Raw genomic sequence first — 117859 nt, forward strand, 5'->3', positions numbered from 1 at the left:
ATTCAAAATATAATTAAGTTTTTGAAAGTATTTGAATCATTAAAACTGTTTTGCTTAAGTTTTTGGAAAAATTATTGCTAAGGACCCAAAAAAATAATATTTATTATAAAGAACCATAAAAATTAAAATTAGGTTGAAGGACCAAGATAAATGTAATTGACTATTATAACCTTAACATAAAAACCTGTTAATAGTACTTTAAAATTAATGATACTGCATAAGTTACAAAAAAACAATTTCTTCTAAACATAACGTTGTGCAGATTTCAATTCCACACAAATAAAAAAAATATAGTACTAAATTTCATTAAATCAATATATTTTAAAAAATAATTACATTCAATACTTTTCCTTTATTTATTTATTATGGTTTGGCACAGGTTAATGGAATCCTTCATTGGAAAAGAAAACAAATTTATCGCTATCAAAAAGAAAAGAAAAAAAAAAGAAAATATACAGTAGTATTTTATTTTTGTGAATGAAGAAGTAAGTTAAAAAGATATATATATATATATATATATATGTAACAATTAGGACCCTAATCCCTACAGTTCTATAATAGGAATCATGAAGGATTATATTAACTTGTGCCAAACCATAATAAATAAAAGAGAAAATTATTGCTAAGGATGATTTTAAAATTATATTCAATTAATTATTAATTAATAATTTTTAAAAAATATATTTATTTAATTAAATTTAATACTATATTTTTGTTTTATTTGTATGGAATTGAAATCCGCACAACTTTATTTTAAAAAAAATGTTTTTTTAAACTTATGCAATATTGTTAATCTTAAGGGTTTTTTTTTAGTAGAATTTTTGAAGGTATTATTAACAGGTTTTATATTAAGATTATGATATTCAATTAAATTTATTTTGATCTTTCGTTCTAATTTTAATTTTATGATTATTTTAAATAAATATTATTTTCTCCATGTCCTTAGCAATAATTTTCCGTAAGTTTTTCTCGTCAAATTATTCCAAAAAAAGAGAAGCAATTACTATGAAGGGAGGTAAATCATTTAATTATGAAGAAATTTTTTTAAAAAATTTTGCTCAAATTATTGTTTTAAATTATCCTCAACTAATTTTCCTAATATTCATGAAGTAATATTTGTAAAAACTTAAAACTGTTTTCAAAAACGAGAAAAGAAAAAAGAAAAAAACCTGTTTGAGTCCTTTCTTATACGGTGATCTTCAAATTTCTTTTATTTTGTTAATTTTAAAAATAAAAACTAGAAACATCTTATAATTATTTTATTTTTCTGTGACATTTTTGCCAACTAAAGCATTTTATATTTAGTCATTGTAAGTTAACGTCATCGACTCTCAATGCCACTGCCCCACTGTTGGCCACCTTGATCGGCAACCACCGTCAAAAATGGTTGACCACTGTTACTAGCCAATTTTTATTTAAATTTTAAAATTAATATAATATAAAAATTTATTTTGAAATATAATTTTTGAAAAATGGTTTCTAAAATAGTTTTTAAAAATAAAAAAATAAAGCAAAATCTAACAAACCCTTATAGTACTTCTCCTTTATCAAATGGACTCTAAGCAATATACGTTGAGCTACGCACGCATATTTAAAAACAGTTTAGATTCTAAAAATATCTAAATATGGTTACTTATGAAGGGCATTTTAATAAAGATACATTAAACATTAGGAAAATAACAATAAAATTCTACTAAATGAAGGGCATTTTAATAAAGAGACATTAAACATTGGAAAAATGACAATAAAATTTCACTAAATGAAGGGCATTTTAATAAAGAGACATTAAACATTGGAAAAATGACAATGAAATTCCACTAAAATATATAAATGACAATTAAATCCCTTAAAATGTTATAATTCCTATAAAATCTTTGGGTACCTTTCTAATATTAATGATTTTAGGTTGAATGACTAAATTTTTTCTTGTTTAAAATAAAAATAATGTGTCTAGCTCTATTTTTCAATCACATCTTTTATTTAAGTAATCATAATTTTTATTTTGTAAATCACAAAAATTAAAGAGTTGAGGTAAAAATTTACCCTTGAAGTTTCCAGGCAGGTGCATTTGGTATTTTCAAGTTTTTTTTTTGGCATAATATCGCCCCCAGTTTTTTTTTAATTTGGTGCAATCTCATCCTATTGCTAGGATGAGACCCCATTGATCGTTAAGTTAAAAATTTTGACTGTTAATAGCCTTGTTGGCTTGCCACATCAACCTCCACGTGTAATTCTCTTTCCTCCTCTCCTCTACCCCTTCATTTCTCTCCTCCAAACCCATATTTAGGTCACGATCCAAATTCCAAACCTAGATCCCCTCATGAACCCTCCCCTTCTTCTTCCTCCTCCTCATCCTTATCATCATCATATCACTATCAATATGAGCTAGCACAGCATTTGTGAAGATGGAGGGGAAGGAATTGATCAGATCCATTTGTTCACATTTGTTCATATGTCTTGTTTGTCTCGTCATTAGATCTATTTGTGAATTTTAGACTCTAAGGCTATGATTCGCATCGAATTTTAGACTCAAACTTTGTTAATAGATCATATAAGAGCATCAAGGCTCAAATTTGAGACACAACTAGCTTGTTTCCACTAATGTCGAGGAAGTTATTTGCATCATCATCACCCATTCATCTTCTTCATTCATTTTTCTTCCCCTGTTCTTCAGTGGTTTTTTTTTTTTTGCAAAACCCAAAAAAGGGTTTAACCAAAACCCAAATCTCACCCCCCCTAAGTTCATCAACATCCTCAAATGCTAGAAGAGCCCGAGCACGACCTTAAGTTTAGAAGGGGAATGGAATTCGATGCCTTGATTTTTGCTTGTAGAGCAGCATGGGCATGGAAGGAAAGGAAGAGCTTAAGCAAGACATGGGTTCATCAAATTCAAAGCCTTGATTTTTCATTTTGAGACCTATAGTTTGTATTGTATTGTAGATATGAGATCATGGTTTTTTTATTTGTCTTTGGGTTTTTTATTTTAGATTAATCTTGTAATGATTTTCTATGTTTATGGGTTCAATCTTTCTAGATCAACCCAATGCTCATTAAAGCTAGAGTCAGGAATAAGGGCCAGGCCTGGAGGGCCAAGCTTAGAGGCCTTGTTTAAATAAGGGTTCAGGTTTTAAAAATAATTTTTTTAAAGTAATCAAGCTTAAGGGCTTGGCCCTGATAAACCTTGTAAAAAAGGGCTCGAGCTCGAATAGCCCTTCAAGCCATGTTATATTATTATTATTATTATTATTATTATTATTATTATTATTATTATTATTTTCTTTGGTGGAACATGTGATTAAAGCCAATGACCTGCTCACCTGATCCTACATGCATTACATTATTATTAATTTTAATTTATTCTAAAATTAATGTAATATAATTTAATAAATATCAATGTATAGTATAAAATTCTTGATATTTTTTATTTTTCTATAATTATTATGTTTGTGTATTTATAAAAAATGAATTTTTTTAACCAAGATTTAAATTTTATCACTAGACTTCTAAATGTGTGTTGTTTAATTTTTAAAAAATTATGAGGATTTTATTTTTTTAATTTCAGAATATTTTAATTAATTTATAATGTTTAATTTTTTTTATTTTTTGAAAAAGGGCTTGCAGGCCCAGCCCTGAGCCCTTCACATAAGGGCTGGGCTTAAGGAATGGGGTGTAAAATGGAGAACCAGGCTTTAGGGCTTAGGCCCTTAAGGGCTTGGCCTGACTCTATTCCCAACTCTAATTAAAACTTCATTTCCTTGGCTTCATTATTAGGGATTTAGCATGGTTAGACATGTGCCAATGGTCTTTTTGGGACAAATTTTGCTGAATCTTTGCCAAGGAGTATGCATTTTCCTTTTTTTATTTCAATTTTTAGTTTTAAAAATATGCCACTTCAACATTCCACATAAGCATAATAAGTCAACTAATAGTCGAATATTTGGATCTGTTAGCTCGGGACGACATTGTACCGTTTTGAAAAAAATTAGGAAAAAATTGCACCTAGAAAAATTTGAGGATATCACATGCGCCTAAATGGAAACTTTGAAAGTAGAGTTATACCTTAACCCAAAATTTAACAAGAAATCACAACTTTTCATATGAAATTTTCTTTTATGATTGATAAATAAGTTCTAAAAAATAATCAATCATAATCAAAACTTTTATTTAAGCAATTACAACTTTGATTTTATGAATTGTAAAAATTGAAAAAGAAATTATAACTTACCACATGAAATTTCTTTTATTATTGAAATCTAAGTTTTGAAAATAACCAAATATAATTTTTGTTTAAGTAATTATAACTTTTAATATGTGAATCATGAGAATTGAATAAGAAATTATAATTTTTTACGTGAAATTTCTTTTATTATTGAAGTTCAAGTTCTGAAAATAATCAATTACAACTTTTGTTTAAACAATCATAACTTTTATTCTGTAAATTGTAAGAATTAAACAAAAAATCTTAACTTTTCATATAAAATTTTTTTTATTATTGAAGTCTAAGTTTAAAAAAATAACTAGTTATAATTTTTGTTTGAGCAATCACAATTTTTATTTTTTAAATCGTAAGAATTGAATAAAAAATTACAAATTTTTATGTGAATCTGTTATTTTTTTATTTTAAATAAGAGATAATTTAATCATTTAATTCAAAATCATTGATCTCAAAAAGATATATAAAAACTTTAGAAGAATTATAATATTTTGAAAGACTTAATTGTCATTTTTATATTGTCATTTTTCCTTAAACATCGAAGAAAGGTTTGCAATATTGCTTATATTTTTTTTATAATAGGGGAATTATTTAACACTGGAAGACGTATTAGTAGAAGCTGTAAGCACAATTAGGAAGCTTATTAAGTTGTTATTATGTTGTAATCTTTTATGGTTGTGTATAGTTAGAAGTAGATTACTATATATGTTTCGGTGTGTAATTCACGTCACAACAAAATTCAAATTCACATACGTAAATGGGAGAAGGAAGTTGTTTCTTACCACCTAGTGGAAAGACTGCAATAATTATGAGCAATTAGATTAAATTTAATTATTTAAATTGATGTTTTCTTATAACATAAGGGGTAGACTTTGTCAACAGTAAATATTACTTTTCTTGAAATATACTCCCTCTATTAAAAAATGTAAGGCATTTTAACTGAATTTCACCTCTAATAAAGTAGTTATCTACTTTTAAACTAACCTTATCTTTTCATATTTACCTCTATTAAATACCCTATAATAAATATAAAGTCATTCATCAATATGGGCACTTTAAAAAAAAAGGCAATAATTACATTTTAAAATACTAAAAATACCTTACATTTTTTAATATTCAACTCCTCAAAAAATATCTTATATTTTTAAATAGAGAGAGTATAAAGCACATAGTAAGCATTTTTTAATTAAATTATTACATATACAAAGACTGAAATTCAAACTACTAAATATTTGTTAAAATGACAAAAGCCCTTAATACCAACTATAGTTGGTAGTAAATTATTTCCGCTTGAAATGGAGTACATTAACGATAACAAAGTCACAAGCAATCGAAAAAAGAAAAAAACAATAAAAAATAGGACCAATCTTGCTTGAGTCGCGTTCGTACCTTTTGAATTTACGTGTTCATGAACTGGGTGACACTTGGAAATAATGCATTGATATTATATTTCTTTTAGACAGATCACTTTAAAGTCCCATTCAAAATAATTAGGAAGCCACATTCAGCTTCTTCTTAAAAAAATTTATTATAAATAAGAATTGATAATAAATTTTATTAAAAAAATTATATTTTTATTTTAATAATAATTTATTTTATATTAATTCTTATTTATAATTAATTTTTTTAAAAAAAGACTGACTGTGATTTTGTCAAATAATTAATTACTCGTATGTTCATTGACAATTAAGTTTAGGAGACAGCAATTCTTGAACTCAATTGCCAATGAATATGGAAGTAATTAATTATTTTGAGAAAGATTTATATGTAATTTTCTTTTAATCTTAATAATATATAACAACTTTTCTTGTCATATTATTTTCACCTTGATAGTCGTCCCCACCTAGCACGGCTTAATACTAAATTATCCTCTATCGATTCGCGAAAGCATTACCTCCAGTCAAATCTAGATAAGTGTATTTTAATAAATTAATAATATTAATAATAAGAGATTGTTAAAGAATAAATGATTCATAAAAAATTAATATATCTTAATTTAATTAAAAACAATCAATATATAATTAAGTATATAATTTTCTTCTAATATTTTTTTAGTTATATTTATAAGTTATGTGATTAATTTTTTATTACAATTTTTTCTTTTACTCTCCATTAAATTTTGGAGGAAAACATAATTTTAAATCCTTATATTTTGCTCGCGTTTTACTATTAGTCTCTATATTTTTTTTTATTTTTGATCTCTATACTTTTATATTTTATTATTTTAGATTTCTCTATGAATAAAGTATAGGGATCTTGGAGGGATATGAAATAATAAAAATAAAGGTACAGGGACCAAAAACATAAAAAAAAAGGTACAAGGACTACTAACGAAACATGAATAAAGTATAAGGACTTAAAATTATATTTTTTTTAAATTTTATTAATTGAAAGTATGTTATTAAAGCATGTATATTTAATAAAAATAAAGTTAAAAACTTATTAAATTTTTAAATAGAATTAATTCATTTAATTTTTTTCTCAGTTCTATAAAACATGTTAGAAATTACTTGTAATAAGACCAAAGAGTATTTTTTTTAAATAAGTTTTCCAACATTTTGTATTAATATTGATTTCAAAATTGATTGTCTTATATATTTAAATCAAGTTTGGGATTAATTACTTTGATGATTCATAAAAATTATTGGGTTAAAATGTATTTTTACTCATGAACTTTTTTTTTAAGAACACTCAGTACTCTATATTGATAAGTGTGATATTTTTTTCTTGAGCTATTTTTTTTTGAAGAGCAAAAAACCTCTTCTATAAGTCAATTATTAACTTTGTCGTTTTTCACTAACACATCATGCGCCTAGGGCTCATGCATAGTGATAAATAAGAATCTAATTATGTCTTTAGTGTTAAGTTATCTTTGAACTCTTTTTTCGATAACATTGGGCACCTTAAAGTCCTTTTTTAAAATATTGTTGAAATAACATTTATGAATATTGCTAAAATATTAACTATTTTCATATTTAATAATTTAAATATTATTATTTATAAATATTCATCTAAAATTTATAAATTATTTTTTAAATATTAACATATCCAACTAATTTTTTTCATAAATTTATAGATAAATTATTTTTTCTTATTAATATGATAATTTCTCCACATATTTTTTTTAAATTATTAAAAGCTTCAATTATTTTTTAAATATTTATTAAATTTTTATCTAGACATATTTTCTTAATATGATAATTTCTCTGCATAGTATTTTCTTAACATATCATCATTAGTAACTTTTTCTTCATATAATTTCAGTTGAAAATTAATTCTCAAAATTATAGAGTTATATTCACTTACCAATTTAAAATCTTGTAAGTGTAAATGCGTTTAATCATAATGAGTTTGGAAAAATTATAATTTTTTGATAGTCATACCTTTTAAACTGTTTTAAGAAACAAGAGAGTCTTTTATATTCAGATACTTAGTTTTTAACCCTTCCTATAAATGATGACAAAGAAAAATCATAGCTACAGCCTTATTTTGATTGGATGCTTGATTGTCATCCTTGATTGTGTCTACAAGATCATTGGTATCTAGATTAATTTTCACAAGTAGCACCTAAAATAGATAATTTTTCTTAGTAATATCAAGAGCCATAAACTCAAGTTTTGAAAAATTTAACACATAGATACTATAATAAAAATATGATAAGAGTTACTTTCTCCGTTAAAAAATATAAGGCCTTTTTTGAGGAGTTAAATGTTAAAAAATATAAGATATTTTTTAATCTTTTGAGGTATAATCATTGTCTTTATTTCAAAAATGCTCCTATTGATAATAACTTTATATTTACTGCAGGGTGTTTAATAGAGGTAAATATGAAAAGATAGGGCTAGTTGAAAAATAGGTAACTACTTTATTGTGAGATGAGATTCGATTAAATATATCTTATATTTTTGAACGGAGAGAGTAGATGATATTCAAAATTGAAAGGATCAAATGGTTAGAAGATAAATTAAATTACACATGAACATAAAAATTACCTTGTAATGAAAAACCTTACTATAAAACCTTTAGATTACCAAAACTCTTGTATTGATAATGTGTTATGAAAGTCAACAATTAAAGAATAAAGATATTGGAAAAAGAAGTAGATACAAGAGAATGGAAGAATTTTTATAGATTATTGTACTTTTTAATATAAATAACATGCCCTATTTATAGCCTGGTTTTACACATCAAATATTGCACAAATAATAAAAGATAAATAAAGGGTAATTAACAATCATTATGGTGAGAATTTTATGAAAGAAGATGAAAATGAGAAGGTGAGGAAGATGGTATATTCATAACAATATTTATATTCTTATAATTATTTAAAAATATGTAACTTTTTAATTTTACTTATTTTATAATTAACAATCATATTCAACTGTTGTTTGAGAATTCAAACCATAATAAATAAGGAATGAGTAAAATTAGAAATAATAATTAATTATTCTAACTTTGACTTAAAAATAGTTGATTAAAATCTTGATTTTCTAACAATGTTCACATCTTTTAAATTGTAAATTTTTTTTAGTTCCTAAACCAGCATAGTAAAAAATCTAGAGGTACTACTACTCTAGTTCTTTAAGCTCAAGAATACTTTTAGGTTGCGTTTGAATAAGTAGATTAAAATTGAGAATTTGGATTTAAAATCTCATGTTTGAAATCTCACATTTAAAATTCATATATTCTAAATTATTTGTTTGAATGACATAAAAAATTTTAAATTATAATATTAAAATTCTTTGTTTAGATCTAAAGTAAAATTTTATATTTTATATTTTATATTTGAATTTAAAAGAAACTTAGATGACTGGTCAAAATTGATAGTCTGAATGGCCAACTTTCACTAGAATCAAACAGCCAAAGCCAACTGGGACTGTAGCACTGGTGATGAGAAACAGCCAACTTTTGTCAAGATCTGAGTTATAGGATGATAGGGACAGATGATTGACTTCCATCAAGACTAGACCAACAACGACCGGACTGCTGACTTCTACCAGGATTAGACTGATGATGATGATAGGACTGGACGACCAACTTGCACCAAGGCTTGATCAACAGTGATGATGGGGACCAGACCAAACTGATGGCGACTATTGAGACCAAACGAGTGACTTCCACTGAGACTTAATTGACTTCAATGATCTGGATAGGACAACTGACTTTTACTAGGACCAAATTGACGATGATAGTGATGAAGGGGATCGAACGGTCAACTTTTATCGGGGCCGAACTAACGGCAATAACTAGGACGAGATGGTTGACTTTGACCAAGACTAGACCGATTTAATGGTCAACTTCTTCCTGGACCAACGGCATTGGTGGGGACCGGACAGTCGACTTCTATCAGGACGTGACCAACTGCGACGATGGGGATAGGACGGTCGACTTCCACTTGGATTGGACCAACTGTGACGATTAGGACGGGACAACCAGCTTTCACCTAGACTTGACCAACTGCGACCATTGGGACGGGACAACTAACTTCCACTAGGACCAAATTGACGACGACGATGAGGATGGGACAACCGACTTCTATCGAGACCAGACTGACGGCAACCATTGAGATAAGATGGATGATTTTCACTAGAACCAGACCGATGGTGATGGGGACCAAATGGATGACTTCTACCAGGATCAGACGGCTAACTTCAATTGAGACTGGACCCGGTGGAAGTTAGTCGTCCGATCCTTATAGTAGCTATCATTTCAATTTTGATAGAAGTTAGCTGTTCGGTCCTAGTCGGTCGTTCTGTCCCTACCATTATCGTGGCTGTCGATCTAGTCCAGGTGGAAGTTAGCCATCCCGTCCTAATCTTCGCTGTCATTATCAGTCCGATCCTAGTTGAAGTCAACTGTCTGATCCCCGTCGTTATCGTCAATCTGGTCTTAGTAGAAGTCAACCATCCAATCTAGGTCATTATCGTCGGTCCAATCCCTGTTGTCACCATTGTAGTTGATAATCGCCATTGCCGTCAGTCCTATCCCAGCGAAAGTTGGCCATCCATTATTGTCTCCATATTCATCAGTATGATCCTAGTGGAAGTTGGCTGTCCCGTCCAAGTAGTCGCCATTGGTCCAATCACAGTGGAAGTCGACCTTCCGGTCTCAATCAACGGTGGCAGCTTGTTTGTGTTAATTTTAACTATTCGATCCAATTATCATTGGCAAACTGATAAGGCCTTCATGGTATTGGTTCAAATTATAGAAGAGATTTAGTTAGATTTGAAATAATAAGAGTTTAGAAAGAATTTCAAATTATAAAAAGATGAAGGTGAAACTTAGATTTAACATTTTTAATTACCTAAATAATGGATTTGGCTCAAATTTAAATCCATATATATATATATCCATATATATTTATTTAATGCGACTTCATATCTCAAGGCTTAAACTTGAGATTTTAGGACAAGTTAATTCAACTCTTTCAACTAATTGAACCAAGCACCCCACAATTCAAATTGTATCCTTGAATGAAATAATTATAATATTTGACGTAGTTAAACTAATGTTTATTTTCACTAGATAAATTTATTTCATTAATTATAGAGATAATTTAGTTTAAATTTTTTAAGAGAAAATAACAATAAAATCTTCCTAATTATATAAATGACAACTTGGTCTATTGAAATGTCATAATTTCATCAAAATCCTTAGAGACTTTTATGTAAATAAATTTTAAATTGAAACAACCGTTTTACCCTTATTAACATGTTGTCCATTTCTTGTTTAATTCTTTTATTAATAAAATTGTTATTCTTTAAACAAAGTTGTGATTATGGGTTATTATTTTTTTGAATACAAGGAAACGGATAAAGCCGTGAGAGGATTATAAAAGTTAGGTCAAATCAGAGTCCAGAATGGACCTGTAAGCTATAGGTGATTTATTATAAATAATGAGATCATAACTTCCATGAGAGCTTTCACGTGTGAGTAGATTAGCACATTTGTTTATTTCTTTAAAGTTATGATCAAGAGTGACTGACCAGTCTTTCATAACAAGTTTCCTAATTTTCTTGATGTTTGACGTTAAAGGATGACTATCAGAGAAGTTTTGTTGGATAAGAGAAGGGGCTTCTATAAAATCAATGTGTAAGTTGATCTTAGTAAGTTTAGCATTCTAACAAAGCTAGAGACCTTTTAAAATACCTAACAATTCAATCACAGTACTAGGTTGGTAGTCAAAATATTTAGAGAATCCCATAATTCAATTTCCTTTGTCATCGCGAAAGGGTAAAATAATTTTTTATTTCAAAATTTATTGACACAAAATTCTTAAGGACTTTAATAAAATTAGGACATTTTAAGAGACTAGATTATTGTTTATATAATTTGAGGATTTTATTATCATTTTCCTATTTTTTTCAATTTCAAACATAATTATTTATGTAATTAATTTTTGGGAGAATGACAAATAAGTCCCAAAGGGATCAATTATCAAAAGTGTCAAATTCTAGTAATTTACATGTTTACCTTTCAAATTTACAACTTTATTATTATGAATTTACAATTTGTATTTCAAATTTTAACATAAAAATTAATTAATTTTTTAACTATTTTAAAATGTAAAAAATAAGTTATAAATTTATTATGATTAAATTATAAAATTAAGAGTTAAATTTATAAATTTATAGAGTTTAATATTTGAGATTTTATTAAATTAATTAATCAATTTATATATCATTCTCTCTTAATTTATATATCATTCCCTCTTAATTTTTGTTTGATTTGCCAGCGTGACTATCGACTCCACCAATCTGTGCCACTTGTTGTTAAGTTTTTGTCGAACCCCAACAAACAGCTGCGAATCATCCAAAATTCTTAAAGTTCTGTCGTACGTCTTCGCCCTTCTCTCCACCACGTGGCGGTGAGTTACTGGAAACGTCCTCCCACGATATTTAAAACACTGCAATATTTTATTCAATTTATATTTAAAATCTTACCGAATCCTTTAAATCAATATATCATTAATTCATTATGAAAGGTATATAAAATATAAGCACATCAACTGCGCGATGGTTGGGTTCGATATTTCCATAGGGTTAGGTTGCGTGCTCGGACGGACTTTAGAGTCAAACATATGGTTGATGACTTGTAAGCATATACTTCAAAAACATGTGTGATTTATTATGACAATTACAAAGTGTTACATACTTTCATTATCCATAAGATATAATAGGATTTATTTTAAATTTTCTAACTCACATATATTCTATTTTATTTAGTTCTATTTATCAGAAAGAGAAAATTTTCTTTTCTTTTTATTATTTTTGCCAACAAAAAGAGAAATTTTTTTAATCTTATTTATAAAACATATCATTAACTTTTTATTATAAGTTTTTTCTCATGAGAAAAATTATATACTTTTTTTCTAACAAAAGAAATTATATATCATTGATATATATATATATATATATATAAAATAGAACTAAAGTTTGAAAACTTATAAATTTTTGAAAGAATAATATGTTAAAAATGTGATTGAAAAAAGTATATGAAAAAGGAAAACTAATTTAACTTCAATAAATTATTCAAAATACAAAAAATAAATATATAAAAAAGCGTATGCCAAACATATTATATTCACTTAATTCAATGTCTTTAATTAGCTTTTATCGTATTTTTTTTATATAAAAATATGACAAGTTAATGATAAATAAATTTTTGTATGTTAAAAATATAACAACTATTAAAATAAAAAATTTTAAATTTTATTAACTTTATATTAAAGTTTAATAATTTTTCACTCTTATCTCCTAATAAGAATAAAAAAATTATTTTTAATATTTTTTTTAACATTTAATAAAGTAAAAAGATAAAAAATATAAAAAATAATAAAATATAATTAAAATTAATCTTTTCTCTCTCATGAATAGAACCAGAGATATATTTTATTAACACAGTTTTTAATTGAAGTTTTATTTTTTTTGCCTCAAATTATTCAAGTGCCAATCCCTAAAACAATATATTTACGCATCTATGAATTTTTTAAAAAAACAATTTGAGTTTACATTTCGTGATCACTGATTATCCACTTGAGCTTCTTAAAATTTTTAAACATATCTTGTTTTTATTAAATTTCTTAAACTAAATGATACATGTCAACATAACAAGATTAACGTTCTCAAATACTAATATTTTTTAGATGTTAGATGTTATAGTTTAAATTAAAATTATATCCCAAATATTTGAGCAGCCTGGCCTAAACCTATAATTTATTTATTAAATTTAAATTTAAATTTTGTAACCCTCATTTGTCTTTATAAATAACGAGACCCTAAAATCTCACCCGCTCCTCAAATACCCCCAATTAAGTATCAGTCGTTAGATAACATGTTCTTGTCTTCAACATCACCTTCCCATCTCACTCAACGCTGATTTTTTATTTTTCCCAAATGTATCTTCTTAATCTCTCCGCTAATCCATCACTAATAACTCCCAATTGATTCATTCTGTTTCTTCTAGAAATTACCATTTGTTATCGTTCGCATTCATCGTTCTTACGGTTCAGGAATTTTGGGATGATGAAGAACGGGTCGTCTCTCACGGAGAAACCATGGTTCTTGGTTTTGGCTCTGATCGGCTTAATCGGCGGCGCCTTTTACATATCCTCCGTCGCCCGGAACTCTAACAGCTTATTGTGTTCCATCTCGGCGGTTAAAGGCGGTGCGGCGGAGGATTTTCAGGCCACGTCGACCCAGCTCAAGGCGATACTCCACTACGCCACCACTCATGTCGTCCCCCAGCAGTCACTATCGGAGATCCGAGTCACCTTCGATGTGCTCAGATCCTTAGGCCGGCCGAGCAACTTCCTCGTCTTCGGCCTCGGTCACGACTCGCTCATGTGGGAAGCGATCAATCCCGGCGGTACCACTCTGTTCCTCGAGGAAGACCCTAAATGGGTCCAAACAGTCCTCAAGGATGCTCCTCATCTTCAGGCTCACACGGTACATTACCGGACACATCTGAAAGAAGCGGACCGGCTTCTCTCTTGGTACCGGACGGAGCCAACGTGTTCGCCGGAGAGGGCTTACCTGCGTGACAACGACAAGTGCAAACTGGCTCTCCACAATCTGCCAGAGAATGTGTATGATAGGGAGTGGGATCTGATCATGATCGACGCTCCGAGGGGATATTTCGCGGAGGCGCCGGGGCGGATGGCGGCAATCTTCTCAGCGGCGGTAATGGCGAGGAACAGGAAGGGATCCGGTGTGACGCACGTCTTCTTGCACGATGTTGATCGGAAGGTCGAGAAGGTGTACGCGGAAGAGTTCCTGTGCAGGAAGTACAGGGTTGATGCCGTCGGGAGGTTGTGGCACTTTAAGATTCCGTCGGCGACGAACGAGACCCACCACAGTTCTCGGTTCTGCTAGATTGCGCCGACCATGACCACGAGATTTTTCAGAAAAGCGGTGTTGCTAATGCTCCCCATCCACAGCTTCGGGGTTCGATTATTATTATATTATTATTATTTTTTTAAATATTCAGTAATTTTGAATTATCGCACTATTATTATTATTATTATTATAATATTTTCCTTTCATAGGATCTAAAGTCTAAATCGAAGGGCTGTGGGGTAGGGATGAGGACGAATAGCCAAAATTACAGGGTTACGTGTCGCTGTCTCGTTTTTTTACCATTTTTTGTTTTTTAATTGAGATATATGTTTTTACCCACTAGAGGAGATTTAATATTATCATTTGGATGATGTAAATATTTAAAAAAAAGGATAAACGCAATTATAGTAATTTGTGGAGATCGTGACAAATGGAACTTAGTTCTCAAAATAATTCAAGTTAGGGTAAGTGGTATGAACTCTCATCCTTCAGCCTGAATATTTTATTCTCATTTATTGTGTGTGGAACAAATTTAAATATGTCTGCATCTTGCGCTCCCTCTTCCAAGAGAAACTAGTTTCAGCTGTTAGGGCTGATAAATGATAATGGATTGACAGGAATAAAATGGATGGAAATATTAACTGCCAACCTATTTAGTATGTGATTGATCAAAGGGAAGAAATAGTAGAAAAAGTGGGTGACATTGAGAGAGAGGGCTTGAAGGAGGGAGTGAGTTAATGAAAGTAGAGATGAAGATTAATATAGTCTAGACAAGGATTCTTTGGTACAGTATGATTCGAGATATATTATATTTTTTCCCATTTTTATTTATTATATGATACTTTTCACCTATTTTGAGAAAAATTAATTTTTCTTAATTTTATAAAAATAAGATTTATTTTTATTTTTATCCTTAACTTTAAACAATAATATAATTATATTAAATATTTTTATGCTAATCAAGAGTTAAAATTTAAAAAAATAATTTAATTATTATAAAAGTGTATCATATTTTAAACTAGAAATTATTTTTAGAATATGTCTTGATCAAAAAGAGCAGGTGTTATGGTTCTAACAAACTTGGTAATGAGGTTTTTTTATTTTTTTTTTAATGGGAAAGTTGACGCTAAAGCCATTGTGCAACCAAATGCCACAGTGCAACATTTTGTGGGCCATCGTAAAATGAAGAGCTCAGAAAGATGCCACAGCGCAACATTTTGTCCTTAACTTATTTACATTTGTTTTAGCATATAAGGTCCATAATCTCTACTTAAATAGACATTTGATCTCTCAAGGTGGACAGGCAAAATTGCACAATAATGTAGTTTATAATGCTTGTGATTTTCTGAAGCATACTTTGTGATTATTTTTTCTCTTTTCCGGCAAGTTCTATGAACAATGCCAAATGTAATGAATTATATAAGATAAAATTTACATATGTGGATTGCATAATTTTTTTTTTGGGCAATAACAGTTACTTTTCGTGACATGAAACAAAATTATATTAAAAATAATAGTAGTAATTAAAAAAAAAAAAAGAAGGGAATTGTACGGATAAAGGTAACACTCGAATTGGGTGAATGAAGCAAGGAATTTGGTGGAATGGGAATTGGGCGGCAGCAGAAAAAAGAACAGACGCTATATTTCAGGACGTACGTCTGGTCACTTTCCTCTCTTTGTTTCACATTCTGCCTTGTTTCCTGTTATTTAAATGCCACCTGTTACTTCTTTCATCCGGTGGTGGGGTTCCCTTCAACCGGATTTTGATTCTCACTGGACTTTCTTTCAATACATTTTTTCATATTCAATTTTAATTATTCATTCAATTGTTGTTTTGTTTTAATAGTGTGAGATTGTTAATTATATCATTAAAATAAATAACTTATTTATTATTATCACTTAAATGCTTTTGAAAACAAGACTATAATGTTTATCAATGACAATCATTAAATGAATATTATATTTATTTTTATATTATAATTAGCAATTTCACATCACTAAACCAAAACAATAATTAAATAAATAGTTGAGATTGAGTATGAAGAGATGTATTGAGAGAAAATATGAAGAGGATTTAAATACTAAAAGGTTTATTAATTTGATCAATCTTTGTTTCCATGGACAATTTTCTCCTTCAGCTTTTTGTTTTTTGTGTGTATGTTTTTTTAAGGGAGAATGTCATTGAGGTGTTCCAGAAGAAACATAATGGTTGTGTGGTCCTATATGAAAATATATTTTGAAATGAAAAAGTTTAAAATACCCCTAATCCAATTACAATATATTGTTTTGATATTTATAACTAGATGCTCAAATTTTGATAACAAGCTCATCATTTTACTCAAAATTTATATGTTGATTTGTAAAAATTCGCATAATTTGTTAATTGCCCTAATTGGTTTTTTTAGGGTAACTTGAAATTTCATTTTAAAAATGTGATCTATAACAACTAGAGATTAACTTTTTAAAATCAACTTGTATGGTTGTGAATTGAAGACTTTCACTTATTAATTTTTTAAGATAACTTGAAATTTTATTTTTAAAATATAATATGATCTAACCAAACATTGACTTGTTAAATTAGAATATGTCAATGTCAATTGCATAGCTTTTACTCCTTTCATGTAAAAATATAAAGTATTTTTAATCAAATTTTATCTCTTTAATAAAGTGATTACCTATTTTCAAACTAGCTCTATCTTTTCATATTTACTCCTATTAAATACCCTGTAATAAATATAAAGTCATTATTAATAGGAACACTTTTGAAAAAAAAGACAATGATTATACTCAAAAGACTAAAAATACCTTACATTTTTAAACATTTAATTTCTTAAAAAATGCCTTACATTTTTTAATAGAAAAAGTACTTGTTAATTTTTAAGTTAATATAGAATTTTTAGTTAATGATAATTTAGAAGAAAATTACTCGTTAAAATTCAAACACGTTATCAATATCTGAACACCTTGTTGTAAGACAAAACAAAATCCTACATTTGCATCAAGAATATTTAAGACATTTTACGTTGAAACACATTGTCACATAACTGAAGAAAAATTTTAGAATTATATGGGCACAAAATGCCATTATCTTTATTTTGAGGGCTTTCAATGACATTCTCTCTCTCTCTTATTTCTTTTCTGTACTAAATAGATAAAATAGATATTAATTCATATCAAGAACATTAGTTATATTAGATTTTTTTTTGGCCAGCGGCTATATTAGTTACTAGTAAAAAAATATTTTGTTTTCTTAAAATATTCCTTCTTTCAATCATTTACATTGAAAACTTCTTTTTAGGAATATTCTCTTGGCTCTAAATACAAGAAATAATGATTCAATGTCTGAAATATTTATTGAATTATTTCATTTATACCCTACTTTATGAAATATAATTAGGTTAGTGTCATTAGACACTAAGCCACCTCCAATATGTGTATTTTTTTAATGAAAATTAAATATGTAATATATCTATGAACCTCAATTAATTTCAATTATATTTCTTGGTCTTAATGAATAAATTATTTGTATCTTATATATATATATATATATATATATAAAGACCAGTGGAAGTATCGAATTGCTTATAATATGGGATTCTAATTAAAGGGGAAAAAATAGGATCTAAATAATTTTTTAAAATTATAAGAATATAATATTCATTAAATTATTAAGGCTATTTTAAGAAAAAAATTAATTCATAAACTATTTAAATTGCTAATTTCTGAAAAGTAATTATTTAGTACTTATATTCAAAATAGGAGGATGGAATATTTTATAATGTCGTATGTGACATTTTTCAAATGTTGCCAAAACTCTTGCCGAAATAATGGTTTTATTCAAACATTGCTAAAACTCTTAATTAAAGGAACGACGAACAATGGACATTATTTTGTTTCATTGTATTTTCTTTCAAAACGTTTAATCATGCGATAGTGTAGTGGTTGATCAATTTCATAACCTAGTTAATTATTTCAGTTCTTTCTCTGGTGTGTGTGTGTGTGTAAAGTTCTTTCAAGTTTTAATGACTTAACCTAATCTAAGTTTTTTTGGTAAAAAAAAAAACCTAATCTAAATTCAAAATCAGTAGAAGAAATTGACCATAATGATAAGTTAATTAATTTAATTGACAATTAAATTAATTAATTTGTCAAAAAATTGATTAATTATAGTCAAACTTAGTTGATTAATAGTAATACTAAACTAACTAAACATCAATCACAGTGATAATTAATTTTTATAAAATAACATCATTTTTCTCATGTTTATATGATGAATTGATTTAGGGGTCCTAAAAGATAATTAAGCAAGAGTTGGCCCTAAAAATAAAAAGATTGACCTTTTAGGGTTGAAAATTTCATTTAAAAAAAATAAAAATTTAAAATATAAAATAAACTAAAATTATCTTTTTTATTCATTGGTTGAATATATATGGATTAAGGAACTACTTTTAGAATTAAATTCTAATGTTAAGCTCATTACTAAAAAAACAGCACTTGTGGATCACATGAAAATTTATCCAAGTCAAAAGAAAAATTTGAAACAAAAGCTGAAGAGAAGTATTAGTATATCTTTCACATCTAATTGTTAGATTGTTGTAATTTCTTAAAGTTATTTATACTTAACAACTTAAAAGGGCTTAAAAAATCCCAGCTCTAAAGTATTTATATTATTATATGCTTGGGTGATGCTTATAGTGTTACCAATTTGTTATGGTTATGGATTGATTTTGTTTTAACTTGTTTATTTTTATAAACTTTATTTTGTGTGGAATATATTTTTTTAAAGTATAAATATGTATATTAAGCGTTTAAATTTTAAAAAAAAAACATATTAGCTCTGCCTTAGGGCCGAGTCTTAGCCATAATATCTTTAGGCTGACTCTAATTCTCCTCTCTGTACTTACTTGGCCATCTCTTTTTCTGTTACATCTATCTACAACTGAATAATAATATTAGAACATTATAAAAGAACAATAAAAGCAGAAGACACGGTTCAGAATTAAAAACATAAAAAAAAAGTATCCAAATTCCAAATCATTTCTTTTTTTGTTTTCCTTTGACAAATAAACATGAGAAGAAAATGACAGATTTATTCAGATGGTGACACTTAACTAAGCAAGGAAAGTTTAACAAAAATTAATAATGATGTCACTGTTCTCCGAAGAAATAAACAAAGAAAGAAACCACGTTTCTTTCACATTGCCGTCACGCTTTTCACCTCAAGCACGATACTCAAAATAAGCAATCAATTTCCATTGGGCATATTGGTTTGAACTCTGAAGGCTTCACAAGGAATGTCCCTTTCAAAAGCTCTGATTTTCAACCTCGTAGGAGGGTGTAGGAGCATTAAACACAACGCGGCATCCCTGAAACTTGAAAGTTCAAGGGCTTGTTTGGGACAGTTTTTTATTTTCTAAAAAAAAAAATTATTTAATAACATATTTTTAAAAATAAAAAAATAAATATTATTTTAGAGAGTAAATAAATGAAAGCATCTTTTAAGTATTTTGTAATTATTGTTTTAGAAAATAAGGAAGAATGTAAAAAAACACTTATTTTTATTATTTTTTATTTTTAAAACATGTTTTGTAAAAAATCAGTTTTTAAAATAATAAAACAAAAACATTTTAAGCCACCAACATTCTTTTCATAATGTTGGGCTCAGCCCTGTTCCAACAAAGTTCATTTATTCCGTTCAAACGAGTGTTGGAAAATTCAAAACCTAACTAATCTGTAGTTAAGGACAAATCGGCACAGACGCAAGTGGAGCTCAATCGGCACCCCCTCCATTCCTTTTTACGCTCAGTTCATTTAAAAATATTTTATCGAATCTCTTTTTTAATAAAATAATTAATCATCTCTAAAATAACACAATTTTTTATATTAAATTTTATTTAATAAAATATTTTATTTTAAAATAAATATAAGATAATTTACTTATTATAAACACTTTTAAAAAAAATTATAAAAATATTAAAAACACTTCACATTTTTGAATGGAGGAAGTCACTTTTAATTAACTCATTAAAATTATCATGAGTTATTTAGAAAAATAAAACCATCTTGAAAACAAATCACTTTCTAATTTTGTTCCAAAATATAATGACATTATGACAGAAATATTTATTAATAATATTTTTTAATATTACCCTCCTTATTATATACTCTTTTTAATATGCTTTTATAAATGAATTATTAAATAAAAAGCATTTTTGATAGTTTATGTTTTTATTTTAAATAAATAAAATTGTAAAGTGTTTTTAATGAACTTCATTAGTATAAATTTGGGACAGAAGGAATAATAAGAGAAACACATAATACACGATGAGCCATAAATTAAATCTACAACAAAAATAATATCGAAACCTGATAATAAATAACTCTCCACATATCTTATATTAAAGATTAAAGAATCCTTTTAAAATGCACCTTATAATACGAATAAGAGAGAGCACATGCAGCAGAAAAATAATTCAAATAGCAAGGGATTTCGAAGTAGAATTTAACAGAGAAGATAATCATGCTTGTTACTAGATAAATATAAACAACAAAATTGTCTTGTATATTTTCTTAGTCACGAATGGTAACAGGTTACATATTCAGCAAATACAAGTGATCTCATATCCACCGTGGTTGCTAGGACAACAGAGAAATATGGATTAGACAGATAAAATCAAGCTAACTATTGGAAAGCAGGCAAATCACGAATTGTGATTTTCTGTTGTGCTGATGGATGACGACACAGCAGATCTAGCCATTCATTCACATACAACTCAGCCGTTTATCCTTTTAATTTTGATTCTGATTTTTTTGTTTATAAAGATCAGCTCCCAACTTCTAGATAAACATCTTCTAAACAAAAGAAATAAACGACTCAGTCCGTTAATATATGAGAAATAAATAAATAAATAAATGGCTAAATCTGTCATGCTGCCCGCACACAGTGAACGATCCTAGTCCCAGTACGCATCATACATATATCGCCGGGGAGCATTCTATACAAAGAAACCTGACGGATTATAAAAAATATTTCATCCGTTCATCTCTCCTCATGGCATTATAGACCGCTTGCACCTGAAAAGTGAAGTAACATTCTATATTCAGGCAGCCTCCTTCGCATAAGACTCAATCCACGAGTCCACAACACAAGATCTAATCAAATATTGATATATATCTATATCTATATATATATAATGCTCAGTGACTGTAGATAAAAATATCTACGCGTTACTTCCTTTTACAGGTGAGTAACAAATGTTTTTTTCCTTCACTAAGAATCGCATGCAGCAAATTTAAATTATAAAGATTTAAGACATAAAGACCTGTTCGCTGGAAACAACTTGGATTGGCCCAATATTTACAGATACATATTTGCCCCTTGATGATACCTTCTGCTTCACACGTTCCTGAAACAAACGTTATATTTCAAGGAGATCAGACACCATTTGGCATGGGGAAATGAAACGCATCTACTGTATAAGTGTATGCGTATGAATTAGCATGGCGAACAAAATCATATTCAAGATAGGTAATCCAAGTTGGTAATCGACGCATGCTGTGGTGTCCATGATAGATAAAATTTACTTAAATTTTGCAAGATACTTCATATGATCAACACTATATCGGTAAGAAACTAGCAATTAGTTCTTTTTTGCAATTTCTCAATGCTCGTTCTCAGTTCTCACATTGCTCTTGTAAGTAGCAAATAAATTCATCAGAAGCCTTCTTCTCCGACCTAGTAGAAAATAATCACTACCTGGCTTTTATCCCATGTATTATTATCCACCTAGATGTGAATGCTTTGCCAAAGCAGGTAAAAGACATCATTACCTCAGCTAAACCTGTCCTAACTGTCCCGGGCGAAATGAAATTAATGGCTCACTTCCCACCTGAATATCTGATTACTGATGGAGACCAAGGTAGCAGGGGATGTCTTGGTGCATCCCGCATCGAATGGAATGAGATGCTCTATGAGATTACTTAAGTGTGTAGGTTCTTCCACGTGGAAGGCTAGAAGCTCTTATGGGAGGTTTTTCCATCTTACAAGAGCAACCATCAATTTACATCAAGGTTGGTAAGTGATCAGCAATTTTTGGAAAGGGCAATCTGATGAGAGTTCTGAGAAGTGTAGAGTTCAAACCAGTGAGGAAGCCAAGCGAAGTGTCATTAAGTGTAGCCATCGGAACACTTCAAGGGGGTCGAATTGAAGAAGAGTAAGAAAGGTACTATGGAATGCTCTATAGGATACTTAAATGAATTGGTACTCCTATCTTTTTAGGGAGGTTTCTCATTCAACGTGGACACCCATCCATTACCCATTACCTATGAAACCAGGTTACCTTCCAAAGCTCAATAAACTTAAAAAAAAAAAAAACTTTCAATTCATGACCAAGACATAAGCAATGCATTCCAACCTTTTGCTGACTTTTAGGTAGTTAATAAAGCTGATAAGGAGTCTCTGTGCGTGAATTTTTTGCATGAGGTGGGAGGTTAACAATGTCTTGGACTATTAATGTCGATGATATTCAATTTTAGCCCCACAAGGATACATCAGAAAACTCTCAAACAAAGCTCACAAATTTCATTCCCTCGCATCCATCAGAAAAAAGGTTTTAAGGATCTTATTAGCAGCTCGAGTATATGCTCAAGGTTCTTTTTGCAGCATGAAGTCTTGAAACCCTATAGTCAGAGTCTAATACAAGTTCATGATTAATCACTCTTCCTTGTCAATGCAGGTTAAACGCATGATATCTATTTACAATCAAATCTCAAGCTCTTGCCTCCCTTTAAGGCATATAAACTCAAATTACCATGAATTTGTTGTTTAACAACTTGATAAATTTCATAGTTTAATAAGTTTTAACAGTAAACTTCATCTATGATTTATAGCCAGTCTTGAGCCTTGGATAAAAGAAGAGAGTTGTGCTTGGCCATTGACAGTTTACATAAAACTTTGTCGAATTTTACATGGACAATAGATGTTTTTATGCCAATACAAGGATGTTGCTCTTAAGCATCGTGCTGTATGGCTCAATTATAGTGTCAAATGAACAAGAGCCATTGCATCAGCACCTAGATGTAATATTCAATGAGCAAGGGTTCCAACATGATTTTGGATGGGATGTGGGTAATGAAGTTAGTCTGTATTAACAAGGTCAGATTTGACACTTGGAACATCGAGACCTTATCTTGTAAATCTTTGAAGGTGGTGAAAGTTATCAGACGGAGGAATATTAACATCATGTGCCTTTAGGAAGCTAAATGGGTTGGAGAAAAAGCAATGGAACTTGCAGATTTGAAACTTTGGTACACAGGAAAAGTGAATACCAGGAATGAGGTTGGTATCATTGTTGATGAAGAGTGAAGAAGAATGGGGTGGAAGTTAAAAGGATTAGGGACAGAATCTTATCTCAATAATGATAGTTGGAAGTGATACTATTAACATTATTAGTGCCTATGCACCTCAAGTAGGGGCAAGCACATCTTGAGAAGTTTTTGAAAAATTTGGAGGGGTTGATTCAAGGCATTCCATAAGATGAAAAGATTTTCATTAGTAGGGATCTTAATTACCATGTCAATAAAAGGGCAGGACAATGTGTGGCCCCTTATGGTGGTATTGATTTTTGGGAGCTTAATGATAAAGGACAACCTATTCTTTATTTCTCCTTGGCATATAATCTCAAGATTGTCAACACATTTAAAAGTGGAGCCTCAAGGTCGCAAATTGACTTCCTTTTAGTACTGAATCCTAATAGAAGAAGAATTGCAAATAGATTCCTGAGGAAGACATGACAACAAATCGTAAGCTCCTAGTCCTTGATACGTGTATTAAGAGTGAAAAAACAAAAGCGCTGACAAGTTTTAAGCCCCATCGTTAAGTGGTGGCTGTTGATGGGTAAGATGCGAGTGATTTGGAGAAAAGGTGATTGGGAGTCACAAGGAAATGCTAACACCATGTGGAAAAAAATGGCTAAGTAAGGAAGGTCGTTAAAACAATTTTGGGAGATTCAAAAGATTTAGACTGAGGAATAAGGAGCCTAGATGGTGGAATGAAAATATAGGAAAAATTCAAATATAAAATAGAATATTTTAAAATTTGGAAAGGTATTGTTTGGTTAAAAAGGAGACTAAGAAAGTGAGTGAAGTTCATTCTAAAGCCAAGCATTTGAGGAATTTTAAAAGGAGTTAGGGAAAAAGGAACAAAAGATTTATAATATTGCAAAGAATAGGAAAAGAAAATCAGGAGTTTTGGACGAATAAGATACATAAAGGATGACGAAGAAAAAGTTTTGACTACAGATGGAGAAATTAAAAACAAATGAGAAGCCTACTTTTACAAGCTCTTCAATGATGGAGGGGGATTACCTAGTGACTTGGAGGACTTGATAACATGAGAAGATGATCAAAGTTTGGTGGTTTATCACAAGATCTGCATTGGTGAGCTCTTAAGGGAATGGAAAATGGTAAAGCCGCTGGACTCAATGATATCTTTATTGAAGTGTGGAAGTGTTTAGGTGAAGAGGGGGTGATATGACTAACTATGTTATTTAATGAAATTTTACAATCAAAGAAAATGCCTGACGAATGGAAGAGATGCATGTTAGTTCTTATTTACAAGAATAAAAAGGATATTCAGAATTGTGCAAGTTACAAAGGGATATTATTTGAGTCATACGAAGAAATTATGGGAAAGAGTGATCGAACATACAATGATATTGGAGGCTTCTATTTCTGAGCCAATTCAGATTTATGCTAGGAAGGGCTACAACAGAAGTGTTCTATCAACTAAGGGGATGATTAATGGGAAAGTACAAGAGAAAAGGAAGAGACTTACATATAGTTTTCATTGAATTGTAAAAAACTTATGATTGTGTATCAAGAGAAGTGCTCTAGAAAGCTTTGGAAAAAAAATGTCTAAGTGTTGCATACATCAAACCTAATAAGATAAAGCTCATTGTTATTATTGTTGTTGTAACAAGTTTTAACATCAATCACATGCAATCATCTAGGCTAGAACTTATGACTAGCACAACAGCCAAACTATCAAAAGTTGCACCTGACTAGAGAAAATTGACATGGGAAATAGGGTAAGGTGAGCTGAGCCAACCCAACCCAATAATTAATTAGGTATTAATTTATTTCATTTGACAACCTAACAATCGACACCACTATTTCACCTTGGAATGTTATTACCAAGCTTAGCAAACAATACTATGTTATCCAAAAATGAACATGACATAGAGTTCAAGAGCAAGCCAAGTCATTCAAAAGTCAGATTGAAGCAAAAAAGAAAGAGGCAGTCTTGTAACTCAAACACCGTGATCTCAAAAATTTCAAAACAAGTTAGTAAATGGTCCTTAAAACAAATGTATGAATAACCAAAGCCACTGACACTTTCCAAATTTTTTAAAGTTGAACACCACAAATTCCAACAACTTTTGTGTCAATAAATCTAAAAAGGAAAGATTGTTAAGCCCCCAATCCATATGGTTTAGCAGAGAAGGCTCCAGCAAGGTAGTCAAAGATGAAAGACACCTCAAGGAGCTATATTTGCACAACACCTTAGGCAAGAGGTGCTAGAAAGGCACTCGCCTAAGTGAATCAAGGTGCTAGCAGCAATAATAAAATATAACATAGACCAAAAAAAAAAAGAAAAGAAAAGATTTGATGGCATCAAATAACAACTTAAAAACCTATCATAGTAGTTATCTGAATCAAAAGTGAAAACATAAGAAAGCCGGTCATAGTATTTTGTCCCCAAAAAAAAAAAAAACTTGAATAGTATTTTAAATTTATAACCTGAAATAGCATGCACTACTCAAGCCCCTCTTTGCTTTTTCAGCTTTGTTTGCAAAACCCTAAAAAAGTAATAACTCAAAAAACATTTTAAAAGTATAATGTCTATTTTCTAATGTTATCTTAAATCTAAAAAGGTTGTGTGGACTTTCCAAGTCGTATGATGTAGTTTTTAGAGGCTTGAGTTTTCAGTTAAACTCCTTCATATAACTAAGGCACCTAATGCACTCATGAGAGGTGCTAGAGCTGTTTGGTGAACAAAGGTGCTCACCACAACATTAGGCTTCAGTCTAGAGATGCTTTACCTGAAGCTTATCTAGTAGAAGGTCCAGATGCGTTGAATCCAGACATTGTCCAGAATGGATAGGAGGCAAGTAATAGTTTGCCTATGTAGGGAAACAGAAAGAGGAGAGAGGGAGGGAGAACAAGAGCTACCTGATGGGTGGGTTGGAGGCTGGCACAGAAACGTGTAGAGATTTAGGAGGTTTAAGCACCCTAAAATTATCAACACCACTTCTATTCTATCTTCTATTGATTTCTTAAAGTGCTGATATTGCTCTATTTTTTCACTACTTCAGGCGTAAATCCTGTGTGCGTATTGCTAGTGTTACCATATTAGTATCCTAACAAAAAGCTTGAAAGCAGATAATATAAATGTCCATCGCTAACATGTAGCTTTGTTACCTCAACGAAAAAGGAAAAGAAATATCTATGCTTTAGCCTTTGGATGAAAAATTTGTGCACTACATGATTACATATAATGACATAGGTGAAAACTCACGCTGGATTTTATTTAAGATATAGGTGAAAAATCCTTATTTGATCCCTTTAGTCATTAGATTTATAGTTCGCATCCAGTCTAATCAATTCTTTTCCAGATTCCAAAAAGAATAATAATAATGATAAAATGACTACTAATAATTATAGTATTGTATATGCATTACGAGACAGGTTCAATTACCATAACAATTAGAATTAATGTACATGCATAATATATGAAAGCAAAGCTTGTAAAGAAAGCACACAGAAAATAAATATATACACTTAGATGTGTGCGTAAGCATGTGTGCATGTGTGTCAAGAGCGTCATCTAGAATATAAATTTAGAATATTTGTAAATTAATGCATCGATTTTTTCTCATAGATAAGTCCAAATAGCAAATCTTTCTTCATAAATACCTCAGGAATTGGCTGTTGGATTACAGACTCCACAGCAACAACCATGGCTTGCACAAAGTCCTCGCCTCCAGTTCCTATAGCAGTAAACCCTCGAACAGTTGGGTATGAGTTCACCTAGTGCGCAAAAACAAATATTGTAACTCTGTCTTTCTTGCAACAGAGAACTTTACCAATTACAATATCAATAAGATACTAAATGGACAGAAGATGCATGTAAGTGTATCCTTACACGAATGCTAGATAAAGGAAGCAGAGATATCTGGTCAATCCCATGAAAGGGAGTCAGAAATGTATGAAGCAATAAATTCATACCTTCTGGTCCAAAGCCAGCCATTCATTGGTAGAATCATCTGCCACAGTGCCTCCAATAACCATGTTTGTAGTTTGGCCAACCCTTCCTTCTGTCTTGGACACCTCTGTAACAAATCAAAAGTTGTTTACACTTCAGAAAATAAAAAGCATAGAAATTTTATGTACTACACACACCGCAAGAAAAAGGGAAACTTAACGCACTTCAACAACTTGCAATTAACAAAACGTAATCTAATATCCATAGGAGGCGCAGCAACCATCTATAGGCGAATGGATTGAATTCTAAATACCAGAGCCTAGCATATTAAGAGAACGTTCTGGTAATAATAACATTACCAAAAAGAGAGCGAGAAAATGCCTATCCATCTAGTCCTTTTCTCATATAATTTATGCATACCACACAATTTCTACAAATTTAACTGGAATTGGCTTTCGCAGCCCGAATTAAATAGTTATGAAAGAAACGGTGGGAAAAAAAAACCTGAAATGGCCTTGAGAACGGCTTCTTGAGGAGGACCTTGATCGTCATGAGAGGACGAAGACGAAGGCGTTTCGTTGTAAGAGCAGCGAAGAGTTCGCTTTGCAGAATGAAATCGGCAAGGCTTAATGGTTCGGAAATTATAGCCTGAGGCTGTATTGAAGCACGATGGTCGGAACGGTTCCACCAGAACGGCGGAACAACGAAGCATGCTCCTGCACGCCATCCTTGTTGATGTGGTTATTGCTTGCTCCGTTGCTCCTTCTGATTAGATATATTATTCAGATAAATGTGCTTCTCCTTCTTTCTTGGGCCTGAACTTCTCTCCATGGCCTGAAAATCTGCCCGTGTTTTATGAATGAATTATTTTTAAAAATTTATTTATATTTATTTTTATAATATAGAATATATAATATATAATATTTACTTTAACAATTAATTTTATGATTTTAATAAAAATAAAATATTTATATATTTATTTTTATAACATGTTTGTTTTCCATTAAAACATGTGATTTTTTATAAATTATTCATTCAATTATTAAATAATAAATTCTTATTATTGAATAAAAATATATTAAATATATAAAATTAAATATATAAATCTTGTCTTTTAATAAAAATAAGAATTTGAAAAAGAAACTAAAAATTTAATTGAAAGTTATAAGTTTTACGCATTTATTAGTTGGATGAATTGTCTATAATATTTTTAAGGTGAACATTTGATATAACAAAAAATAAAAGAATAATTATAAATAGAATTATGTTTAATTTTAAATATATCACTGTTTCAAGTAAATTTTTTAAATATTTCATCATATTACGAAACTCCAAGACAGTCTTTTTTGACCTTGAAACCAATAAAGCGTCCTTACTTCTTAAAAATGAGACATGCAGATTTTATTATCATGTTGCAAGAAGCTATTTGCATTTAACTGATATATATATATATATATATATATATATTATATCCATATCCATATCCATATTGATTGATTGATTTTTTTGGCTGGAATATATATTTTATCTGATTAAAAAATGTATTATATAATATTTAAATATTGTTGGAAAAAATATTAAAATATTTAATATTTAATATTTAATATTTAATATGTTGTTGTAAATTGCAATGTTGTCGTTGTTAATTATTAGTTTTTTAAATGGGTCAACAATGCCTTCTTGAATCCATTCAAAAACCTAATTCCGATTAACCGTTGGATTGATTGCAAGATTGCAACCCCCGTCAGTTCCTTTCCTATCACCGGCGCGACTTGGTCTGATGTACGGTTCGGAGAAACTTACGGACGACTCGGAGCGAACAGCTTTTAGAAGAGCAGAGAAGAAATACAAGCTCTATTACGATAATGCTTCCAAAAAGTACTGTTCCTCTATCATTCTTGTTTGCATGCTTATTCTACCCGATGTCTAATTCTGGTTTCATGTGTAATTCACAACAGGAAGAAGCAACCGAAACCAGTGGACCTATCGGAGGTCCTCGATTTCAGGACTATTCTTGAATGCCACAAACTAGATGGGGAACTTCCTTCAGGTGTTATCCTTCTTGAGGAAAATTTCATGTGTCCCGTGTTTTCTTTGGAAAATCGCCCTGGTATGCTTATCATTTTGGTCGTATGATCATTCACTGTCTTTTTCTTTTGCCACATGATAATCATTCACATTGGATTTATACCCTGTCTCTGTGTAGCTTATGGTTATTATAACGCCAGGCAAATAGTTGCTTTATATTGTTATATATAATTGTGTGAGCTGATTTTGAATTTAGCTTTTAAAGTTAGAGTGTAGATTGAGCTCTTTTCATTTTTGGGACTGACGTTGCAGGATTTTATTTTCTTCCTGGACCATTGACTGTGGAGGAACAATGCACATTGATAAAGGAAAGCTTAATTGATTTCCCACAGCCCCCTAACAGAACAAACCACAATGCTATATATGGGCCTATACATGACTTATTCCTTGCAGCAAAAGAAGGGAAAGTTCTGGTTGAAGACAATTCTCCGATAAGCTCATCTAAAGCTAAGCCTCATAATATCAATGGAGTTGGTAAAGAGTGGAAGTTTTATTCAGAAAATGCGGAGTCCTTAAGAAGCTGTAAATCAGTTTCTGCTTCCGCTTTATTGAGGAAGTTGCGGTGGAGCACCCTTGGCCTACAATTTGATTGGTCCAAGGTAAAGCTTTAATTGACTGAATTTTATTTGTTAGCTGTTTACTCTCTGCCTGAAACCTGCATAACCTAGTTATACAAATTGATGTGTGAGCTCATTCTTCATTAGGATTTTCATATGAGAACTCTTGGTGACTTTTAGGTTAGGCTCAGAGATAAGCTGCTGCGACTTGTGGAGAGAGGAGCCTTATTTTAGTGTTAATTGGGATGTACAACAATTAGTAGTAATATCCAACTCGAGCTGATTCTTTGTGATAAAGCCCTTAGCATTGCATCCTAAACATGTGTCATGAGTCCTTAGTAGAAGTGATGTGTTCAATTTCTGAGATAAACACCATACGTGTTAGCAATATATCTGAATAATTTTGTGCATGTGCAGCGAAACTATGATGTGTCTCTCCCTCATAACAAGATCCCCGATGCACTCTCTGAGTTAGCCAAGCAATTGGCAAAACCTGCATTGCCTGTTGGTGTTGAATTCCAGCCGGAAGCTGCAATAGTGAACTACTTTGCATTAGGTATGCTAACAAGTTAAAACGGATATTTATCATATTAAATACATGCATCTAAATTTGTGTACCTTTTATTTTTATTCTCTTTGTTCACTTTGCCGATCCCACCTAGTGGGATACGGCTGCTTGTAATTGTTGTTGTCATTGTTGGTAGCTAACCACAGCCTTGCCTTTGATATTTGAGGTGACACGCTGGGTGGCCATCTTGATGACATGGAAGCAGATTGGAGTAAGCCAATTGTCAGTTTAAGGTATTATGCCAATTTCTTGTTTCTTTTTGTATTTTTTACTCTAAATTTATACATGTGAAAAGGAAAAACTGAAATTCATTCTTGATTTTATTCCCCCCCCCCTCTTTTGCTTAGTTTGGGCTGCAAAGCTATATTTCTTCTGGGAGGAAAATCTAGGGATGATCCTCCCCTGTCAATGTTCCTTCGAAGTGGTGATGTTGTACTCATGGTTGGAGAAGCTAGAGAATGCTTTCATGGTAGGTTTTACGATTAACTTAAGAGATAACTACATGATTTCATATTGTTTCCCTTGCTAATAAAATTTGAACATGAATAATTAAGGCTATCTATAGTTCAAACAGATATGCTGATGATGGTTTAAACCAAGAGTTAACTGTTCTTACATAGGAAAGGGCTGTTACTGGGTAGTATACTAGTGTTTTCCATTAAGAAATTTATGTTCTTTATCCACTTCCTATTATAAAACGCTTTCAATTACTTCATCAGAACCAATGAATGACAGTTAACTTATTAAATATGTCTTAAAATAAAAAAATTCCAACTTTACCCTATTAAAAATAAGAAGGGAAGGATATATAGTATAAGATGAGTTAAAAAATTAAATTTACAATGGGGGTAAAATCAGAAAATGGTTATAAATGGTCTTCCATGTACCTTATAGTAAGGATAAAAAAAATCCTTCTAAAAGGTGTTCTGTAATGAGGACCGAGGGAGTTACAGCATGAGACCACAGGAACTCATGTTGCATTAGTGAATGTCTTGTGCTGAGAATTGCTCTTTCAGTATTACGTACTGGAAATTTATATTATGTGTTGCAGGTGTTCCTCGGATCTTCACAGACAAAGAAAATGCTGAAATTGACCATCTTGAGGCTCAACTATTGCAAGAAGATGATGTTTGTTTCTTGAAATATATTCAAACTTCAAGAGTCAACGTCAATATCAGACAAGTTTTTTGAAATGTAGTTTATTTTGTCATGAGTTCATAATACAGAAGGAAAAAAGAATATTATCATTTTCTATAGAAGATTATGATTCAGATATATGATGCTTAAATTATTACCTATTGCTGATTGATTTTTGTCTTGGCATATAGCTGAACGCGCATGTGACCGGTGAATTGACCTTGCAGAAGCAAATGTTTAGTGCTTGCTGCTATTTGCAGTTTTGCACTTTCAATATTCTGTGTATGACTTGATGTGTTGCAGGCTTACTTCGGATCTTCACGGACAGAAAATGCAGAAATTGATCATCTTGAGGCTCAACTATTGCACGAAGATGATGCTTGTTTGTTTTCCCCGCGCACGTGTCTTCCTGACAAAAGCAATCTTGTTTAAATCATGGCTAGTTTAAACGTGGATATGTCTTCTAGTGAGAACTCAAACTTTTGCTAGCCTAGTTGTGACGGACTATTCTTGTCCACGAAATTCAACTCCTGTTAGTAAAATGATGTTTGTTTCTTGAAATATATTCTAACTTCAATCAACATCAATATCAGACAAGTTTTTTGAGATGTAGCTTCTTTTGGTTCCAAATTGAAATTATGTTTCTTGAGTTTATAATGCAGGAAGAAAAGATATTGTCATTTACAAATTTTACATTTTCTATGAGACAGATGACACCAGCGTACATATACATGTTTATAAAAATTATTTATAACCATTGTCATTTTTTTATAGCGAAATTGTGATGACATGTGATTTGAACTGGATGTTTATGAGTTTATCTGATAAGCTATTGGCAAGGTGCTAAATTACTTCTCCACGCAATTCATCGATAAGATATTTCTCCTTCACATATGCCCATTATTATGTCTTTCTTGTTGGATTGATAAGGGCCTAACAAAAACCAATAACATGTTAAAAATTTAGAAAATGAGAGTCTGTTTGCTTCTTTTCTTATTTTTTAAAATTATTTTGCAATACAGTTTTTAAAATTATTTTTCAAATAAAACAAAATAAAAATTATTTGGTTGTATTAATTTAAAAGCATTTTTGAAATTAAAAAATGAGTCAATAATGATGGTCACCAGCAGTTAATGGTGATTATTTATGATAATTCATGGTTAAGGTAATTGTAATTTTCAATAACAAAATGTAATGTATTTTAAAAATTGAAAAATAAATTAAAAAAACTTCAAGATGGTTATATTTTTTATTTTTTAAAAACAAAAAATTATAACAGTTAAAAACAAACTTCAAAATATTTATCTAAACAAATTTTTAATTTTTTGGTTTTTAAAAAATAAAAAACTATTTTTTTAAAAAGAAACCAAACAGCCCTTAATCTTTCAATTCTTACACCTGATTTTTAATCAAGTTCTTGTAATTTTTTTTTTATTGAGTTCTTGTAGTTTCCTCAATTATAGGTATTGGTCTCTATGCTTATAATCCGTTAATTTGTAAGCCGAACATTTTAGTTGCTGATGGTTGATAATGTGGCTGGTTCTGACTTACCATAGATATAGATTAATTTTGCATTTTGAATTTCACTTTCGGAAACTTGATTCCATTTTCTTTTTCAGTTGATAAAGCCACAGTTAAAATCATGATTATAAAAAAAAAAAAAAGAGACACTTGAGTGTAAAAAATTCTTACACCCTAGCAGTGGATCATTAAAAATTATAATATTAAAACTATCCCTATCAACTTGATGAGATAGCTAATTAACACAACGATTTACTTATATGAAAATAAGGTCAATGGAGACCTGTCAATCATGCATAAGAAGGTTCTTGATGTTTCTAAGATTGATATGAGGATGATTAAATGCATATTAATTTTGTATAAGATGAATAGCTTTCAAAGAATTACAGTGAATGTTGATATGAGAGTAATCTTCTTCCAAATAGAGTTTGAGTCTTTCAAGGATTGTCAAAAGCTCCATAGCAGTAGTGTGATGATACCTTAAGAAATTTTGTGAATCCGTTTTTCCAAGATCCTTGTGAGTCTCAAATGACTCCACCACCAATAGCAAACTCATAAGAATCAACAGAGCCATCCACATCTAACTTGAAGCAACATGGATTATGAGGTATCTATTTTGAGAATAAATCCTTGTACCTAACAGATAAGGAACTCGTACAAATTTCCAAGCTTAGGTCATTTATTGTAGATTGGGTGCACTTAAAAGCAATGTTATGAATCAATATATCTTCTTCAGAGTGTAATTGGATATCCCAACAAATTCGAGCAAACAATCTTTGCTGGGTTATTCTTTTAGATGTTGAGCTTCCAACTTTATGCTTAGTGTTTCATAAGATCCAATCTTGCAAAGGAAGTGTGAGGAAGGTATTAATTTTTGAACATTTACCAAGTTCATGCCATGCCTGTTTTGTTTTAGTGTAGTCCTTAAGAATGTTGATTGAATTATCTAGGATTGCTACCAAAAGGACAAGATCTGGCAAATGCCAACATTATTAATTCTAGTGAACTTAGTCTGGAGACGATCCCAAGCAGCTTTTAAGAGAAGAAAAAATAATTTTATCAAAAGTAGGCCATCTCTAAATATTAGATCAAAGACCATAATTCACATCATCAATATAAGAATTAATGGCATTGTAAGCAAATTTCTCTACTACAGATTTATTAATATATGACAAGGCTTATTAGACGGTTATATAATAAACTGTCTAATAAGCTTATGCAGGAATCAATATTGAACGGTTCTGTGGTCAACCTCCAATATTTACAAATATATTGGACAGTTATCTTTAGAATCATCTAATATAAAATTCAAATTTTGAATTTTTGACATTTTTTTATTCTGACACAGATATTGGCCAATTATTATGTATAACTGTCCAATATGCGACACATTTATTGGACGGTTAAGTGGATAACCGTCCAATATATGTTTAACTTATTCATTTCCCCTCTCATTTTAGATCAGATTTCAGTTTTGCAACATTGAGTCTCTCTTTCTCCGCACCTTGTCTCATCTGTTTTCTATTTTCTTTTCTCTCGATCGAGCAACATCTTCTCTGCTAGAGCTTGTGTTCTTCAATATTCCTCAAGCTTGTGTGGGTCTGCTCTTCTCCTTCATTGACTTTGTTTTTTGCATTCCGTAAGTGCTTGCCTCTTCTCTCCTTATTTCTTCACATTTCTTCTTAATCTCTTGAGTGCTATCTGAAACCATTTAAGTGGATTTTTGTGGTTGATTGTTGTTTGAAATTGATTAGGCATGGTTGATTTTTGATTTGGTTTGGGTTTATCAGATTGCATTATGTTGATTTGGTGTGTTATTATGTTGCCCACAAGGTATTTTATGAAATGTCTCGTAGAAAAAAAATTATCTTTAGCCAAAACCCATATGAAATTTAAGTTATGGATAAGTTTAAGACATATGTTAGACTAATAATATTTGATTAGATGTGAGTTATATAAATTTTTTATTTTTATTCGAATTTATGACTCATTTTTTGTGTATTTTCTGTTTGAACAATATTTAAGTGATTTGATTGAAAATTTTTTATCGTTTGATTCTTTAATTAATAGTTGAGTAGTATATGAAGTTTTATATTAATTGAAATTGTGTATGAGTACTTTAAACTTACTCAAAATTGTTATTCACGTGTGTCTTTTAGCTTAAAATACTATATGTTGTTATTGTTGTTGTTGTTGTTGATGATGATGATGCTGTTGTGATTAAAATGACAAAAAATGCCTTGGAAAATTCCATTTTTATATCGTTATGTTGTCCAATTTTTATTTAAAATTTCATTTAATTTTTTTTTCTTTTAAGTAAAAAGCATAAAACAATTAGGATGTATGTTAATATTAATATTCAAATATATATTTTTCTTATAATTGTAAGTAACATTTTGTGTGTGATTGTAACCAAACATAAAACAATTATATTCCTTTTTTTTAAATATATACAAAATAAATCCTTTTTTAAAAATCTGTAAAGTATTTAAAAATTACTTATTTTTTTATTTTAAATACAGGGGGCCTTAATGTTGTTTGGATTATATATGTTTAAATACAATGCCTAAATAAATCATGAAAATAAATGTTATAAATTATTTAGAACTTATAAATTAAAAAATTCACTTATTGGCAAGTTTTTGTTTAAGATAAATTACTTACAATTAGTTTAATATAATTGTATGTATTATCTTAAACTTAATTAGCTTAGAGAGGAATGGTGTGTGTGTGTGTGTGTGTGTGTGTGTGTGTGTGTGTGTGTGTGTGTGTGTGTGTGTGTGTGTGTGTGTGTGTGTGTGTGTGTGTGTGTGTGTGAGAACATGTGGCTCATGATTGATTGAGTTAGTAGTTAATTTATTTGTTAAACCAACTCTTTCAATATGATTGAGTCACTAATATCATTTTCCTCAATTGGGAGAGATCATGGATAAGGAATGGATGTTTACAGATAGAGTCTCAAAGGAATATTTAAATGGGGTGAAGTAGTTCATTAGATTTGCATTAGAGCATGAGGCAGATTATAATAACGTTGTGTGCCCTTGTATCAAGTGTGGCCTCTTGAAACAAGTTAGTGCAAGTGAGTTGGAAGACCATTTAGTGTGCTATGGAATTGATCATATTTACACATATTGGCATAAGCATGGTAAGTCAAGGGATACAACTGATAGAAGTTGTGGGAATAGTGATTCAATATACGTGTCACATGATTTCAAAACAAATATAGACGAGGACGATCATGTTAAAGAGATGGCAAATGCTATTGAAGAGGAACTCCAAGATTGTCTTGAAATGCTTGAGGTTGAGAAATGATGTAGGAACACCTTTATACTAGTTGCTCTGGATTCTCAAAATTGATCTTTGTGTTGAGATTGTATAACTTGAAAGCGAGGGGGGTTTGACTGATACGATCTTCACTGAATTTCTTTCACTTATTCATGAAATGCTACTGAAGGGTAATGAGCTTCCAACCTAAACATATGGTGCCAAATAGGTGTTGCGATCTATTGGCATGAGCTATGGGAAAATACATGCTTGCCCTAATTATTATACTTTGTTCAAGAATGAATATGCATTATTAACCGAGTATCCTACATGTAATGCATCACATTATAAGGATAATGGAAACAGTTCGGAGAAGGTGGTATGGTACTTTCTCATAGTGCCTAGGTTTAAATGTTTATATAGCAGTATAGTAGATTTCAAAAATTTGACATGGCATGCAGACGAAAGGATTAGAGATGGTATGCTAAGGCATCCTGCTGACTCTGCTTAATGGAAAAAGGTTGATCGAGAGTATCCAGATTTTGCAAGAGATTCTAAGAACCTATGCCTTGCACTAGCTACTGACGGAATGAATCCACATGGCATGTAAAGCAGTACCCATAGTACATGGCCAGTGATGTTAATTATTTACAACCTACCTCCATGGTTATGCATGAAGCGCAAGTATTTGATAATGTCCATGTTAATTTTTGGGCCAAAACAACCTGAATATGACATAGACATATATTTGGCTCCTTTAATTGAAGATTTAAAGCTATTATAGAAGATAAGTGTTGAGGTGTATGATGGGTATAAGAAGGAAACATGTAATTTGAGAGCCATGCTATTTAGCACAATCAATGACTTTCCAGCTTATGGTAATTTGTTTGGGTATAGTATCAAAGAAAAACCTGGATGCCCTATTTGTAAAGATAGTACACATTTAATGAGATTAAAACATGATATGAAGGATGTCTACATGGGACATCACAGACAGTTGCCTTAACGATATTATTATCGGAGATTAAGAAAATCTTTTGATGATAATCTAGAAAAAGGTGGGCCTCCTCCATTTTTATTCGGTAATCAGCTATTTGAAAAGGTTAAGGATTTGGGTATTGAATTTGGAAAACCTTTTGCGAGGCATATTAGTACAAGTAGATGGAAGAAAAGATATATTTTCTTTAATTTGCCATATTGGAAGACCTTGGATGTGAGGCATTTTCCTGATATAATGCATATTAAAAAAAAAGTGTGTGAAAATATTGTTGGTACATTACTACATATTCAAGTGAAGAGTAAAGATGGCATAAAAGAGAGGCTAGACATGGTTTCTATGGGAATACGGGAAGATTTGGCACCGAAGGAGAATAGAAGCTGTACATTTCTTCGTCCAGCAACTCACACACTGTTTAAAAAAGAAAAAAGATCATTATGTAAGTTTCTTAGTGCAATTAAAGTTTCAGAGGGTTACTCGTCCAATATTAAAAATCTTGTGTCAATGAAAGACTTGAAGCTGAAAGGTTTAAAATCTCATGATTATTATGTGTTGATGGAAACTTTTCTTCCAGTGGTTATATGTTCTATTTTACTAAGTAAGGTGTGTAATGTGATAACTAAAATGTGTTTCTTCTTCAAGTCTATTTGTAGCAAAGTGATTGACCCTCGCAAATTGCCAAGGTTGTAAGGCTGATTATAAGGATATTATGTGAACTTGAAATGTATTTCTTGCGTCCATTTTTCGACATAATGATTCATCTTACTATTCACTTAGTTAAGGAAGTAGAAATTTATAGCCCAACTTATTTAAGATAGATGTACCCGATTGAACGTAACATGAAAGTATTAAAAAGATATGTGAAAAACTGAAGTCGACTTGAGGGTTGCATTATTGAGAGGTACATTAGTGAAGAGGCTATAGAATTCTGTCAAGAGAACTTGAGAGATGGAAAATATGTTGGAATCTCTATAGATAGGCATATGGGAAGAGAAGATGGTGAAGGAATGAAGGGGGTCAAATTAGTCATTATTTCAAAAATACATTGGGAGCAAGCATATCTTTATGTGTTGCACAACTCTAAAGAGGTTGATGAGTATGTAGATAAGCACAAGTCCAACATTAGGGAGGACAATCCTAGAAGAACAGAAATTTGATATGAGAAAGAACATAATAAGCATTTCACAGGTTGGCTAAAAAGCATGTTTTTGACAAGTATAATTTCGATCATAACTCTATTTTTAAAAGAGTAAAACGGTTGGCTCGAGGTCCAAACATACAAGTTGTTTCTTATACTAGCTATGTAATCAATGGATACACATTCTACACTAAAGAGCTAGATGATTGGAGCACAATACAAAATAGTAGTGTAACTCTTATAGCTGAAGTGATGCATATTTCTAGTGTTAAGGACAAAAATCCTATATATATCAATGTCATATTTTGGAGTGATTGAACACATTTGGGAGTTGGACTACGTCAAGTTTAAAGTTCCAATCTTTGGTTATAATTGGGTTGATTATAAAAGTGGCCTTCAAATTGATGCATCATCTGGGTTCATATAGGTGAATCTTATAAGGCATGAAAATAAAGATGAGCATTTTATTTTGGCATTGCAGGTTAAACAAGTGTTCTATGTTCTGGATCTTGCAAAACATGATTAGTCCATTATTTTATTATCAAATAAGGCAATAGGAGAGATGATTGATGTTGTTGAGGATGATCCATTTACAGGGACTGTGCTTGAAAGCAATTTCATTGAAGATGGTGCCAATTATATAAGACATGATCACAATGAAAGTATTTGAATTTCAAAGAGAGGCAAAAGAACTAAAGAGAAGATTAAGAAATTAAATTGGGCTATCAAGGTAGAAAAGTTCAAAAGAATTTAAGGAAAAGGAAAAGATTGACCTAATTTTGTGGTGACCAATTTTCTTGCAATTTCTATTTTATTTATGCCTTGTGTGTTTTAATTTTCTTAATTACTATTTGTGTCTTGTGTGTTTTAATTTTCTTAATTATTATTTGTGTTTTATCTTCTAACTATTTCTCACTTGTATAATAGATAAATGGCTCCTAAAATGCCACCCAAGAGACCTGATGATTTGACCAATAACATATTGGATAATCCTCCTAGTGCCACCAGTTCACCCCCTGACCAACTGACTGATCCACCAATTGACCCACTGATAGGTGATCATCCCTCTATATCTGCCAGTTAGCCTATGGCTATAAATGCTCAAGAAATAATGGCTACATCAATTAGAAAAGGCTTGGTATTGATGGGTGAGGTGAATAGAAGACGGTTGGCTGGACAGAAATATTTTCTTTAATGGAATTCAAAGGGTCAACCAATTAGGACCAACAAGCATAAATTCACTAGCTATATCAGAGCTGTGACCAGAGGGCATTTAGGCTTATCAATTAATAGTTGGCATGATGTAGATTCAGCCTCAATAGATTTCATATGGGAACAAGTTGAGGTAATTTATGTATTTATAATACTAATTAATTTATTATATTATTTTATCAATTTTCTAACTTATAACTTGAATGTGTTGATTGAGCAGTCGGCATTTGAAATTGACGCTAATCAGAGGCATTTTGTTATGGAGGTAGCATGTAAGGCACATCAAGCCTTCTGATATTTTGTAGGATCAAAATACATAACTCATACTAATATGCATATTAGTCCTGCAGTCCTTGAGTTGATAAGACCCATTGTCAAACAAGAGCACTGGGATGCTTTTGTTGCCAGGCGTCTTGACAAATCATTCTCAATAAGGATTATGCTATTTTATGTAAATTTTATATAAGTTGATAACTAGACTCATGATATTTTTTTTTGTAGGAATTGAGCTAAAAGAATAAAGAAATAAGGGCAAAAAATCTCTTTCCCTTTCTAAAAGGGCACTTAGGATATTTAGGGATTAAGCAATAAGTGGTATGTTTTGAATTTATTAATTGATATGTAATATGTTATATCACTAATGTGTTTTAATGCATAGATCGATAAAGAGGGCATACCAGAGAGCTCTATATCATAGGCTAGACTCTTTATGTTAGGTCAGACTAATAAAGATGGCAACTATATGGGTGAATATGTTTGAAAACTTGTTGAAAAAGTTGTAAGTACTATCATTCTCAAATTTAGATAGCATATTAATAGTTGCTATTATAATAACTTATGTTTTTCAAATTATGATGAATAGAGTGCCATCTCAGAAGAAGTTTCTAAAGACGAGATTCCTTAAGACGAAGATGTCTTAGAAAAGGTATTGAAAAATCGTGATCACCCCGGTTGTGTTAAGGGTGTTGGCATAAAGGTCTCCAAGAAATAAATATTGGGTGAAAAGAAGACTCCAAAAGGTATGCCTTCTTCAACTGAGAAAATAACAAGTAGAAGCGTAGTAAAAAATGATTGAGGCACTACTTAAGGCCAATAAGATTAGGAAGTCGCCTATGGAGCATATTAGCCCTAGCAAGATAGATAGGTGCATTGTGGCCTAACCATCTGGTCAAATTCTCGAGGTATATGTAATTCTTCACTCCTTAAATTTGGTTCACTATTATTTCATTAACTTATACTTATATTTATTTGGGGCAAGCATGATTGCATTTTTATGGCAAATAGCCCTGGTCGACACAAAGTGGCAAAATGTCGTGTATTTAATTACCCTGGAGAAAATACCATACACAATATGCCGATACTTATAGACTATTTATGAGGGTTGATTCTTAAACCTATTGATGCCAACTACCCACTGCCTATTCCCACCTTAGATGCATTCACTGTTGGAGAAGTAGGTGGAAACTTTGTTGCATGGCCCAGGGTTTGCTTTTATATAATAGACAAAGCACATAATCGAGCATAGGTATGCCAATTACCTATTTATGTATACATTACCTATATTGGTCTTTAACAATATAATTGGTGTGCAGTCCAAAGGGAAGTGCATCACCAGACAATTAGGCTAATTATCCAAGGTTAAGACAGCCGTGTTGGATCAATTGCTAAAAACCTACCAGATTATGCTTGAGGCATATGCAAAATTGTTTGTTGATTCTATGGTGATTATTGATTTTGACCAAAGCATGTATGATAGAGAACAACACGATATGATTAGGGTTGAAATGGTCAACGAAGTCCTTAAGCACGTTTCAATCAGCTAAAACGTAGTCCACTTTTATGTGAGGTACATATTATATGGATGACCTTTTACTATGTTTTAGTTTAAGATAATAATTTGTTTATTTTTTATTTAGGTTCCTATATGAAAATTTTATTGTCCCTGGTGATCTTGCATTTAAAATTTGTCTTTATCTGTCCTCTTGATGTCTCTACTCATCGCAACATCACTATTGAGGTGCGGCATGGCCAAGCTCAAGCATTAGCAAATTACTTCGAGGTAAAGAACCCTACTATAGGGACATTATTTTTGGTACCTTATGTGCAAGGGTGAGTTCAGAGATATCCTAATTAATTTAATTTGTTTTTTCATTTTAAATTTCATGACATATGCTTTCAAATTATTTTAGAAGCCATTGGATATTGATTGGCATTATGTCAGCTGGTGTTAAAACTGTAAAGTTTTACTATTTAGATTCTATTGTTGGGCAGCCAGATAATAAACCTGACATGATGGAATTATTTAATATGTAAGCCTATATTTTAATTAACTTTCAGATTTTTTTATCATTTTAAATTTCTAACTTCAACTTATTTTCTTTCTTTATCAAGGCTGTAGTATTTACCGTACCCAAAAGAACCTTTCTATACCATTAAGGTACAAGTTATATGATCTAACCTACTCTAATTGGAAGATAATAAAGGTGCTAGTTGCTACTAATTTTAACAATTAATACTAATTCTTTAATTAATTCAATAACATGTTTATTGGTTTTTCTATGTAGTGCTCGCAACAAATAGCATATAGCGAGGATTGTGGATATTGTCTGATGAGGTTTCTTAAAGATATCATCACTCATGGAACGATGCTAATTCCTGCTACGGTATGTATGTTATTCAAATTCAATTATATAAGGTTATGAATTTTAATTTCCTTAAGTAATTGATTAACATTGTTGTCATATTACATTATTGCAGTATTATCTAATTCATACTATGAAGAATTTGAGGACCGTCACATCAACGAAGTCATTAAGGAATGGTGTGTGAGTACATTTTTCAACTATGGGCTAAAAATAAGTAAGCTGGACCTTGTTTGTTTTAGTTTTTCTCATTTAGATTTTAATTAATAGTTTGTTTTTTTTAAATAAAATTATTAGTTTTTTATAATTTCTTGTAGTTTGGTATAAGTTTGGATTGGATTGGACTGGACTGGGCATTTTATTTGCATTGTACTGTTGCAGGAGGGTTGCAAGAAATGCAGCCTCCATATTATAAAAAAAATGAATATATTGGACAGTTATTGATAAGAACCGTCCAATATAAGCAATTTATTGGACGGTTATAGTCATAACCATCTACATAACGTCTAATATTCTTCAATACATTAGACAGTTATGACTACAACCATTCAATATTGTGCAGAATATTAAACAATTATAAAGTTAACCGTCCAATATATCCTTCCCAATTCTCATTTCTTTCAACAATATATTGGGCATTTCCTTAAATCATCCAATATATTAATATTGGACGGTTGTGGTAACCATCCAATATTTGTCTTACCAATATATGACGGTGTCACATTGAACGGTTTATAACCGTTCAGTATAGGCAAAAAGAATCATCCAATATTATCCTTTTTGTAGTAGTGTTTGGTTATAAAGTTGCCATCACTTGATGGCCTCCAATAGATCATATCTTCATTCCTATTAGGATTAGGAGGTTTGACGTGAGAAATATGATTGATAACATTGAGGGGTAAGTAGAGAGATAGTAGATTAAGATTCCAACCCCCTGCTATCATTATGAGATTAGAAACTCTTGAATCAATACATCAAATTCTTTGTGTAATGGGAATTCCCTCTATAATGACCTCCTTCATTAACCAACAACCAACCACATTAATTAATTAGATTAAGAAAATAAAGGATCATTCATGCCTATCTAGAGCCTAGAAATAAATTATATTTGTTTTCAAAAAATGGGATTCCAAAAAGTTGAAATCAAAGTATAAAAGATCTACAAAAACATGGAACAAGGCTAAGCATTTAAAACAAATTAAACATGAGCATGTTGAACCCTAGTTTTAATGATTATAAAGTAGACAAGTTGTTATTTATAGGTTTTTGTTATTGGTAAGTTTAAGGAAGTAAGGTCTATATGCTTAATTCTTTAATGGTAAAACATAACTTTAGATCCCTGTAATTTGCTCCCGTTTTGCTATTAGTCTTTGCACTTTTTTTTTTAGTGTTTTATGTTTTTACCCTTTTGTTTTTCATTATTTCAAGTCCCTTCAAAAAGTGTAAGAACCTTGGAGGGACTTAAAAAAATAAAAAAATAAAAGTATAGGGACTTAAAATACTGAAAATTAGTGGAGTAAGATATTATCAAAATCAATATATTAATATATAACACTTTCCAATTTCAAATATAAGTCATTAAAGAGTTTTATAATTTCAAAATAGGAGTTAATTTTTGGAAAATGACGATTAGGGATCCTCTAAGGCCATTAATAGCAATTAGGGACCCTAAATTATTGGAATCCCAAAATAGATCATGATCCTTATTTGAAATTTAAAAAATGTAAATAGTTTAAAATATATTTTTGAAGTGACTTTAATAAATTTTTAAGTGACTATTATATACTTAAAAGTTCCCTTGGAAAGTTTAAAAGTGAATTTTAGTTTCATGATGGGAAATAATCTATTCCCAACTATTATTCTTTAATTTTTCAATTGAGATTAATAATATTTCCATCCCATGATGGTAATTCAGAAGTGTCATTTTTTTATTTTCCAAATGGTCTATTTATAATATATAAACAAGGATAAAAATTTACAAGTGATTAGATTCATATTTAGAATGCCTTTAGTAAATTTTTAACTGACCATAGAAAGTTTCAAAAGTGAATTTTTGTTACATAATGGAAACAATCTATTCTCAACTATTGTTCATTGGTTTCTCAACTAAGATTAACAACATTCACATTTCATGTTAGTAATTTCAGTAATGTTATTTTTCTATTTTTCAAGTAGAAGGCAATTTTATAAACTCATGAATGTTTTTAATTTCGAGTAAAGACCATGGTTCATTATTGAGATTTCACTAATTTAGGTCACTAATTATGATTAATGGCCTTAAAGGATCCCTAATTGTCATTTTCCCTTAATTTTTTAAATTATTTGAATAATTATGGCTTTAAAAGACATTAAGAATATCACTGAGCAATGTTTTAATAATTGGATTAGACTAGATGGTTTGATAAGTTTAACTTTCACCAAATAAAAGGCATGATTTCATGTTTAGAATTGTTTTTCTTTTTAATTGAACCACTTTGAATCAACTATTGAGCTAGGAAATCATAGTTGAATTGGAATCTGGAGAGTTTCTCAAAAGTGGACTTCATTTTTCCTTTCAAAGATACCTCATTATATGAGTTTGGAGTTTATTTTCAATGCTATGGCATTTGTTATTACCATGTGAGTATGTTAATTCACTATGAAATTGAACTATTTATGATTACTTTTTATGTTATTTAATAATTTAATATAATATTTTTATATGTATATTGCACATAATATTATTTTTAAATTTAATTATTATATTATAGGTTCAATCGTTGATTGAATTTGAATTGGTTTAATCATCAAATTTTAATCCAATGACATTTTAATTTCAATATACAAAACATTGCTATGACAGCTATTCATGTAGCCTGGCCACTCAAAATGCCTAGTTTAGCCTAGTAAAATTTCACCCTGGCCCAACTCACAAGGATTTGGGCATGTTCGGGCTAGGCTAGTGTTCAACTAGGGTCAGGCATCAGACAAAGTATGCTGCCTTGTCTATTTGGCCATTCCTGAACAGTGTGTGTATTTCTAATATCTTTATTTTTCTTACATTAAAGGTTAACTATGTGCTTAGTTAGTGAGATGAAGGGGGATTTCTTAAAAAAAATTGAATAATCCTTCACTGCTCTCATTAAAATTATGGTTTTATTAAAAATTACACATATAAATCATCCTTGCTGAAGTTCATATTTATGTTCCTGTCACATGTTCAAATCTTCGTTATGTTTCATTCATTCATTTTATAAGTAGTGTTCTTCTTTCTTTCTCTTTTTCCTTTTGTGCCATATCAATTTATAATTGTTTTTTTATTTTTCTTTTCCATATGCTCCTCGTTTACGTACTTTGAGGAGATTAATCACGTGCCATTTGCACTTAGAGGCTTTAATTAATTACAATCTTTTTGTTGTCGTGTTGGACACTTGGACGTATAAGTCATGTTATGTTGTTTTTAATGGATTACGGATGTTATTTCGTGTTCAACTATTGATATTGTATTAAGAATTATGGTAGTATTATTCATCTTTAATTTCAAGCTAAAGACTTGTACTTTGGTGTTGTGGATTTAAAGAGTATGGATATTGTATTGTAGTAGTTATATTTCTGGTAAAATTGTTGAATATACTTGCTTCTTAAAGTGCCATTTATCATGTTCATTTGATTTAATGAAATTTTCTTCACATACAATGGGCAGGGCACCGCCACTTGGTCCAAAATGCTTAGACAAGAAGCACAATCACATATCGAGGAGGAGTTATTCATGTTCATTGCTAGCTAACAATTTCTAACTAAACAGGAGAGCCAATTCACTAGTCCTTAATTAGCAATATCATAAAAACAGAATGATGAAGATATGATTTAAGGAATCACGATTAGGAGTCAGGACAAAGCTCACAGACAAATTGTCATTTGAAAGATGATCATTGAGCACTTCTCTTGAAGTTGAAGCTCCATCGAGCAATCTCCAACAAAAAAATATATTTGAAAAGTTGTTTAATTCTTCATAGATTCACCCATAAATCATCCAGTAGGGTTCAAGTCCAAAAGATTTTGCAAGTGAATTATGAAACATTCACTACTACCAAAAAAAAAAAAAAACTTTTAAATGATATCTCTTATTGAATGATTATAAGCACAGCCATCTAATATGTGGAGGTGGAGGTAGATATTGGATAGTTAACACAGTAATCATCCGATATGACTAGCATATGTTGGACTATTGAAGTTTGTCTTTATCTGTATCCTCATGATGTGTTTGTTTATTTTATGATGTCTGTTTGTTCTCATGATTTAGCTAATCTTGTGTTGAAATTTGTCTTTGTCTCCTTACTCTGATGTCTTTGCCCATCGTGACATCAATCCCAAGGCGTAGCAAGAGCAAGCTTAGGAGGCATTAGCTTCGTACTTCAAGGAAAAGAACCCTATTGTGGGGACATTATTTTTATACTTGATATGCAAGAGTGAGTTTAATGGTATCTTAATGAATTTAATTTATCTTTTCTTTTTAAATTTCATGACAAATGCTTTTAAATTGTCTTAGGAACAACTGAATGTTGATTGCTATTTTGCCAATTGCTACTAAAATTACAAAGCTTTATTACTTGAATTCTGCTAGTAGGTAACCAAATAAAAAAAAAAGGAGATTTTGAAATTATTTAAAATATACGTTTATATTTTAATTAACTTTTATATATATATATATATATATATTTATCATTTTGAGTTTCTAACTTCAACTTATATAAAACGTAAGCAAGTAATAAATTCATAACAAAAATATATAATAAACATTAATATTTAATGGGAAAAATAATGTCCAATTATACAGAATATAAATAAACATTTTTTGAGTAGTGTCACACTGCCTTGAAACCAAATGGATATAGTTGATAAATAAATGACAATGTATCATATATGAATTTTACTAAAGATTTATACACACGCACACACTAATATGGCTTAGGCTTTAGATTTGGCCTTTGATCTCAAAAATTCTATATCCATATAAATAAAAGTATATTGTTTTAAAAAAGTAGAGTTATATTTGCTAGATATTTTATTATATTATAGTATATTTTGAAGGGATTTTATTCCCTTCGTTCCTGGCTTTCAACACCTTTTTTGTGGTCATTTAGAGCATATATGTGTCGTTGGGAACATTTGGGCATTTCTGCAAAATTTTTGGAATTTTAGGGCAGAATTGAATTTTTAGAAGTTTTGGGCTTAATTTGTAATTTCCAAAAATATTAAATCTAAAAAAAACGAAAAATTTAATAAGTTGTTAATTTCAGTTCCTCTTTAATCCTATTAGTATAATTTGAGTTCATTCAACTTAATTTATGATTAGTTCACCAAAACATCTCTTATTTAGTACCTTATAATTATACATCTAGCTACTTTGGAAGTGTACTATGTCTGGATTTCTTAATAAAAAATTTCAAGTAAGCTAATCAAAATTCCTCTAAACTAATCCTCTACCATAATTTCACTTCTGATCACATTTTCATTTTTTCACATTTTTACACTTAAGTTGAATTAATTTGAACTAACTCATGCAAAAATGTTGATGACTTGAACTAATAAGGTTATTTGATTATGTTGGAATGGAAGATCTTTGTTGACCAAGAGGGACGACAGTCTGAGCCATTGATCAAGATTGAAGTTCATTGGATGGTAAATTTGCATGTTGGAATTGAAGATGACAAGGGCACGGACTAAAGTATTTATAAATATTTTTCTATTTTAATTTAGTTTAGATTTATTATATTGCTATTTTATCTTTTAGGGTAGGTTTGTTAACCTAAATCTAATGGTCAACGGGATTTCTTACTCCCCAACCCAAAGATCTTCACCATAGGAGAAATTATAAATAGAAGGCAAAGGGGATCCTCTGGGAAGCCACCACACTCCATCTTCCATCCACACATTCGGTCACCATCTTCATTTTTCTAGATTTTATTTTCTTTCTTCATCTTCATCATCCCATTTCAGGTTCAGATTCATCCATCTACCATCCTTCATCCATTTCACACCATTCTTCCATCATTTTCACCTCCATTCAACCTACAATCAACAACACTGCTTCCATCCTCCATTAGAAAATCATCTAAGCTTTATCTTTCCCTCCATTTCTTTGAGTTCGGCCACACTTTTTCCAGATTTCCAGATCTGGAATTTCATTTTTCTTCATTTATTCTTCCATTCCAAATTTGATTCTACCTATATTTTCATCTTCATTCACCCCATTCCTTCACCCAACAACACACGGGTTGTTTGAAACTATTTTTATTTCATTATTTTGAAAATTGGTGTTTTGTAAACAATGTTCTAAGAACAAAAAAATAATGAAAATATGTATTTTTCTCATTCTCTCTTGTTCTCTAGAACAATAATCCCGAACATCTGAAAGTTATTTTTATTTTTCTATTTTTTTAAAAAATATTTTATTTTTTTGTTCTCTAAAACACTTTTTAAAAATATATTACCAAACATATTTTTTTATTCTTTTATTTTGGAGAATAAAAGACTTTCTCAAAACAAGTTGCTAAACAGGCCCACAATTTTCTTCCATTTTTCTTCCATGGCTGTGACTCTTGAGCTGGAATTTTGAGTAGTTTGGGTAAAATTCTTCATGGAGAACTAATCACCTAAGCCTACTTAGGATGTGAAGTGCTCTTGAGACCATGGATTACTTAGGGAGATTTTCTACTCTTTGCTTTATTTGATTCTATTTAAGTTGCAATTACACTTATTTAGTTCTTGTATTGTTAATTGGATTGGTGATATCTGATTTTTGTAACATACAATTAACATTGTTTAATCAATTTTCTTTAACTTGAAGTGTTTTCCACTTGTGTTCTCTTGCTGAAATTTTGATTCCCTTGAGCATTTATTTGCGTCTTCTTGATTTATGCATGTGGGTTATGATTATGCATTTTGTGTAATCAAGAGTGAAATTAATTCTCAATTGGGCAAGATCTTGTCATGGTTGAGCAAGGTTAGGTTAGACAAATTAGATGGAGCTTTATTACTCTTAACTTTTGCTAGGATTGCTAAAGGTCTTAGTAAGACTAGTTAAATTAAATGTGAGTTTAGAAACCCCTAAACCATTAGATATTAGTTGAAAAGTAGAAGATTGAACTTATTTTTGGTGTCAAGGATAGAGCATACATGCTTCCTAGGGGAGCTGTCATAATTAAATTTAATCACTCTATTTGCATTTCACTCTCTTGTATCATTTAACTTGTTTTAGAAAAAATTCAAAATTATATTTACATTGGAAGCATTTTCAGTTGTTTAGTTTCTTTGAAAATCAATTTCAACACCTATTTAATTTGTTGCTTTAATTTAAGGTTCATCTAACTAATTCTAAGACTTTAAGACCTCTTTAAGAGATTAACTCAGGTTGTCTACTATTCTACTGTAGTGATAATTTGGATTAAATTTGAGGCTGAGACAACTAGGTTCAGTTAAAGGAGCGCGTCATTGCCTTTTACTTATAAAAGCAAAGTGCTTCGTTAGAGTGCTCTCTCGCTCAACAACTTTTGCATGCATCTCGTTGATACTTTGATTAGTTCCATTCCTTCTGTTTTTTTTTTCTCCTTGAGATAATAATTTCAATTTCTGCCTTTATTAAAAGAGAAGTTAAATTGAATCTTTAATCCTTTAACTTTTAATAAGATTTTATTTTAATCTCTTAATTTTATAAAGTATCTTTTTAATTATTTAATTATAACATTGTTAATTTCATCAATAAGAAATTCCTACATTGAACTTTTAAATATTGATATATTAAGTTTAATTATTTTAAAATAACAATTTTGGGATGAAAAAAATCATTGGAAACTAATAATGTTATGATTAGAGGACTGAAAAATTACTTTATAAAATTAAAGGATCAAAAATACTTTTTAATCTAAAGGAAAAACAATTCTTGTTTTATTTTTTTTTGGGTCTGCAAACTTTAGATTTTAATTTTATGTTTTTATTACAGGAAAAGACACCTCTTTTTTTTCTTGTCTGTTTGAGATTATAATTTATGCATTTAGAAAAGGAAAAGCACCGTAATTGGCCGGTGCTTTCCTTCAGGCATGAAAAAGCATGGATTCTTGATCCGTTTCTTTAATTAATTCCCCAATTATCGATTATCTTAATTAATTAAACCATCAAGAAATAAGCCATATGGATATAACTAATAAATATATGACAATGTATCAGATATGAATTTTATTTAAAACATTTATATTTACATATATATATATATATATACTAATATGGCTTTAGCCTTAGACTAGGCCTTTAATCTCAAAAATTCAATATCCATATTTACAAAAGTGTATATTATTTCAAAAAGAGTAGAGTTATTTGCTTCCATATGAATGAATTTGCAAATTGCAATCAACTTATTATCATTATTTATTTTGAGGGTTTATTTATGTGTAGTTGGAGTAGAGTCGACCAAAAGGTCAACTTGGCTTGTCCCACATAAATAAATTTAGATACTTCATCTATTTAATTTTCTTTTCATCAAAACAAGTATATTTTGTTGTTTAAAATATAAAATTTACGGCCATTTGCTAGTTCCTATAACCAACTTGGAGAGTGATATAGTTAGATGAATGAGAGTGTTTCAATAGAGCTAAGAGAAAGTATTGATTCCAACGGGGTGATATTGTTAATTTCTTTAATATAGCATTTCCTCGCCTGTACAGTGCATGGGAATTAAGTATGGTCCAACTCCACCCTGCTTTTGTGTACCCAAACACATACTAAGCGCACATGGATTGAAGTATAAAATCACTAATACTTTTAAGTTCCGCTTGGTTTTTGGGAAGGAATGAAATGAAATGTATTAAAAAAAAATAAAAAGTATAAATAAAATCATGAAAAAGGATAGGTTAGCATATCTATAAGGGAGAGAGGTAATTTAATTTATGAGGTTGTGAATCATAATTCAAGAAATTTTTAGAAGGTGTGATGATTATTATATTTGTAGTATATATATTAATGAATTATATCATACTTATTATGGGAGAAAATTTTTAATTATTTTTTATTTTAATTTTTTAATCCATTTTATTTCATTTTATTTTAGTTATGAAACAAAATCTTAGATTGTTTGGTAGTCACTTGAAAAGATGAGAATGAAATTTTCATTTCAACATGATATGCTCATTGTACATTTATCTTGGTGTGTAATGTTTTTTGTGAGATAAACCCAAAAAATGTAGGAATCACACCACACCCTTTAGTCCACAAATCTCATGAATCTAACTCCTAATTGCTTATGAATTAAATTACCTTTCTCTTCTCATGAGAATATGATTGGCCTATTCCTTTACATTTTGATTTGTTTTTAATTTATTTGTTTAGTCCATTCCATTATCATCTTCTTTAACAAAAAAAACCGCAGATTTTAAATGCTACCCAACCAAGGATGTTCAGCAAAGGCAAGGTACTAAAAATTAAAATGTTACATGCATATTCAATATAATTAAGGAAAATATCCACTGAGAACCCCTAGAGGTAATTTATATTAAAGAAGGAAAGTAAGATTTTAAAATTGCATTTTACCTTCTTGGTATTCAAGTGAAATTAGATTTTTTAGGGAAAAAGATGACATTACCCTTAAAGTTTAAAATAATTTAAAAAAACCCACGTTCGAGAGATTAGCAACACTCTATCTAAAATTTGACCACACTTCATTTGTAATTAATAACAACATATTCATAATTTAATAAGATAGAAAAACTAATAACACAGGTTTAATGGAGCAAGTATTTACTTTACATAAACAATCCATTTGAGTTTTGACAACACTCCGTCATGATTGATAACACATTCTGTAACACCTTGAAATTTTTTTTCAAATAATTAGCTTAACCATGGTAGATAGAGGTCTACTATGGTCCACAAAAGTCAACTAATCCTTTTTTATTTAAGCAAAAAATAATTTCTTTAACTTGAAAATACTACCGTGATAGGAAAAAAAAATAAAACAAAGTTTTATAACACTAACTACTCTTTTAAAAAGGCTATCATAGTAGAAAATGTTTTACCATGATAGAAAGAAATAAAACTCCTTTCTTTTTTTTAAAACGACTATCATAATAGAAAAGACTCTACCTTGGTAGAAAAAAAATAAGCTTCATAAATAGAATTTACTATTGTAAATAGAATTAAACTTAATAAAGAGATACCTTCAAAATTTGGGATTCCAACCATTTATAAACAAAAATAAGTGTGAAAAGCCCATATGATCTCATACAAGTTTAAAAATGATAAACAAAGATAAAATAGGAATTTAAAAGTCATTGTGTATTACAAAAATTTCTATCCACTTCACAACCAATCAATTAATATGTAGCAATTTCTTCTACTACTCATGCACAAACAAAATCATAATTGAATTATAGCCACCTCACACAATTGATATAGAAGAAACTTAACACAATATCATCTAATATTTGGCTTTGGTTTATGAAACACAATATCTTATAAAATTATGCTCCCATATGCCACTTAGGCCAGAATATCATTTTCTCACCCTTATGCTCCCTACAAATTAAAATCCAAGCCAATAACTGCAAATAGACCATTTAGTCAAACTCAACAAGCAAGCCAAATCACATAACCCAAATCATCATGCCCTTTTCAAAACATTCAACATTGTCAAATATTATCTATGCCTCAATAAACAAAAAAACATTTATCAACAATGCATGGTTTTCAATCATCGCAAAACACACTATATGTAAAAACTATTTAAAGAGGCATGATCACAAGCATGGGTTTATATGCTCAATAAATAACAAAAACCCTAACATCAACAATAATGCATTATTGAAAACCACAAGTTTAAACCCAAAGAGAAGAAATGGTTTCACACCACTAAGCCTTAAGGCTTCTCTGTGTGCTACACACTTAGTTCTTTTCCTAAAAATATTAACTAGGGGGGGTGAAACTAAAAAGTCTTAGTAATCAATGCTAATTCTTGATAACACATGCTACCAATCATTTGTGAGTTTGTTAAGTCAGGAACAATAGAACATTTATAATTCAATTAAAAATATGTATTATATTGTATGACAACAATCACCCTTATCTCCCTCCATTTTCCTCAAGTCGTAGCCTTTACTTAGTGCTAGATCACCCGGCCAAAGGTAGACCAGGCCGAATGTAATGTCCACTTTGACATTATCAAAATTCACTACACAATCACAACCAATAATCATCATTAGGAATAAGGATTTCTCCTAAGCTCACATTATATATATAAGGGTTAAAACTAATAAACTTTTAAATTTTTTTTTGGAATATTTGGGATTCCATAACAACCCTTCAAATTAGTAGTTTGAGCTCAAACTTAATGATTTATAAAGGTATGGGAAGCATGGAAAAGTTTTGAGAAGCAAAACACTTGAAAACAGGGCCAAAAATGTCATTTTTGAGTATTTTAGCACATTTGATATGGCTCGTGATCCATATACCGTGGCATGTGGCACTGAAAGGCAAATTTGGCCGTTGTACTGTGCACCACGGTGCACATCCATGACAGCACAGCATTTTAGGATGAACTTTAAACGCATGCCATTTTTACATCCAATGTTCGATTGGAGTGATTCAAGCACCCACGTGAAGCTTATTCAATAAGCTAACTAATGGTACAAGTTTTATTTGATCTGACACCGTATGAGAATTTTAGACACTCATATGCAAAAGTCAATTTTTAAAATGATTTTCAAGCATTCAAGTACCAAAAACTCAAAACTTATACTATTAACCCATTTTGAGGCTTGAACCAAGTCCAATAGACCAAAATACACTTGATTAAGCATTCAAATACATAAAGACATACCAAACACAAAGTTTGGCTACTTAATGCCAATTTCATCTAATATGACCATAATACAAAATCAATACCGCATACACTATTTGGCCTCTATTACTGCATAATACACCACATATACATTATCACCACGTGTATACATCATTCCTTTCATTTGTATTAGTATTTTAGCCCATCATTACAAAAAATCACCACATATTCACATCATATACAATATTAGGCTAAAATACAAAATAACATAGTATAATTCAAGTGCAGCCAATCAAAATGATATGCATTCCTAGTTGGCAACATATAATATCATATCACAAGTTTATATACACCACTTAAGCCAAAATCAAGCATTACTATTCGTAATGTAGCAAATCTGCTAGTCCTTATCCGATTCCTTCCCCTGCTCAAACTCAGCGATAGAACTTGTAAAAAGATAACCCAAGGTGAGATAAAAATCTTAGTAACTAAGATAATCTGCATTATTGATTAACATGTCAAGTTATAAACAAGCCTTAAAATAAGCATAATAAACACACCATATACAATTACCACAATTCAAATGCATCATCACTAATCATCTAGTCCTCCAGTACTCTCGAACGAACCTATAGGCTATTTCATGGAACCAAACCACATGTATGGTCCCCAGGCTCACCATCCATGGTCAAACTACTTGGCCAAGGTGTCCTAAATCACTTATAGACTACAAGTTCCCCCTATTACAAGTAATTAGGGTATTGTTACTCTAACACCGCATTCTACAAATGCTAAGGAGCATATTCTCCAACTCCGCACCCTTTTGGGTACTCAAGAGAGCAAGTCTCCAACACCGCACCCTTTTTCGGGTACTAAGAAGAAATATGACCTGCACCTGGCGTCCTGAGGTGCCAGCAGTGCCATATGAACTTAATCTTCACTAACTCTACTAGGGTGACCTCCCACCCTCTAATATGCCACATTTCACTGTATATCTCCACTTGACCATGCATAAACCACTTTCTAAACAAATATAACAAATCTTACCACTTACTTCAAAAACATGAAATTTCACAAATCAATACTCCACTTATTTTTTAAAATAGTTAACTTTTACAAAATTTATACATATATACATAACAAATCATTGAAAAACAACTTGAGAATAACTTATACAAACTAATAAATAATGCAAATTATCTAGTTACCTCAACCTTTTTGTTACTAAAAGGGTTATCCATAGTACTAAATCTCTTTTTGTGTCAAGGCAAGTTTTCCCATATCACAATCTACATCAACAAGTACTATATGTTAATTTTCAATTAACACAAGCACTATTAGCTATCCATAACATCTCAATTCTCCCACTTCTCACTCATATTCTAAACAAATAGGCTTGTCAAGATTACAATTTTATCACACAATCCCTTCAAGCCCCCTTCTAACTCTCACAATATAACACTTGACATCTCAACTTATCACACCTCAAAACCCTATAATCAAGCGAGAGCTTGATCCAACTTTCACCAAACAATAATTTAATTTCATATTATCACTTATCTAAGGTTAAGAAACTTAAATCAAACCTTTAGAGTTAATAGAAACCTTTAAAACATAGACTCATAATTTAATCCATTTAGAACAAATTCTCCCACTTCCAAATCCCATGGAAAGTGAAATGAAAAGGGTAAGAAACTTACTCAAGAGTTTGAAGGCCTAATTTATCTTCAAAATCCTCCCAAAATGATGCCTCGGTAGTGCCCAAATCTTCCTCTTTCAAGTTTCAAGCTTTCACAACCAAAAATGACTTTTTTAGATCATTTTTGTTTTTTATGCTTGTGCTGTACCATGCGCCGTAGCGCATGACTCATAAGCCACAGCTCATGACACAGAGAGCAAAAAATCACTTTTGCTCCCCTTGATGCCACTCTATTCGATCCAACTTCCATTCTAACTCAATTTAGAGCCAAATATAACCCAAAAAGCCAATTAGCAACTCAAAAAATAATTAAATTAATTAATCATCTTTTTAATTAATTTATCCCTTAATTAGTCAATTTATTTCAGATTTGAAATTTTGAAATGTTACAGTCCTCCCCTCCTTTAAAGAAATTTTGCCCCCAAAATTCAACAACAACTACAACACATACCTAAAGAAACAAATAGGGATATTGCTGCTTCATTTTGTCCTTTGTCTCCTAAGTAGCATCACTAGGAGCCATTCCTTTCCACACCACCTTAACCAACTGAATAGTCTTGTTTCATAATTTCTTATCTTTAACATTTACTATTTGTTTTGGCTTTGCTCGATAAGTCATATTCTCTTACAACTCTACCTCTTCGAGTTCAATCATATGAGATGGATTAGGTTGATATTTCTTCAATTGAGAAACATAAAAAACATCATGAATCCTATATAATTGTGGTGGCAAGGCTATTTGGTAGGCAATCGGCCTAACTTTCCTAAGGATCTCGAATGGACTCATGAATCGAGGAGACCATTTCTTTGCTTAGATTGACCTCCTGATTCCTATCACATGTGAAACTCTTAGAAAAATATGGTCACCAACCATAAACTCTAATGCCCTTCTCTGTTTATCCGCATAACTCTTTTGCCTACTTTGAGCTATTAGAAGTTTTTGCCTTATCATTTGAAACTTTTACATCATTTAATCCATAATATCTGAACCCATAATGCTTCTCTCACTCAGTTCAACCCAACAAAGAGGAGATCAACATTTCCTTCCATATAGTACCTCATAGGTAAACTATACTAGAGTGCAAACTATTATTATAGGTAAACTCAGCCAAAGGAAGATGGCTATCCCAGTTGCCTCTCAGTTCCAAGGCACAAGCTCTCAACATTTCCTCTAGAGTCTGTATAGTCATTTCTGTTTGTCCATCAGCTATAGATGATATGCTATGCTGAATCTTAATTCAGTACTCATTGCTCTCTGTAATGCTTTTCAAAAATTCAAGGTGAACCTCGGATCACAATTAGAGATAATGACCTTTGGTACCCCATGCAATCTCACAACTTCCCAAATGTAGATCTTTGCCAACTTATCCAACGAATCACTTATTAGCACTGCCAAGAAATAGGCTGACTTTGTCAATCTATCTACAATTACCTAGATAGAATCATGACTGGATTGGGTTCTTAGTAATCTCAAAATGAAATCCATAGATATACTATCTTGCTTTCACTTCGGTATCTCTAGTGGTTGTAAAGTTCTTGCTGGTCTCTGATGCTTGATTTTAACCTTTTGACAAATTAAACACCAAGATATAAAATTTGTGACATCTCTTTTCTTTCCAGGCCACCATCAATATCACTTTATATCTTGGTACATCTTAGTTACTCCAGGGTGAATTGTATATCTACTCTTATGCGCCTCATTCAAAATTTTCTTTCTCAAAGCACCCTCGTCTAGTACATAAACCCAATCTTGATACACAACAAATCCATCATCACTGAAACCAAAGTCTGTGGTTTGCCTTTCCTCTACATCTTCCTAAATTCCTAACAGATACTCATCATCAAGCTGTGCTATCCTTAACTCTCTCCAGAACTCATTAGTAATCTCTATGGAATGTATGTTAGAAATTGTGCCCCAATTATTGTACTATGCACATTATTATTTAATGAATTTCTCTTTTGTTATCATAACAATTACATGTTCAATGTGATAACTGTATCCCTAGACAAATTATAGAGATTGTCTTAAATGTCCTTGGTTGGTCATCTTTGAGGGATCATAGATGAAACAAGACTAGTATAACTTTGATTAATTATAGAGATACAAATGAAAGTCATGGGCACTTGAAAGAGTACAAGGTGCTTGACCGACCCGCTATGAGAAAGCTGCATGGTAGCTTATCTCATATATAACTATATCACTAAGCCCTTTGACCTGAGATCATCATGAATTCCTACATGATGACCACTGAACTTTGACCTAGTCAAAAGTCACCTTTGATCGAGTGATCATAAAGGCTATGATTTAGTTTAGTGATATTCATACAGAGGAATATGAGTGGTCAAGATGGAATTTGTCTCTCACATTAAGTGAGAGATATTACTGGGCCCCTTGATGAGTAAGACTGAGAAAATGTATGGCCATACTATAATGGAAAGTTTTTTTTCATTACTACTGTCAGTCTACTCAGAGATTGAGCAAGTAACGGTTAGGTAAAGAAGAATGACAATTCCATGTCTCATACTTGATCGAAACATCGTGTGATAAAATGGATGTGATATGGTTGCATGATAGGTTACATTAGATCATTGATCTCCATGTGAATTGAGTAGTTGCAATGTCTTGCTAGAGGTCATTTGTGACTTATGGGCTAATAGTGTAATTAGTCTACTGCCAATTTTATATGGGCCTACAAGGTCACACACAAGAACAGCTCAACTCGAGCTATAATATCCAAGTTTGTTGAATTTGAAATATGTCTAATGAATGTAATATAAGGTAAATGAATTATATATATATATATATATATAAATTATCCTAAAGAAAAATATTATAAAAACATATTAAATATAAACCAAGAAAATTCTTTAAAAAGAAAAGAAAAAGAAGAATAAATTATAATAAAAAACCTAAAAAATGTAAATGTTATAATTGTGGAGAATTAGGATATATATCACCTAACTGTCCAAGTAAAAAAGATAAAAAAATTGTGAAAATAATGGAAAAAGTATATAAAGAAAATTTAGAACCTATAGGATATGATGAAGAATTATCTGAAATAGAAAATAAATTAAATAATTTAAATACAGAAATTTATAAATTAAAAATAATTAGTGAAATTAAAACTAAAAGTAATGAATCTGAAGAAGAAGAAATGAGTTATATATATATGATGAATAGATTAGAAGATGAACCTGAGAGTAGTAATCAAAATGAATATGATAAATATGAAGAAGTTGTAAGTGCAGAAGAAGGAATAGTTTAAAAAAGAATGACTTTTAATTAGAAACAATATGAAAAAATAAGAGATTCAAAATTAAATTTAAAATCTGAAGAATTAACAAATGAAAGTTTTATGAATAGAGTAGGAAAACTTGTGAAAACTAAAAATAAGAAAAATATGCATGTGTAGTATTAGAAAAGAAACACCCTATAGAATCAACGTTAACAGAAGGAGTATTAAGAATACCTTTAATAAGTAAAGCTTTAATAGATGCTGAAATTAATAAATTATTATTTAAAAATGAAGTAACAGAAATATATATTGCTGGAGTACAATTATTAATAAAAGCTTATTTTCAAGAAGGAAGAAACTAACCAATTGAATTATTAATAACTAATGGAAGGATAATATATAGTATAAAAGATAGTATTTTAGGAATATTAACGGAAAATTTAATATATCAAAAACTAAAATTTACAGTAAATACTAACTTTTGTATTTTAAGAGCTAATGAAAATATGAATAAAACCTTGTTAATATATCATAAATTAGGAGAAATAAAATTATTATTAGGATCAAGAACAATAAGTATAACTGCTATGATAGGACTAATATTTACAAATGAACATAAAATTTATAAAAGAAATAAAGGTAAATTAACAATAGATAAACACTTTATGCCTGTGTTACAAGAAATTGAATTAGATTCAACAAGAATAACAATACCTGAATAATTAAGATTAGAATTGGATAATACTATTGGATATTATGAAAATGAAAATAATACAAGAAGATTAATAACCAATGATAACATAGGATAAAGAACATTAAGAATAAGTACATCAACATTAAATATAAATATAAATCAACCCAATACTAGAAGAAGCTTTAATTTTAAACCAAGACCCTCTACTAGTATAGGTCCATTAAGAGGAATACCTAGAGAAAAAAGATTATTATTAAGATCTAGAATTGAAAGACCTATAAGTTCAAACTTAGAATCATTAAGACCTGAAACATTAATAGAAAATGATAATTATATAGTAATAGAAGTTAAACAAGAAGAAAATTAGATAGAAGTAATAGCCTTAATAGACCCAAGAAAAGAAAAAAGTACAATACAATTAAATTTAAAAAATAATAATTTAGAAGTAACAAATGAAGGAAATAGAACAATTTCATCCATAAGAATAAATAATAGAGATGTTATAACTATAAAATTTTGGGTAATAGATAATAATAATAATGATCAATGTAAAATAATTTTAGGAAATGATTTTTTAGAACAAGTAAAACTATGGAGAATACAAAAAGAAAGAATTATAATAAATATTAATCATCAAATAATAGTAATTCAAAAGATAAAATTGACATGACAAAATTATATTACATATTGATAAAATTTAATTATCAAAAATATAGATCTAGAAAATATCATGCTTTAGTAGATACAGGAGCAAATATTTCAGTAGCAAAAGCAAATATATTACCAGATGAATTATAAAAAAAATAAAATATTAAGAATGCAAGGAGTAGGACAAAAAATTAATTGTATAGAATTAAAAGCAAGAGATATTATGGTACAAATAGGAGAATATGAATTAAAAATTAGAAAATTAAACCAATATAATGACAATTCATGTGATGTAATATTAGGAATAGACTTTATAGAACAATATTATCCCTTACATATGTTTGAAAAAGCAATAATACTAACAACACCTTGTAAACACCAAGCATGGATAGTAAGAGTTGCTAAACCTTATAGTAGAAGAGATGAAAATTTTAAAAGAAAATAGAAGAATATGAAGTACAATTTTTACCAAATAAAAAACCTTTATACAATAATGAAGTTATAAATTCAATAAAAATGTTAAATACTGCAAAAGAAATTAAAACAATTGAACAAAGTTTATTAAAAAATTATAGTGATAATCCTTTAGTTCATTGGGAAAAATCTAAACCTTTAGCAAAAATAGAATTAAGAGATTATAGTAAAAAAATAAACTGTAAACCTTATCCATGGATAGAGAATGATAAAAAAAAATTTATAATGCATACTAATGAAATGAAACAATATGATTTAATAAGAAAAAGTAGATCTGAATATTCTTCACCTTCACCTACTATGATTGTAGTTAAACATAGTGAAGAAAAAAGATAAAAATCAAGATTAGTTATAAATTATAAAAAACTAAATGAATTAGCTATAAAAAATAGATACCCAATACCAAAAATAGATTTTTTGATTAATTTAATAAGGAAAAAATATATTCAGTAAGTTTGACTGTAAATCAGGATTTTTTCAAATAAAATTAGAAGAAGAAAGTAAAAAATATAATGCTTTTAGTACATCTGAAGGATTACATGAATGAAATGTATTGCCTATGGGATTTCATAATAGCCCTAGTATATTTCAAGAATATGTGACAAAATTATTATTACTAATAAAAGATTTTACTGTAATATATATATAGATGATAATTTAATATTTTTAAAAAATAAAAAAGAACATGAAAAACACTTAGAACAATTTATAGATCTTCTAATTTATTATGAGAATTTATTCCTAAATATTCCATAATTCTATAAATATTATGACTTATTATACTTTGTTTAGTTCTTAGTCTTTCTGTATCATGTTTTATTTCATCTAATTTTTCATTACATTCTTTCTTTATTTCATATACTTTTTGCTTTAAATATTTAGCATATTCTTTAAGTCTTTTCATTTTTTTTTCTAGGGTTTTTTTCTAATATTATTTGTACTTCTTCTGGTAACATATTTATTATATCTTTTTCATTAAATAAATGTTTTAAATCTTTTATATTTTCATTTATATAACATCCTAATTTTTTATATTATCTATATTTAATAAATATTTATTTAATATATATATATGTTTATATAAAATATAAAATTCAAAATATAATTTTATATATATATATATGTATATATATTTTCAAAACATATTTATATATATATATCCATATATGTATATATATATGATATATGTATATGATATATAAAATTAAATATAGATAATATATATATATATATATATATAATATGTATATGTGATATATATTATGTTATGTTATGTTATGTTATGTGATGTTAGTTTTAAATTTAATTTTATATGATAGATTAAATTTAATAACTAACATGATAAGAGAGAATATCATGTCAGTTTTATAATTTAAATTTATAAGATAAATTTGAATTAGATATGATATTATGGATTAAATTTATGAGATAAATTTAATTAAATTTTCGTGAGCTTTTAAGTGGAAGACGAAAACCCCTATCTATATACTATATATAGATAAGGACGTCCTTATGAAGGCAGAGAGAGTTAGAAAAGTTCTGACGGCAAAACACTCTGAGAGCCACGAAACACCCTATAAAAAAGAAAATTGACATTCAAAAAAGAACGCTAAGAGCGCTAGCACGTTGTTTGAGTTAGAGAGCTGTTCATGTGGATACCGTTAGAGAGAGCATATCTACATTGTCAGCTCCTGAGATCTATACATGTGCCAACTTCAAAGAATTAAAAGGTAACTCTTCTATCCACCTTGACTTAAATGAGTTTGTTCGATCCATATTAGGATAGGGACTTTAAAATTTTAATCTTCCGCTGCACCTCCCTATCTAACAATAGTACCAAAGCCAGGTCAAATTTTTGTTTAAGTTGGATTTTGGTTGATCACGTTCTTAAATCTTCATGTGATAAACTTCTTTAGATGAACGTTGCTTTGAGATTTTTGAAATTTATATGTGATATTTTCAAAATCTATATATATTTTTCATATGATTTTTTTGAAACATATATATAAACTCATTTTATATATATTCAAATTTATATGAATTTAAATAAATTAATATGATTAATATTTAGCTATGTGATGTGCGTTTTTAATATGACTAATGTTTGTCCATATGATGTGCGTTCTCAATGTTATTATTGTTCATTAGTGGGACCTCCGCAGCTAACTCTGCGTAGCACAACCTAATTCACAATTTATAGCCTTTCATTATATATGAATTGTTTATTTGTTGTGTTTTCTTTGCCTTGAAGTTGTTTAGGTATGGTGACACATATGGCTCTAGTTTTACAAGAGTTGTAAATTTTAAATATGGCCTGCGTGTCGTGTCTCTCTTTATAAACTCTGAATGTACATTCTCTTCTCATCTCAATCCCCTCATATGAATAAATGAGGTTTCTTGATGTAATTTATCTTCTTAAAGAGGTCCTCTCATTGGCTTGGGATAGACATTAGTTAGGTGAGCCATATTATGTCACATTTAATTATGCTTTTAATTAGATCATAATATGCATGATTTTGTATGAGATAGAACTGCTTTCACTTTACACATTTATTAAATTAATAAATCAAACCCTCTAATTAAAATCTTAAATCATAATGCTGTCAATTAATGAATACTTGTCAAAATTTAGATCACTCAAATATAGGATCCATTAAAGTGGATACATTTGGGTTATCTTGGTGAGACAAGCGTGAGTAATGGTGCTACTCACAAAGATTCATTATTGTTTGACTTAATTGAGATTATCAAAATGGTTTTGGATCTCAAGGCATTAGATAGGATTAAACATGTCGGATCATACGATGATTGAATCCTATAAAGATCTAAGAGTTACATACAATGTAATTGGTAAATGAGTTACCTACCTAAATAACTTAATTTTAAGCGTCCTACCAAAGTGGACTTAAATTTAAGTGAAATATGGGTCTTAGCCCACTAATCAAATTTGAGGGTTGTTAGTTTTAGTGGGAGACAAAATTAACTTTGTGTATTTTATTGTAGAATCGTGTCGACTAGTGACACTGCTATACTATCTTTGTGATCAGTCCTTGAGCAGGACAAACTCAATGGGATGAAATTTCTTAACTGGTTCAAGAACTTGAGAATTATTCTCAAGTAGGAATGAAAGGCTTATATCCTGGATGAACCCATTCCTGAGGAGCCTGCAGCTAATGCTCCAAGAGCTGAAAGGGATGCTTACACAAAGCACACCAATGACTCGGTAGATGTAGGATGCCTAATGCTAGCTACCATGGTTCTAGAACTTCAAAGAGATTTGGAACACATGAAGGATTATGAGATGATTGTACATATTAAGAAAATGTTCCAACAACAGGCAAGGTAAGAGAGGTATGAGACCACAAAAGCCTTATACTCCTGCAAGATGGTTGAGGGTACATCAGTTAGCACTCATGTTTTAAAGATGAAGAGCTATATTGATCACCTTAAGAGGCTCGGATTTCCCTTAAGCCAGGAGTTGGCTACAGATTTGATCTTGAACTCACTCCTGGAAAGTTATGACCAGTTTTTTATAAACTATAACATGAATGACATGGAGAAATCTGTTTCTGAACTGCATGGGATGCTTAAAACTATTGAGCAAAATATTAAGAAAAAGCCTAGCACTATTTTGATGGTTTAGAAAGGAAAGGGTATGAAAAAGAAAGGCAAAGGCAAGGGCAAGGGAAAGGGTAAAGGCTCAGATGGTAACATCAAAGAGTCAAACAAGCCTGAAACCAAGCCTCCAGCCAAGAAGGCAAAGCCTCCAAAGAAAGGAGTTTGCTTCTTTTGTAATGAACTAGGTTATTGGAAGAGGAACTACAAGCTCTACCTAGAAGATTTAAAAAAGAAAAAGGATACCTGGGCTACTCCTTTAGGTATTTATGTTATAGACATTCACCTTTCTAGTTCTTCTGTATAGGTATTAGGTACTGCATATGGTTCTCACATTTGTACAAATGTATAGGGTCTCAGAAACAGTAGAAAGTTGATGAAAGGCGAAGTGGACCTACGAGTTGGAAATAGAGCAAGAGTTGTTGCTTTAGCCGTAGGCACTTATGAATTACTTTTGCCCAGTGGGCTTTTGTTAGTTTTAAACAATTGCTATTATGTTACTACTTTGAGTAGCAACATTGTTTCTCTTTCTTATTTGGATAAGGAAGGTTTTACTTTCATTACTGGGAATGGTAAATGTTCTATTTATCGAAATGACATTTTGTATGTTAATGGTGATTTATATTTTGGTCATTATCTTTTAAATCTAGAACATCCTAGTAATGAAGACATCTATAACGTAACTACCAAAAGGATCAAATCAAATGATTTGAATCCAACCTACTTATGGCATTATCGTCTTGGCTATATAAATGAGAAACATATTTCTAAGCTCCATTAAGATGGACTTCTCAACTTATTTGATTTTGAATCTTATGACACTTGTGAATATTGTTTATTAAGAAAGATGACAAAAGCACCTTTTACTAGGCATAGTGAAAGGTCTAATGACTTACTGGTACTCATACATACAGATGTATGTGGACCAATGAGTACAACTGCCAGAGGGGGTTATCTATACTTCATTACCTTTATTGATGACTACAGTAGATATAGATACATCTACCTAATGAAACATAAATTTGAATCTTTTGAAATGTTGAAAGTATTCTAAAATGAAGTATAAAACCAACTTGGCAAGACTATTAAAACTCTTTGATCTGATCAAGGAGGTGAATATTTGAGCCAAGAATTCATTGATTATCTCAAGAGTTGTGGGATAGTCTCACAATTAACTCCTCCAGCAACACTACAATGGAATGGTGTTTCTAAGTAGAGAACTCAGACACTATTAGATATGGTTCGATCCATGATGAGTCAAGTAGATCTTCCACCATCCTTTTGGGGCCATGCACTAGAAACAGCTACGTTCACACTGAATCGTGTTCCATCTAAGGTAATTAAGAAGACATCATATGAGATATGGACTGGGAAGAAACCTAGTTTGTCTTTTCTCAAGATTTGGGAAAGTGAGGTTTATGTTAAGAAATAAGTCTCAGACAAGTTAGCACCCAAATTCACAAAGTTCCTTTTTGTGGGGTATCCTAAAGAAATAAAGGGATACTATATCTACAATCTCACCAATAACAAAGTGTTTGTAATTTGAAATGGTATCTTTCTAGAAAGAGAATTTATCTCTAAAAGAACCAGTGGGAGCAAGATATATCTTGAAGAAATTCAAGAACCACAAAATAGCACAGAGTTATAGATAGAAAATTGAGAAAACTCACAAGAAGTAAATAAGCCTATTCAAATAACATAAGGCCCACGAAGGTCTGATAGAACACAGCATCATCCTCTAAGATATGGATTTCTAATTAATGAATGTCATGATGTGTTGCTCATTAAACACAATGAACCAACCACCTATCAAGAAGCCATATTGGGATCAAATTTCGAGAAATGGCTAAATGTCATGAAGTCTGAAATGCAATCCATGTATCACAATAAGGTATAGACCTTAATCGATCTACTTGAAGGAATAAAAATTATCGGATGCAAGTAAGTTTTTAAGGAGAAAACTGACATGGATGGCAAAGTAAATGTCTTCAAGGCACGATTGGTTGTAAAAGGATTCACCCAAACTCATGGTGTAGACTATGATGAAAACTTTTCATCGGTCGAAATAGCCAAATCAATTAGAATCCTCCTTGCCATTGTAGCATATTATGACTATGAAATATGGCAGATGGATGTTAAAACATCATTCCTTAATGGACATCTACTTGAGGAAGTGTACATGACACAACTTGAAGGTTTTATGTGTCTAAAGGACTCTAGAAAAGTGTGCAAGCTTTAAAGATTCGTTTGTGGATTAAAGCAAGCATCTTGAAGCTAGAATCAATGTTTTGATGAAGTAATCAAAGAGTTTAGATTCATTCAAAATATTGATGAACCTTGTGTTTATAAAAGGGTTAATGACAGCACAGTTATATTTCTAGTGCTATATGTAGATGATATCCTACTCATTGGGAATAACATTTCTACCTTGCAAAATGTTAATCTTAGTTAGGAAAATCTTTCTCTATGAAGGACTTAGGTGAAGCCACTTACATCCTTTGGATTAAGATCTATAGAGATAGATCCAAAAAGCTGATAGGCCTAAGTTAGAGCATATACATAGACAAGATACTGCATAGGTTCAGTATGTAGAATTCAAAGAATATCCTAAAGCACTTAAGAAGGACTAAGAATTTATTCTTGGTATATAGCGGATTGGATGATGAGCCAGTTATAATAGGTTACACAGATGCAAGCTTCCAAATTGACTAGGATGACCTTAAATTGCAATCAGGATATGTGTTCACCTTAAATGGTGGGGCAGTGAGTTGGAAGAGCTCAAAGCAGAGCACAATAGCTGATTCTACAACAGAAGCTGAGTATATAGCAACATCAGATACAGCTAAGGAAGCCATTTGGATTAAGAAGTTTATTACTGAACTAGGAGTGGTGCCTAGCATCTTAGATCCAATAAACTTGTTCTATGACAATAGCGGTGCAATTGTACAAAGCAAGGAGCCAAGGTCACACCAAAAGACCAAGCATATACTCAGGCGTTTCCACCTTATTAGAGAGATCAATGATAGAGGTGATATAAAAATATGCAAAGTAGCAGGAGAAGACAGTGTTGCTAATCCTCTTACAAAGCCTCCTGCATAGGCGAAGCATAAGCGTCATGTCAGGACAATAGGAATTAGACAAATTAATGATTTTACCTAGTGCAAGTGGGAGGATGTTTGAAATTGTGCCCTAGGACCAATTATTATACTATGCATATTGTTATTTAATGAACTTCTCTTTTGTTATCATAATAATTGCATGTTCAATATGATAACTGTATCCTTAGACAAACTATAGAGATTGTCCTAAATGTGCCTGGTCGGTCATTTTTGAGGGATCATAGATGAAACAAGACTAGTATGACTTTGATTATATTATGTTAGTTTTAAATTTAATTTTATATGATAGATTAAATTAAATAACTAATATGATAAGAGAGAATATCATGTTAGTTTTATAATTTGAATTTATAAGATAAATTTGAATTAGATATGATATTATGGATTAAATTTATGAGATAAATTTAATTAAATTTTCGTGAGCTTTTAAGTGGAAGACGCAACCCTTATCTATATACTATATATAGATAAGGACGTCCTTATGAAGGCAGAGAGAGTTAGAAAAGTTCTGATGGCAAAATACTCTGAGAGCCACGAAACACCCTATAAAAAAGAAAATTGACGTTCAAAGAAGAACGGACGCTGAGAACACTAGCACACTGTTTGAGTTAGAGAGCTGTTCGTGTGGATACCGGTAAAGGGAGCAGATTTACATTGTCGGCTCTTGAGATCCAAATGTGCGCCAACTTCAAAGAATTAAAAGATAACTCTTCTATCAGCCTTGACTTAAACGAGTTCGTTTGGTCCATATCAGGATAGGGACTTTGAAATTTTAATCTTTCACTGCGCCTCCCTATCCAACAATATAAACTATACAAAGTTAATTCCAGTGAGTCATGCTTAATATCCAAGTAAGCTTCCAGCAATTTGTGCTCCTACACCATTAGATAAGCGATATGCAATGACTTTTGACTTAAGGCATCTATAACCACATTTGCTTTCCCTAAGTGGTATTTAAACTCAAAAATATAATCCTTTAGGAACTCCATCTACCTTCTCTGCCTCATATTAAGTTCTTTTTGATCCACTAAATATTTTATGCTCTTGTGGTCGCTAAAAACGTTGAACATTACCCCATACAAATAGTGCCTCTAAATCTTTAATGTAAATACCACTACAGCAAGCTCTAAGTCATGGGTTAGGTAATTCTCTTCATGCGGCTTGAGTTGTCTAAAGGCATAAGCCACTACTCACTCATCTTGCATTAATACACATCCTAGACCCTTCAAAGATGCAGCCATATACATTTCATATGGCAATCATAGATTAGGAATAATCAATACTGGTGCCATAATCAGCTTTTCCTTTAGCTTCTGAAATGCAGTCTCATATTTATCATTCCAAATAAATAGTTGATCTTTTCGAGTCAACCTAGTCAATGACGAAGCTATTTGAGAGAAACCATGGATAAATTTACGATAATATCTAGCCAACCCCAGAAAACTTTGTATTTCAATCATAGAACTAGGTCTTTCCCATTTTAATACTGCATCCACTTTATGTGGATCCACTACAATCCTTTCCGCCGACACAATATATCCTAAAAATCAGACCTCTCTCAGCCAAAACTCACACTTGCTAAGCTTTGCATAGAGCTTGTCCTTTAAGATTTGTAGCACAATCCTCAAATGCTTCGCATGCTGCTTCTCATCTTTAGAATATATCAGAATGTCATCAATGAATACCACGATAAACTGATCCAGGTAAGGCCTGAATATACTGTTCATATAATCCATAAAAATCACAGGCACATTTGTTAACCTTAATGGCATTACCAGGAACTCATAATGCTTATATCTGGTACAGAAAGCCATCTTAGGTACATCCTCCAAGCACATTCTCAATTGATGGTATCTTGATCTCAAGTCGATCTTTGAGAAAACTGAAGCTCCCACTAATTGATCTAATAAATCATTAATCCTTGGTAAAGGATATTTGTTCTTCACCATCACTCTATTCAATTGTTTATAATCAATATAAAGCCATAAGCTACCGTCCTTCTTCTTAACAAACAGCATAGGTGATTCCCAAGGTGACACACTGGGTCTAATAAACCCTGTTTCAAGTAACTCTTCTATCTGCTTCCTCAACTTAGCTAACTCAGTTGGTGACATCCGATATGGTGCCTTTGAGATTGGTTCAGTTCTTGGTACTAAGTTTATTATGAATTCCACTTCCTTTTTTAGAGGCAAACTGGACATATCATCTGTAAATACCTTAAGGAATTCATTCACTACCCTAATCTTATCAATACTTCCATCGTAGACCCCATGCACTGAGAAGAAAACCATATAAGCCATACACCCTTGTTGCATTAGTTTCTCTGCTTGTACCACTGATAAGAACTTAAACTCACTAGGAATATTAGCTAGTGTAGTATGTATCGGTAACACAATTGTCTTCTTAGCACAGTCTAAGGTGGCATTATTTGCCATCAACCAATCTATGCTGATGATCACATCCAAACCCTTCATAGGAATCTGAATCAAATCGAGAGTGGTCGAATGATTTTCAAACCTCACTTCTACATTCAAACATGCTTTACTAGTCATATCAGATGACCCAGATGGAGTAGATACTTTAATCACATATGACAATTCATACAAAGAAAGTCCCAACCTCTTTACACATTCATGTGAAATAAACAAATGTCTAGCACTGGAATCAAATAATGCTTTAATTTTTTGCTCGTAGATAGAAATAATACCTTTTATCAAATTCGGCGACGCTCTTACCTCCTCCTAGGATAGTGTGTGGACTTATCCTGGAATAGTAGATCTCTGCTCTGCTATCTCTACTCTTCCTTTGAGGCACTGTCTTGCCAGATAGTTAGGTTTCCCACATTTAAAACATACCCAATACCTCTCAGGATATGACCGCCCATACTTAGCACATGGTGGTGATTGAGCTGTACTCAAGGTCAGGGCAAGCATATTGGAAGCCTATCGGGATGGTTGTGGAACACAAAAACTTCTAAATCCACCCCTCTGAAATGTTCCTCGAGTCTGTAATCCTATAATGAAACTCTTCTTGGCCGATTCTCCAGAACTACTCGGACCATAACTAGTCTTCTTAGAGACTCCTCCAGAAAGGCCTAGGGAGGACGAGAACCTCCTATACCTATCTCGACTCTTTTTTGCTTCTACTTCCCGACCCTTTCTTGCTACAATTCAGAGCCGATTGCATATGTCACTATACGTGGTTACTCCTAGCAGAGCAATCTACTGTCTATATTCAGGCCTCATCTTTTTTAGAAGCCTTTTTGCCTTCTACTCGCTATCATCCATCTCATTCAGATAAGCAGAAAATTTTAATAGCTGATTAAACTTCTGAATAAATGCTTCCTCATCAAGATCTCCCTACCGAAATGCATAGAACTCAACCTCCTCATCTCTGAATGCTGGAGGAAAATGATGATCAAAGAACATTTCTTTGAATTGTTCCCAAGTTAGCTGATGTCCATCCACTAGTTTTGCAGAATTCCATTAGTGTTTAGCATCCTCAACTAGATACATTATGGCTAGAATCACCTTTTACTCAGTAGAGCAAGATACCACCTCAAAGATGGTTTCAACTCTCTTTATCTATTTCTTCTCTTCTCCTTCCCTCATAGTTTCATTAAAGGTTTGAGGGTTAAACCGGGAGAAAGTCCTCTATCTCGATCAATAGCCATCCCCTAAGCATCTCTATTTACTCTAGTCCTAGACAATTTAGGTCTACTACCGAAACAGGAGATGGTTCCAATCTGCTCTCATGAGCTTCCCTTGGTCTCTTTTGTTCCTCCTCACGACCTCTATTATGGAGCAAAGTATTATGATCTTAAATAGTTCTATGAATATTCCTCATCATATCCCGCAATTCTTCTAGAATTGTATCATTACCCTGGGGCCTTCGTTGCTGTTCTACTTGTATCTATAGTTGTACCTCTAATATAAGCCTATAATTCTTTGGTATATTGTTGGGAAAATTGTCTGCATTTCAGGTGCTTCTTCTAACCATTTTTCTCCCCTCCTAAGGAAGAAACCAAGTAGAGAAGGGGAATTAGTAGGAAAATAAAGGAAATGAGACAAAGGAAAAGAGTTGTATACATAAAGTTGCCAACTAATGAAAAAGAATGCAATGGACACATCACCACAACCAAATCTCAAAACTCTAGAAATTGATACCAAAATGTAATGTCTACCTTGACATTACCAAAATACACCACACAATCACAACAAATAATTATAATTAGGAGCAAGGATTGCTCCTAACCTCACATTATATATATAAGGGTTAAAACAAATAATCTTTTAAAAAAATTTTGGAATATTTGGGATCCCATAACAATCCTTCAAATTAGTAGTTTGAACTTAAACTTAATTATTTATAAAGGTATAGGAAGCATGGAAAAGTTTTGAGAAGCAAAACACTTGAAAATAGGGCCAAAAATGTCATTTTTGAATATTTTGGCACATGCGCCGTGGCTCGTGGTCCATGCGCCATGGTATATGGCACAGAAAGGGAAATTTGGCTATTGTACCATGTGTCACAGCTTGCATGTAATGCGCCATGGCGCACGTGTCCATGATAGCAAAATGCTATCATGATAACTTTTCAGGATGAACTTTGAACTTACACCATTTTCGCATTTAATGTTCGATTGGAGTGATTCAAGCGCCTATGCGAAGCTTGTTCAATAAGCTATTTAATGGTACAAGTTTTGTTTGATCTAACACCATATGAGAATTTTAGACACTCAGATGTAAAAGTTAGTTTTAAACGCAATTTTCAAGCATCCAAGTACCTAAAACTCAAAACTTATAACATTAACCCATTTTGAGGCTTGAACCAAGTCCAATGGACCAAAATACACTTGATTAAGCATTTAAACACACAAAAACATACCAAACACATAATTTGATCACTTAATGCCAATTTTACCCAATATGACCATAATACAAAATTAACACCACATACACTATTTGACCTCTATTGCCACATAATATAGCACATGCACATTATCACCACATGTATACAACATTCCTTACACTTATATTAGTATTTTAGCCTATCACAATAAAAAATCACCACATATTCACATCATATACAATATTGGGCTAAAATACAAAATAACATAGTATAATACAAGTGCAACCAATCAAAATGATATGCATTCCTAGTTGGCAACATATAATATCATATCACAAGTTTATGTACACCACTCAAACTAAAATCGAGCATTACTATTCGTAATGTAGCAAATTTGCTAGTCCTTGCCTAACTCCTTCCCCTATTCAAACTCAGCAATAGAACTTATAAAATGATAACCACAGGGTAAGATAAAAATCTCAGTAACTAAGATAATCTGCATTATTGATTAACATGTCAAGTTATAAACAAGCCTTAAAATAAGCATAATAAACACACCATATACAATTTACACAATTCAAATGCATGATCACTAATTATCCGGTCCTCCAGTACTCCCGACCGAACCTGTAGGCTATTTTATGGAACCAAACCACATATATGATCCTCAAGCTCACAATCCATGGTGGGTCTACCCAGTCAAGGTGTCCTAAACCACTTCTGGACTATAGGTTCTCCCTATTATAAGCAATTGGGGTGTCGTTACTCCAACAGCGCATCCTACGGATGCTAAGGAACATATTCTCCAATTCCGCACCCTTTTGGATACTAAGGAGAGCCAGTCTCCAACATCGCACCCTTTTTCGAGCACTAAGAAGAAATATGACCTGCACCTAGCGTCCTAAGGTGCCAGCAATGTCATATGAACTTAATCTTCACTAACTCCACTAGGGTGACCTCCCACCCTCTAATATGCCACATTTCACTGCATATCTCCACTTGACCATACATAAACCACTTTCTAAACAAATATAACAAATCTTACCACTTACTTCAAAAACATGAAATTTCACAAATCAATACTCCACTTATTTTCTAAAATAGTTAACTTTTACAAAATTTATACATATATACATAACAAATCATAGAAAAACAACTTGAGAATAACTTATACAAGGTAATAAATAATGCAAATTATCTAGTTACCTCAACCTTTTTGTTACTAAAAGGGTTATCCATAGTACTAAATCTCTTCTTGTGTCAAGGCAAGTTTTTTCACACCACAATCTACATCAACAAGTACTGCATGTTAATTTTCAATTAACACAAGCACTATTAGCTATCCATAACATCCCAATTCTCCCACTTCTCACTCATATTCTCAACAAATAGGCTTGTCAAGATTACAATTTTCTCACACAATCCCTTCAAGCCTCCCTCTAGCTCTATCACAACATAACACTTGACATCTTAACTTGTCATACCTCAAAACCCTATAATCAAACTAGGGCTTGATCTAACTTTCACCAAACAATAACTTAACTTCATATTATCACTTATCCAAGGTTAAGAAACTTAAATCAAACCTTTAGAGTCAATAGAAACCTTTAAAACATAGACTCATAGCTTAATTCATTTAGAGCAAATTCTCCCACTTCCAAATCTCATGGAAAGTGAGATGAAAAGGTAGAGGAGAAGGATAGGAAACTTACTTAAGAGTTTGAAGGCCTAATTTATCTTTAAAATCCTCTCAAAATGATGCCCTAGCAATGCCTAAATCTTCCTCTTTCGAGTTCCAAGCTTTCATCAACTAAAAATGACTTTTTCATATCATTTTTGCATTTTATGCCTGTGCTGTACCGTGTGTCACAGCGCACGACACACAACTCGATAAAATTTTGCTCATGGCCTAGTTCGAAAGGATTTGGGCATGTTCGAGCCAAGCTACTATTCAAGGAAGGCAAGGCAGTGAGCAATATGTGTTGCCTTCCCTATTTGGCCTTGCCCGAACAATATATATTTCTAAATATTTTTTTAATGTTTTAAATGTTAAGGGATAATAAAACTTTTAGTTTTTCAAATTTATTTCAATTATCAATTTATTCATTTAAATTTATTTTTTATTAATTTAATCCTTTAAGTTTGTCCCAATTATTGATTTGAGTTGACATAGATAATGGAATATTGGTGGCAGTCATATAAGTTTTTGAAAAATATGAAATTATTTAGGTAGGAAAAAAAAGTTAGAAATTTTTAAGAAAATAAAGAACAAATTACAGTGCACAGAACTAGATTGATAAAAATTAAATTGATTTGAGAGCTAATTTATTTTCATTTAGTTATATATACATGCCAATTCATTAAAATACTTTACCTTAATTTTAGAATAAATTTATTTTTTAAAAATTTAAAGGACTAACATTATAATTTAGGAAAATGTAAGGATCAAATCAATAAAAATTAAACTTGAGGATCTAAATCAATAGTTGAAACAAATTTGAGGGATTAAAGGTTCCATTATCACGAAAGTTAATATTAAACTATGTGTTTAGTCAATGGGACAAAGGAGGATTTCTAAAAAATTCAAATACTCCTTGACTCCTCTCATTGAAATTGTGGTTTTATTAAATATATATATATATATATATATGAGAAAATAATAATAAAATCCCTTTAAAATATATAAATGACAATTTGATCCCTCAAAATGCCATATATCTCGAAATGCCATAATTCTCCTGAAGTCTCTAGGGACTTGCTGTCATTAATAAACTTATATAAATTATCAAATGGCCTTTGTTGAAAATAAATAATTCATAACCTTTCTTCTTATATTCACAACTTTTTTTCTTAAATTTGCAACAATGCGACAGTAAATTACAACTTCGCATGTTAAATTTTTTATTTACTATTGTATTATTACAAATATAAGAATGAAAGTTGTGAATCATTTATTTTCAACAAGGGCAATTTGATAATTTATATATATTCATTAATGATAGAAAAGTCTCTAGGGATTTTAGGAGAATTATGGCATTTCGAGGGACTAAATTGTCATTCATATATTTTAGAGGAATTTTATTGTTATTTTTCCCATATAAATCATCCTTATTGAAGTTATAATGATGTTCTTGTTATGTTTAAGTCTTCATAATGTCTCATTCATTCATTCATTTCTCAAGCTAGAAACTTGTACTTTGATCTTGTGGATTTAATTAAGGAGTATAGATATTGTATCATAATGTTTATATTTATTGTAAAAGTATTGAATATGTTTTCTTATTAATATGTTGTTTATCATGCTTGATTTAATGATATTTTCTTTACATATGATATTCGAGACACCACCAATTAGCAAGGCAGCCTGATTCTGCCCAGCTTGAAATGCTTGGTGAAACGTTCTTACTCTATTAAACTCAATTAACAAATAAAATGGTAATCAAGGAATTGGCTTAAAAAGTGATTACCAAGGTTTAATCCAAAAGTAAGGGATCTCAAGTTTTATAAATAATAATGAGTTTAAATCAATTAAAATCCTTCATATAAGAGTAAAAATAATTTACAGAAGCATGAGATACCTCAAAAGAGTAAAAGAAGTCAAAAATGGTTGAAAAACAAAACATGTGCTGTGATACAGGGCAATGCGTTGTGGCTCGTGCACACTGCGCTGCAGCGTGTTACTCTCTGTGCCATGCACCGCAGCTTAGGCGCCATGTGCCACGGCGTGTTGCATGAAATTTTCACTGTTTCTGCTGTCATTTGACAGTAGAATTGATTCCAACTCACCCTGATTCTCCGTCCAACATCTAAATGACGTAATCTAGGTGTCTACTGAAAGCTCTTTACAAGAACTAGCTAATGGCATAGGTTTCACTTTCAAAACAAGTCACACTATGAAGTAGAACACCCAAACACATTTTAACCACTTTTCAACACTTTTACACAAAATAGGTGTCTAAAACCCACAAGTGCTAAAAGCTTTTGCTAACACCTGAACCATGTCCAATGGACCTAAGACTATCAGTATAACATGTCACAAGCACTGAAACATTAATATAATAAAAATTTACTCCTCAACCCCTTTTTATCAAAACCAGAGGAGGAGGTAATTTGTCATTGCATTTCACCCAAATCATTCAAAACATGTTCAAAACATTATTTCTACACTTGCATCAATATTTTAACCCTATTAACATATATATATATATATATCAACATACACAAAGACTAAGGGCCCAAAATACAATTCTAACATATTCAACAACAAAATAGTACAAGTATGGTGGCATGCATCCTAGAATTGGCAAATCATATATTATTACACAATTAAATCTAAACTCGAGGCATACGGTAAGAATATGCTAATTCCTTACCTCTTTAACCTTCTCCCTCTTAACACCATAGCTAAAGCCTGAAACATGTTAAAGGAAAGGGGTGAATCTAGCCACTCAGTAACCAAGGTTAAACCTACTCTATGCAGTTATATATTAATTATAAACTAAATATATGCACAAGGAAATCAAATATGCAAAACAAACTCACATGTATCATAATTTATCATTCTATAGCTTCTTTAACTCTCATAACTAGGTGTATTGTCATTATATTTTCAGATATGTGACATGACCCATACGCATGTGACTTGTCACCACTTAGCACATGTGACACGTCATATATTTACTTAAGCAATGATCAACCATCTTTATATCCTCCTTATTTCCTCAGACCGAAACCATGGGCTATAACACTGATTAGGACTCCGTCCATGTGACAGGACTACCTAAACTCACTAATCATGAGGTGTGACCTGGTTAAAGATCATAAAACTCACTCTCGAATCACGACTTTTTCCATTCTCAAATACTTAGGGTGTCTCATACCCTAGGCTATTCTCATCATTGAACTGATGGAGATAGCTAGGTTTTATTCACTTGAAAAATTATAAGACAGTCCCTCGACAAACTATGGGACAATGCTATAGCCTCTGTGCACTGGAGGACAACCTAAATACCATATGGATTTTTCTCTACTCCTAATCCCTAGGCGAACTCTTGCCATTAATCATGCCATAATTAATACTCATTTGTTTTCACTTTTTTGCTTTCATGTACTCACTATTACAACAACCACATTGGGCTCACGACCTTGTGCTACCCAAGTGTGTATTCTCATCATTTTCTCAAAATTTATTTCATCACTAATACACAAATACCTCTACACATCATCACATTCATTTTTCAAAAGTATAAGCATTTTTATAGTTAAATCCTCTTGACTTTGCATTTTGCATTTTCAAACCAAAAATAACTTTTCATACACTTAATGAAACTAATATATATAGTTTTTACTTTAACAATCAATCCTATGCATGTAACATTCACAATTCGCATTCAACAACTAATTAACAATCAATTAACATACCACTACTCAAAATAGAGTTTTTCCCCAATTACCTCAAACCTTTGAGAGGTCAAAGGTGTAGCCCTCAATTAACTAGCTTCCAAATTTGAATTTCCAATCCAATAAGTGACCAAGAGCCAAAACTGCAATCAACCAAGTTGGATCCCATCAACAAAACAAACTCAACCATTTGAACCCTCAATCTTTACTTCTAAATTGCCCAATGTGAACACCATATTTTATCAGGGTATTTTTTTAATTTAATAATCAAAAAATACAAAAATAAAATTTAATCCTTTTTTAAGATTATATTTTTAAAAAAAATATTGCTTAAATTTTTTTTAAAAAATCTCTTTCAAATTATCCCAACCATTCAAATATATTGGGAATCAATTTTGAGACTCAACTTTTTTTAAATTTCTCCCTTTAAATCTTTTTGTTTTCCATTTGAATATATATATATATATATAATTAGATTTTTCTTTCTCTCCCTTAATCTAATTAAAAAAACATTAAAAAATGGTTAAAGGAATGCAGGACATGCACGTACAAAGAAGGCAGAAGAGAAAAGAAGACACAAAACACATGCACCCTCAGAAAGCAGAAAGCAAATGGAGCCATGCATAGAATGCATGTATGAAAAGAAGATAAGGAGGAAAGCGGATAACAGAGCAGAAAAAGAAACCAAATGCAGAGAGAACAGACTCGGACCAAATGCAAAAGCAAAAAGCAAAAGAGGGCAAATGAAAAATAGAGAAAATGCAGAAGAGGAAAACACAGAAAAAAAAAGAAGCCACACATGAAACCAAAAAGCAGAGAGCAGGCAAAAGAAAAGACTGGACATGCACACAGACTGCACGAGAAACACATGCAGAAAGAGAGCAGCAAATAATAACAGAAGACTAGGCATACACGTTGAAGCAAGCACACACATGCATGGAGAACACACTAGACAAATAGAGCACGGATGAAATGCAGAAAAGGGAATGAGAGCACAAAAGAAAAAGGAGAAGGGAGAGGGACCGAGGGAAGAAAAAAGACACGGTGAAAGGGAAGAGAGGAAAACTAGAAGAAAAGAAGAAAAAAGAGAGGACAGAACGGGAGATCGAGACATGAACAAGAAACTGAGCAAAAAAAGAGGAGAGGGAGAGATCGAGAAAGAAGAACAGAGGCAGAGGAGAGAGTCCAAGAGAGGATGGAGAATGAGAAGGAGACAGAGAGTGAAAGATAAGGAGGAAATCGGGAAGAACAGAGCATGAAGGAAACACCGCATGCACGAGAAAAAAAAGAGAGTCTTGAGAGAAAAGGAGGAGAGAAAAACGGACAAGAGAGAAAAAAAAGACAGAAAATAGAGTAGAAAGAGCGAGAATAAGAGAGCACGAGGAGAAAAAAAAAGCAAAGGACGCTGGTCATGGGACCTTCGGCCAGACGAGAAAAAACTGGAGGAAGGAGAGAAGAGGAAGACCGAAGAAGACAAGAAAAAATAGAGCACAGAGAATCAACGCAGAGGAGACTAAAATTAGAAGCAAAAATAGAGCCAGAAATGAGAGAGAGAATGAGCAACAACACAGGAAAGCTCATGCACGTAACTGGAGCTTCTGGCTATATTGCTTCATGTTGCATTTAACGAAGAGCCTAGAACTCTGAGCTAGTTGTTGATGAGACATGGTTTTCAGATCCAAATTTTTTTAAGGCATCTAAGCTGTGCAATGGTGATAGGACCACTCTTGCAACCAACGCTTAATACAAGTACTGCTACAACTCGAGGATGTAGTCAATGGCAATTAACTCAGGTAATATTTAAATCATGTCATCTCTCTTAATTTGGATTCATTGATGAACATATATTTATTGATAGATGTTAAGGGTGTAGACTGATCCAGATATGTTTAGGCACTACTCCAGGTGTATGTTCAGGCATTTAAAAATTTAAGAATTAAATATTTTTTTAGTAGAATTTAGAACATATATGAGAGGTGTTTGACAAAAAAATAAAAAAGGAGAACTTGTGAAAATATTGATAATTTGTGAGGTTGATTAGGGTTTGGAGCCATATATATCGTGGTTATGATCTTACTAAAAGTTTATGCCAAATCTAATTTTTTAGAATATATCCTCAAAAATGAAAGAATAATGAATTATTAAATTAATTTATTCTTTCCATTGCCTTTATCGCATAAATTATTTAGCCAACCATAATATTATGTGCCGATTGCAAATACAAATATTTCAGTTATCTAGTTATCGTGTGAGATTTTAAGAATTTTCATAGGTATTTAGAATGATTTCATACCGTGTAAATCAATAAGATTTCGCAGGTATAAAGATCAATTTTGTAGGTATTTATATGGGTTCCAAAAGCCCATTATTAAAATTAACTCTCTCTTTATAATAAATATTTAAGTCTCATGTGAGATTTCAAGAATCTTCATAGAGATTTAAATTAATCACCTTATCGTGTGGGATAATAAGTCCTTGCAGATATAGTGATTATCAATTTTTATAATAAATAAATAATTTTTATAAATAATCATATAATATACAATTTAAGAAACTTAATTAACCTAATTAATGTATTTAAATTGTAACCATATTTATCGATTATATTTTTTAATCATGTGAGATTTTTAAATCTCCATAGGCTTCTAAGATCATTATATTATCGTATGAGTCAATAAGACTTTGCAGATATAACAATTTAGTTTTTAAAATATATATATACATATATATTATATAATTAATTAAGTCAATTAATTAAATTTAATTCCTTTATCGTGTGAGATGTTAGAATCTCCGTAGATATTTAGGATAAATCATATTACCGTATAAGCCAATAAGGCTATACAAGTATAATGATTAAAATTCTTTAAAAACATATATACATACTTAAGAAAACTATTATTAACACTTAAAAATAAATAAATTAAATTGCTAAATTCTTTTATCGTGTGAGGTTTCAGAATCTCTACAGATACTTAGAATAATTGCATTATCATATAAACCAATAAGATTTTGCAGGTACTGCAATTAAATCCTCAATCAATAAAAATAATTTTAAACCCTTTCCTTTCTTTATTAAATATTCAAAAATGGAGAAAATAATTAAAATTAAATTACCTTTTGTAATTTAAAACACACATATCAAAATTTCAAAAATTATTTTATTTGCAAAATGATGAATTATTTCTAATTAATTTCTTTTCAAAAAATATTTTCACCAACAAACTTTTAAGCCCGAACTACGTGGACTTTGATCCCCATCACAGGGTACGTAGGCCTCAGAGTCAGATTCTGAGTCAAGTCCGTCCTCCCTTATAAATAAATAAACATTTCTCACCTAATTCCTATCATTTTTATATCAAACACATGAATATAAAAGGAATAATTAAAATAATTATAAAACCATATTAATAGAGCACAACAAACTTCAGGTAATCGTTCTAACAAACGGGTGTTATGGGGTGCCTAACACCTTCCCTATACTCAACCGACTCTCAAACCTATTCTCTAATTTCGCAGACCATTCTTATCCTCCATTAATTGGTTTCCCGAGATTTCTCTCAAAATCTTGGTGGCGACTCCTCATTCGATCCGGTTCCTGCTGCGAAGGTCGGGACCTCCGCTCGTGCACCGTCCGCGTCGCATTTTTCTGGGTGTGACACCCAACATTCATTCTACAAGAGTTGGAGCCTAACCTTTGAGTTTAATAATTACTTTAGCCCTAAATAGCATTAATGAGTCATTAAATTCTCATTAATGGCATCATAAACTTCCAACCACCCATAATAAATGAGATTTTTAGGTATTAATGATGCCTAACAATCCAAGACACCAAAACTCATTATACTTAGGTTTATATACTCTAATCTACCACCATTAACTCCATTTGAGTCAACAAATTTAGACCCATAACCTATATGGACTAAAATCCCACTTTCACTATCAAACCCTAACCATAAACTCATAAATGTAGAAGAAATGATGAGATTAATGAGTGTAATACTTATCTTGAATGTTTGTAGCCTTCAAAATACTCCCAAAGTTGTCCCCAAGTAAATCCTAGGAGAGCTTTGACGCATCTCTTCTTTCTCTCTTTTCTCTTCTATTTCTGTCTCATTTCACGTCTAATAAACTACAGAAAATGGCCGTACGTTTTGGCAGACGCACAATGCACCATGGCACATGGCACAGAGAGGTACCCCTTTGCTCAGAAATGGCTGTGTGTCGCGGCAGACGATTTACATGCCACGGCGTATGGCACAGCAACTTCAACTCTTCCTTGTCTTCTCCTTTTGATGCCCAAGAGGCCCACCTCGATACTGGACCTACAACTAGGTTGAAATATCATCAAATATGATTATTAAACCTCTTTGGCTACACACCGCTTCAACTTACTTAGTTACCTTAATTAGATTTAATTAATCAGGGAATTAAAACTCGGGATGTTACACTTAGGATCTCATTGGCAGGATGCTGCATTTCAGGATGGATATCAAGCAATTTGATTGTGAATTTAAAAATTATTTTTGCTTTGATAGCAATTTAATTCACTAAAATACATTTAACTAATTTTCTTAATTATATATATGAAGTAGACATGGATTTATAACAAACTGTGTGCGAACATTAAAAATTATGATTTATATTTTAAATTTCATATAATTCATAAAAAGATGGCTAATTCTTTTAAAAGCAGCAATTATGAATCGCTTCATTTCTTTTCTACTAATTTAAATTAAGCAGCACAATCATAGATTGAAGAAGTTATTCATATTCACTGCTAGAATTTATAACTAAACAGGAGAGCCAATTCTCTAGTCCTTAATTGGCAATATCAAAATAACGGATTGATGAAGATATGATTTAAGGAATCATGATTAAGGGCTGGTTGGCATAGCCCGCATTTTGTATGGGTTGAATTATACCAAGCTACAGTGGGTTGGTGCGTTAGCAGGCTAACCTGCAAGAAAAAAAATAGTTTTTAAATTTTTAAAATTTTTAAAATTATAAATTTACATCTTTTTATTATTTTTTTCACAGTAAAAAAATCATCTATTTCTCCAAAAAATTAATTATTCAAATAACAATAAAAGTCTTTTTAATTAAGACATGCTTATATCACCGTTTAAATATAAATTAATTTAATTTTGTGATCCTTTTGTTCTCTAGTCTTTTACATGACTAATCAATATTATATATATATATATATATATAAATTAATAGAAATGCTCTGTCTATTCCTTTTTTCTTCATCATGTTTTGGCATTTTTGCTACAAAATTGATCCCCCAATTTAAAATACTAATTTTTTTTAAAAGACAATGATGATGATTTAAACTTTAACTATTAAAGTATTACTCATAATACATTTAGTTCATACTATCTAAAGGTTCTAATATTTCTGTATCTATTATTTTTCTTTTATGATCAAATTAAAATGATAATATAATATATGGTTAGCACTTCATAAATATGTTTAATTTTTTAAATTCAAAGGGCAACTAAACTTTTTTTATTTGGTAGCTTGGGTAGCACTATTTTACAAACAATATAATTTAAATAATCTATTATATGAATGAAACAGAGTGTAATAAAATATTTTATTCAATCTTGTCTTGATCACATTCAGATTATATTATATTACTACTTAAATATATGAGTTAGTCATTTAACTCTAATGTCATTAGTTTCATCAACAAGAAATTCCTACATTTAACTTTTAAATGTTAACAAAATATTTTAAAATATTAATATATTAAGTTTAATTATTTTAAAATAACAATGTTTAGGATGAAAAATAATTATTTAAAACTAATAGTGTTAGAATTAGAGGATTAAACAATTATTTTATAAAATTAAAGGACGAAAAATACTCTATAACCTAAAGGAAAAACAATTCTTTTTCTTGTCTGCTGGCTTGAAATTATAATTTGTGCTTTTATTAAAAGGAAAAGACACCTCTTCTTTTTACTTGTCTGTTTGAGATTATAATTCATGCTTTTATTAAAGGAAAAGCCGGTGCTTTTCCTTCAGGCACGAAAAAGCATGGATTCTTGATCCGTTTCTTTAATTAATTCCCCAATTATCAATTATCTTAATTAATTAAACCATCAAGAAATAAGCCATATGGATATAATTAATAGATATATGACAATGTATCAGGCATGAATTTTATTTAAAACATTTATATATATATATATATATATATTAATATGGCTTTGGCCTTAGGCTAGGCCTTTGATCTCAAAAGTTCTATATCCATATTTATAAAAGTATATATTATTTCAAAAAGAATAGAGTTATGTGCTTCCATATGAGTGAATTTGCAAATTGCAATCAACTTATTATCATTATTTTTTTTTAGGGTTTATTTATGTTTAGTTGGAGTTAGAGTTGAACAAAAGGTCATCTCGGCTTGTCCCACATAAATAAATTTAGATAATTCATCTATTTAATTTTCTTTTTCATCAAAACAAGTATATTTTGTTGTTAAAAAAATATAAAATTTTCGGCCATTTGCTAGTTCCTATAACCAACTTGGCCGGCAATTTTGTTAGATGAATGAGAGTGTTTTAATAGGGTGATATTGTTAATTTCTTTAATATAGCATTTCCTGGCCAACTCCAACCTGCTTTTGTGCCCACAAACACATACTATGCGCAAATGGATTAAAGTATAAAATCACTAATACTCTGAGAGTGTTTGCTCGTCACTTGAAAAGGATGAGAATGAAATTTTCATTTTAACATGATATGTTCATTGCACATTTATCCTGTTGTGTCATGTTTTTCATGAGATAAACCCAAAAAAATGTAGCAATCACAGCATACCCTTCGGCCTACAAATTTCTTGAATCTTAACTCCTAACTGTTCATGAATTAAATTACCTTTATCTTTTTATGAGAATATGATTGGTTTATTCCTTTACATTTTGATTTATCTTTATTTTTTTAGTCCATTCCATTCTCATCTTTTTAAAAACCAAACGGTGGCCTCTAAATGCTTACCCAACCAAGCATGTTCAGCAAAGGCAAGGTACTACATAGAGGTGTCAATGTACGTAGAAAAAAAATTAAAATGTTACATGCATATTCAATATAATTAAGTGAAAATATCCGCTGAAAACTCCTAGAGGTTATTTATATCAAAGAAAGACTGTAAGATTCAGAAGTTGCACTGCAGCTCCTTGGTACCCAAGTGAAATTATATTTTTATGGGAAAAGAAGACATTACCCCTAAAGTTTAAAATAATAATTAAAAAAAAAACCGCGTGCTAGAGATTAGCAACACACTATCTAGGTTTTGACAATATTCTATTCATGATTAACAACAACATATTTAAACTTTAATAAGATAGAAAAATTGATAGGATATAATTAATTGTGCAAATATTAGTCTTTCATTAATAATTATTTATTCGAGTTTTGATAACAAGTTATTCAAAATTAACAACACATTCAAACTTTAACACGTGAGTTTTTTTTTTTTTTACTTATTATTTTAAACTTTAGGGATAATGTCATCTTTTCTTATAGAAACTCAATTCCAGCCGAGTACTAAAGGATTGCAATGCAATTTTAGAATCCTATGGTCTCTCTTTAATATAAATCGCCTCCATAGGTCTATAGCTGATATCTTCTGGATGATTAATGTCACAAATCCCTCCCCGTCAAAGACTCAAGACAAAATTGAAGTTTTAGTTGCCTTATTACTTTTTAACTTTTTCCATTGTTGCCAGCTGTTTTTCACTTATTGCCAACTGTTTCAGTCAACATTCCGTCAATTTAATTTGTTTATTAGGACCATTAGGGAAATGAGCACATGCTATAATATGTCTGAGACATTGTAACCGGTGACTCTTGTATTCACGCTTCCAAGTTTCAAAAATCGAGAGTGAAAAATCTGATACAGAAACAGACATGGAACAAGCAGCAGCAGACGGAGGTAAGCGCAATTATATATCGTTAGTGTTTGTTGAATGTGTTTGGATGAAATGTGTAGCTTGAGATTTGGCCAATGAATGAATTCCAGAGATGATAGGGAAGCTATACAAGGCAATATATGAGAACAAGTGGTCCGCGGCAAAAGTAATCATAGATGCCCATCCTAGTTGCTTGAACGCACAACTCTCTGCTATAACAGGCGAAACAGCTCTTCATGTGGCTGCAAAGTTCAGCCATGTGGGCATCGTAGAGGAGTTGTTGAGATTAGTCCCACCCGAGTATCTTGAAATCCTCGATGCCCGTGGCTTTACTCCACTTATGACAGCCTCAACATATCGTGGACTCATTCCTATTGCAAAATGCTTGATCCAAAAACATAGCAATGCACTTGAAATTCCCGTTGCAGGATCTTCATGGCTTCCAGTTGCATTGGCTTTTCGGTGCGGCCACGACAAAATGGGGTGCTATCTCTATTCTCGTACTCCTTTGCGAGTCTTGAAACCAGAAAATGGCCTTTTGTCAGGTGCTACCCTTCTCAGTGCATGTTTATCCTCTGGAAATCTTGGTAACAGAACTTACATAGCTTGCAACAAATTCTAGAGAGTTATCACACAAAGTGTTTCTTTTGATACTCCATCTCTCTTTCTATATGAATAGATATTGCACTGGATTTGCTTCGTCGATGCACAGAACTGCTTTTCGCTCCTGACTATGCCGGGACCAGAGTGATTCGAAGGATTGCGGGCTTTGTTCCTAAATATTCTCTCAACACAAGTCAACATTGGTGCTGGCAGCGATGGATTTATCACTGTTAGTACATGTTTCTGCTTTCAACTGCCTCATATTTTCCTCCTACATTTTCTATATGTTGTTTGCACTTTTATTTATATGCTAGCTAGAATGCTCAACTATATATGATGACGAGTAATATTTTTTGACTGCTCATAAGTATCCTTCTATTAAAGGCAATTTTATTATTGTGCACTAAACATGACATATTGATAGTGAAGCTCAAGTTATTTTAACTTTATATCACTACTATAATTAACTATAATTCCTTAACATATACAAACTACTCATTTGAAGACTCATTGGCTTGGGGTCATATTCAAACTATGCACTTAAGACGGTTAACTGAGTCTTGAAAGCATTCACCTTCAGGCCCAAACTACTACAGAAACGACTGAAGCAGTCTCAATGACCTCAACCTGAGATAGATGTCTCTGAAAATAAGATAATATTGTTAGCAAAAAATACATGAGATATTGGAGGGCTTATTCTACCAAATCTGATAGGTTTCCTTTCCTCACCTTCCATTTTCTCCTAGATTAAATAAGCCAATTTCTCTTTACAAATGACAAAGAGGTAAGGGGAGATTGGATCTCCTTGCCGCACTCCTTTAGACGGATTAAATAAATCAGCCTTGCTACCAATAGGAATATCTTTCTAGCATTGAAGAAGAAGCTTCAATCTGGCATTAAGCAATTCATTACCATATTATTAGCAAAGATTCCTCTCACTTTTTCTATTTTAAGTCTTCAACCATATACTATTCGAGTTTTGAGCCAAACGGCAAGACCTTTTTAAATTTATATTATCCAAATTGATAGTAAAATAAATTTATTATTTTTTATATTTTTATTTTAATTATTAGAAAATTAAAAAAAATTGATCTAGACTATTTACATTATTTGGATGGTTCCAGATTGCTCATCACATGATGAGCAACCAAACCAAGCCTTTAAATTTTCATGTGGATGATATTGAGCACATCTTGTAGTGAGAAGTACACAGAAAGAGGCAAATTAAGGGTTTGTTTGTTTTCTATTTTTAAAAATTATTTTTTGTTTTTTAAAAACAGAAAAATTTAAAAATTTATTTGGATAAGTGTTTTTCATTTAGTTGTTTCCAAACTTATTTTTATTTTTTATTTTTAAAAATAAAAAAAAATTTTGTTTTATTTTTTTTGTTTTTAAAATTCAAAACATTTAATTATTGAAAATTATAGCTACCTTGATTAATTTTTATTATTAATCACAATCATCAATTACCTATAACCATCACTGTCAATCCATTTTTAATTCTAAAATTATTTTTTGATTGACATAACCAAATAGATTTTCCTTTTATTTTAAAAATAATTTTAAAAATCGTACGAAAAAACCGCTTTCAAAAATAAAAAAATGAGAACCAAAACCAAACAGGCCTCATAATCTTAAAAATTAATAGCCTCGCTCAATTAATTTGTTCTTTTATCACTCTATATTATTCAAAGAAGCTTACGTTTCTCCATCTCTGATCACATTTTGGGTGGAAGATACCAAAATACCAACCACTGCCACGGAGCATTCTTGTGTAGACACGGAACAAGAAAGCGAGAGTAACAAAGCCCGAGGTACAGTATGCTCCATCTGCTAATGAATTAGAAGATGAAATCAAGTAGGACATATGACAAAGGGTTAAAGACTATTTTTTTTCCTAAATTTTTTTTATAGTGTTGGGCTTTTTGTATTGAAGGTGAAGTAATATCCTTTCTAAACAATTTTTCTGAAGTAAAATCATCTTTCTATCAAAAACTTATCATCTTCCCTTTTCTGCTATGATGGAATAATTGTGAGACCCATGTACAATGACAACAAGACATTATAACCCATTTTGACCATGTTTGACTTTAAAGGCAAAACACTGGTAAAATAGATTAGAATGTCTTGTTTTTACTATATATGGACCCACAACTATTTCATGTCAGTAAATAACGGATAAGATGATGTGACTTTAATGAAAGGGTAATTTTGGCCTTGAAAAAATTGTTTAGGAAATATTGTCATACCTTCAATACATGGTACTCAATGCTCTTCAAAACAAAATTTAAGGAGAAAAATGATCTTTGATCCATAATAAAATATAAAAATGCGGATTAAAAATCTTTATTTTGTTCAACATACATTAAATTAATGATCAGGTTTGTCAAAATGTTAAATTTGAAATTAAATTTGTACAAGGTTTTATCTATATATACATACAAAACAAACATATGCATACATATCCTTTGTGTGTACGTGTAATCCTTTCGAATGATTGGACTGTAACAAAATTCCATCTCAACAGGGTTAAATCTACTGCACTTGCTCATCTCCCACATCTATAATTTGTCAGGTATGCGAGTGAAAAAGTTGCCCAAAGGTTGAATATATTGGATTCTTTTATTTGTTTTGTTCTCATGACTAAAAATGGACTTCAACATTAATTTGTATATATTTTGAGCGACCAATTGTCCAGGAATGAAGGAAATGTATAAGAAGAAGCTGCAACATACACAATCAGATGAAATTTTGAACTTTGTTTGTGAGAAACTAAAATTTCTGGATCAGGATAAAGAAACACATATTACAGAAGCGCTCCATACTGCAGCTAGGAATGGGCAAGCTGAGTTTTTGTTAAGAGCATTGAAATCAAACCCAGTTCTAATCACTCTTGCCACTCTTCCTGATCCAAATGGGAACATATTCTTCTCTGGTATTTCATTTCGTCAAAATGAGATTTTCAACCTCCTCCATGGGTTTCGATTTAAGGATAATGTTGTATCATTAATCAGCGCATCCTCCAGCAACACCTTTCTGCATGAAGTAGCCATGTTGGCTCCGGCTTCAAGACTGAACAGCATATCTGGTGCCGCTCTGCAACTGCAAAGAGAAATGCAGTGGTTCAAGGTTAGAAGTGAAGTATAATTAAATGCTTTTGCACGCGTGTGTGCGGGGTTTTTTGATGATTTTGTTTGACTAGATGTAACACACACAGATATGTGCGTGTGTTCGAAAAAAAAAGTGAAGAATCAAAGATTTTAATTAGATACGATTGATCAGAACTTTTTTTTAATATAGGCAGCAGAGAGTGTGGTGGCTCCCGGATATAGTTTGTTTCGGAATTGCGATTGGTTGACTCCTCTAGAATGCTTAAAAATAAATCACAAAGAACTGAGGAATGAAGGCGAGAAATGGATGAAAGATACTGCATCTTCTTGCTCAGTTGTGGGTGCTCTGATCATCACCATCATGTTTACAGCAGCTTTTACAGTTCCAGGAGGGAATGATCAAACTTCTGGGTATCCAATTTTCCTACAGGAAAAGTTGTTCAAGGTTTTCTTAATTTCAGATGCATTGTCATTGTTTGCTTCTACTACTTCTGTGCTCACATTCTTAGGAATCCTCACGTCGCGGTATGCAGAAGAAGATTTCCTTTACTCCTTGCCTAAAAAACTGATCATAGGCCTTTCTACACTTTTTCTCTCCATTGCAACTATGTTGATAGCATTTTCTGCAACAATAATCATATTGTTGGAACATAACTCGTCACGTTTAGGGGCTTTTCTCCCTGTTATTATGCTTGCTAGTGTTCCAATAACCCTCTTTGTGTTATTACAATTCCCTCTTCTTGTCGAAATAATTTCTTCTACTTATGGTCGCGGCATTTTAAACAAGAAGGTGAGCAAGTGGCCATGAATGTGTGTACTACACATCTTACCATATGTATTTTCTTTCCCTTTTTCATTTGGAGTTAAACACTACATGTATTAATTTTCTATTGAATAAATAATTTATTAGTATACTTAAAACGGATTGTGTACTGGTCACTGTGAATTCAACTTATGCGGTTCAGTCTTGAAGCAGGAGCCAACATGGTTCATTATATTGAGAGATATTATAACGTCAGTTGTTGAAGAAGGATGATAAGATGATGATAGCAAGGAGTTAATGAAGATGAGAAGTGCTAGTACACATAAAACTATTGATCTGAATACAAACCGTGAAAGTTGAATATCAGAGTAACCGTCGAATTTATATAATGACTATAAGGCGGTTATTAAAAAAAAAAAAAAGAATTTGTTGATTTACAGCTCTCCAAAATGGAACAGTATTTCAATAGATAAATTTATTTCGACCATCCAAAATGGTGTAAAACAGCATGGAGGTTATTACAGAAGGCAGAGGAATTATGAGCAAGAGTTCTCAAGAGTATTTACTTCCCTAAAAATGAAGTTGTTGATGAAAAGAAGGGCTATAAGGCGTCTTGGTGCTGGTCTAGTATTCTGGATGGTCATGACTGTTTGAGCAAGAATCTTCTTTGGGATGTTGGAGATGGAAAATCTATTAGAATATGGAATGCTAGATGGGTTCCTAATGTTACTTTTCCTGATGAACCTGAGAATAACCGTTCCTTTATTGTGGAGCATGGTAGAGTTTGTGATCTAATGGTAAATATGATGTCAGGTATGTCCAATCTGTAGTATTGAGACAGGGACCCGAGAACATCTTTTCTTCTTATGTAGTTGGGTCAGGCCTGCTCTTTGGTTTGGGTGTAGTCTTGCTGTTAGATTTTTGGAGCTTGGTGGGAATCTATTTGTGATGCTATAAGTGGTCTAACTGAGTGTGATATTGCCTTCATTTGTTGGATCTTATGGTATATCTGGAAGAAGAGAAATGGGAAAGTGTCCAATTTTACTGACCCTAGACATGAAACAGTACTTGAACTAATAGCTTCTCATAATGAATTTTGGTCTGTTTATTATACTCCCGTGCCCGATCAAGACGTAATCAGCGGTGTAGAAGAGGATGTTTGTTGGAGAGACCACCTTCTCAGATAAATCGGAATTTGCTGCTATTGAAATTATCCGTCGAAATTCTGTAGGAGCTTTTCAATGGGGTTTTATTGATAAGACTAAGTCCCTCTCCGCCTTCTTGACAGAAGCGCTTGCTCTATCTAAAGCACGCCTTGATGCTTGCTAATGATCTGGGACATGACAAGATTATATTTGAAACTGATTGTAAACTCCTTGCCAATTGTATCTCCTTTAATCAGTCTGATGATTACTATGATTGGAAGTGTAGAAGTATCATTTACGATTATATTGCAGAGCTCTAACGTCTAAGGTTGGGTTTTCCTTGAATTTTACTCCTAGATGGGGTAATCAAACAACTGATGTTTCACCCGTACAGTTACTTCCCCTATCTCTATAAGGCCGTTGGGTAAGGAGATTCTTAGAGATATAGGCCTAACTAGAGGCCCCAACCTCTGCCTTTCTCCCTTCTAAGACTTCAAGGCCTGAATCAAGACTAGGTTTGAAACTCAAGTCAGGATAGCTTTTAAGGAAGTGTGCCTGATCGGGTGGATGAACGAACCAACACTTTCTTTGTCTGATATTCTGACCTCGGATGCGGTTGCTGCTCTCAAGTCATTCCCTGTCACTTCTGCCCCTGATGATGTAGTTGGCGCTGATTGAGTTCTTTTGTTGTTTCTTTATGTTCCGTCATTTTTTTTTTCTTTCCTCTTGTTCTTGTAGGCTCCTTTTTTTTATTGCATTGTTGCGAACATTTTTCTTGAATGAAAGACAGAGTGTATTCAGATCAGAGTTGAATTGGAGTTTGGATTTGGTTTCTGAAAATCGAATTTCATTTTTCTTTTCAACGACACCCTCATTATATGAGTTTGGAGTTTATTTTCAATGCTATCACATTTGTTATTACCATGTGAGTATGCTAACTCTCAATGAAATATTTAAGTTTACTTTTATATTATTTAATACTTTAATATAATTTTTTGCATATACTGTACATAATATTATTTTTAAATTTAATTATTATATCATAAGTTGAATCCTCCATTGAATTAGTTTTTTAAAATTTATTTTAATTATTGATTTGGTCATTTAAGTTTATTTTTTTATCAATTTAGTCTTTTAAATTTTTTTCAATTATCAATTTGGGTTAACATAGATAACAGAATATCAGTGGCAGTCATGTAGGTTTATGAAAAATATGAAATTATTTAGGTAGAAAAAATAAACTTAGAAATTTTAAAAAATAAAGAACAAATTACAGTGTAAAGAACTAGATTAATAAAAAGAAATTGATTTAAGAGCTAATTTATTTTTATTTAGCTATATATACATGCCAATTCATCAAAATACTTTACATTAATTTTTAAACTTAAAGGACTAACATTATAAGTTAAGAAAGTGTAAGAGACTAAATCAATAAAAATTAAACTTGAAAAACGAAATCAATAGTTGAAATAAATTTGAGGGATTAAAGGTTCCATCATCACAAAAAGTAATGTTAAACTACGTGTTTAGGGTCAGTGAGACAAAGGAGGATTTTTAAAAAATTCAAATACTCCTTGACTCCTGTCATTGAAATTGTGGTTTTATTAAGGAATATATATATATATATATATATATAAATCACCCTCACTGAAGTTTATATTGATGTTCTTGTTATGCTTAAGTCTTCATAATGTTTCATTCATTCATTTCTTAAGTAGATTTCTTCTTTCTTTCTTTTTTCCCTTATGGCATATTAATTTTTATATATATTTATATTTTTTTTTTCCAAATGCTCCTCTTTTGTGTACTTTGAGGAGATCGATTAATCACATGCCATTTGCACTTGAGACTTTAATTAATTACAATCTTTTTGTTGCCTTGTTAAACACTTGGACGTAAGTCATGTTATGTATTTTTTTTTTAATAGATTATGGATGTTATTTCGTGTTCCACTATGGATATTGTGTTCAGACTTGTTCATCTTTCAAGCTAGAAACTTGTACTTTGATGTTGTGGATTTAATTAAGGAGTATATATATTGTATCATAATATTTATATTTATTGTAAAAGTATTGAATATGTTTGCTTCTTAATATGTTATTTATCATGCTTGATTTAATGATATTTTCTTTACATATGATGGGCGAGGCACCGCCAATTAGCAAGGCAGCCAGATTCTGCCCAGCCTATAAAATGCTGGGGATATCACTGGCAAGCCTGGGCAGCATGCTGCATTTCGGGATGGAAATCAAGAAATTTGATAGTGAATTTAAAAATTATTTCTGCTTTGGTACCAATTTAATTCACTAAAATACATTTAACTAATTTTCTTAATTATATAATATGAAGTAGACATGGATTTATAACAAACTGTACGCGAACATTATGATTTACATTTTAAATTTCATATAATGCATAAAAACATGGCTAATTCTTTTAAAAGCAGCAATTAAGAATCGCTTCATTTCTTTTCCACTAATTTAAATTAAGCAGCACAATCATAGATTGAAGGAGTTATTCATATTCACTGCTAGAATTCTAACTAAACAGGAGAGCCAATTCTCTAGTCCTTAATTGGCAATATCAAAATAACGGATTGTGAAGATATGATTTAAGGAATCATGATTAGGAGTCAGGACAGCCAAAAAGCACATAACAAATTGTTATTTAAAAGATGATCATTGAGCAGTGAGCACATCTCCGGAATCTAAAGCTCTATTGAGCAGTTTCTAACAATATATATATATATATATATATATATTTTAAAAGGGAGTTTAATTCTCGATAGATTCACCCATAAATCTACAACACTAGAATTCAAGTCCAAAATATTTTGCAAGTGAATTATGAAACATTCACTACTAACAAAAAAAAAAACCTTACAAATGATGTTTCTTATTGGGCGATTGTAAGTATAACCATCTAATATGTGGAGGTGGAGGCAACTATTAGACTATTACATTGTAATTGTTCAATATTTCTGACATATATTGAATGATTGAAGCTTGTCTTTATCTGTTCTAATGATGTCTTTGTCTATCTTCATAATGTCTTTGCTCATCATGATACTAGTCTCAAGATTCAGCAACAGCAAGCTCGAGTATTAGCTTTGTACTTTGAGGCAAAACAGCTTATTGTAGGGATGTTATTTTGTATACATAACGTGCAAGGGTAAGATTAGTGGTATTTTAATGAATTTAATTTGTATTTTTTTTAAATTTCATGACATGTGCTTCTAAATTAAGGATTGTGAATTGTAACATCTTAATTTTTAGATAATAAATAAATTGTGAAATTGAGGCTTTATTGAGGATTTAAAATTTAGGAATTTATATTGTTTGAGGTTTAAATTAGGAAATAAAATTTTCATTTAAAATTATTTGGAGTTAACCATTTGTTTAGGCATCTAATTATGGATTAAATTAGGCTTAGAGTTACATTAGAGTGTAGGTTAGGGTCCAAAATATGTAATTGGGCCAAATTGGATCCAAAAGGGCACGTAGAATCGGCCTATGAAGCATTTGACCACGCACAAACGAGTACAACACAGTGCTGAACCACGCGCGGACACAACTTAAGGCCAAGACCGTCACGACTGTGCATAGACGAGTGTGTTAAAGGGGTCCATGTTCCATGTTTCAGCCAAAAATGTGAGAGGGAGAGGAAACCATAGAGAGGGCTATTTTGGTTTTTTAGGTTATGCAATCATTTTAGGTTATGCAATCACTTGAGGTGAGTTTCTAATCACCCATTCTACCTATATTTCCTAGAGATATAAGTTGATTTTCACATTAGAGTTTCTTATGTAAAATTCAAACTTGTGATGATTTTAATTGTTGAGATTATTGGGAGTATAATAAATATTATAAAATATTTTATTTGAGGTTGGAATTTGAATTGGAGAATTTTGAGTTAAACCCTAGACTTCTATAGTTGAGTTTATGTTTAATCTTAGATGTTGGGATAAATACATAATTATTAGATGTTTATTTAAGTGTGAATAAATGTTACAAAGGCTTGAGGATGATTTTTTATTTTTCAATTTATTTTTTGATGAATTTTTGAAATATAGATTGATGAAATTATGATATTAGGGAAGATTTGAGATTTAAATATAATATATTAGGGTATGAGAATTTTAAAAAAGCTTATGGAAAGGTTAAATAGGGCTCATGCTTCAATGTTTATTTGTGATTGCAAAACAAATAATATTCATTTGGAATATAGTTTGGGATCCACTTAGGTACATTTTATGTAGTAATGTTTTTCATTAGGTTTGTTTACTTTAATATTATTTTTCATTGATTTTTATTTAAGTAACCTATTTAGTTCCTTAATTATCATAGTAGGCTTCTTTTATATGTTTAAACCTTTTCTATCATGATAATCTATTTTAAGAGATATTTTATTATAAGAAGAACCTTTTTTCTTCAATCATAGCATACTTTATAAAAAGGATCGCTATTATTAATTATCGAGATAGTTCTTTATACCATAATAACATTTTTGAAATGTACAGTTTACTTTTTCTTTTAGCAAAATGTATGGTTTACTTTTTATTATCATAGTAGACTTTTTTCTATTATAGTATGAATTTAAAAGTTAAAGTTTTCAAGAAAAATAGGAGTTGAGATTTCTAGAGTGTTACATGGATTATTAAAAAAATATGAATTAGCGAGATAATTTAATGAGAAATCATCTATTTTTTTCTAAAATATTCAATTAGTGAGGGATATTAATTTCATATTCTAACTAAAAATTAGCAAAGAAAAAATAGCGAGAAACTGTTAATTTATTTCTAAAAAGAATATAATTAGCAAGAAAATTAGCGTTCTTCTGTAAAATAAGATGATCAATGTGAATTAGTGAGGGATTATCTCTTTCACTCTAAAATGTCAAGATATTGAAAGATTGCTAATTTCTCTTTAAAATAAGATAATTAATGAGAAAAATAGTATTCTTCATTAAGATTCTTAGCGAGAAAATTAACAATACATTTTTATACTTCTTTAAAATAAAATAATTAATAAAATATTAAAAGTGTTATATAGAGAATTAGCCAATAGGGGATGGAAATAAAATGTGCACGTGTGTGAACATGTGCACCCATCCTTAAAAAAAGAAAAAAAAAAAAGATCTAGCCTATTTATTTGCATTGGTATAATTAAATGCTTGAACTCGATTTGAGTTTATTTAATAAATAAGTTAAGTTAAACTTAAAATAAGTTAGGACATAAGTCCCTAATAGAAGCATGGCTTATTCCCACTTTTATTAGCAAGAGATTCTATTTTAAGCTAATTATTACAAGTAATTGACTTTTTAGCAATGATGTTTAATTATATATTTAATTATTTTTATTTTAAAAAAATAAATTTAAAAACTAATTAGAATGTTTATAATAAAATTAATTAATATTTAATATTTGTTTCATTTTAAGTTCATTTTTCTTATAAAAATAATATTTTATTTAAAAATATAATATAAAGAGTGATGTGAATATAAATATAAATTATTTATCGTATTAATAATTAAAACTAAAATATAATATATGTGTGTATTTTTAATATTATTTTATTTTATTTATATGTATAGTTAAATAATAATATATATTAAATCATTGGTGAATTTAGTTCAACTGAATAGATGTAATATCTTAAAATTTTTATTTTTAGAATTTTATAATATTTGGATGACATTTCATGGTAATTAAAATTTATTATGTAATTATTTGAGTAAAGATATTTCTTCTAAAAAAACAGTTAAAAAGATAATTTATAGAAAATAGAGAAAATCATATAATTAGGTGATTAAGGAGAGTTATTTAAAATATAAAATAAGTTTTAAATTACCTTATTATAATTAGTTAATTATTTAATAAGTTATTTAGGTAAAAGACACAAAATCAGCCGAAACTAAAAACTTTCATGTTGGCGGAAATTGTTAATATATACATGAATAAATAACTTTTTATAATATATACATATACATAAAATTATTTAATTAAAAATTTCAATATAATAATTGGATAATCAAAGTCGGTGGCCCAACCCACTTTGATCAGACGCCCGGGTATTATTATAATACCCTGAGGTCTGCGTGAAAGGCCAGTGCGTCTTTCTTCGTCTGCCATGCTGCAAAATTACGGAATCAGGTAGAGAGGGGGCCAGAGCAATGTTTCAGGGAAAATAGCATCCAAGGACATATGAGTAATATTAATATCAATTAAGGATCAATTAATTTTAAAATTACATTGTTATCCCTTATTCTTGATTGAAATTAATTTTTAAAATAAAAAATCTAAAATACCACTCAAGTAGTTAAAGAACCAAAAACAAAAAAGACCCATCGTCACCGGCTATTGCACCACCGCCAACGGTGAGGCCACAGGAGCTCCTGTTACCAGAGGGGGCAAGTCATCAAAACTCTAACACCGACAATATTTTATTTAAAAAATAATTAGTTTAGGTGGCTAAGAAAGGGTTTGATCCCATAACTCTTGACTACCTAAAAAGCATGGCCACAAGCCCTTTAAACATATGTAGCAAAAAAAAAAATTGAGTAGTAAATTAAGCTTTTAACTACTTCTATGTAATAATATAATGACGTGTTGTTAATTTTTAAATAAAATTTATTATTTTACAAATGTTACTTGTTAATCTGATATGAATAATTACAAATTGGGGGCTTTAAAACTTTACGAATTTTATTTGTTAAATGTCCTGATATATTGATATCAATCACAAATAAATTGTTGTCAAAATCCAAACAAATATTTCTTAATGAATGACTAATACGTACAACTAAATCATTTCTATCAATTTTTCTAATTTATTAAAATCACAATAGATTATTGTTAATTTTGAATAAATTTTTGTTATTTTATAAATGTTACTTGTTAATCTAACATTGACAATTATAAATCAAGGACTTTAAAACTTCACATATTTTGCTTGTTAAATGTCCCAATGTACACAAATAGGTTATTATCAAAACCTAAACGGATACTTATTAATGAATGATTAACAAGTACAACTAATCCTTCCTATCAGTTTTTCTAACTTATTAAAACCACAATAGATTATTGTTAATTTCAAATGAATTGTTGTTATTTTATAAATGTTACTTGTTAATATGACATGAACAATTATAAGTTAGGGATTTTAAAACTCCACGCATTTTAACAACAATTTCTTCGTGATTGACTAACATTTATAAAATAATAATAATTAATTATGAATATTGTTGGCTTTGAAGTGGGTTGAATTCTAGTTATTTGAATTATCAAATCAATTATGAATATTGTTGTCTTCTTTTTATTCGAGATTTTTGGGCCATATGTTCTAGGCTGAATAATGTGTTTTTGGGAATCCCACTGTTCTAACCTGTGCAAGTTTTACTAAAATATTTTGAAAAAATGTGTCAGTATTTTAGGATGTTATATTTTTAGTATTAGAGCTTGGTTGCTTTATAGCTTTTTGGATTGTTTCAAAATTGTTTTCCTAATAGTCATGACAATTACGTGAGACATGTACACTTCCCTTATTAGTTAGGATTTCATTGTTTTGTACTATTTGTGGCGTTAGGTTACTAAAAGTCTATGTTCCTATGGTGTTTAAACATATGAGGAGAGCAGGAATGAGGTTAACACGTGCCAAGGTAAAAACGCTCTACATGAACTACAAAATAATGATAAGGTTTTGAAGAAACTCTGACATCTGATGTTAAGCATTGACCAAAGGGTTTGGAAAACTGAGGAAGAATTAGTTGATTTGAGGGGCAGGGGTGGCAACAACTCATAGCTCATAAACATAATGAATTGCCAACTCAAATTAGTAAAGAAAGATAGCATAAAACTTGAAAGTTAGAAAGTCAAGGGTTTTGGTTTATGTAATAAATATGTGACACGGTAGTAGATAGGTGAAGTGGTACAAGGTGGCAAGTAACATGGCATGAGCACACACACGTGGTAGGTGACATATTGTGACAGTTGCCCTAAATATTATTCAAAAATCACACAATTCAAATAAATTAAGTGTGGTTAAGGAGTTAATCCTAAAACTAACTTGGGAAATAAATCATATAAATCACTAAATAGATACATGATTGCAAAATAAACATTTAAAACTTTTTTTAAGAATAATTTATAAGTTTTACCTATAATGCACAGAAGCAAGGTAAGCGAAAGCAGGGTAAAAAGATGTTGTCATGATAGCCCTCCAGAGCCAACTTTCGGGAGGCGCCGTTCTATCATCCGGTTTCCGATCGAATTAATTTTAAAGCTCACACGTCACATTCAAAGGGTACTATAAGTGTACCAAATTTTAAAAAGATCCATTAGTCAAATTAAAAATTACACATGTTACAAATTTGGTCATTCTTGCTGTCAAAAAGTTGTCATGATAGCACCTCTGGACTAACTTTCGGAGTGCACCATTTCATCATTCGACCTCCGATTGGAGCGATTTCAAAGCCCACATGTCACTTTTAAAGAGTACTATTAGAATACCAAATTTTGAAAAAAAAATTCAATGGATGGATTGAATTTTGTGTATGTCGCAACATCATCACCGTTGCTGTCATGACAACACTTTTGCTGTCATGACAGCTCCTCTGGACCAAATTTTGGAGTGCGTCGTTTCTCCATCCGATGCCCAATCAATGTGATTCTAAAGCCCACACGAAACATATAAAAAGTATTACTTGTGATCCAAATTTTAAAGAAATCCAATGGTTGGATTAAGATTTGAACACCCGAATGCAAAAGTACAGTTTTTTAGTAAAAATTATTTTCAAAATTGTCCAAATCTCATCCTATTGGTTACAAACCTGTGAGAACACTTTGTACACGTCAAATAGGACTAAAAACACCTGATAGAACATTTAAATGATAGAAAAATTCTTTGTACCAAAATTTAACCACCTGTGTGCCATTTCTCAAAATGGACCCTAAATCCTAAAAATACACAAATCACACAAGAGTGGCCAAAAATTATTTCAAATATCATATACACATATGAATACACACGCTAAACATTTTCACTTGGCTCAAAGATCTTCGTGGGACCCACGCACTCACTCTTTCTATCCAAGGTGTATGTTTGCCCATAGCATAACATTTGCAATGCAACCATATTGCATTTGCTTATAGAATCATATATATACCAAAATAAATATTTACTTGTAGTAAAAATTTAGTCTACTAAATAAATCCATCAAAACCACACATCATAGCCAAGTTTCCTAGCCATAAGTCTATAAGCAAACAAAAATTCATGCACAAGCCATGCAATCCACACATACTCACACGCATATACATAATCACATCCTACCGGCACCCTAATCCTAAATATATTATAATAGATTTGTTCAAAAAAAAGGGGTTGCAGTTCTTTACAAATCACAAACAAACTCCTAACTTAGCTCTTTTCCCCGTCCACCAATAGATCCTTTGCCTAAACCTGTAAATATTGTAAAGAAAGGGGTGAGATAACTATAGTCTCAGTAACAGAAAAATCTACATTGATCATTACAAAGTAAGCCATAATCGAATAAATGAATAATAAATTCAATATAGTATATAATTTAGCCATTTAAAATGCATGAATACATGACATAGGTCGATATAACTTTCAAGACCAACAGAATGTCCCCTGACACTCTTTAACTCGCAGGTAAACCTTATACCCACTTGTACCTCCACAGGTACAAAATATAATCTAAGGCATGATCTAATTCTAAGCAGTCGAAGCTAACTCCCTCCTAGAGCCAGCCCTACTTGCTCTTCATGTGAGGGCTACTTTGGCCTAGACACTTAACCTCACATTGCATATGTCAGATTCCCTCTCCCACTAAGAGGTGTCGAACACTCAATACACTAACCATTTTAGTGCACTGAGCTCACAATATGTAAGGCAACACCGAGTACTGATAGTGTGTCATAAAATATTAAAATTTCACACCTCATTAATGAACTCCTACCGAGATCATACATTTTATTCCTGTCTACCTTTCTCAAGTATTGACCACTTTAACACTTTAAGGTAGTATAACATTTATAAATCTCCCTTAAACGGTTCCTTAGCCTATCTAAGGTATCTTACTTAGTTACACTTCCTTAAGTACAACTTCTATTCTTTATTATTACAATACATGTAAACAAATCTCGTTTCTATAACAATATTATTGTTAAATAATTAGAAAATAAATTTGCACTATAATCAAAGTAGTATTTCATAACCCCTTATAAAACACGTTTAATTTTTTAAAACATGTAATGCATGATAGCTAGTAATATTTATTCAAAAATAGTTAAAAATAAAGTAATAAAAAATATAAATTTTCCTGTTACCTCAACCTTTTGGTACCAAAAGGGTTTCTCTTGTACAAAATAGGACTTGACTTATTCCTTAACTTCCAAACCAATTTCACCAACAATCTCTACAACATATAAGTGATCCACATCACTTATCATGACAAATAGCATTAATGAAGATTATAACTCATACCACACAACTTGGGTCAATGAGTCATAATCCATCCTAATGGTCCATATATTAAATCAACCATTCACATAGTATCACTTAACCACTAAAACCATTTATTAGCCATTACTAGGCTAATTTCCAATTTATATAATTTTTAATCAATTAAAAACCTTTACTTAGTGTTGCCAACTTTCACCATTAGCCCTTATAATGAAAACCAAACCTTAATTTAAATCTTATTGGGCTCAAATAGCAAAATTATAACTAAATCAATAGGCTTAAATCATTGAGGAGCAAAACCCAATCTCTCAAGGTTTAATGTGTGCTCAAAACACCTCTTTTCGTCCAATTATCCACTCAAAACAAACTCCCAAGGACCCAAAAAACCAAAGTTTACAAGAATAAAGCCCTTGGGATCAAAATTTAAAATTTACCTCTTTCAAAAATTGAAGAAAATCAAGAGGGAAGGAAGAAGATTGAAGTAGGGAGTTTACCTACCACGTAGCCGAGCTCACAACAGTCATAAAGTCTCTTGAATTTGAGCACAAACTCCCTCTCTTCCTCCTCTTTGTTCCTTGTTCTTCTTCATGCGTTGCTTCTTTGTTTCTCCAATTCAGTTTCTGCATTCTATTTCCTCTTAAAAAAACAAAACTAAACACATTGGGGAAAATTACAAGAAAGGGCCTAAATCTTTTTGTTATAACACAAAAGCTTGAGTCAACTTTAGTAATTTTTTCATAGTTAAAAATAAAATAAAAACAAATTTCTGTTGAGTAAAATTCAAACTCTGAACCTCTATCAAATTATTCTTAATTTTAATTTAATTATAGATTTTTATTTTTTTATTTTTAAAATAAATTCGAGTCTTAAAATTTCGGGATGTTACACATATCATGAGCAAATGCACACTTGGTGGGTGACTAGCATGAGCAGACCCGCATATGGTGAGTGATGAGGCATGAAGTAGTAGGTGACTTGGCAAAAGTTGATGTACACTTGGCAGATGATGAGGCACATAGTGTTAGATAGGGAGGTATAATAGAAGATTAGAATTTAAAATCCCTATCCCGATGTGGACCGAATGAACTCATTTAAATGAAGGTGGATAGAAGAGTCGATAACATAGATATGCTCCTTTTATCAGTATTCACACAAACATTTCTATAACTCGAACAGTGCGCTAGCGTTCCCAACGTTCGATCATCTTTGAATGTCGTTCTTCCTTTTCTTTAAGGTGTTTCATGGCTTTCAAGGTGTTTGACCATCTAGACTCTTTTTGACTCTCACTTGAGAAGCACGCCCCCTTATCTATCATTTATAAGATGAGGGTTTTAGTTTTCCTTTAATGAGCCAACAAAAATTCAATTAAACTTATCTCATAAATTTAATCTATGATATCATATCTAATTTAAATTTATCTTATAAATTTAACTTATAAAACTAACATGATATTCTCTTATATTATGTTAGTTATTAAATTTAATATATTACATAAAAGTAAATTTAAAACTAACACAATATAATATGTATATGTCACATATACATATTATATATATATATATGTACTCAAAAACACACATGTATGTTTGTGTGTGTGTATATATTGAAAATATATATATATATATATATATTATATTATATTTTTAATTTGATATATCATACACATAGACACACACACATCAAATACACACACACACACACAAAACATGAATATATATATATAATATATAATATAATTATATTTTACATTTCATATGAATATATATAAATATTTATCAAATAAATATTTAAATATATATATATATATATAATTCATTCACCCTAGATAAAGTATTATATTCATTGAATCTAGACATACTCTAGATTTAATAAACTTGAATATTTTAGCTCGAGTTGAGATTCTTGTATACAACCCTGTAGGCTCATATAAAATTGGCAGTAGACTAATTATGCTACTAGCCCACCATCGCAAGTAACCTCTAGTAAGACATTGCAACTACTTCACTTATATAGGGATCGATGATCCAATGTAATATGTCATGTAATCATATTACATTCCTTTTGTCACACAATATTTCGATCAAGTATGACATATGGGATTGTTATCCTTCTTTACCTGACCATTACTTTCTCGATCTTTGAGTGAACTGATTATAGTAATGAAAAAATCTTTTCCATTATATTATGATCTTACATTTTATCAATCTTACTTATCGAGGGGCCCAATAATATCTCTTAATTGATATGAGGGTCAAATTTCATCTTGACTACTCATTTTCATCTACATAAATATCACTAAACTCAATCATAACCTTTATGATCAATCGGTCAAAGGTAACTTTTGACTAGGTCAAAATTCAGTAGTCATCATTTAGGAATCTATGATGATCTTAGGTCAAAGGGCTTAATGATATGGTTACATATGAGATAAGCTAATGACTTGTACCATGTAGCTTTCTCATATCAGGTCAGTCTAACATCTTGTACTCTTTTAAGTGCTTACGACTTTGATTTATATCTCTATAATTAATTAAAGTTATACTATTCTTATTTCATCTATGATCTCTCATAGATGACCGACTAATGACATTTAGGACAATCATTATAGTTTTTTCAGGGATACAATTATCATAATGAACATGTAATTGATATGGTAATAAAAGAGAAATTTATTAAATAGCAATATATATAGTATAATGATTGACTCTAAGGCACAATTTCTAACACATAGTGGCAGGGTAATGTGGCATTATGTGGTCATTTTTAAATATAAACATGTTTGGTGGGGGATTTCCTTGCTAAATTCAATTCCCTCACTAAATCCCTCATTAGATTAGTGAGGGAATATATTTTGTCGCTAAAATTAGTGACCTTGTTTTTTGCTACGACATTAACAAGAGACAAAATTCCACGCTAATTCCCATTTAGTAAGGGATATTGCATGATGAGATTTTTCAAAGATATCATCACTCACGGGCTAATTCTAATCCCCACCACATTATGTATATTATTCAATTTTAATTATATGTGATAATTCATTTTACTCAATTATTAACTAATTATGTTGTCATATTATATTATTACAATATTACCTTGATGCTTATCATGAACAATTTGAGGACGCTCACATCAATAAAGTCATGAAAGAATTATGTGAGTATATTTTTCAGTTGTGGGTGACAAATATGTGAGTGAGACATTTTTTTATTTAGTTTTTCTTATTGAGGTTTAAAATTAATATAGTTTTGAGAATTTACATATAAAATTATTGATTATTATAGGTTTAACATAATTGTTAGCTTAGTATTATTGTTTGACATTTGGGTTGGAGCTTAATTGAATTTATTGTATCTGCATTATATTATTGTAAGGGGGTTGTTATAAAGTAGTCCTTTATTATAAAAAATAAAAAAGCCTATATACATTGAACAGTTATTGCTATACAAATTCTTGCTCAATATAAGCTCTATATTGCCACAACCGTCCAATATATCATCTCTCTTTTAGTTCACACAAATTCTTGTATCATGTATTGGATGGGTTAAAAGAATTGTCTAATATTGGACTCCAAATATTGGACGGTTCTTATAACAGTTCAATATTTATTTCACAAATATATGATGATTGCATACTAGATAATTTATAACTGTTGAATATGAACTAAAATAGTCCAATATGAGCAATTTTGTAATAGTGATTTGTTAGATGAATATGATCCAATGATCCCTTATTAGCTTATCATAGATGTTGAGAATGAAAAATGAGTATTTAATAAAGTACTGAAAATTATACTGGTCATTGAACTAGTTAAAGCATTAGGTCATAGGTTAGTGCTTTAATCGGGATTGAATCAAGGGTTAAACCGATGGCAAATTAGTTATGATTTAAATAATATAATTTAAATAAAAAAATATTAATTATAAAAACACTTAACCAAATCGAAAACTAGTCTCTAATACAAGATACCAGTACATCAATAATTGTAGAAATACAACCATTCAAAATCTAACAATAATAAAAATAAAACATTCCAAATATTCATCCTTACAATTACAACCCTTTAATTATTAAAAAGTTTAAAACTAATAATCACCAACACCAATATTATCATTAACTTTATTCATATCTCTAGGCATTGAGACATTAGGAGTTGAATGAGAAAAACCAAAACCACTAACAATATCATCAGGCAAGGATGGGGGCTATGGAACATTCATATATCCATCATCTATAACAAATAATAATTAATACAAATGAATGTGTAAAAAATAATTATGGAGCTATGATATTATATACTTGTATTAGACTTGATAGTAGATTTAAACGTTCATATAATCCCTCTTAATAATTGATGGAGCAACCATGAATTCATTATGAATCGTACTTTTAAGATTTGCAATATCTTGATAATTAAACTTGGGAGTTAGTTTTCCTCTTCTTCAACCACCTAAAATCCAATTTGTCAATTGATTTATAATCAATGTGATCATAACTTTTCTTTTTCTTCAATTGTCTCCTTATAAAAAAATATAAAACTATAAAAGCATTCAAAACTCTTATTCTTACCTATGCTTCAATCGCATATTATAATTTGTAAAAATGAAATCATTTAATCTTTAATGTTGTAATCTATTTTTTTTATATGGATGTGTTCAAACAAACTCCAATTTCTTTCATAGCTAGAAGAAGAGGAAGTTTGGCTAAGAATAAGCATTTCAAGAGTCTGCAATTCTGAAAAAGAAACACCATATAATGACCACCATTCATCCACAAATGAAAGACATTTAGTTATATGTTGATTATATCATAACTATAATTACCACAAATATGTTAAATAATAAATATGAGGATTTAATTTTTGGGCTGTTCTCTAACACGAAGTTTTATCAAAAGATTCTTTATGATCATGATACAAACTCAACTGCTTTATCATCATAATATAATTAACTTCTTCACTTTCATTTGACTTAAACACATTAAGCATTGCATCCATTAACCTTCTCTTGTAAGCAAAGTTGTCATCATACAAAAATGCAAGATTCAACAAATATGCTGCTGCATGAAATTTTGTCTTAAAGTGCTTATCCTATCAAGCTTGAATAATATTTGTGTAAGACTTATATTGATATATCTTTATTATTGAATGTTGCCTTAATTGGTTTTTTTGTCCTTTGCATGCTCTCATAAACGTAAGGCAAAGAAGATTTATCATCTGAATCCACAATTCTCAATAGCTTTATAAGGGGAGATACAACCTTCACAATTTATAAGTAATCACCCTAAAACCCGTTATCTAATATGACAACAATAACAATTATTTTAGTTTTAGTCTTTGATAATTTATAATCCACAAAGTGTTTATCAGTCATTAAAACTTGCAAGTCATGCTTGTGCATATATATACTATGCAATGTGAAAAATGTAGTAGCAGATCTTGTTATACTTGGACTCATGATTTCTTTTCGACCCAATATTTTCCTAAACCATGACAAGAAAATTATATGATTATAAACAAAAATAGTTATCTTTGATGCCTTAATTACAAATGCTTGTCTAATCTTGTCATGTCTTTTAAATGAAGATTCAAATAGTGTGCGGCACAAGGTAATCAATAAATAGTTTTATATTTTTCCCTAATCAACTTGCCACATGCTACATAATTAATGGCATTATCAGTCACCATATGAACAATGTTCTTAGGACCAATCTACTCAATTACTTCACAAAACAATGAGAACAAAGTCTTAGCATCTTTCACTAAATCTGAAGCATCAATAGATATCACAAAGACCATTTCATGTTTAGAATAGATTAATAAATTTATGAAAGTTTGCTACCTCACATCTGTCTAACCACTAGCCATGAATGTACATCTAATGTTTTTCTATTTAATTGATATTCGTTTTTCCAATAAGTAATTGATATTCTTTTTTCCAATCTATTAGCAAGTTGATTCTAAATTCATAAGCATTAGGGGCTTTAAACGTTAGCTTAATTAAACTAATAGCATCCACAGTTTTTTAAAAGAAAGGGTAATCTAATGTATTAAATAGAATGCAATTGATGATAGCCCTTTCAACAACTTCCATTTTTGCATTACATTGTGCTTCTTTAGTTGCAAATGCACTTTTGATGCTTGATTAGGAACCAAGACTTGTCTTGGGGGCAACATAATTGTCAGCTAAAGTAGTAGAAGCTTGATTCTTATTGTATTAATTGGAGTAGGAGCAATTAGGTCAATAGATTCAAGATGCCTAATGTTTACTTGTTCTTGTTCTTTTTTATTATCAAGTTTCCTTTTTCTCCTACCTTTCAAAGACTGTATCATTCTATGATATACATCATGAGGAACATTCTTACAAGAAACTACTAAACTACTTATACTAGCAAGATGTTTCTTGCTTCTTTTATCCCATCTCCTCCTTAGCTTGATGCACAATAAAGACAAGTAGACACATTTTTATCACCTTCTTTTTTTAAGGCAACATGTGTACATGTAGGATTATTTTTGCCACGCGTAGATAGAACCCTAGATGGAAAAGAAATAAGTGACTCGGTCAACCATGATGGGTTAGTATGGTTACCTTGGGTTCACCAGGTTATTCAATTAATTGAGTCATTCTCAACTAGTTTAGATGGAAAACCAAACTAATAGAGAGGCTGATTCACTGATTGAACTGGCCAATTTGGTTTGGTTTCCATTCAATGGCATTTAAAATTCTTCTTAGCAATAGAAGGAATATATATATATAGCTAACATATAAGATTGTTGTTCCATATTCTAGGTTATGTAACATCAAATCTATAACTCACATGAAATAAAGTTGAATCAAAGGATCTATTCATTGCATAAGCTACCATTCATGGCAATTAGCAAGAATATTCCTACCATTGTTAATTCTCCAATTAAAGTTTGCCAATTCTCCATGCAACACTTCTAATTTTAAGATGATTAGTGTTCCTAAAAAAATTAAGAGCAAAATTGGACTTTAACCTTATATAAATATACTTTTCATCATTAGTATATGATGTTTCTAACATTATTTTCACATACAACATTAAAGTTATGTAAAAATTATCTAAATTTTTTATGAATAAATTATCTATTTTTTTTAGTTTTACTAATTTAATTAAAAGATATGTAAAACTTCCACTTCCTAATAATATTAATACTAAAATTTTGAGAGACAAAAGTAAACAATCAAATACTTTTAAGTAGCAATATAATTGGAATAAAATTAAAGTCTCTTAAAAGACACCTTATAGGATTTGCCTCTCCATTCGTTGCAAAAAAAAAAAAAGAAAAGAAAAATACTAAGGGCCCCTTTGGATTTTTGTTAGAAAAAATTAATTATAAAAAAAATTAATTAATATAATTAATTTTGAATATAATTGATTATATTATGTAATATATAATTGATTTATAAAATTAACTAATAAGATTAAATTTAATATAAATTGAAAAGAAAAATTAAAAATCGCATAAAACCATTGTTTATATCTAAACATTTATGTTACGTCTTAAAATTAATTATAAATTTAAAATTATTTTTTAAAAATATTTAAACGTCTATTATACATTCTAAAATTAATTATTAACATAAAATTAGAGTTTTCTTCAAATTATCCAAATACCCCTATATATATGTGTGTCAAAATTAATTATAAAGCTAAAATCACAATTATCCTATTAGTTATTATTACTTTCTTTTTAATTCAACTTTTCAATTATATATTTTTAAAAATTTATCTAAAAATTATATAAACTATTTTACAAACTATAATTCTAGGTTCATAATTGATTTTGACATGTATAAAAGTATTTGGATATTTTTTTAAAAAAAAGTCATGCTTTTGAATTTATAATTAATATTTTCATATATAATGAGTGTTTGGGTATTTTTAAAAAAATCATGATTTTAAATTCATAATTAATTTTGACATATAAAAAATGTATTTGAATATATTTTTACAAAATTATAATTTTAGCCTTTAAAATTGATTATTTTGATTATCCAAACGTGCACTAAATTAAAATAGCATGTCGGGGTAGATCATGAGTATTTCTTAAGTAAAAAGAAAAATAAAAAGTACTATGAGAGACGGAGAAACAAAACAAAATTTGAAAGCCACACATAAATGAAATGGTTCAAGCAAGAGGAGCCAAGTGAATCTGTAAAAGAAGAAATCGAAAACGAAAAAAACATCTCGGCTCCACTAAACTACAAACAATCACCTCTTGTCAGCCACCAAACACAACGACGTATACGTGTCTAATTCCACAGCCACTTCTATTTATTCCTTTATTTTCTTCGTTATTCAGAAAAATCACTACAATATCAGCCCAATCTCTTCCCAAATCCTTCTCTCTCTTTTTTCTCTGATTCTCTGTGAGTCCGATTTAGCGATGATTCCAGTGGTGCTGAGCCAGGTGGCCACCGGTCTAAGCGTGCTCGCCGGAGCGGTTCTGGTTAAATCGGTGATGGACCAGAAGACCATGGCCGGTCCATTCCCTCGCTGTCCCGCTTGCAACGGAACCGGTCGAGTCACTTGCATGTGTTCCCGTTGGTCCGACGGCGATATTGGTTGCAGAACTTGCGCCGGTTCAGGCCGGATGGCTTGCAGCAGTTGCGGCGGAACCGGGACCGGTCGACCCTTACCCGCTAGAATTACGGTACGGTCTCCGGACCGCCCCTCGTAGTTCACCGGTTCGGTTTTATTATCGGTACTCTTTTTCATGTATAAATAATAAATCGTATATAGCTTTGTTTTTGCTCTTTTAAATTAAATTCTCACCTACCAAATCTCAACTGAAATATGGGAATGTATTAAGTGCTTGACACTTGTGACAGAGAGAAGAGGAGACAATATTACTATGTTGTCACTAATTCTTATTTCTTACTAAATCATACGACTTCATATGATATATATAATCCGATTTGCTTCCTAATTTTGAATACTTGTATAACCATGAGTTGAAGAAATTGCACATCAATTTTGTGCAACATACATGCTATGTGTACGCATTAATCCTGTCATTAATCATATGTTCTGTTAAGCTCTATATATCAATATTTAATATTCAGTATTATTGGCTAGATTTAAGTATTATTAGACTAAATTAGAATAGCTCTTCTAAAATTTATTGGTTAAAATATAATTATCTGATATACCAGTGAGAGTACTTGATGCTCTAATGTATTGGAAATTAATTACAAAAAGACTTGAACAAGCAACTGGAGGAAAAGAAAAGAAAAGAAAAATGGGAGTGTGATATGTCGATTTTGAAGGCGTATTTGGATTTAGTTTATTTGAGTTGAAAAAAAAAAAAAAAGAGGTCTCTGACTGTTATTGTTATGTATAGCTTTTGATCAATTAGAAGCACGGTTATATATTTCTCAAGATTTACATGAGACAAAGTTGAAGAAGAGAAGGAGAATAAACTTGTTTCCCATTTAGGTTGTTAAAAGTTTGATCTTAATTATTTAATTGTAGTCAAATATGATACATCTTCCATTGACCTAAAACACGTTGACCAATCCATGCATACATATATATTTGTTGATATGTTTTCAATATAATTTTAATACAACATTTTATTATAGATATTAATTTCAATAAATGGTAAAATTGAAAATCTGTACATTTTTACATAAGATTAGGGAAACAAATTATCACTCTTTAAAAAATGTGAGGTAGTTTACTTACAATTAGAATAAGAGGGAGAATTTTGGTAGCATTTGGATTGATGAATTTAAATCTAAGTTCTAAATTTAATGTCTTGCATTTCAAATATCATATTTAAAATTATTTATTTGGATAGTTTAATAAAAATTTAAATGAAGAAGAGACATAAATTGAGTTTTGAAATAAAAACGATGAATTTATTTTTATTTTTTAATTGATAAGAGATGATAACGATATATGAAAAAAAAATATAAGAGCTATAAAGACATTAATAATCAAAATATAAAAATAATAAAATGTTTGAAATGATTAGATTTTTAAATTATTAGAGTATAAAGAGAGTTTGAAATTATAAAAAAATTATAATAAGAAATGAATTTAGATTTAAATCCATAAATTCATATGTATTCAAATGAGGGATTTTGTTTAAATTCATATCTAAATTTTTATTAATCCAAACACACCCTAACCAAACTTAAAAGTATGTATTTAATAATTAGAACGATAATTATGTAACTAAAAAGGACTCACAGCAAAAATGATGGAATGTCCTGGATCAACAAGGTGGGCAAGGGCAAAGATTATCAATGAGATGAATCCAAGCCCATCGGTCGAACCAAAACCGGCCCGAGCACCCAAAAACAGTGCTCTGAGATAATGTTCAAGGAGAGCCCATGGAATAAACATGTGGATCCAATGATTAAAATGGGATTAGAATCAGGGAAACATCAATCCTTTAGAAAAAGAGATTTTGTTGGATGAATCGGGATCGATCACATGGAACAGATAAGAGTTTTGTTGTTTCTGAATGTTACCATGAATGCTCTATTTCCTGATCAGAATTAAGTGTCCGAGAGAGATATTCTTTCATCTCTTGGTCTGATCTTCTACGTATGTTTATATATATATATATATATGCACGCATATCTCTCTCTTCCTATACGGATCGTGAAAGGTAAGATCTGACTGAAATATGGACCACAAATTGCGTGAAGTTAGCATCAAACTTTAAAGCGCTGACCAGGAAGTCTAGTTTAGCAGGAAACTGTATATAGTTACTTTAAGGAACTGCTTGTTATCAACCATATATATGTGGCTGACGCAATCGTTGAAACTCCATCAGCATTATCATAAATTGATCCATTGTTGGAGGGACATTTTAGCTTCAACTAATAATACTTAATTATAAACAGAATCTAGAGCATCAATGTGTCTTTTTTAAAAAATAAATAAAAAGAATATTATATAAGATGAGTTATAACTTTTACTCGGATCAAAGTAAGCTTTAAAGTTCAAAAAATATTTACAAAGATGCTTATAAATTATTCATTAATAAAATTCTTGTATTGATAACAGGATTCAAATTCAAATTCATATCTTTGAACGTAAGATAGTATGAACCACATTGTTTATTAGTCATTTCAAACTACATATATTTAGTTAACCATGTGGCTGCAATGAATTATTTAATTTCGCAATTACCTTTCTCAAAGGTCTCCCTTCTTGGCCTTTGAGGTTGTTGGTGTTTGAAAAATGATTCAAACAGCAAAGTTCCGGTCAAATAAAATACAACATTAGTTTTACTATTACAAATTCTGGTGAAGGAGTCCCAAAAACAGCATCTAAGTGTGCAGACTTGGTTTCTCTCTCCCAAGCTGAGAACGAACTCACACAAGACTCGTCTGAAGACCTTCGGAGCTCTAGTGTTCAACTCGACAAATTTCTGGCCTCTTTGGCGCTTGGACCACCAGAGTAGGCAGGAATGTCTTCGATCTCTATCTCTTCGTCACCATATATTAAAGTGTTCTTTACTTCTTCCTACTTCGGTGGTGAAATCGTGAACCAGATGTACCCGACAGTGATCTGTTTTCAACCAAGCCAGATTCAGCTCCTTCCGTCAAGTGAACGTTCGAAACCTTCACCTATGTCTTTGATCTATGTTCTTTAACTGCCATTCATTGTTGTGCTGTTAGAATCTTCTTATTTCGTTGCCTTTTGTCTTGATAGAATCAGGGTGAAGGAAACCAAAATGAAAGAAGAATCATTCTCAAGTCCTATCATTGAGCAGGGGTAGTTGCAAGATGAATCCAAGTCCCCATTCAACCATCTATTAAATTCCATTTGATTTGATAGTATGATTTGGAAAATCCATTCACCTTTTGGTTTCCATCCTACAATTTCTTACTCACGGTGCTATTTCTATTTCTGTGAACAATTCTGGTTCTAAGTTGTGTTGCTATTAAGTATTTTTTATTTATCATTGCTTTTTAGTGGTTACTGAAAATTCCAAGTGTGGTTGTGATTTTTGAGGGTTGGGATTCTATTGATTACTAATTCTATTCAATGGCTATCACAATATGTGAAATTGACTTTTCTGGTTCAAGATTTTGCTCTTTTTCTGTCAATTTTAATCAGAAGATTGTGGCTGTTACTTTTACTGCCAACCCTTCTGTTGTTCGTCGTTCACTCAAAAATATCAAATATCTTTTCAAAAGTTTTCATCACAATCTCATTGTTGGTCTCGGAGTTCAATGGTGTCTTGGAAATTTTAATTCTCCTACTACTACTTTACAACTTTGTGTTAGACAAAAATATTTGATATATCAATTATGTCATTCCCCATATGTGCCTAAATGTCTCCAGCAGTTTTTGTTGAACCCTTCCCACTACTTTATGGGTTTTTCCAATAATTTAGATGGATGGAAGTTAAAATTTTGAGGCATAATTAGAGAATGTTGAAAGATCCTGTTAATCTCTCAAGGTTTGTAAAGATAAGCAATGCTTGTCCTTCAAAGAATGTGATAGGAAAAATAACTGAAATCTCACTTGGAACAGTGGGACTGCATCAAAGTAGAGACTTCAATATGAATAATTGAGGTGCAAAATTTCTTAGTCAGGAGCAAGTTCTCCAAGCAGCTTTAGATACTCAGTGTGCATTCTTAGTTGGAAAATCATCTCAAGGTTGACATTCTGCTTGTTGTGCTATAACATACATGTATTCTTTTTCACCCAACAACGCATCGACAAGCCATAGTTCAAGCTCTTATTGGATCAAAAAAGATAAGGGAGATTGTTATCAATTTAATATTGTTCAGAAGGGGAAGCCATCAATCTCTAGTGAAGAAATGTCTTCTTCTTGCTTCACAACAGGGACTTCTAACACTAAATGTGTTGAAAAAAAAAACGGAAAGTCCTTATCAAATGTCAAAATGAAAGAGAAATGATGAGAGTCTTGAAGGTTTATTTCTGAAGGCAGAGCTGCTTAAAAAATGCCTAGATTATTGAGTGACTGTGATGATTTTGTTGTTGAACCTTCCCCTTCTTTTGATGAATATCTTCTACTCATGGTCCTCATAATTCTTTATTTGGTAAGAAGAGATATATTGATAGGTGGTGGGTTTATGCTTTTTCTGATCTTGATCATGTATGTAAGAGATTGAAGTAAGTTCAAAATCTCTTCTTTTCTTCATTGTTTAATTTTTTCCATAGCTCACTTTTCTGTCAAGAGGTCTTGGGAAGTTGATGCTCAAAAGCTTCCCAAGGAGTCATGAGGGCCTTTTGCTGGAAATGTTGTAGCATTAGGAAAGCTATGGCAATACAAAGCTTGTAGCAATTCATCCATGCACATTCTCCAAATTTTGTTTTCCTTTTTAAAACAAAGGTTAGTTATAATGTTTCTTGCAATCTCTTATCTAATCTAGGTTTTAATAATTCAGTGGGTTGTAGTGCCATTAACTAGGAAGGGGTGAATATTTTGGGTTGGTCTAATACCTTTGATGTCATTGTCTAGGACTTTACCTCCCATTTCATCCACTATAAATTTCTTTGCAGCTCCTAATGAAAGTTATGTTACTTTTGTTTATGGACCACCTCTCACATCTAATTGTTATGTCCTATATACTTGGATTTCCTGTACCACTCTGAGAATTCATAGCCCTTGGTTGTTAATTGGGGATTTTAACTAAATTGCCTACCATGATAACAAGCTAAGTAACAACCCAAGCTCTAGTGATATTGATCACTCTCCAATATTCTTTTCTTCATCTGTTCTAATAGATAAGAAGGTGAATGTTAAAAGGTTTGAGCTCCTTCGGTACAAATTTGAAGAATGCAATAGCTTAATTTCTTATACGTATCATGGTACACTAATATAAGAAATTTTGTTCATAAATCATATAAATAATAGTATTATAACTTATATATTACAACACTGATCACTTACACAAACACTCATTATACAGTATAAAGAATGGATCATCTTGGTTAAGTCGGAATGGAATAGATAGGCTTGGATTTTTTTTTTTTAATAAAGTGATCGACACACTAAAAGGCTACACTATACAGCAAACTAGTAGTTATAGCTAATTTATTCAAAGTCACCTCAAATCTTTATAGATAAACATAATAGCTAAAATAAATGTTTTTTCAAATCCATATCAATAAACATGTATAAGATAAATTTTACTGAAATTAACTTACCAAGTAAGCTTACTCCACTCCCATGGAAATTAATTTCACAAGATCTCAAATAGAGTTGTTTCCCATCATGTTGCTTCTACAAATAATATCAGTTTAGTAAATTGACTAATTTTGCAAGTTATATTTTCAATCCACAATATTAATGTGTGTTAGCACTTGATTTAATCATTTTAACCCATTCTCACAGCTCTTTCTTCCTATTTTCGCCATTAACAACCCTAACTAGTGTTATGAATTACGCCAACCCGTTAAATAAATTTATTAAAATCAACCTTCACAATATTCCTTTTCATATAAAGTCCACAACATTTTTTTGGAAACAAAAATTCAGCTATGTGTATCCAAAGAAAACTACTGTTCACTGAGCCCATTTGCTTGTTTTATGATATATATTTACAGATAGATAGTTAAAGAAGTGGGGTGTTGAGTTCTAAACATTCCTTTTGTTTTGTTTTTTAATCTAAATCATGGGAGAGACTCGCAACCTCAACAATCAAATAGGAAAATAGAAGAAGAAGAAGTGATCAATACATCAGACCAAGTTTTGAAATCAATCTGGGTTGAGGCTTTAAAAAAAGAAAAAGGAAAATAGATATTTCATTAACCAAATCAAACCCAATTTTAGGAGCTCTAAAAAGGACCAATCTACTCTACCTCAACACCAATCCAAAATCTGAAATTTAAAACTTATACCTCAACACTCAAGGATCCACGAACCCACTAATCCAAGAGAAGAGAGATGAACCCAGATGATGAGGAGGCTGTCGAGGAAGTTGAGTGCAAGAACCCACGACAAGGGAGATGATAGACGACGCTAATAGAGACCACGGATTTGGGAGATGAGAGTTGGAGGTAGGGTTTTGAAGTGGAATAGGAAGATCCAAGGGGTGGCATAGGTCACGAGAAGCACAGCCAAGAGATATTTTTTGTTTTTGAATACAAGGATACGGTAGAAATACCATGCAAATAGACCAAGGTCAGGTCATATAAGAAAACATAATACTTCTACAATTTATCGGGGCGTCATCAAACAAAGTAGTATCAAAATATTCGCTGGAGGCCTTATGAGCCAGAAGATCAACACAGCGATTTACTTCTCTGTGGACGTGTTCTAGAGTGACCTCCCAACTTCTCATGATGAGATTTCTAATGTTTTTGATGATTTCTAAGAGTGGATGATTCTGAAT

The 117859-nt window shown here is 30.9% G+C and overlaps 6 protein-coding genes across 11 annotated transcripts; 5 read left to right on the forward strand and 1 right to left on the reverse strand.

The window, feature by feature from the left end:
• Positions 1-13493: 13493 nt before the first annotated feature.
• LOC129309308 (probable methyltransferase At1g27930) lies at positions 13494-14761 on the forward strand. The gene is made up of 2 exons (XM_054950838.1): positions 13494-13610; positions 13725-14761. Coding segments are annotated over exons 1-2 (864 nt in total). The 5' UTR covers positions 13494-13608; the 3' UTR covers positions 14587-14761.
• Positions 14762-21051: 6290 nt separating this feature from the next.
• On the reverse strand, positions 21052-28618 carry LOC129308130 (uncharacterized). The gene is made up of 5 exons (XM_054949156.1): positions 28319-28618; positions 27838-27941; positions 27526-27639; positions 21873-21956; positions 21052-21624 (listed from the first exon to the last, which is right to left on the reverse strand). Exons 1-5 carry the CDS (start codon positions 28539-28541, stop codon positions 21568-21570), a joined length of 582 nt encoding a protein of 193 aa, XP_054805131.1. The 5' UTR covers positions 28542-28618; the 3' UTR covers positions 21052-21567.
• An 869-nt stretch (positions 28619-29487) lies between these two features.
• LOC129309352 (alpha-ketoglutarate-dependent dioxygenase alkB) lies at positions 29488-32772 on the forward strand. 6 transcript variants are annotated; one of them, XM_054950911.1, is made up of 8 exons: positions 29488-29692; positions 29773-29924; positions 30155-30501; positions 30877-31015; positions 31194-31260; positions 31375-31496; positions 32079-32155; positions 32356-32772. In XM_054950911.1, exons 1-8 carry the CDS (start codon positions 29595-29597, stop codon positions 32455-32457), a joined length of 1104 nt encoding a protein of 367 aa, XP_054806886.1. In that variant the 5' UTR covers positions 29488-29594; the 3' UTR covers positions 32458-32772. The 6 variants fall into 6 exon arrangements, with proteins under 6 accessions (XP_054806886.1, XP_054806885.1, XP_054806889.1 ...); XM_054950910.1 differs by having other exon boundaries at positions 32468-32772; XM_054950914.1 differs by having other exon boundaries at positions 29490-29692; positions 32079-32221.
• Positions 32773-40015: 7243 nt separating this feature from the next.
• Positions 40016-68209, forward strand: LOC129308954 (uncharacterized). Its single transcript, XM_054950311.1, has 6 exons — positions 40016-40163; positions 40392-40429; positions 40517-40561; positions 42861-42959; positions 43054-43117; positions 67875-68209. Exons 1-6 carry the CDS (start codon positions 40016-40018, stop codon positions 68207-68209), a joined length of 729 nt encoding a protein of 242 aa, XP_054806286.1.
• An 18129-nt stretch (positions 68210-86338) lies between these two features.
• On the forward strand, positions 86339-90976 carry LOC129307795 (uncharacterized). Its single transcript, XM_054948703.1, has 7 exons — positions 86339-86423; positions 86511-86987; positions 87080-87232; positions 88740-88817; positions 89531-89578; positions 89702-90132; positions 90304-90976. The coding sequence occupies exons 1-7, from the start codon at positions 86399-86401 to the stop codon at positions 90919-90921; spliced, it is 1830 nt and encodes a 609-aa protein (XP_054804678.1). The 5' UTR covers positions 86339-86398; the 3' UTR covers positions 90922-90976.
• Positions 90977-110838: 19862 nt separating this feature from the next.
• Positions 110839-111456, forward strand: LOC129309424 (uncharacterized). Its single transcript, XM_054951002.1, has one exon. It carries the CDS (start codon positions 110914-110916, stop codon positions 111205-111207), a length of 294 nt encoding a protein of 97 aa, XP_054806977.1. The 5' UTR covers positions 110839-110913; the 3' UTR covers positions 111208-111456.
• The last annotated feature ends 6403 nt before the right edge of the window (positions 111457-117859 follow it).

This window comes from Prosopis cineraria, unplaced genomic scaffold (genome assembly GCF_029017545.1).
Source record: "Prosopis cineraria cultivar Desert tree isolate PC_DT_omini unplaced genomic scaffold, ASM2901754v1 PC4, whole genome shotgun sequence".
Taxonomy (NCBI): Eukaryota; Viridiplantae; Streptophyta; class Magnoliopsida; order Fabales; family Fabaceae; genus Prosopis; species Prosopis cineraria.

Coding starts and splice junctions, on each gene's coding strand:
- LOC129308130 (XM_054949156.1), bottom strand. CDS start 28,541: ATGGCGTGCAGGAGCATGCTTCGTTGTTCCGCCGTTCTGGTGGAACCG. Junction 27,640..27,837: donor GGCTGGCTTTGGACCAGAAG/GTATGAATTTAT, acceptor TTTGCGCACTAG/GTGAACTCATACCCAACTGT. Junction 21,957..27,525: donor TCCAACAGCCAATTCCTGAG/GTATTTATGAAG, acceptor CGTTTGTTTCAG/GAACGTGTGAAGCAGAAGGT.
- LOC129309352 (XM_054950910.1), top strand. CDS start 29,595: ATGTACGGTTCGGAGAAACTTACGGACGACTCGGAGCGAACAGCTTTT. Junction 30,502..30,876: donor TACAATTTGATTGGTCCAAG/GTAAAGCTTTAA, acceptor GTGCATGTGCAG/CGAAACTATGATGTGTCTCT. Junction 32,156..32,467: donor AACTATTGCAAGAAGATGAT/GTTTGTTTCTTG, acceptor GATGTGTTGCAG/GCTTACTTCGGATCTTCACG.
- LOC129308954 (XM_054950311.1), top strand. CDS start 40,016: ATGGCTCCTAAAATGCCACCCAAGAGACCTGATGATTTGACCAATAAC. Junction 40,430..40,516: donor TCATATGGGAACAAGTTGAG/GTAATTTATGTA, acceptor TTGATTGAGCAG/TCGGCATTTGAAATTGACGC. Junction 40,562..42,860: donor AGAGGCATTTTGTTATGGAG/GTAGCATGTAAG, acceptor TTTTCTATGTAG/TGCTCGCAACAAATAGCATA.
- LOC129307795 (XM_054948703.1), top strand. CDS start 86,399: ATGGAACAAGCAGCAGCAGACGGAG. Junction 86,988..87,079: donor TTTATCCTCTGGAAATCTTG/GTAACAGAACTT, acceptor CTATATGAATAG/ATATTGCACTGGATTTGCTT. Junction 87,233..88,739: donor GCAGCGATGGATTTATCACT/GTTAGTACATGT, acceptor TTTGGGTGGAAG/ATACCAAAATACCAACCACT.
- LOC129309424 (XM_054951002.1), top strand. CDS start 110,914: ATGATTCCAGTGGTGCTGAGCCAGGTGGCCACCGGTCTAAGCGTGCTC.